At 38.5% G+C, this 118,948-nt stretch overlaps 3 protein-coding genes and 1 pseudogene across 19 annotated transcripts; 2 read left to right on the top strand and 2 right to left on the bottom strand.

Annotated features, from left to right (window-relative positions):
* Positions 1–23,836: 23,836 nt before the first annotated feature.
* LOC104589589 (uncharacterized) lies at positions 23,837–24,595 on the bottom strand. Its single transcript, XM_088897031.1, has 2 exons — positions 24,218–24,595; positions 23,837–23,973 (listed from the first exon to the last, which is right to left on the bottom strand). The coding sequence occupies exons 1-2, from the start codon at positions 24,537–24,539 to the stop codon at positions 23,957–23,959; spliced, it is 339 nt and encodes a 112-aa protein (XP_088753157.1). The 5' UTR covers positions 24,540–24,595; the 3' UTR covers positions 23,837–23,956.
* Positions 24,596–34,499: 9,904 nt separating this feature from the next.
* LOC148802575 (uncharacterized) lies at positions 34,500–35,202 on the bottom strand. Its single transcript, XM_088897270.1, has 2 exons — positions 34,852–35,202; positions 34,500–34,705 (listed from the first exon to the last, which is right to left on the bottom strand). The coding sequence occupies exons 1-2, from the start codon at positions 35,168–35,170 to the stop codon at positions 34,683–34,685; spliced, it is 342 nt and encodes a 113-aa protein (XP_088753396.1). The 5' UTR covers positions 35,171–35,202; the 3' UTR covers positions 34,500–34,682.
* Positions 35,203–49,226: 14,024 nt separating this feature from the next.
* LOC109114148 (uncharacterized) lies at positions 49,227–53,354 on the top strand (annotated as a pseudogene).
* Positions 52,995–116,136, top strand: LOC104589577 (N-acetylglucosaminyl transferase component family protein / Gpi1 family protein). Of its 17 annotated transcripts, none has more exons than XM_010247930.2 (13): positions 52,995–53,138; positions 53,316–53,394; positions 53,532–53,771; positions 54,833–55,219; positions 55,309–55,449; positions 55,545–55,630; positions 55,718–55,939; positions 56,362–56,488; positions 56,639–56,856; positions 64,260–64,699; positions 91,220–91,313; positions 91,414–91,734; positions 115,850–116,136. In XM_010247930.2, exons 3-12 carry the CDS (start codon positions 53,598–53,600, stop codon positions 91,544–91,546), a joined length of 2,022 nt encoding a protein of 673 aa, XP_010246232.1. In that variant the 5' UTR covers positions 52,995–53,138; positions 53,316–53,394; positions 53,532–53,597; the 3' UTR covers positions 91,547–91,734; positions 115,850–116,136. The 17 variants fall into 17 exon arrangements, with proteins under 17 accessions (XP_010246232.1, XP_088754395.1, XP_010246231.1 ...); XM_088898269.1 differs by lacking the exon at positions 115,850–116,136 and adding exons at positions 95,271–95,435; positions 95,537–95,668 and having other exon boundaries at positions 56,362–56,856; XM_010247929.2 differs by having other exon boundaries at positions 56,362–56,856; positions 91,524–91,734.
* The last annotated feature ends 2,812 nt before the right edge of the window (positions 116,137–118,948 follow it).

The raw sequence follows: 118,948 nt of genomic DNA, 5'->3' as shown, positions 1-118,948 counted from the left end.
CCTGGCAGCTGAGACAAGCCACCCCAACCAACTTGGCGGCACATCAGTGTCAGGCTTGGCAGGATAAATCTCCCTAGATCTGTCCAACGGCTGTGAAGATTCTAAACTAACACGAGTCTCATATGTGTCCAGTTTAAGGGTATTACATAGAAACACACCATGATAACATGAATCAAATATGTACTTTATTCATTTACAATAACTGTCATAATGTACATCATTCTGATTGGAGCTAAGGGCATACACTGTCTAACACTATATATTAGGCTTTTTCTTTACTACTTATACGTTTCGAATAGTGGTTAGTGCATAGTCCTCGTATAATTTTGTTTATTTTGTAAATTAATAGTTCCACTCAAGACCAATCTGTTTTGAATACAACCATTCTATAATAAGTTTCATACCTTTTTGTTAAATTTTCTAAATTTTTAACAAAAAAAAAACTTTTCTAAGCATTATCCAAACCATTGAAACTCAGGAATTAACTCCATTAGCAAATATCATATAATTAATTGATCATGCTTACTTTTAAGTGTAGGTTGTCTTTTAGGTAAAATCCATGTCACTAACTAAAACCAAGTTTTCTAAACACCATTTATTTTCTATCATTCAAACAACATGTATCCATTAACCTAGATGATTTTTAGTAAACTTCAATAATTTTTACTCATGTCAAGTTAATTGATTTATTTTCTATGTGTTAAAATTCAGTGTAATTATATAGGTTATGGAAACTGAGCCATACTATATGTGTAGGCTAGATTTTGAATTTGAGTATGAGGAGCATCAACAGATTGATCTAGATGACAATTTATTTAAGGAAAATGAAACTACTAACGTAGAGTTTGATAAAGGAAAATGTGTTGGTGATGAGTTGCCAACAATTAATAGTCAACAAAGCTTTGATACACTTGTACAGGAAAAAAAAACTTAAAGAAAGATGTGCACTTGTTCTTGAGGAGTTGACACTACAAGTTGGTATGATATTTAAAATAGAAGAAGAAACATATGAATTTTACAATAAATATGCTAGAGATATAGGAATCAGTGTTCAAAAGGCTAATAGAAAGATTTCCCCTAGCACTAGAGAAGTGTAATTTAGGAGATTTTGTTGTTCTAAAGAGGGAAAGTGTGTCCAAGATAAACATAGAGTCAATGTGAAACGATCTTGGGCTGATACAAGATGTGGTTGTATGGCAGAGATGAAAATCAATCTTCGAGTTAATGGCTTCTATTATATTAGTAGTTTCAATGAAAATCACAACCACCTTATTGCTACCTCAAATAAAAACACATGCTGAGATCCCAAAGAAAAATTTCTCATTCTCAAGGTACTCAAATTAGAATGGCAGATTACTCTGGAATAACTCCAAAAGCATTGATGAACATACAATTTACCTATAATTTATGAGGTCTTTGCATGGAGGTTTATGCCGGTTTAATTAAATTTCGCCCTATTTTAGCTTGATTGCAAGAAAGATTTCAAGGGCAACCACTGAAGGAAAAGAAGACAAAAAGCAAGAAAAGAATACCAAAATTTTATCAAATTCAGCCCAACCCAGCCATGAGAGAAAGGAAGTATCATTCGGCCCAAGTAGTGCAAGCTAACTCTTTGGGAAAACCCAAGGAGAGAAGCCTAGCAAGAAGGAAATTTCGGCCCAGCAAAGAGGAGGCCCATTTGCAGCCCAAAGAACAACCTAGAGTGCAGCCAACATGTGCTTAAAAGCAAGTTAAGTTGCAGCCCAAATAGCAGCCCAAAGGGAGCTAGGGGCGGCAACTCCTAGAAGTTTCTTGAAGAGAAGGAGGGAGCACTCTAGAAGGTTCAAGAGGGGTGTAATACACCCAATTCTAAAGGCTTCAAGAAGAGGCAAGAGCTTCCATGAAAGCCTATATAAGGAGGCCTCTAGAGGGGGGAGAGGTGTTCATTTGCCCAAGTTCAAGGCTCTCCATTCCTTTAGGGTTCGAATTCCTTGAAGAGAAGAAGAGAGAAGAAGGATTTAGGCGCAAGAAGGAGAAGGGCTGAAGAGATTCAAGAAAGGAAGAAGAGAAGAAGGTGAGTTCAAAATTGGGGAAAATTCGATTGAGAGATCTTTTGTAATTTTCTCTTCCTCTCTTTCATTATTTCTTGTTGTAATCAATGTTGTAAAATTTCAGATTGAGCAATCTAATTTATTTATCATTCGAGTAGACCAGATCACTTCTTGTTGTTTATTGAATAGAGTATGAATTCTAGATCAGATTGGCCGATTTTATCTCTCACAAACTCCGATCTAAAATCTCAGATCTGAGATTTGTAAGATCTAAATTGTTTGAGAAATAACTCATATCTTCAATTTTCAGGTTGGCCGATTTGATCTAATGCTTAAAATTTCTAGAGTGCTTGAAAGAGACTCTAGGAATTCAGATCTACTATTCAAGAACTGAATTGCATGCAGGGTTAGAGATAACATGCGCAATTCAGTTGGTAATCAATTCAGATTTGAATTGATGCCCTTGATGTGTTTGAATTAATACATGCATGAATGATTAGATCCTTGATAGAGATATAAGGATCATCATTCATGCATAGGGTGAACATGCTATTGAAAAAGGTTGTTCATGACCTTGGGGTTTCACCAAACCAAGGCTAAATCATGGCCTATTCGAATGAGTTAAGTAGTTTGTTTGCTGAATCATGAAATTGGATTTTCTTGCTTACTCTTTTAACTTGAATAGAAGGCACTTGAGCCAATGTTTTAGATAGATTTTAGCTTAGGATTTTAGTTTTTGAATAAAGTTAAATTGTGTTGTTAATCAGATAAGAATTGACCAATTTAGTATTGGTAGTTGTCTCCTAAATCCTTGTGGGAACGATAATCTATTTACTACTTTACTACTTGAACGGCTAGTGCACTTGTTAGTGTCACAATGATCCACACCAAGTATCAATGGAACTAATGGCCAGGGAAGTTGGCGGTCAGGAGAATGTTAGATTTACATCTATGGATTTAAAGAATTATCTATGTACATATCGGACTAGATGTACGGAGAAGGAATTGGCAGGTGATGTTCTCCACAATTTTCGGAAGATGCAATTAAAAGACTCTTCTTTTGTATATGCAATACAATGAGATCAAGATGATATAGTCACAAATATTTTTTGGGTAGATGCACAGATGATAGTAGACTGTGGTCATTTTGGTGATGTTGTATGTTTTCACACAACATATAGAATGAATAAGGAGAATCGACCATTTGCATTATTTGTGGAGGTTAATAACTATAAGCAAACAATCATTTTAGGAGTTGCATTATTGTATGATTAAATTTCATATACTTTTGAATGGTTGTTTCAAACTTTTGTTAGGACAATGGGTGGAAAGAAACCAAAAACAATTTTGACAAATGATGATACAACAATGGCAAAGGCAATTAGTTTGGTATTACCAGAATCACATCATTGACTATGTGTTTGGCATATCTTTCAAAATGTTGCAAAACGCTTGAGTAGTGTGTTTCAACCATTTTGCACATTTTCTAAAGATTTTAGTAATTGTGTTTATGATTGTGAGGATGTGGATGAATTTGATGATACTTGGAAAAGTATGATCAGTAGGTACAATCTTCAAGAGAATGTTTGGTTGCAAAACTTATATGAAAAAAAGGCATAAATGGGCTTTAGCTTTTGGCCGACAAACATTTTCTACTGGTATAAGCACAACACAAAGAAGTGAAAGTATGAATAGTGTTCTTAAGAAATATCACAACATCAAACATAATTTGTTGAGGTTTGTTCAACATTTTAGGAGAGCGGTTAATGATAGATGATATGAACAACTAAAGGCTGAATTTGCAGCTACACAAAGTGCCCTGGCCTTACCAATAAAAGCAGATATACTAAAATATGTTGCTCGTGTTTATACACCACCTATTTTCAATATGTTTTATGATGAAATAAGGAAACAATTGAATTTCAGCATTATAGAAGTTCTTATTGTGTTTGAAAACAACAATTGAGTACACAATTTCCATATGTGAGAAGGTCAACATATTGTTGCTTTTGACACATCTAATGATTTAGTAAGTTGTAGTTGTAAGAAGTTTGAGTTCGTTGGAATCTTGTATGGACATGCATTGAAAATACTTGACTATAGAAACATCAAAATGATCCCTCCACACTATTTACTAAAAAGATGGACTATCAATGCAAAGGGTACAATTACTAAAGCATCTTGTGCCACTGATACACAGATTAATCAAGCTACAAAAATAACATTGCAAAAAAGAGAAATGTTTCATTTGTTCACTCAAGTAGTAAATAAAGCTGCACCTATGGACTTTACTTATAACATGGTGATGGAAACAACTAAAAGACTGTTAGCATATGTGATAGATAATTTAAGGAATACTTCATTTACTAAATCATCTATTGCATTAGATGGTATAGGAAGTGAAGATATGGATAGTATTGAATCTCTTTATAAAGAAGTCTTCACTACAAATCATGATGCTATTAATACAAATGCTAGTCTTGTTGAAGCAAAGGGAATCAAACACAAGGTGACAACTATAAGATCTTCAAAGAGACCAAAAAGTGCCTTAGAGAAAGCAATCTCAAAGAGAACAAAGTGAAAGAAAAGCCAACCATTAGAGGAGTGTTCTATGTAGGTATTATTTTAAATTCATCTAATCAATGCTTCAACTAAATATTTAGTCATTGACCAATTAACTTTTATAAAGTAGGAATCTAGAGATGGAGGAAGAAGGAAGAAAAGAAAGCAAAGACTAGAAAATTTTGATAATCTTCCCTTGTCCACACAGGTATTATTTTAATTTATTAAATCTATCTATATTAATGACTCTTATTTCTTACTTATAAGAATCTTATATTATAAGAATTGCAATTAGAGAATGATATGACTGGATTAAGCCACATAACACTACAACTCATTCTAGTCAAATAAGGCTTTGGCTATCTTTTTTATTTTATTCTCCACTTCATTTGAACCTTTCAAAAAAAGGAAAGAAAAGATCTTCAAGGAACAAAAATTTAAACACTTGTTTACACCATCTATTGAAACACTTGCACTAAACACAACTAATGTTCTTATAATAATTCAATTGCTTACATTAAATTTTTTATAGAAAATATTCTTATTAATTCTCTCTTATGCAATTTCGTTATAGGGTCCATACCATTTCTTGTACAATCAGTGTAATTCCTTTATTGGCGATGGTAGTATGTCTCAATTGTTACAAGTAAGTATATATATATATATATATACCTATAAGCAATGCTTTAAAAACTGAGTCTAAGGCCAAACCATTTTTGCCTCTGGTTCGACCAGTCGGGTCGAATGGTTTAAACCATGCCACGTCATCATATATATGTATATGTGTGTATGTGTACATATATGTGTATAAATATATATTTTATCAATAAATAATGTATAAATATATTTTAGATATGTTATATATATTTTTATATTTAATTTTTGTTTTTAATTCTTTTTCTTTATGAAAATATTAAAAATTGTAATATGAAGCCAAAAAATGTTTTTTTTTTTTGCAAAAATAGCAAGGCAAGGTGCCTACGGCTCCTTGGAATGCATGGATCACAAAAAATTACCCAAAATCAAAATAAACAATCACCTAAATCGGACATTAGAGGGTAAATTTATGGCCTCCAAAAGTTTGCATACATTAAGTGTGTAAACTGGGACCTGGTGACCGGGTCAAATAGGTCAGTGGTCGAACTGGACAGGTCAAACGATTCTTAACCAAGTCAACAAATTTTGATTGTCTGATGAATCTTGATTGAACCAAACCCGGAATCCTAGTCGGGTGAATTCGAACGATTCGATCGATTGGGTCAACGGTGGGTTGAAAACATTGCTTATAAGTCAATTTTAATTAGGTGGAGCATATGATTTAATTATTTATTTGTTTACTTTGAAACAGGCGCAATCCCTTGGTAATATTTATAGAGGACTAAACTGCAAGGACTCTCAAATGTGACATTCACAATTAGAAGAAGAAGAAGGAACTTCTTCTAAGTAACCATATTGGAAGCTACCTTAATTTCTCACCAATTTGGATATTTGGATGCTATAAATGGTTGGATGACTAGGGATTGTTACCTCGACATTTTGTACAGGAATAAAATCCACAAATTTCATCCAAGTGGCATTACTTATTTAATATTTCATTTTCTTAAAGTAATTTATATTATGGTATTTTGTTATTTAATTTCTTTTAAGAAAATTCAATTGCAATGACTAGCGCCATTGGAGTAATTGTAGGGGTAGTAGCCGATACATGGCCCACCGTACTCTTCATGATCACCTTTAAAAGGGAAACAACCCCCTCTCTCATGGAAACAAAGGCTTCTGATATGCATTGGTGCTACTCGTGGCTTAAACTATCTTTAATCTGGAACCAAATATAGAATCATTCATCGTCGCATGATTACATGAAGACAACAAACATCCTGGTAGATGAGAAATGGGTGGCCAAGGTTTCAGATGGCCAAGGTTCATCATACACTTACGTTAGCACAATTGTTAAGGGTAGTTTCGAATATAGGGCTGCAAATAAGTTGGACCAGATCCAATTCAAATCCGAATCCGATCGAATAAGAGGTGGATTCAGATATCCCTCTTTATCCTAATAAATTAGATAAGATAAAAAAAAGATGATCTTTTAACTTAACGAATCAAATTCGAATATAGACCAATCCAATTCGTTAGTTATAAAAAAGTATATATTACATATTATTTACATATTATTTATGTATATTCTATATATTATTTATATAATTGTATATTATATACTTTAATTTAATATTATATTATATAAATAGTATAATGTATTATTTATATTCTATCATCAAAACTTTTATTACAATTTTAATCGAATCGGATTCCAACCAGATATTCGATAACATATTCGAATTCAAATTTGAATCATGCTATTGAAAATCATATGGATCCTTATCAGATTTGGATCCGTCGAATTGGATCAGATATACCCTTACTAAATCCGATCCGATCCATTTGCAGCCTTATTTGGATATTTGGATCCTAATATTATCAGTGCAATCAATTAACTAAGAAACCTGTTGTCTACTCATTTGGTGTTAGTTGTTTGAGGCAAGGTTTAAAATTTCGCAACGCATCAGGCCATACAGGCCAATATGTATCATATCTTTAAGGGGTTAGCATGGAAAACATTACGAAATCCTTTGTATCATATCTTTTTGTCATGCTAACCCCATATCGGGGGGGTGTATCAAGGACTTTTTTGTAGCCGAAAAACAAATTAAAAAACTTTTGAGAAAAAAAAAAGGCTTCTAATTCTCTCTAAAAGTCTTATTTCTCTCCCAAACTCACCAAATCATCCCTGCACATTCTTTGCTTGTAATATTTTTAAAACAACCCAGCACCAAAACTCAGGGCTTTTGAAGTTTTTTCAACTTTTTTCGAAAATTGCAAAAATTGGTATTTTTTTTCAACTTATTTGATAATATATTGCAATATTTTGTATTTATTTTTTGCTTTGATGCTTGAAAATGTTTCTATATAGAATGATATACTCTCCATGTGTTGATAATCCTATATTTCTTTTTGGTATAATCTACCCATAAAGAATAATTGTGTCATAGATCTATGGGTGATCTGCCATCTCCATATGTCTATTGAAAGTTCTTGTAAAACATTCATTTTTGTTATTTTCAAAATAAAAAATATTTATTATTTTTTTAAACATAAAATATTTATTTTTATTTTTAATTATTAGAATACAAAATGTTTAATTTTTCTTATTTTTGGTATGAACTAACCATAATATTTACCATGTAAATATATGAATTATTTATCACATCCATAGAGTTATACGTTGGTACATTTTTAAAATTTTTGGAATAAAAATAAAGTAATTATTTGAATAAAAATAAGTAATTGTGTAAAAAATTAAAAGAAATGTTTCCTTAAATAATTATTAGGCTTATATTTTGTAGTTATAATCTTATTAGAGAATACCCTTATGTTTCTATATGTTGATTTTGATATATTTTTTCATAAAAATCACTAAAGGATGTGATTTTCATTTATAAATAGCTAATGTCATTAATGTATTTTTATGATTTATTGGAGTATCTATAATGTTTCCATGCGTATCTTAATTTTTCATTTGCATCCATACATATCCAAGGCATACCCCGATACATCTCTAAAACTTGTCTTTCCAATACACTTATCGTTTCCGATATCTTCAACCTTGGTGATGAAGAAGTGTCTCGTTGGCCAATTGGGCTTTGCACTGCCTACGTAATGGAACTCTTGATCAAATATTGATCCCTATTTGACAAGGAAGATCGCACCAGAAAGTTTAAAGAAATTATTACTGAGAAATGCCATGCTCATCGTGGAGTTGAACGACCAATAATGGCTGATGTGGTTATGGCACCTTGAGATTGCACTACAGATACAAGAGAGTTCTGAGAAGCATATCAACAATAATGGTGAGCCAGCCAATAGTGGTGTAGAGATGCTTAGTGATTAAAGGGTGAAACTGAGAAGGATAGAGAGAGGGCTTTGGATTTTCCTTTCATTAGAGGGAAGGAAATCTATTGGCTTTTTTGTTTTGTTTTAAATTATAAAAGTTTACTATACATCCCAAATCTTGAATGGATCCATTAATTAATTAACTTAGTTTTCATGAATTCACATGCCTATTTTATCTCACATGGCATAGGACAGGTGTAACAATGTTAGTGGGGATCTAGCAAAGTTTATACACTATAGTAACTAGCAGATCCAGACTGGTCATGCTCAACTTGAAGGATGCATCCAATCCAAAACTTAGGTTGCAAATTGTATTTCCTTTGTCCGAATTTGAATCCGATCCATTAAAGCAATTCGAATTTGATTAGAACTGTAAGTGGATTGAGCCAAGCTAAGGCTACTTTTCCAACACAAAGCATAAAGATCAAATTTGGGTTTGAACTCGACTCAAGTTCAGCTCAATTTAGAAATCAACTCGGCTAAAAGCATTACAAGATATCAGAAAAGCTCACAACCAATCAACTGGTATCACAAAAGAGATGATCAATGAGATGGTATTAATCAAAATTCACGAGGGTGCTTTATTGGTCAAAATTCTTCCAATACCATGTCTTTCCAATAACATAGATTTTCCCAAATAACTTTAGTAACTTTTATATTAATTTTAATTTTAGTGATTATATTTCAAATTATAATTTTATAATTAACAATTAACTAAATTAGAATTAGGCTTTTTGCACAAAAAAATTATTAAATTTTATCAATTAGCAAATTCGGTTATGTTTTGGATATAATGACAAAACTAGTGAGTGGGAGAAAACATTGACTTTTTAAAATTAAAATACCTTTTTGTTAAAAAAAAAACACGCCTAAAAAACATTCTTGTACACAGGCTTAAACATCCTTCTCCAGGTTCAAGTGATTTAGGGTTTTGTTCTCCAACTCTTGTGACCAACTGGTCGAGCATGGATACATCATTCATATGATTCCGTAATAGTGCCTTGTCTCAATTCTTGGCATTGTTCCATCTATATCATCCACCATTTTCAATCAACTTTGAAAGCTTAGAAAATAAGCCTTCATCAAATCAGAGTCATTCACTTGGAGGCCAACAACATCAACTCCATCTTCAAGGCAATATTAGGAAATGTAAGTTTGTCCCCATCATTGGTTTCCTTATGTTCATTAGTGTCTTTCATACTAGAGTAGATGAGGGAGAGCCTTGACAGTGGAAGCTCTCTAGTGCTCGATCGGTTTGGTTGAGAACATAGCTCCAAAGATTTTAATTCTGTAAGAACTCCTTCGCTGTATGGATAGTTGAAAAGTTTAATTCTCCATAGATCCCATGCATGCTTTAGATAATCAACATAAAATTAATTTTTTGCTTTTTTTATTTTAGTTTCATGCTTAAGTCGATAGCAACATCATGTTTATTCTCTACCTTGTTTGTACATTGCATGCTAAGAATTGAGCCTAAATGATGATTCAGAATCTCAGATGATGCAAAACAAAGGAAACCCACCTATTTGATGAAATGTCTAAAAGGAGAAAACTTTGGTTGTTAAGGGCCAATAGCCTAAGTTGTTGGGTACATTCTTGGGCACGGTATGTTAACTCATTTAATCCCTTACTAACATTCCCAATAACCATCAACCCCCCAATAACTAGAGTTTTTCCCTCTAAATAGGGGTCCGTATAGAAAATCCCTTGCCCACTTATATGAAATATTGGATACCAGGATGACTTTAATTTTTAAGCTTCTACTTCAGAGCAAATTGAGTACCAATTTTGTAAAGAACCTAGTGGCTTTGTTTCAACAAACTAGCATAATTTTGTACAAGCAACCACTCCCTATTTCTTCAATCAAGATGTGATCTATAAGGATTGTTTCTTCCACTAACCACTTGTATAATTGAAGGGAAAAGAATTCTACACACTTATCAATGAAGTTTAAGATGAAAGAAAAGAAGAAAATTCCTAGCTCTACCCTTTCTTTGGTTGTTATCCCATCTTCAACAAATAATCATAGAATATGACTACAAATCAAATGTAAACTGGCTAAAATTGTTAGCTCATTGTTCTTACGATGAATGTTAACTTCTCTTATGAAAAGTATTTGGAAGGATGTACAATTACATATTAGGTTTCTCTACATATGCCAAATGCATCTCTTGATGAATTTCTCTTGTTTAATGTCTTGGTTGCCATGGCAAATTTATAACAATGTTGCATGCTTGCCATATAACGTAAGGTTGTGAGCTATCTTCTATTGCATTATCCTCTTGGGAACTTTAACTTATTAAGAATTGCAATATGCAATTTCAAGTTCTTTGATACATTTGATAAGAAATTCTTTTGCCATTTAAGTTATGACATTAAAGGGTTATTGCATTTTATGATTCCTATGGTGCTTATGGAAGGGGGGAAATTAGAGATTTTCTTAGGAAAAATATGAAAGAAACCCACTTTACAATTTTTTACTTCAATGTATATTAACAATAATTTATAACTTTCAACACCCTCACTTATGACACCATACCCCCTTGTATTTCCATTGTTCCCAACTATATGATGAAGTAACTATCAATAATAGATCAGTTAAAGGAATACAATTGTCAACCACCCAATGACAAGGGTGTTGATCCCACAATTTATCTCAATGTTACAAAGCAGTCAAAACAAATTGCCCCTAAGAGTACCTTGCTTTACCAAAGTATCAAATAATACATTTGTTAATCTTTGTCGTAATCTATTTGAACAACACCCCAACTTCCCTTGCTTCATTACCTCTTAGCCACATGTATGATCCCTTCAACCAAGATGTCCTTGTATTGCAATGATGTTGCCAATTATAACCCATTTGGAACAAACAATATTTAAGTCCTAATAGAACCACCAAGATCTACTAGTCTTGAATATAAGGCTAGGAAGTTCCACCCCCGGTCACTAAGCATTCCCATAATTCTAGGCAAAATGGATTTCCCACACTACAACTATTAATGTTTAACTTGATTGTATTTTGGTTTGATGGAAGCCAATTTAGTAATTGAACGTCTAAACCTTCCTAAGTCCTAACCTTTAATGAGGAAGCCACTTGGTGATACCTTACAATGTTATCAATTGTAATATACATTATTTAGACATAGCAAAGCGCAATTCTCTGTTTATATTCTTTTCATCATTCATTTTTCTCTTTTGAAAATACAAAAGTCAAACAGTAAAGCATAGGATCTATTATGTTTAAATCACAATAGCAAAAATATTTAAAAGAAACATTAAATAACTAGTAACCCAATTATCCACTGAAACCTAGTTGCAAGGCAATTCTCTAAAGAGGAGTTATCGGATACAACAAGCTCACCCACCAAAGTATCACCCTCTGTTTCAAACAAGATTTAACACAAAAGAATTGTAACCATTTCTTTATTAAATGAAAAGTTTTCGTTTTGGGCTTTATCTTTCCCAAAAATTCTTGAGAATGCTTCGATAGAACTTTGCAAGGTTCCTTCCTTTAGTTTCCCCTAGAAAAACCTAGATTTGACAAGTGGCTAAAGTGAGTTTACATCAAAGTACTAGTGCTTATTTAGATGTCAGATCAGTGTCCAACAATAATATTACAAGTCAAATCAGATAATAAAAATCTTGATCAATTTCAAACTATCCAACATTTCATATGATGAGAATCTTTTTAAAGGATTTTGGAAAGGACTAATATAAATGCTAGAACTGTGATTTAAAATCTCAACTTACATGACAAATAAACAAAATTTCACACCTCATAACCAATTTACATGGAAGAGATTGATCTAGATATACAACTACCTTTATTGAGGACAATTAAAACTTGGCTAATGAAAAACTAGATAAAAAAGCAACAGTGATTGTGTCAAAACACTGAATAGACATTAGCAAGAGGATAAATAGTGGTGACAAGAACAATAAAATAACTTTTAGACAAAATTCAATGTTTCTTTAAAGTTAACAAAAAATAGAAACTAAATGTCACCTATCAACAACTTTCCTAATTTGACCACCAACTGCATCTACTTCATATACCAGTTGTGACTTTGTAGGTTCCCCCATTGTTGGATTGCAAGGTTATATTATGTTAAGAACAATGGTTACATGTAATGTTTCTTTTCATATCACAAAGATATTTCAGAGTCTAATATAAAACTTCCCACCCAAAATGGTTAAAAAGAAGAAGACAAAACGAAAGATAATTCAATTAGGTTAATATTGAAAAAGAAATCCATCATGGGAGAAGTTACACCTTGTGCCTCTCTAATGCTTGAATTGCATATATTTCTTGACTAAAAATATGTAGTTGCATATGTATTCTTTTGTTTATCATGTTGGCATTTCAACTTTCTTTTATCAATTTTATTTCACTAACAAATAATTTGCATATACAGTATGACACAAAATTACCCAAGACCTAAAGATCCATCCGTTTTGTATGCTCAAGATAACCATGTCTCCAAAGAAATATGGCAAGGAAAAGTAATAAAATGGGTCACTAGAATACACCCTATAGTTTCACATATTTACTTAAACATATCATCTATTTTTCATTTTACTTAAATACCCCTTATAGTTTGTAATCTATTTTCTAAATCAACCTTTCATTAAGAACTATTTGTTTTGTCATATGAAAATAGTAACATGATCACTTAAACTAAGTGAAAAAAAAAGTTTAACATGGTTGTTTATTCCAAAAGTGCTCCTAAACAAAGTGGAAAATGTTCAAGGGTATAGATACATGGTTGCTTATTCCAAAAGAACCCCTAACACTTTTTTGTATAGCAAAATTTGACCAAATAGAGAAAAATTGAGTGATTGTCTTTGTTTATTAAGGGCAAAAATAGTATTTTTGTTATTAGTTTCTTATGAATGAATCTATTTGAATAGATGTTAAGGTTAAAATTGTCATTTTCCACTTTCATCTTATTAAACAAAGTGGCTTAGAACCATTTTCTACAACCGACATATAGACATTGACCATCATTTGGTTAATGCACTTGTTGAAAGATAAAGAAATAAAACCAATACTTTTCATATGCCTCGGAGTGAAATGATAATTACATTATAAGATGTGAGATATATCACTGGTCTTCAAGTTTCTAGTATTGTGGTATCAAGTTTTAGCATAATAGAAAAAGATTTATGTTTAAAATACTTAGGCGCTAGAAACCCACAAATAAGAAATGGATGTATCAATGAACTTGTTAAGAGACATTTTCAATCATTTGCCAAAAAATCCCAATGAAATGGTTATATTGTTTCACACTAGAGAGCTTATTTGTTATATTTGCTAAGATGTATCATTTTCTCTTATAGTACCAAGTTTTCTATCAATCTCATTTATCTTCAATTATTTGAAAATATTATAGAGGCAAGTTATATGCATGGGGTGTTATAGCTCTTACATACCTTTACAGGTCATTATCAAACATTACATCTTCTGGTTATAGAAATATCTATGGATACGTAACACTATTGCATGTATATTTTTTTATACTATTTTGTATTTTTTTCAATTTGTAGACCATTATACTAAACCAATACTACCTAGCAGTGTTGGGCATATGAACGTCTATTACATAGATAGATGTAGTTTCCGATCACTGACAATCGTCGACCATTGGCGACCACATATGGGTGGCCGTCGGTGGTTGGGATGGTCATATGAACTATGTGTAGCCCACCACTGATTTAGTTTAGAATGAAACGTTGTTTGAGAAGACGTTGCCTCACTAAGGATAAACTGGCTATTCGGTCACTAACTAAAAGTAATGATTTCAAAATAATAATTAATAACTAGAAAAAATAATAATAATTAATTAATAATCATAGTCATTAATTAAAATTCATGAATTAAAACTAATAATTAATAAATAAATAAATTATTAATTATTTATTAAGTAAATACAATTCTACGGCGGTTGGAAACCATTTTGATTTGGAGTGAATTTTCAGTAATAATAACATTTACTATGAAAAAGTAATATTAACATAAATTTTAATACTAACAATAATATTATTATTACAAAATAATAATAATAATAATAATAATAATAATAATAATAATAATAATAATCAAGCAACAACTTGACTGAGAATAATTGATTATTTGAATAATTTAATTTATTCAAATAAAAAATTGATCAAGTAATTAAACTTGACTAATTCAATAAGAAAATAATTGAACAATTAATAAAATGTTTAAAAATTAAAAAATTGATAAAAGGAGAAATGGTTAAATAATTAAATATGATTAATTAAACAAATGATTCAATAGTTGTGAATCTCAAATGAAATAATAAATGGTGTGGTCCCATTCTTCTAGATAAAATATGGCAAATCTCTTAAATGAAATAAAAATCTATTAAAATAAAATAACAAACCTAACCTAAATTTCTAATATAAATGATTTAACAAAATTCAAAAAATTCAGATTAATATCCCCATACTAGTACGGGGAGTTTGGTATTTATATATTTTAAAAGAAGGCTTTCAGGCCAAAGCCCCCTCCCAGTGAGACACGTGTCATCCCATTTTTACAGGAAATAGAATTTCAATTCAACTACCCACTTTCCCATTTTTATAGGAAAAAGAAATTAAATTCAATTGCCCACATTTTCAAGAAATAGTAATTCAATTCATTCAGGATAAGCACACGGTGCTTACTTTTAGGAAAACAAAAAAGTAAGCACACGATGCTTTCTCTATGAATCAATAATTACTAATTCAATTAATTTAACTGAATAAATTAATTCATTTACATAAGTAACAAATTGATAAGAGAAATACAAAATTATTCAATTATGAATAAAAATGACTAAATAATTCAAAACAATTACTTAAATGAAACATTATTAAATAATTAATAAATTGAGATAAGTACTATAATATGATCAAACTAATATAATTGATTATTCACAATAGAATGGATAGTTAAATAATAAAATGATTAAGTAATTTACTAATTAAGAAGAAAAATATTGAATGATTTAATTTATTCAAATAAAACATTAATCAAGAAATTAATATTGACTAATTCAATAAGAAAATAATTGAGCAATTAATAAAATGTTTAAAAATTAAAAAATTGATAAAAGGAAAATGAATAAATAATTAAATATGATTAATTAAAAAATGATTAAATAGAAAAAGTCAAATCCAACACCATGCATCCTACGTGTAATACATTAACTTCCCCGTACTTAGTACGGGGTCATTCACTAGTTTACATTGATAATAAAATGTAAAAGTACATCAATAAGAAAGAAGTAAATTTGCATTCAAGTAGGCTTTTGATAGAAAAAAGCATATGCTTTATTGGAATTCGTATTTGTATCCATTACAACTAAAAATCTGTTTGGTAATGCAAAACTAACCAAACTTTGCAATTTATATGAACTGTTTTACACTCTACATATTTAGATATTTTCCAAACGCAGCCTAAGGATTTTAGTCCATAATGCATTTGGTTGAGTGAGAAAGCACCAACTCAACTGAGAAGAAAGAGATTTATTTTGGGTTTCCATTGATTGAAGTCCAAGTCCCCCTTCGGAATTGGGCTTGAGCCATGAACAAGTGTGAAATTTTATATGCCCATAAGAATGCCCCCACCAAAAATCTCGACAAACATTGTCCATCTGTTTACAGATTTTTCTTGGTAGTATGTGGGAATGCATAACATGATTTGCTAAAGCTTCTAGAGTGGACTTTATGCGGAAGGTTCTTCTAGCTTGTCAATGAGAAATTGCTAATCCTGTACTCTATTTTTCGATTGAAACAATGGGCTTCTAAGATATTTTTCATCTTTATTCATCACTCAAACTCCCAAGAAAGAAGTAATGTGATAACGGGTTGTCCATGTGTATTTCTTCCAAAGAAAATAACAGATTTTTGGAAGTTAATGAGTTGACCACATTAGTTACAAAATTCAGCAAATTGTGTTTTCAGACACTCCATTTCTCTAATTATACACTTTCCAAATCATCAACAAATACAATTTTACGATCAAACAAATAAATGTAATTTGGATAAGACTTTGAAATACATAGACCAGTAATGGAAGAGACCAGTAGAAACAATTAACTCTCTCTCTCTCCCTCTCTCCTTTTTTTCATTATTTTTAGGTGATTTAATTATTTATGATATTTTTATTAAATATTTTCTAAATTGTTATTTTTTACAGGTTGTGCTGGGTTGGGCCCATGCCAACCTTAGTATTAGGCCCAAATTTGCTCCTAAATTTTGTGGGTTTGATGCAGGCCTTAGCCCAGGCTGGACCAAAATGATTACAGATGAGGGCAGATTTGGCCCTCCAATGGCATTGTGACACATGGCATCTTGGAACAACTAGGTGACATCCGGAAATACTTAGGCGACAACTTGCCTTAGCCAAGATGATGGTGTCCCAACTGGCGACCTAGCACAGGCGCCGAACTGGCGGCCTGGCACAGGCACCGAATTGGCGACCTGGCACAGGCGCCGACCTAGCAACCTAGCACAGGCGCCGATCAGGCGGCCTGGCATAGGCGCCGAACTGGCAGCCGAGCACAAGTGCCGACCTGGCAACCTGCGAGATGTGCTCGCCGACAAATTTGGCATGCATATCCCAACACTCCCACGATCCTTGGAAGTTGGCCCACGTACCGAATGATCCGGAGGGTGGTCAACGTGCATGGCGGTTGCCTACAGGAATCTCGGACCACTTAGGCGACCTCTCAGAAATCTCGAATACGGTGCGTGAAGCCCATGCCAGGCAATGCCTATATAAAAGCACCAACCCAATGGCATGGAGGGGGGCAAGTAAGCATATTCTAGCTCTCATACTTTGTGATTTTTAGCTTGCAGTCTACTATGAGAGTACTGACTTAAGCATCAAAGCGACCTCGCCGGGTTAGCCACCCCGGGTCCTCTGACATTGATTCCTTGTAGGTCTCTAAAGAACTACGAAGCTCAACAATTAATCCAGCTCGGCCCCCCACCAGTTCGGCACCTAATCTGCCCAGCTCGACCCAGTCAGTTCGGCACCTAACCTGCCCAACTCGGCCCAACCAGTTCGGCACCTAATCTGCACCCAGCTTGGCTTGGTCAGCTCGGTATCCAGGTCCTCATCTAGCAAAAGTTCTCCACTTCGACCTTTGGGTCATCGACCACTTGGAAGCAGACCAAATGACGAGGTACTTAGCCAAAAATTGATTCATCAATTGGCGCCGTCTGTGGGAAACGCTTCAAAAAGCTAAGTTCTCACCTCTTAGAAACTAAAGCTCTCACTTTCTAATTTCCATTTTTTATGAACTCAAAGACTAAGCAGGAAGTTGATGGCCAACAGACTAAGCAGCTCTGCCAACTTTATTTCAACTCGGATAAAGCCTCATCAGTCCTCTTCGTGAGGTACCCTCTACAAGATGAACTCTTCGTGGCTCCTTCGGGAGTTGGCTACCAATTGACTGCATGGATGCCCTTGCTGATCGAGCCTTCGAGGGCTCCCATGCGAGCTGGTGACCTAAAGTCAGTAGTGTTGCCCCCGTAGGTCGAGCTCCCAGTAGCTTTTTGTAGGAGTGGGTGACCGGCATCACTAACGAGGCTGATGCAGTGCAACCGTAACTCTAAAGTGTCGAGCTGATAAAAGACCTCGACACCACATAGGACCCAATCGCCTCTTCGGCATGGGCAAAATCAAGGGTAAGGAGAGTGGACTGCGAGTCGCTCCCATAGCAAGTATCGAGATGATAAAAGATCTCGGCACCACATAAGACCCATCGCCTCTTCAGCATGGGCAAAATCAAGGGTAAGGAGAGTGGACTGTGAGTCGCTCCCAGAGCCCAAGGCTGCAAACACTTGGACTCTTCCGACCTGAGAAGCAAATTGGATTGACGCTTACGAGCTCATCAAATTAGTCATTCCAGGCCAAAAGGAGCAATCTACTCCCTTTGCCGAGTTACTTTCTGCTCGGGAGTGGGGGGGGCAAATGATGAGGGCGGATTTGGCCCTCCAATGGCATTGTGACACATGGCATCTCGGAACAACTAGGTGACATCCGGAAACACTTAGGCAACAACTTGCCTTAGCCAAGATGATGGTGTCCCAACTGGCGACTTGGCACAGGTGCCGAACTAGCGGCCTGGCACAAGCGCCGACCTGGCGGCTTGGCACTAGCACCAACCTGGCGGCCTGGCACAGGCACCGACCTGGTGACCTGGCACAGGCGCCAAACTAGCAGCCTGGCACAGGTGCCGAACCGGCGACCTGCGAGACGTGCTCGCCGACAAATTCAGCATGCATATCCCAACACTCCCACGATCCTTGGAAGTTGGCCCACGTACTGAACGATTTGGAAGGTGGTCAATGTGCATGGCGATTGCCTCCGGGAATCTCAGACCACTTAGGTGACCTCTCAGAAATCTCGGATACGGTGCGTGAAGCCCACACCAGACAATGCCTATATAAAGGCACCAACCCCAATGGCATGGAGGGGGGCAAGTAAGCATATTCTAACTCTCATACTTTATGATTTTAAGCTCGCAGTCTACTATGAGAGTACTGACTTAAGCATCGGAGCGACCTCGCTGGGTTAGTCACCCTGGGTCCTCTGACATTGATTCCTTGTAGGTCTCTAAAAAATTACGAAGCTCAACAATCAATCCAGCTTGGCCCCCCGCCAGTTCGGCACCTAACCTGCCCAGCTCGACCCAGTCAGTTCGGCACCTAACTTGCCCAGCTCGGCCCAGTCAGTTTGACACCTAACCTGCCTATCTCGACTTAGTCAGCTAGGCACCTAATTTGCCCCCAGCTCGGCTTGGTCAGCTCGGCATCCGGGTCCTCATCTAGCAAAAGTTCCCCACTTCGGCCTCTAAGTCATTGGCCACTTGGAAGCAGACCAAATGACGAGGTACTTAGCCAAAAATTGATTCATCGATTACCCTAAGAAAATTGTTATCGGTTTATTAGATTAATGAGGAAATGAGAGAGAATAAAATAAAAAAATAAATAAATAGGAAAAAAGAGTAAACGAATTTTAAGCAATTTAATGGAGCAATTAAGAGGAGAGAGAATTAGTGGAGTAAGCTATTGGAGGAGAGAGATAATCAAAGGAGTTAATAATTAATGAGGAGAGATAATTAAAGGAGTTAATGAGAAAGAGGAGATAGTTAATGGTGAATTATAAGGAGAGATAAAATTGTTAGCCTTAAAATTGATTGGCTACTTAAGTTATTTTGTTCAATTTTAAAAATAAAAATTAAAAAACAGAACACAAAATAGATAAATGATAGGGGAGAAAGGAGAGGCTTGTTGACATGGGAAGCCAAGTTTTAATACATAGAAGAAGAAGAAGAAGACATATGTTTATAAATTATGGAATTTGTATGCATTTCCCTAACATATCCAAGTGTTTTTCATATCTTTTGTTTGTATCCATGTATTTCCAAAGCATATTCATATCTATATTTGAACTGTCTAATTTCGATATTTAATATCAATACTTTGATCCTTGCTCATTTGTATATATTTGCTTTATAAAACTACAATTAGAGATTGTCCCCATATATACCTATAACCCCCAACCTTCATGACACTGAGATTTAATCCCTATTATCCACTATAATCAATAGGAATGTTCATGGTTTGATTAACCAAGTTGTGGGGAGCACATATTTAAAATGGGACAGATCCTTTCAATTTTTAAAAATTTTGAGCTGAAACCAAACCGAATCAACCAGCTAATCAGTTAACTAGTTTGGCCGGTTTGGTTAAGTAATAGTCTGGAGGCTTAAAAATGTATATTTGCATGCATGACTATTGGAATAATAACAATAGGGGAAAAGTCCTTGAATCCTATCCACTAACAAACTAGTCAACAAAAATCAAATCAAGATCCAGCGGTATTAGTGGAAGAGAAAGATGATTAGTTTTTATTTCTTTTCAGTGTTCATGGGAGTTCAGATTGACGCCCCATAGGGTGTGCTCCGCATGCACGTCTCAGCATGCATTGGGAACATCTCCCCTACATGTCATGGGAGATGTTCCCACTATACGGCTAGGATGGGCTGTAGCTTGTAGGTAAGGATGCAAATAGACTGAGTCAGATCAGATAGGGGGTGATCCGAATTTGATCAAATTTAAAGATCCAAAATAGGGTTATTTGAATCTGATAAAATAGGATTGGACTTTGATTGGATTGGATCGTGATCTGATCCATTTGCGCCCCTAGCCATAGGATGGGTGTAGTTCACACTCTGTGGGATCCCAATGCGAATTCTGTTCATAAGGCTACAAGGGAAGAGGTATTGTGTTTGCCTGTTTCCACCCATACCCATAGCCCCCAACCCTAAAGGGATTTGGATCCTAAGTCTCGCTATAGTCAAGCATAGATCACCTACAAACAAAAACTCTACATACGAAACATCCAAGTTGCATATTGGAAACATCCCATTGTATTACAACCAACCAAAGATTTTGAGATAGAAGAAGAACAAATTAGGGAGAGCATGTTGCTATTTGAGCGATTTTGAGAGCAATTAATTTGATTGTTGAAGTCATCTATATTGCGAAAAGTCATACCATTTATAAAAAAAAAAAAAAAAAAATCATACCAAATCCTTTCTAGCCAAAGTCTTCTCTAGGAAAAAAAGTTTGTCTACATTTGATTCAAAGGGCTATATGTAAAGCATCTAAAACCATGGAGACATTTTTTATAATTTTTTTTGGGTAAAAAGACTTAAACGTACCCTTAGTTTTCATAAAGTAACTTAAACATACCTTGATTTTTGCAAAAAGTTAAATATACCTTCTCAATGTTATCTTAGATAACTTGAACAAAAATACAGTTTTGCCCCTTTGCTAAAATGTTAAACACCAGGGAAGGTATGTTTAACACCTTATTGGAGTGTAGCAATGGCAACAGGGCAGGCTTAGGGCAAGGCACCCCTTCCCCATCCCTGCCTTGTAGACAAAATTCCCTACCTTGTCCCGCCAAAATGGGTTTGGGTCAGAGCACCATTTCCCCGTTAGGGATGAGGAATTCCCAAATATTCCCCACCTCAAAGAAATTACTTAAAAATCCATTAAATTTTAGAGGTATTTTAAATATAGAATTATGGGAATTTGGGAGAAATTTATAAATGTGATTATGGGATCTTACATTTTTTGGAATTTGAGGGAAATTCAATGGTATTTTAAAATTAATATTAAACCTTGAAATATTTTAATAATTTACCACCGGGTTTGGGGAATTATATGTAAACTGCCCCTGACCTGTCCCCAATTTGGGACAAAAATATTTTCCTCATCCTTGCCCCCTCCCCGTTTACAATCAAGGAAAACTGGCTCCATTTGGGATGTAGTGAGGCCCAGTTTTAATTGTGGGGAAATTTGCCATTCCTACTAGAGCGATACCAAAGGCTGCATGGAGAAAAACCAATTGCTTCACATTTTCTGAATCAAATACCAAATGGCCCTTCCACTTTGTTCGGATCATTCTTTTCTTTCTTTTTATTGGGCACAATGTGGTTTAGTTCTTTCAAGATCTTTGCCTCCACTCAAGGGTTTGTAGGAATAAACCAGAAGAACCAAGTGAGGGATGTGCTGGTTGCGTCTCGTTTGATGAAAAATACACTCAACATTGTGTTTCTAAGTAAAACATCTTTATCCCATGCTTTGGATAATAATTTAATATTCTTTCTTTTTGCCAGTGAAATGTTGTACATTGTTATTAAATCATTTCATTATTCTCCTTTAAGTAATTCTTCTTCATTAGAAAAAGGGTAAAATACTTATACCTCGCTTGACGTTTTTGATAAGTACTTAAACCTCCCCTCAACTTTAAATGTTACAAAGACCTCCCTTGACCTTTGGTGTAAAATCTGCTTACTGAGCCCTTCCGTTAGTTGAGCTTAGAATTTAACAGAAATATTAATCTATTGCTCTAAATTTTTTAGAATGCCAAAATTACCTATGCATCATGCCTAGGTAAAATAATATCCCCTGACATTTCTGATAAGTACTTAAACCTCCCTTCACCTTTTGGGATGCAACAATGGCTTATACATTTTAAGATTTTAATGAGGCAATGTTGAAGTTGAAGAGTTTAAATCAGCCAATTTTGGGAGTGGGTGAAGGACATACCTACAAAATGTTAGAATTAATAGGCATGCTTTCAGCACTAGTTCAAAGAGTGATGACTTAACTAACAATATGCCTGAATTGTTCAACAAGTGGATAACGGAAGCCAGGTACAAGCCTGTAGTGTCTCTTTTTGAGTGCATAAGTAGAAATTTGATGGTTAAGGTGATGAGCAGATACGAGAATGTTTCAAATGATAACAATGTCCTTCTTCCAAAGTTTAAAGGTGTGGGGAGGTTTAAGTGCTTATCAGAAACGTCAGGGGAGGTATAAGCATTTTACCCAGGCGTGATTCATGGGTAACTTGGGTATTTTAAAAAACTTAGAGCAATAGATTTATATTTTTGTTAAGTTTCTAACGTGCAACTAACGGAAGGGGTCAATAAGAAGATTTTACACCAAAGGTCAGTGGAGGTCTTTGCAACGTTTAAAGGTGAGGGGAGATTTAAGAACTTATCAAAAACGCCAGGGGAGGTATAAGTATTTTACCCTTAGAAAAACCTGTTCTTGTAAGAAGTGATCTATGGTTTTCCAAACCTCAGCCAACTCCTTCTCACTTCCAAGCCTTAACACCACAACCTAGGCATTACATGCCTATAGAATAAGCCTTCTGTTCCATTTTCTATTGCTACAGCAAGTTTGTTAAACAAGCACAGAGAAATGCTTCCACACCCAGACCAGCCTAACTCTGTTGGGATTGTCACGTTGGGAATGTTCACAGTATTGACATTCTTCCTTTACCTCTATTGACATGCATGGTGGGAAACACCCAATTAAATCGCAGAAGCTTGTTGCAGGGAACTCCCAATGGGAACCAGCAGTCCCCTCAGGCTTTCTCTACCTTGGACCCATTATTGAACCATCCAATACAAGAGAAAGCAAGAGATAGAAGGGCAAACTAGGATTTTCAAAAAATTAAATAGGTCATTTAGTCGAGTCCAGATCTCCTGCCCACGTCTACCCACATATAACATCGCAGTCACACATGGAGAACATCTCATCCTCCTATATAGTATTATGCAGGGGGAGATGTTCCCAATTCATGGGGGTAGTGTGTTGTGGGTAAACATGGACAGAGTTCTCGTGGGCAGGTGATCTAAAGTCTTTGCCATTTCATGAGAACTTGGACCTACTTTAATATCTAAAAAATTAAGAACTACACAGCCACATAATCCCTTTTATATCTCCAAACAAATCATTTATCACATAATATGGAAGTTTACAGTCATCTAAAGATTCAATAGTTCCCTTTATTCCACTTTTCACCTTCGTGCCTACGGAATTGTGACACCTGAATAAACAAACAGACACAGACAAAAAAAAAATGAATGAATGAGAGAAAGAAAACAAAACAAAGATTAGTAGTTAAAAAGAAAAGAATGAAAAAAAAAAAAAAAAAAGAACTGATGAAATTCAGGATATATCATTGACAACAGGTTAGTAGTACAAAGAGAAGAATGAAAAAGAAAAAAGAACTACTGAAATCCCAGAATAGACACTGTTGACAAGAGGTAATTAAAGAGATGAAGTCTTACATCCACATTTCATTCCATGGGGCAATTCCTTGCCACAGGACTGAGCAACATAGACCACCTTGTCCACACTAATGGACTGCTCTACTTCCTTAGTAATATACTTGCAGGCACATGGAATGTCAGCCTTCTTCACAACAGCACAACACCCTTGAGATGGGGGAAGCTTTGGGCCAGCCTTCAGAACGAATTGCTTACATTGTATCTCTAGGTTGTGCACATCACTTAGGCAATCCTGTGCTGAGACCTGATGGTTGGAGACCAGAAGTACTCCAGCCAAAAACAAGGCTGCCAAAGCCAAATAACGAATACTAGAAGCTGCCATCTCTCTCTTTCCCTCTAGTCTTGTTTCTTCCTCCTCTCAGTCCTCACTGCTTCTTCCTTCCTTTGCTGGATCAGGTCAATATATAGAGCTAGAGAAGGGAAACGCAGAGTTCACAATTACTCTCAAGTCCCCACAGTGCTATCTTGCTTTCCGTCTTTGGAATTTGCTTTACGCCCACTATGGATTTGTGCCTTGAGAATACGTTTTGGAAGTTTCAATTTTGAATGAATGTTAACTGAGATGGCACATTTAGCCTCGAAGAAAAGGTAGGTGCTCTTAGGTTAAAGGGTAATCTGAGTCATTATGGATCAATTAGGTAAAGTGGATTGGGATGAAATAAATGGAAAACCAATTTGAGGCCCTAAATTTGCATTGGCAATTCCATATTTGAACAGGAAGTTGTAACTGATCAAAAGCCAATCTCTGCCACGGGACCAGATTAGCTGCTCTCCTCAGAACCACAGTGCTAGCCAGTGGACTACATTTCATCACAAATTATGTGATTTCATGAACTACATTTCATCATCATCATCATCATCATCTAAGCTACATGAATCATGTTTTGTGATTCCATTCCATTCAATTAATGTTATATCCATTCTTAACTTATGGTGATGGCAAAAAAAACATTAATTGTTCGCTTATGAGCCCTTGAATCATTTCTTATATAAATCAGTTTCATACATTATAATTGTTCATTTGATTCTTACATTTACATTTACTCTGTGCTTGGTTTGAAAGAAAAGGAAATAAAGGAAAAGATAGGGAAACAGTACCCTGCTTTTTATTAATACCACTATCCTCCCCTATACTTTCTGGCATAATTGCATCAGTACCCTGCTTTTTGTTAATACCACTATCCTCCCCTATACTTTCTGGCATAATTGCATTAAACTTTTTAAACTATTCTTATCTTTTAGATAATTGACGAAGTGCACATTTACTGTTTGAAAATTTACTAACACTAACCCTAGTGTTTCTGACGATTGATTAATTCTATCAGAACTCGTAGGCACATGACATATAATTTTTTTAAAAATCCAATTTTACCCTCCACTTCCGACCTCTTTCACTGTAGATCTCTCATCTCTTCCTTCCGCTCATTCTCTTCTCAAGAACTGCCCGAACTGCAGAGGTCGAATGCTACAGGGGAATTGTAGTTACAACCTTTCCCTTCTTCCTTTTCCCTCTCGTTCTCTTCTCTGAAACCGCCGGAACTGCAGTTTCTTATGGACATCCCCTCCAGCAAAAGAGCTACTCAAGAAGATCAAAGAGCTCGAAGCTAGGCATGCCCACCTTAAGCATGAGATGTCAAAGCTGATGCTTAGCACCACTGGTGGCACCGACTCCAAAATGGACCATGGGCATCAGCGCTCCCACTCTGTATCGCCCGATAGATCTAGATTAGCCGCTTCGAGGAGGAAAAGTGGTAGTGGTTACGAAGGAGTTGCTTCCTGGTGGCCCATCTTGTTCATGGGAACGATATCCTTTGGCTTATAAGATAGAGTAGTCGATGAGAGAGACAATACGCAGAAAGACAAGAAAGCTATCACTCTTTTGTTGATAGAGATCCCATAATTGGAGAATAAACGCCGAAATGCTTTTCTTTTGTGCAGAAGCCAGAAGGGCCAAAATATTAACAATGTGCACCTTCACTCTTCAGTATTATCGATGACTCCCCCTCATCTCTCTCACACTCTCGATCGATCGATCAAAGGGTTTATTATTAGTTTATAGGAAAAACTATAAAAATCACCCCATATTTCTGAGGAGGAAAAAGGATTCCTGGAAAAGTGGTAGTGGCTACGAAGGAGCTGCTTCCTGGAAAAAGGGTTCCTCGTCTTTTAGGCATTTGTCGCCGATGCAGAGGGAGAACTGGAGCCATGATTTTTGAATCCAAGACAAGGTGGTGGGCCGGAAGCAACTGCAGAGGTCGGAACAGGAGCCATGTTCTTTCAGCCATTCATCATCGTTGCTTTCGGTGCCCTTCTCGTTCTCTTCCCCAGAACCGTTACAACTGTAGAGGTCGGAATAGGAGCCATAGTCTTTCAGGCATTCGACACCCCTCTCGTTCTCTTCTCCAGAACCGCTGCAACTGCAGAGGTCGGATGTAGAGGTCGGCGCCCCTCTTGTTCTCTTCTCCGGAACTGCAGCAACTGTAGAGGTCGACACTCTGAATTCTGTCTTTGTTTTTCTGCGAAGCTTGGTTCATCCCGCAAGGTACTTGTGAAGCTTTGTTCATCCCGTTTTACAAGGTTTTGCAACCTAACCAAAATGAAGATAGATCCGATCATCATCCGCCGTTCAAGCAGTTCCGGCTAAGAGAATGAGAGGGGGAAGGAGAGATACTCAATCCGGTCATCATTCGCCGTTCCCACATTTCCACGAGGGAGAGATATGAATAATGATAAAGAAGGATTAGTCTTTTTTTTTTCCTTTCTTGACGTACATTAATGATAAAGAAGGATTAGTCAATTGTCAAAGAATAAGGGTAGTGTTAGTCAATTTTCAAATAATAAGGGTACACTTAATCAATTAGCTAAGCCATAAGGGTAGTTTAAGAAATTTACTCTTAAAAAAAAACTAAATTATTTTTTCCATAATATTAGAGGGGCCGACATTGTACTCTTAAATGGTATCGACTTCCACATTTTCTCTTCCATATTAAAAGTATTTCCTAATTTAAAAAAAAAACTAAATTATTCTCTCCATATCCATAACATTAGAGGGACCGACATTGTACTCTTAATCATTCGTCTAATCTACGAATATCAAAATCAATACTTCTTCTAATGAGGGGCATTTTAATTAACCCACTTGATGGTGGACATGTCGACGTTGTCAGTAACACAACGTCCAACTCGATAGGACAACTTGCCAGCTCAACATGTGGTAGTTTATAATAGGTGCGTGGCCGAGCTGAGGCGAGCTCTGCCCATCGACAACAAACAGCTTGCCTGAAATCGTCTTGCGTGCCATATCCGATCTAGTACCATTACCGAGACTACAGGAACAACTCGTTGAACCATGCGCCACAAGACCCGTGGGCGACTTGTAACCGCCGCGTGAATTTAGCAACTAACGGACCACCATTCCCTCAAAATGCAGAAATAGCTCCACAGAAAGCTCAAAGGCGTTGATCAATGACACCTGAATGCCCAATAACTATAAAAGGAACCCAAGGATGCTCTAAAAGGTATGCACACTGAAGCTCTTGAACTCTCTCAATGATTCTCACTAAATCTCCTTATTGATTTATGCATCGGAGTGTTCTCTTGGGTAAAACCTACCCAGGCACTATGACCCTTGTTCCTTCACAGCATCTCTCAACTTGAACGTACATATTAACAGTTCGGCAATACAGCTCGGCATCGCCAGGTTGGAACCCAATTCGAGCCGCATCGCTGAGACACGTGGGAGTGAGTGGATTTGTGTCTCATCAATTGGTGCGGTCTGTGGGAAACGCAGCTAAAAGCTTGTGTTTCCTTTCATTCATCTCTTTATCTCTCATTTTACTCAAAGAAACCTCTCAATGGCATCTCCCAGCAACCCTTTTACCAACAATGTCAACGGCTAAATGCCAATGATCACAATAAGCCAAATTGACGTTCCTTAAACACCTGCTGATGTTGAAGACAATATGAACATGCCACCCCCACCTCCTATGGCACCTCCCGCGGTAATTGACATGGAGTAGTTTAATGATTTAGTACGATACGTCCACAACATGACAAAACAAATGCGATTGTGGGAGAACAGATTTGTATTCATTACAGGACAGCAACAGCAACCAATCCAGCAACAACAGTGATCACAAATGCAACAGCAACAACAACAGCACCAACAACTGGCTCACTTGGACAATCAGCAAATACCGCGAGGAAGTCAACCTCACAATAGCCAACAACATCCTTATCATAACTCCAATCGTGAAAACCAATCCCCTCAGTAAATGTGAAGCCAAATTTAGGTCCTAGATAAAGAAGAAGCGGTGGTTCGAAATGAACAAGTCCCAACAGAGAGTCAAGTAGATGCACCAACCAAGTCCAATGCAGCTAGTTCCACTGAGTATACCAAGAAGAAAAAACAGACACACCGAGCAGGAAAGAAAGTACAACTCGCCTGGGCCAAAAGTATTCCTTTCCTTTCCCTATTTTTTCCTTCAAACCAAACACAGTATAAATGATCGAAGCTTTGTCAGCTTTCAAAAACAAGTTACCATTGTTTTGATGGATTAGATTGGAACATTGTGAAGCCGTTGTGTTGGAGAGCACAAGAAAGTGAAGAGACGACTTGACAAGTAATTATTAGGAGAATAACCAGTTGGCGCAAGTTGCGATGAACTTTACTCCCACAACTTGTGTTGAACTTTACTCCTGCAATGAGCTTCAGCAACGATGAACTTCACTCTCGTTAATCGGTTCCGTATTCGGTTACGGATCTATTTTTTTGGTTGTTTCTTTGTAAATGCCACACCAGCCTCTTTTGGGTTCTTGTAATAAATGCCTATATATACTTGATTATTTTAATGAAGGAACTTTTTCTCTTTGTCAATTTCATGTCTTTGAGTTTTACGTGGTATCAGAGCTATGGGCCCTCTCGGAAAATTCCAATTCTTGATTCTTGTCCTCTTCTGCTTCTCGTCTTGCCTTTCTTGACTCTAGTCTCATTCTTTTTCTTGTTTTACCCTTTTCTTTTGACATAAACAAGGATGTCCGTGAATAAAAGTGGAAGTGCCATGTTCACTGTCGCCGCTCAGATCTCCTCTTTCGGTGATCGGAATTCACCTTTCTACCTCCATCCTTCTAATAGTCCTGGCATAGTACTTGTTTCTTGTCTTCTTAATGGAGACAACTGTATGACTTGGCAAAGAGCAATGACTAATGCTCTCAAACACCAAGAGCAAGATTGGCTTCATGAATGGAATGATTCAGAAGCCAGATCCGACGAATTAGGCAGAGTTCCTAGCCTAGTCAAAATGTAATTCCATGGTGGTGTCATGGATTTTCCATGTTTTAGCCCAAGATCTCCATGAAAGCGTAACCTATGCTGAAAACGCTCAAGAAATGTGGAAAGATTAGGAAGAAAGGTTCTCACAAGAAAATGCTCCAAGGATCTTTCATCTCAAGAGAGAACTCATGCTACTCAGGCAAGAAAATCTCCTTGTCTCTATTTACTTTTCAAAACTCAAAGGAATCTGGTATGAATTGTCAACTTACATTGTTGGACCATTATGTACTTGCGGGTTGTGTACTTGTGGAATCTAGAAAAATTTTGTTGCAGAGCGGGAAAGAGATAAGGTGTATCAGTTTTTGCTAGGTCTGAATGAAAATTTTAACAACATCAGATCGGACATTTTGAGCATGGACCCTCTACCAAGCATAAGTAGAGTCTATGCACTTGTATCACAAGAATAAAGACATTAGTCTTTAATTGCTCAACATGGTCCAACCACAGAGGTTGCTGCTTTTCATGTGGCAGGTCCAAAATTCAACCCAAAAGGAGGAAAAGAAATGTCTAAGATTCATTGTGATCATTGCAAGAAACAGGGTCACAACAAGTACCATTGTTTTGAATTATTAAAATATCTATTGAATTGGAGAACTCGATCAAAGTCCACATCCAAGAACAGCACTGGCAATCAAGAAAAGGTTGTTGTTGGCATGAACTCAATCCAAGGAGCCTCTTCGATTTCTAGCCTATCCAAGGAATAGTATCAACAATTGTTAAGCACCATCAACAATCTGTCTAATTTTTTGAACAAAGATAAACATACTTTCTCATCCAACTTTGTAGGTAAAATCACTACCTCTTCTTGGCTTTTGGATAGTGGGGCCTCAAATCACATGGTTCCCGCTAATTCTAAATTTGCTATTACATTTATTACATTGGCATCAACATTGAAGTCGATTCAGTTACAAAGTGAAATAGCATTGTCTTCAGATCTGGTATTAAAGGATGTGTTATTCATTCAGGCATTTCCAATGCAATCTTATATCTGTTGGTAAACTTACCAAAGATCTAAATTGTGTTGTGTTGTTCTTTCCCACTTTCTTTGCCCTTCAGGACCTGACATCCAAGAAGTTGATTGGTGTGGGTCTGATGCATCATGGGCTGTATCATTTCACTTCCTTTCCGCCATCATTTTCTTTACACAGTATCTGTGCACATGATTCAGGCATATGGCATTCAAGGTTGGGACATGCTTCTTATGTGAAACTTGCTTTGATTTTGGAACTGCATATTACTGTACCAAATGATGATTGTTGTGACATATGCTTTCGAGCAAAACAGACACGTCTTTCTTTTCCTATTAGTTATACTAGATCTGATGCCCAATTTACACTCATACATTGTGATATTTAGGGAGGCTATCGCACTCCGTCTCATTTTAGAGCTCATTATTTCTTGGCAATTGTAGATGATTGTACTCGAGCTACATGGGTATATTTGTTACGGTATAAATCAGATGCTTGTTCTTTTCTTGTAATGTTTTGTGAAATAGTGAAAACTCGGTTCAATGCCCATGTTAAGTATATCCATTCGGATAATGGATCCGAATTTCTCTTTGGATCCGTTCAAGATTACTTGACAAAACATAGAATCCTACACCAAACGTATTGCGTAGACAACCCTGAACAAAATGGGGTTGTTGAGCACAAGCACCAACACTTACTTGAGATAGCAAGGGCCTTATGATTCCAAGCACACCTGTTAATTGAGTTTTGGGGTGAATGTATTCTAACAACAGCTTACATCATTAATCATTTACCTACTTTGATACTTGCTAGAAGATCACCATATGCACTTCTTTTCAACAAGCCTTCTTCATATAATCATTTCAGAACATTTGGCTGCCTCTACTATGCAAGTACATCCTGATGGGGCGCGATAAATTTGATGCTCATGCCACCAAAAGTGTGTTTGTCGGGTATCCTAATAATCAAAAGGGATACAGATTATTTGACTTGACAACCAAGTGGATATTTGTGTCCAGAGATGTAATTTTCTTTGAACACAAATTTCCCTTTGCTGATGAGGATGTGTCCTTGGACCCATCTCCACCATCAACCATGCCTCTGCCAACAGTTGATGATACAGTGGCTGATATAGTTCCTAGTCGGACACCTAGAACTGAACCAGTTTGTAACAACTCACAACCCCCTATTAGTTTAGAATTGCCCAAACAGACTAGTAACATGGACTTCGTCACTTCGCCAACTTCTGAACCCGATGTGCCTTGCCCTCCAACCTCACATAACCATTGCCCACTTCGATCCAAAAGACCTCCTCCACACCTGGCTGACTACATTTTCCCAACACTTCAGTCACAAACTAACTCATACAGCACCCACCACCCAATCTTCAATTTTTTTAACTATGAGTTCAATTTTCCATACACAACCTGAGCCTTTTTGTTATGATGAAGCCAACAAACATGACTGTTGGAAACAAGCTATGTCAGCTAAACTAGCTGCCCTTGATCGCACCCATACCTTGACCTTAACTAACCTACCATTGGGAAAGACTCCCATTGGGTGTCGTTGGGTCTACAAAGTCAAGTACAAGTCTAATGGAACTGTTGAGGGCTGCTGTTAGCACTTGATTTTTGCTCGGTCTGCAGCATGAGCCTCTAATTCACCCCAAACACACGATCAGACCATTCCGACCTCTTCAAATGTAGGAGATGCTACATCTCAGTTGGGAAGATAACCAAAAAACGAGAAAATGAGCAAATGATTTTATAGATTTTTTATTTGTTTATATTTTTTTATTAGGGGCAAAATTGGAAATCATGGTTGAGTCCAATTCCAGCCTCTTCATGAACCAAACAACATCAATCGAATCCGATTCAGATTCATGTTTGAACCAAACAGGTAGGGGGAATAAACCATTCCAATTCCGATTCTAAGGAATTCCCATTCAGATTCCAGTCACGAACCAAATGGACCCTTAATTTGTTGGACAATAAAATTTGTTGCCTTGTTTCCTACATCTACAAATTTCAGGGGCCAAACCATTTTTGTTCAATATGGGAGTTGTGAAGTGGTTTCTGCTATTCAGATGGAAGCATTGGCCATTTTGAAAGGGATTGAGTTGAGCTCTCCCCTCTCTACTAACATGATTTGTTTTGAAAGTGGTTGCTTGAACTTGGTTTAGGTCATTGATAAGGGAAATTAATAGATGGCGAAGGAAGCTTTGTTCATTTGTTAAGATACTTCGGAAGTTTCAAAAGGCAAGAACTTCACTTTCTATTTTATAAATAAATCTGCTAATATGGTTGCTCATGAACATGCAAAAACAGGGCAGTTTTAATTTGGTTCCTTCCCTAGTTGGGCTGAGAGTAAAGTTATGGTAAGTTGTGATAGGGCAGGTACCATGGCATAAGTTTCTTCTTTGTTTCTGGTTTGAATGAATATCCTTCAGGTTAGATATACATATCGCAAAACTTAAACCACCATCGGACAATAACCCCACATAAAAAAAAATCATGAAATTTGCTAGGAAATAATATAGTTTGTAAAACACGATTTGCATGAGACAAGATCCAAAATAGATTCTATTTTCCCTCAAAAAATTTGTGAATTCCTAGCCTTCTATACCTAAGAACATGAAACATCAAATATGAACTCAAGTTTTGTGGATATCTAAACTCTTTTATTGTCTCTATGACAATTAATGTTTTTCAACCTGTTGTTGGTGATGTGGATGGTTGAATGGTTTGAACTGTCACTGGCTCAATTTTTTAGTTTTGGGTTTCCAAAAACCTGCTTTTTTTGTCAAAAAGGTTGATTTGGTCAAAATTCATTGGTCCCGATGGTTGAATAGTTGACCGGCTCGACTTGGTACATGTATATACAAACTCTGAAAAGGCCACAGTTTTGCACTCAGTTGTCTGACCGGCTCGACTTGGTACATGTATCAGGTCAGCCACTGGTTCAAAGAGTAGCTGGGCCTTAAACTGACCCCTCTGAACCAATTTAAAAAAAAAAAAAAAAAAGAGTTAAACATATGAAAAAAAGCACCAACACAGGCCGATACACCCCTACCGGCATATCAGCCCGTGTTGATATTTAGAACTTTGGTCATACCAAATCCTTTTTAGCCAAAGATTCTCTAGAGAAAAAAGTTTTGACCGTCTACATCCGATATATTCCAAAGGTCTATTTATGACGCATTAGCAAAGAATAACTCTATATCCAACAAAGGCGGTGCTTAATGGATACCTCTCTTTTTAATATTTTTAGGGTCTGTTTTGTTAGAATTGGAATCGGAATCGAAATCAGAATTGAAATCCTCTAAAAGCAGAATTGGAATAATTCATTCCCATAGTCTGTTTGGTTCAAACAGGAATGATAATGAAAATTAGAATCAACAGGAATATGATTTCATTCTCAAGAGATGAATAAGGAATGGTCATTCCCTCAAATAAGAGAATACCATTCCAGCAAGAATGGAAATGGGATTCCGATTCTGTCCAACCAAATAGTTGGAATCGGAATAGCCCATTCCGACTCCAGACCCCCTATTCCCACCAACTAAACGGGGCCTTAGTTTCAGTAGTTCAAGATTGCAAATGTAAGGAAAAACTGATACCTATCAACTCAACGAACCACTCACATGATGTGACGCACTCTAATGCTATGCTTAGCTTGATTTGAAAATAGGAGAAAACTGATATAGAGAGTTGACAGTTGAGGGAAAGTTATTAACCAAACACAACTTAAAGGTTTCTTTATTTATCTGACGTCAAACGCTTTGGAATTGGGATTTTATTGGAATCCATCTTCACAACTCTTTATTATTCACATTTTATCAAAACTATGTGGTGTTTGTCGACTCGAAAGAGTGCAGAACCAGTACCACGTCTGAAATGGGTCTGCACTGCTCTTTATTCATGTTTTGCAAAACTTAAAATCTTATGCAGTGTTTTGCAAAACTTGAAAGATTTTCTGGTATGCCATTTCATGAGAACTAGCTAGGACCTACTTTAATACCAAAACAATGAAAAACTCAACAGCCACATAATCTCTTTTTATTCATCCAAACAAATCATTTGACACATAATATAGAAGCTTAATTACGGACATCTAAACTGATTCAATAGAATAACAGGCTCCTTTATTCCTCCATTTTTAGCCTTCATGCCAATGGAATTGTGACACCTGAAACAAACAGATACAGAAGAAAAAGTAATTAAGAAACAAGAGGTTAACAGTAAAAAATACAGAAGAATGGAAAAGAAAAAAGAACTACAGAAATCCCAGAAGATGCTGTTTGACAAGAGGTAATTAAAGAGATGAAGTCTTACTTCCACATTTCATTCCATGGGGCAATTCCTTGCCACAGGACTGAGCAACATAGACCACCTTGTCCACGCTAATGAACTGCTCTACTTCCTTAGTAATATACTTGCAGACACATGGAATGTCAGCCTTCTTCACAACAGCACAACAGCCTTGAGATGGGGGAAGCTTTGGGCCAGACTTCAGAACGAATTGCTTACATTGTATCACTAGGTTGTGCAAATCACTTTGGCAATCCTGTGCCGAGACCTGATGTTTGGAGACCAGAAATCCAGCCAAAATCAAGGCTGCCGAAGCCAAATAACGAATGCTAGAAGCTCCCATCTCTTACTCTTAGTCTTGTTTCTTCCTCCTCTCAGTCCTCACTGCTTGTTCCTTGCTGGATCAGGTCAATATATAGAGTTAGAGAAGGGAAATGCAGACTCTCAAGTCCCCACAGTGATATCTTGCTTTCCATCTTTGGAGTTTACTTTACGCCCACTATGGATTTGTGCCTTGAGAATACGTTTTGGAAGTTTCAATTTTGAATGACTGAAATGGCACATTTAGCTAGCCTCGAAGAAAAGGTCGGTGCTCTTAGGTTAATGAGTAACCTGAGTCATTATGGATCAATTAGGTTAAGTGGATTGGGATGAATTAAATGGAAAACCTTTTTGTGGTTCTAAATCTGCATTGGTATCTCTATATTTGAACGGGAGGTTGTAACTGATTAAAAGCCAATCCCTGCCACCTGACCAGATTAGCTGCACATCACAGATTGACAGTGCTAGCTAGCCAGTCGTATATGGTTTATGGGCCTCTAACAGAGGCTAGTGACTGATCTAATGGTTAAGGATCATTTTGTTAGTGAAAAACACAATAGTATGTTTTTACGGAAAAGTACGGACAGGCACAATGCAGATTTCTGAATTCTACTGGAGAGATATAAACATTCAAAATGTCAAAAACCTCTATTCTATACACCAATGTCTGCCCGTAAATTAACATCAATTCTGAGCTGGCACCCACCCCAATTGTACTTTGAGCCTAAAAATTCTAAGAATTTTTGCATTACACTCCACCTCAGAATTCTGATTTGAACTACAGATTTACAATAATTCAAATTTATAAACAACTCCACCTATAACATTCATACCCGTCCATGAATAGGCATCAATTCCGAGCTGGCACCTACCCTGAACTGTACGATAGAGCTAGTATTTCAGAGGTGGACTGAACGGTAAAAACCCAAAAATTCTAACCCTGGGCTAAACCGTCATTCTCCCATAATTTTATGGACTCCAACCAAACTTGAAGGTTAAATCACAAATTATGTGATTTCATGAACTGCATTTCATCATTATCAGTTATCAACATCATCTCATCATCATGTAAGCCTTGTTCCAAATTTCCAATTATATAGGCCATATTAATCATGTTCTGTGATTCCATTCCATTCAGTGTCATATCTGTTGTTAACTTATGATGAGCAAAGAAAAAAAATCCATTGTTCGCTTATGAGCCATTGAATCATTTCCTAAATTGTATAAATCAGTTTCGTAGATTAATTATCAATAATAATTTGATTCTTACATTTAGGCTGTGCTTGGTTTGAAGGAAAAAATAGGGAAAGGTAGGATATCTTTACAAATCTTGTATAACTTTCCCTACATTTTCCTTCAAACCAGACATAACTTTAGGTTGTGTTGGTTTGAATGAAAAGATAAGGAAAGGAAAGGAAAGATAAGGAAACCTATTATTAATAAGGGTAAATTGCTGAATGCCTAAAACCTCCTTCATATTTTTATTAATTGTTGTTGTTCAATACCCTCCTTTTTCCTAATAGCACTGTCCTCCCCTATGCTTTTTGACAACGTTGTATCTACCCCCTGTAGCGGTGGCCCCAAGCCGAGTTTTTCACGAGCTATTCAAGCTCAGCTCAACTCGGGTTAAATTGAGTTTCAAGCCCGATATGTAGGTTTGTTTGCCAATCGAGTCAAGCTCGGGCCCAGTGAAGCTTGACTCGTTCGACTCACGAGCCTTGTATAATAAATAGATAATTTTTTTATTTTATACATATATATACATATAAATATACATAATAAATAATTTTTATAATTCTTATTTTTTGTATGCAAAATAAAAATAATTTTTTATATGTATAATAATAAATAGTTTTAATAATTCTTATTTTTTGTATGTAAAATATAAAAAAAAAATATTTTTATATGTATATTTTTTCTTTTTAGAAAAAGGTTGGCTTATAGTCGAGCTCGAGCTGAGCCGAGCTCAAACTTGTGAGATTTTGAACCGAACCGAGCTCGAGCTCAAGTCTCTAATTCGAATCGAGCTCGAGCCTAACACTATTTCAACGAACCAAGTTCGAATAGCCAAGTATTCAACTTAAATCCACCCCTACTCCTCAAAATTCTGAAATTATCCGACATTTGCCGTTTGAATGGTATTGTCTTCCAAATTTGCCCTTCCCTACATTGTACTCTTAATCATCTATCTAATCTACTAATATAATAATCAGTAACTTGTCATTTAAAATCTGATGGTCCAAAACGTTTTGTCTCATCTCCCAAATAGAAAATAATTGGTTTTACCGGCTTCATGATCAAAATCATCCCCTCCAATATCTTGGCCACTTTCCCCATAAACGGCCTCATCTCTACCTGATCTTGGAGGCACCACTTGGCCGTTGATGGAGAGCATGTTTGTCGGATGACATCCATGAATTTCACGAGTACACATTGTCATTGAAGATCAAGTCCTGATGAGCTTTATCAAACATTTACTTTCTATTCTTTGAGATTAATGGGCCGGTGTTCATGGCCTGGCCGATGAGAAGCGTATCACTCAAATGATCGAAGCTTTATCAAATTTTGAAAATCAGGTTACCATTGTTTGGCTTTTCTTTTTCTTTTTTTTTTGGCAAAATGAAACGAAAAAAACAAACATCAAGGATACTTATACAGGATATTTGGTTCTGTGATCGTTTATTCAATAAATGCTGTTAAATAGACGCCACTTTTTCACTCTTTTGTTCTTCCGTACGCATCAAGGATACTTTTAACAATTGATCATCTATCAACATATATTAATTTAATATTTTTAAAAGATGAGAAAAGTTGAAAAATATGATCATAGAGAGCTCAGCTGCTGTGTTAAGTGGCATACAAGGTTGTCCTATGCAAAAAAATATTTAGAGTAAGGAGAAATAAGATAAAGAGACCTATATATGGAAGTATATTGTGTGACCGAGTCCCAGGATCCATCCACCATAACAATCGAACATGTCATGTTTATCAGAAGGTGGTGGTCAAAGGAAACCTCTTGGTTTGAAGTGTTGAAACTTGGGTGCTAGTAGCCCCTTTCAACTGGCAGTAAGAATTTGAATTTGCCTTATTTATGACATTAGCAAAATCAGGTTTAACTTGATTAAAAAATTAAGCCATTCCTAGCATCTCATAGAGAAAATAAAATTACTAAAATTTGAGCCAAATAATTATTCTTGAGCTCCTTCTCGTTGATGTGGCTATTATATTGCACCACCACTCCAAAACCATCACAAGGATGAGTTGCAAGGAAAGCCTTAGGAGAGAAACCAACTTGGACTTGTTATCCAACTGTTCTAGCTAGCGAATGGACAGGCATTTCATACGGCTGTGTTTGGAAATGATGCAAATAGAGTGTAAATCCCAGTTTAGGGTAAGTTTACACTCTGATTCACTTTTGCTTGTGTTTGACAATAATACATTTATACATTGACAAATGACAGACCAATGCGTATTTACATTGATAATAAGATGTAAAAGTACATCTGTAAAAAAGAAGTAAATTTGCATTCAAGTAGGCTTTTGATAAAAAATGCATATGCTTTATTGGAATGTTTGCATCCATTACAACTAAAAGTCTGTCTGGTAAAAAGGTAAATTTGTCAGTGCAAAACTATCCCAACTTTACAATTTATATGGACTGTTTTATACTCAACATATTTGCATTCACACTTATTTGTATCGTTTTGAAACACAGCCTAAAGAAATGAAATTTTGTTTCATTAGAAGGCACTATATATCCTCCTGTCTGCAAAGCCTCGACCAGTTAACACCAGTCATAGTTAGTTTGAGGTTCAATGATCTCAGAGAAAATCTTGTAAGATGACTTGACCATGAATTTTCCGTTGCATGTACCTTAGTTTCCATAGAATTAACCCTATCACTGGCCACGCTGAATTAATAGTAGGAATATTTAAAATAGCCATGACACTATCTTCCTCAAGCACCTCATGTAAAAAGTCATTCTTCCAATGTTCATCACTAGTAGTTAATTAGAAAATCACTGACTTTAAATTTCAAGAATAAGTGGCTTCCCGCTTTTCAACTTGGGTATGATATCAGGTAAGCAGGGGACGACCCAGGGATCTATAGCAACTTGAATGTTATCACTCTTACCAACTTTCCAGCAAAAGTACTTTTTAATTTCTACAAGTGTTCTCAAAATACACTTCCACCACCAAGAGTCAGATCTCTTGGCTTTATAGTCAAAAATACTTATTTTTCAAATACTTGCTTTTAATTTGTTGAACCCAAAGTTCATCATTCAAGATAGAATCTAATCTCCATCTTAGATTACAACCACCTGCATTATGCTACCATGCCACCAAAAATACTTTTGTAACTTATCTATTCTCTTGCAAACAATTTTTAGGAGCAAGTTGTTCATCATTGTATAAAGAGGGAAACTCTGAGCAACAACTTTGATGAGTGTTGTGTGACCAGCTTAAGACAGTTTTGGCTTGCCATGTATCCAATATATTCTCAACTTTGTTGATTAGGCCCTTGTGAGTAGTAGATTCCTTCTAAGAGTCAGGCCCCTAAATACTTTGAGTTACAACTCGTAATTTTCATTCCCACTAGTTTGTTGAGTAGTTTCTGATGAATTCTATGAGTATAACTGGCTGCCCCAAAATTCTTTCAAAGGATTCCATATTAATGTGGTTTAGTTTCCTTGGGAGTCCCCCACCACAAAATTAAGAAGTTTTGAACCAAAACAATAATGTCATCACTCACAAGGTTCCTATAGTATTGAAAGAAAAAGCTAGTGAATCCATTAGGACTTGAGCTTTTTGAGAGTGCATTTGAAAAATGCATGCTTGACTTATCCTTTCTAGGGGAGAATTAGCACAGCTTTATAGTTGAATCAAAGCACTCTTTTGTGCCGCTTGTGCTGTCTTGTCCAGAACTTATGTGAAGAGAAGGGAGAGGAGAGAAAGAGAGAAGAGAGATTTGAGAGCACCAAAAGATGTTGTCGACGCCAGTATTCTGAACCTGTTCGTCCTCATGCCTACACTCCCCCTGAGGAGAAACAGGGAAGAAATGTTCACTCTCAAGAAAGGAAACATCCATAGAAATATGATATTTTCGAGAAACAAGATCAAAGCACCGGTACCCCTTCTAATTTGTAAGGTATCCCAAGAATATGTAAGGAATAGCATGAGGATCTAATTTCCCACGAGTGGGTGACAAGTTTTGAACAAAGAAATGACAAGCAAAAACACGAAGAGGAATAGACAAAAGAGGAGCCTTGGGAAACAGAAGCTAACACGGGGCTTTGTACTCTAACCACCGAGAGGGCATGCGATTAATGAGGTAAGCAGCACAAAGGATAGCTTCAAGCCAAAAACATTTGGGGACATTTATATGAATCAATAGTCTCTGTGCTACTTCAAGAAGATGGCGGTTCTTTCTTTTAGCAATACCATTTTGTTGTGGTGTTCGAGCACAGGAGTTACGGTGGAGTGATCCATGTGAAGCAAAGAACTCTGTGAAATCATTATGAAAGTATTCTTTGGCATTATCAAATTGGAAGATTTGGATTTCGGTTTGAAATTGGGTGATTTGGAAATCTTGGATAATTTTTGGTACTTCATCCCTAACTCACATGGGATATCCCATAGTTCACATGGGATATTCCCCCACTTGTAACAACACTTCCTTTTGCTCCCAACACAACTGCATCTCTCCCAGAATTATTCATCAGATTTCTTCTACTTTCCTCTAACTGTACTTATGCATATACCTCTTGAATAGAAGGGAGATCTTTGCTTCCAAGGATCTGTACTCTAAGGGATTCATATATAGGATTCAAGCCAAAGAGTAAGGCGAAGACCCTCTACTAAGAAACAAGTGACTTGTATGCTTTTGCATCTTCATCACACTTCCAATCTACACTCTGATAATGATCCAATTCTTTCCAGATGGAAGACAAGTCTGAGTAGTACACAGAGAGACTCCTCTCCCCCTGTTTGTAAGTAGAGGATTTTGCCTGTAGCTGATAGATCTTTGCATAGTGTCTCAATTCAGAATAGGTTGACTTGGCTTTTTCCCAAATCTCATAAGCTATTTTAGTCCACAAAAAAATTCTTCTCACTTGAGGTTGCATAGACACTAGGAGTCGTGACATTACCATGCTGTTCTCCTGGTTCCATCTGTTATGCTCAGCACTCCCAAAATTAGGTTCTTTAATTTTGTCATTTATATAGTCAATTTTTCCCTTTGCAATAATGTATAGTTTGATCACCTTCGACCATTCTAAGTAATTCAAACCATCAAGAGGTATGACAACCATGGGGAAGGATAAATCCATACCCCCACTCAGTCCATTCTGCATTGATGAAACACTGGAGGTGGCCGAGTCTTCACTATTCATAATAGCTAGTTTAGATCACACTAGAAGAGGTTGAATAACTGATCTGCCCAACTTATTTTCCCTTTCACACACTATGTTAATTCTAGAAAAAAATTCTACACCAGGAATAATAAAAAAACACAGGCAACCACCTTCTAGATCAACTATAGTACTTTAGTCACCATAAAACAATTTTTCTCTGTTGTTGCAGTACCTACAGGTCATAACCAACTTACAAATTACCCACTGCACTACTGTTACAACATACACAGGTCATCTCTGACCTACACACACACTTCACAAAGCTATTGTTGCAGCACATACAGGTCACCTCTGACCTACAACCACCACAAGGATCACACGACCCTACAAAAAAGGAAGGTATAGGTGTTGATCACCTCACATCCGATTGGGATTTTTCCTTTTTTTAGGTCTGTCCTGATACACAATCAGGAAAAAAATAAAGAAGAAGAGAACGAAGCTTCTGAGATCAGTCCGAAAGAAAATACCTTGGTTCTTCAAAAAAAATTTCAGTAGCACGATGAGAAGGTAAGAAAGAAGAGAACTCGATCTCCTTTCAGATCCGATGAGCCTACTCTGATACCATCTTGTTCAGAACTGAAGTGAAGAGAAGGGAGAGGAGAGAAAGAGAGAAGAGAGAAGAGACATTTGAGAGCACCAAAAGATGTTGGCAGAGCCAACTTTTTAATATTTATACTAGGGTGACTAAACATAACATAAAGACAAGGGGAATTACAATAGTACCCCTATGACACTAATAGAAATAAAAACATAAGAAAAAACACACTTTAACCAATCTTTTAACATGCTGAAAATTTAGTCCTTAAAGCAATCTGCAATCTTCTTAGGTCATGTGATCCAAGTACCTTGTCTATCTTGCAGCCACTCAATACTGAACCATCTCCTTCTATATCTTGTTTGAAGGTGAAAACTTGGTATTCTTGTCACCTTCCTTAAGCCACAACTCTCGTGACTTTAAACACCATAGTTGTTCCTCGTACCTTAGCCATCTATTGTACTAGAGCTTAAGATCGTTTAATCTACTAGGATTGAGAGACTCTATAGAGGCATTTTTCTTAGGAGAGATTTGGAATTCTATTTCTTTTAAAATTTTTGTAATATCCCCAAAAGCCTCTTTGTTACATGACAAAAGTTTCTTTTAATGTTTTTTAATTTGTTGAGAACACCATAATGTGTAATTGCCACACTATCAGAAAGTATAGAGGAGGACAGTGCCATTAGCAAAAGGTGGGGTACTAATTGCAATTATTAGAAAGTACAAGGGAGGTTTAGCAATTTACCAATCACTTGACTTTTACTAGGTTTTCCTACCTTTTCTTTCAATCCAAATACATCATTAAGGTTATTATTGCTGAAATTTTTGGAATTTATTTGAGTAATAATCTTAATGTTGTGTTTGGTTTTAAGAAAAAGACATGGAAAGGTAGGGAAACCTAGTAATAGTCAAACAATTATTAGTAATAGGTTTCCCCACCTTTCCCTTCCTTTCCCTACCTTTTCTTTCAAATCAAACACAACCATGTGATCTTATGAATGGATTCATTTCTATCATATCCTTTCTAGTTTTTCCATTCATCTATCACATATGCATTTTTCCCATACTTATTTTATGGTCATGTTGCATCTTGGCTACCTAGAGATGTCAATTTGACCCATCCTCTTGGGGCCCTGCCCCGCCTTGATCGGGGTGGATTTTTTTTACATTGATCATTGTTCATGGCGAATTTTGGGGAAACCTGAAACTATGGGGGGTCAAGGATGGGGTGTGGATGGTATTTGTTCGCCTTGACCCACCCCAATTATATTATATGGTATATATATATATATATATATATATATATATATATATATATATATAATTGTTAATACATATCAATATATATTATATTATATCATATAACATTACATAATATAAAATAGTTATAGGTAGGTTTTAGAAAAATAAAAAAGTAAATTTACAAGTATGCAAGTAGGAATGACCAGGGTGGGGATGGGGGAAAATTCAAGGATCCCTTAGGATTTCTAGCCCCAATGGGGTCGGGGGCAGGGCACATAAAACGCGCCCCTGCCTTGCCCTGTTGCCATTCTTACTAAAACTTTGCTCCATGCAACATAGTTGCACTTACAATTGTTTTGTGGAATTTTCCTCTTAATTTAAGTGGTATTTGGCTATCACATAAAACTCCATATGCACCCCTCCATTTTGTCCATTTTGATCTAATTCTACGGGAAACATCTGCCTTCTCAATCTCTCCCTAGTTATGAATTAATGAACCATCTAATTGTCATGATATAGAACATTATCCAACCATCTAATTGGATCAAAGGATATACCATCTCATGATTATAAATAAACTTAATTTGTTGGACAATAAAATGTGTTGCCATGTTTCCTACCTACTCACTACTCACCTACGAATCAGGGGCTAGACCTTTGTTGTTTAGTATGAAAGTTGTGAAGTGGTTTATGCAAGCTATTCAGATGGAACCATTGGCCATTTTGAAAGGGATTTAGTTGAACTCTTCCCTCTCTACTAATCTGTTTTGTTTTGAAAGTGATTGTTTGAACTTGGTTTAGGTGATCAATAGGGATAATTATTAAATGGAAAAGGAAGCATTATTGTCTCTATGTCAAAGATATTTTGGAAGTTTCAAAAGATAATAACTTCAGTTTCTGTTTTTGTTAATAGATTTGCTAATATTGTTGCCCATGAACTTGCAAAAGAAAGGTAGTTTCAGTTTGGTTTATTTTTTTGTTGGCTCCTTCCCTAGTTGGGTTGAGAGTGTGGTTAGTTTGGTACTATGGTGTAAGTTTCTTCTTTGTTTCTAGTTTTAATGAATATCATTCTTTACCCTCTACCCGGAAAGAAAAATAAAAACAACCCCATGACACATCAGAGCATTGATAATTAATTACACAAAGGGAAAAGTACCCTGCAGCTCACTGCGGAATTCTGAATTATAGTCCCCTTAGGAGTGGTAATTTTCCACCCAACCCACCCAACCCGCCCATTTACTTGGAGGGTTGTGTGATCAACCCATCACCCAACCTGCCCATTTAAATGGGTTGGGTTGGGTTGGGTTGTGGATAACCTTGGGTTAACCATTACAAACATAAGTATTAACTATTTAGCCTTTTTTTTAATTTTCTTCATTTGAATTAAATAATTTATAATTAATGCATTAATTTTCTATTAATTATTGACTAAATTTAGTTTTGTCTTGAATCAACACACTTCACCCAACATAAATCCAAATCAATTTGACCCAAGTCTAGACCAATTCAATGCGATCAGACCCGATCCAGCACATACCGATTTGGGTCAACCCAAATCCGAAATAGACCCAGGTGGGATGGTTCGGTACCACTTACTCTACCCGGTCTGGGTCATCCGGTCCAACCAGTTTTCACACATCCAACCCAACTCAGTACAAGTTGATTTGGGTCGACCCGAATCCGAAATAGACCCAGACGGGATGATTCGGTGTCCGCGTGCTTTGTCTGATCTGGACCATCCATCCGAGCAATATCCAAACAACTGACCCGAATCCGGATCGACCCGATTTTTTATTGAAACGGTCTGGTCTGATCAGACTGATCCAGATTTAAACGGTTTAACCACCTTTGATGTGATTAGCTCCAAGATAATCCAATTAGATAGTTCAAGTTGATATGACCAGTTTGAACCTAAGTGGTTCGGTCAAACCCAAAATCCAAACATAGTCAAATGGCTTCGCCGGTTGTGTAAAAATAACATGCATGTAATGTGATTTGAACCTTCACCACTTGTGATTTGAACCTTCACCACTTTTTAAGAGAGAGTTAGTTTGTTTTTTAAGTCCATAAATATAAGATTAATGGATTTGGGCGGGTTGGATTAGGTTAAAGCAGGTTTGGGTTGAACTCAACCCATTTAATTTTATATAACTGGATCATTAATGGATTGGCAGGTTAGATGGGTTGGGTTGAAACTCAACCCAAACCAAACCCAACCCAACCCAACCCACCCCACCCAATTGCCACCGCTAGTCTCCCTTGTAGTCTACTAGTAGCCCCCCTATAAACCGCATCCTGCCCATGGATTTGACATCAATCCACGGTCAAGATTCATCCCCCTGTACAGTGAGGTTAAAGAATTATGAGCTAGGCTGATCAATCATTCTTCCTTACACAAACTGCTATCCTTGAATATAACTTCATGATCAGTCATTCAGACTAAACCAATTCAAATGTTGGCAAAAGCTAAACCCGAGCGCGCAGCCCATGAAGAGGTCTATCTCTAGCCATTTTGAATTGCAAATTCCACACTTTTTACAATGGCAAAAATCTTAGCTTCCTAAATTACAAAGCTATACCTACATTGATCACTAGTATTAAAGTCGAATGGACAATAACCCCGCATAAAAAAATAAAGATTATCTATTTTCTCCACTAAGTGAAGGTTAAGAGTTAATATAGTTTATAACACTATTTGCATGAGACATGATCCAAAAAATAGATTCTATTTTCTCTTGAAGTTTTTGTGGATTCCTAGCCTTCCATACCTAATAATTACATGAAACATCAAACTGTTTAGGAAAATTTATAACTCATTGACCTCTATACTTTGTATACATTAATACAAAATATTCATCAATAGTTTGAACCGTCACCCACGTTTGGGTTTCCTAAAACCTGCTTTTTCTGTCAAGACATATATATATATATATATATATATATATATATATATATATATACATATAAACTTTTTAACACCCTACTATTTTTTTACCAAAAAAATGCCTTTTTGGCATCAAACCTTAATTTCTAATTTTCTTTATTTATAAAAAATAAGAAAAGTTAAGATGTTATGGTTTGAACTATCCAACCTGGATGCTGAACTGTTCACCTATAACCTAGAGTCAAAAATGGTTTACCCTCTAGATCAATTTTTAAAACATTTTTTTCTCCTAAATTTTGTGCTTTTTATTTTTGAAAATATAGAAATATCAAATATGAAGCTAAACCCATCCACAACCATTTTAATGTTATTTTATGATAGAACTGAATCTCATTTCAAAACCATCTCAAGATGGTTTTAGTAAGTAAAGAGGCTGCATAAGGGGTGCAAATAGATCAGATCACGATCTGAATTGAATTCAAATCCAAACATATTTTTTCTGGATTTGGATAGCCCCTATCTGATTTTTGAATTGGTTTGAATTGAAAAAGAGGATTTGTTTAAAAATTGGATCTTTGTGAGCAATCCAATCAGATTTTGGATATACACCTATCCAAATTTGATCCAATCCATTTGCATCTCTAGCTGCATTTGGACAAGCTAGATTAGTTTTTTGAACTCGTGTTTGACTAAAAAAAGTTTAACTCGAAAAATCACGAGTTTGGCTCGATTAACACATACATGCATACATGCATGCATATATGTTATAGAATATAAAAACATATTTTATAATATATTATGAAAATATATTTTTATATTCAATATATAATATAAGAATGTACTATATATTTATAAAATATAAAAATATATCTATTTTCAAGCTTTTGAGCCAAACTGAAGTTCATTGAATATTTAATTGAACCGAGCTAGAACCAAGAAATAGATTTCAACTCAAATTCAAATTTAATAATATTTTAGTTGACCCAAACCAAAATATACAAAAGTTCGGCTCAACTTGATTCGATTGCACCCCTAGTTCATGGTACAAGGGAGTCATGGAGGATAATTAGACAAAGCAAAGTGTGTGAGGCTCACTAACCAAGCCACAAAGTGCCTACAATGAAATTTCATTGTAATATTTCATTTCATTATTTTATATTTTTATTTTATTCATATGGAATAAAATTTTAAGATAATTTTTTTTTTCAAATTGTTATTGTAATCATTGGATTTGCTTCATTATTTTTTATAACTTTTTGAATTTTTGATTTTTTAATGAAAACAAAAAAAAAGAGAAAATGAAATAATATGGGCAAGCCCGACCTGGCCTAAGGCCAATGGCCATGGGCCTAGTCTCAAGCTGGGCTCCAACCCAACCTGCGTAGGTCATGGCTCACTAGGCCGCTACAGTGCGGGTGGCACAAAAATGTGGAGTTCAAATACATCCAACAACACATCCCCGCCGTGTATTAAGAACATCTCACGATGATAAGTACCAAAAATGATGAGGCATCATCGAGAGATGTTCCTAATACACGACGGGGATGTGCTGTGTGACGTTGTGAGAAACTATCTTGTGGGAGCTTGTTTTCAAGTTGAAAATGTGGGTCATGCCCACATTACTGATTACACCACTAAATTGACCGTCTCAACCGGGTCTATTACTCCCACTTTATTAGGAATGGCAACGGGGCGGGGATTACATTCCCCATCCCCGACCTTGACCCCCCAAATCACCCCTCATCCCCGTCCCCGATCCCCATTGGGGAAAGGAATCTCCCTCCATCCCCGACCTCGACAGGGATGAATTCCCCGTCGGAGACCCGAATCCTCGAGGATTTAGCCATTAAAAAAGCAAAAATCCTAAAAAGATAAACAGAAAAGGAAATAGAAATACAAGGATTTAGCCATTAACAAAGTAGTTGAATCATGTATAAGAAATAGGAAAATAATAAGAGAAACCTCACACCTGTTTGGCAACAATGATGGTGACAACGACGATAGACGATAGGCAAAGGTCAAAGGAAGTTTGAAGATCTGAGTTTCAGTTTCTTTCTTCTTTGAGTATCTCTATCCTCTGTCGAGACTTGAGTGATAGACTGGTAGTTGGCGATGATAGATGTATGATGTCCGACGGGCGAGTGGCGACAACGACGGCAGTCGGCGAATCGGCGACGAAGACGAAGGAAGAAGAAGACTAGGGTTCTAGGTTCAGAGTTCCCTTTTCTCTATCTGTCGAAGTCTCAAAGACTCGACATTGTCGAGTGTTTTTTAAGTTTTAATAAAAAATGAATAATAATAATATAATATATAATATAATAATATAAATATTATAAATAATATATAGTATTATATATTATAGGGTAAATTACAAAGACCCCCTGTACTATGACCGTGAGACAAAGACCCCCTTTCCGTTAGCCTTTTGTTGAAATCCATCGTTGCAATATTTTTTAATCCCCATACTACCCTTGTAATAACTATTCGGAGAAAAACACTGTACATCTTCCCTGATCTCATGATACACGAACAGTAGTGGCGGACTTCCAAAGTCTTCCCTCTCTTCCTCTCTCTCTTTCCCCCGATCTCTCTTCTTCCCCTTCCCCTTTCTCTCCTCCCCTTTCTTCTTCCCGATATCAAGGAGAATAAGGTGTCTGCCTTGGACTGATTCGTTGAGATTGCATCTCTCTCTCTCCCAATGTGTGGTTGAGAGAGATAAACAAACCAAATGAAACCAAAAGGCAAGAAAAAGAAAATTGGTGACAAAGTGGGAGAAGACACTCCATTTCATCTGTCTCATTTCTTTTCTTCTCTCCATTGAAGAATCCGCCTTGCTTTGGGGAAGCCTCTCTCTCTCTCTCATGCTTCTGGTGTGTGCACATTAATTAACCCTCTAGCTCAACAAACCTCTCTGTATACCCTTCTCTTCGTTTATCCTCCTCCACTGCCTTGTCTCACCTCTTTAACTTATACCTCTTTCGATCTCTGTCTCTTTATTACCTGCAATGGCCACTCAAGCTCAATACCCATTAAATGTTTTGCTCCTCAACAGGTTTGCGACCTCTCTACTTACATCATTTATTAGTATTTATCTCTTTTTTCTATCTTCTCTGCCTTCTGTTCTTCCTTTACTTTCTTAAGCTTCTTCTCATTCTAATGGGTTCGTTGCCCTGATTAATGGGTTGTTTGCAGAAGCGGGCAGGATCGAAGTAACGCACTTGGAGGTTGATGAATCAATTTTTTTTTGGTGATGTATCAATTTTTTGTGCTAAGTACCTCGTCATTTGGTATGCTTCCAAGTGGCCGATGACTCAGAGGCCGAAGTTAACTTCTACTGGATGAGGACCTGGATGCCGAGCTAACCAGGCCGAGCTGGGGGCAGATTAGGTGCTGAGTTAACTGGACCGAGCTGGGCAGGTTAGGTGCCGAACTGACTGGGCCGAGCTAGGCAGGTTAGGTGACGAGTTGACTGGGCGAAGCTAGGCAAGTTAGGTGACGAGCTGACCAGAGTGCCGAGTTGCCTATTTGGTGCCGAGCTGACTAGAGTGTCGAGCTGACCAGAGTGCCAACCTGGTGGCCTTAGCACAAGTTGTTGCCTAAGTGGTTCTGGGTGTCACCTAGTTGTTTCGAGGTGCCATGTGTCAATATATCATTAGAGGGCCAAATCCGCCCTCATCATTTGCCCCCCATTCCCGAGCTGAAAGTAACTCGGCGAAGGGAGTAGATTGCTCCTTTTGGCCTGAAATGACTAATTCAATGAGCTCGTAAGCGTTGATTCAATTCCTTAGGCTCTGGGAGCGACTCGCAATCCACTCTCCTTACCCTTGATTTTGCCCATGCCGAAGGGGCGACTGGGTCTTATGTGGTGCCGAAGTTTTTGCTAGAGTTCGGCACCTTAGCCCTTAGGCTCTGGGAGCGGCTCATAGTCCAATCTCCTTGATCTTTGAATTTGCCTATGCCGAAGAAGCGATTGGGTCTTATGTGGTGCCGAGGTCTTTTATCAGCTCAACACCTTAGAGCTACAGCTGCGCTGCATCAGCCTCGCACGGGAGCCTTGGAAGGATCGACCGGCAGGGGTGTCCATGCAGTCTGTTGGCCACCTACTCCCGCGGAAGCCACAAAGAGCTCATCTTTGTAGAGGGTACCTCGCAAAGAGGACTGATGAGGCTTTATCCGAGTTGAAATAAAGTTGGTAGAGTTGTTTAGTCTGTTGGCCATCAACTTCCTGCATAGTCTTTGAATTCATAAAAAATGGAAACTAGAAAGTGGGAGCTTTTAGTTTCTAAAAGGTGAGAGCATAGCTTTTTGGAAGAAGAGGACTTAGCCTTTCGAAGGATGAGAACTTAGCTTTTTGTAGCGTTTCCCACAGATGGCGCCAATTGATGAATCAATTTTTTTTTTTGTGATGTATCAATTTTTTGTGCTAAGTACCTTGACATTTGGTTTGCTTCCAAGTGGCCGATGACTTAGAGGCCGAACAAGCCGCCAGGTCGGCGCCCATGCCAGGCCGCCAGGTCACGCCTGGGCCAGGCCGCCAGTTTGGTGCCTGTGCCATGCTGCCAGTTCGGCGCTTGTGCCAGGTCGCCAGGTCGGCGCCTATGCCAGGCTGCCAGGTCGTGCTTGGGCCAAGCCGCTAGTTCGGCGCTTGTGCCAAGCCGTCAGGTCGGACACCATCAATTTGGCTAAGACAAGTTGTTGCCTAAGTGGTTCTGGGTGTCACCTAGTTGTTCCAAGGTGCCATGTGTCACAATATCATTGGAGGGCCAAATCCGCCCTCATCATAGGTGATTAACTGATTATTCATTCCAACTGCAGCCGGGAGGATTCTTTGACCAATCCCATATGCTTTTCAGCAATGGAGGTGAGATGGGTCCTATTGTTTTTCTGCTATTTCTTTTGCCCCATGAGATTTAGGCCAGTTTTGGGGGGCTTAAACGAGGTCTGTCTAGTTCTAAGATGTGCTTCTTTTGGTGTTCTTTTGTAGTGGGCACCAATCCACGCAAGAGAGGCAGAGAAGCTATCGCTGCTGCTGCAGCAGCCGGGGCACCAATTGACCTCTTCTCTCTGCAATCTCATACACCACCAACGCTGGTGAACCTTGCACAACTCCATAACCAACAACCCAATGTCGTCTCCACCGGCCTTCGTTTGGCTTCTGGAGACCAACAATAGCAACAAATCAACATCATCATCAACGGCAGCAGCAACACCCACAACAGCAACAGCAGAGTCTGGTTCTTCCCTCTTCGATTATCTCATCCTTCCTAACAAAAGATCTCGCTGCTCAATTAAAGCAACAGAGAGACGAAATTGATCAATTCTTTCAAGCCTAGGCACTATATTCTATTATTCTCCTGTTCTCAACATAGAAATAAAATGGGTATCCGTGGAGCTAGAAGAGCGAGTGGGTATCGACGTATTATCGTTCAGGGGGACCAACTGAGGCACACATTAGCAGAGAGAGAAGAGGCACTACTGGGCGCTACTGGGCACAGCGGAAGAATCTGCAGTGCGAAGACTAAGGGAAAAAGATGCGGAGGTGGAGAAAGCAGCGAAGAGACACGTAGAGTTGGAAGAGCGAGTGGCGCAACTTAGAGTGGAGGCGCAGGTGTGGCAAGCCAAGGTGAGACAGCAGGAGGCCACGACAACATCCCTGTAGGCATAGATACAACAGCCGCTGTACCGAGGAGAGAGAGAGGGAAAGAGAGGGAGGACTTCGGAAGTCTGCCGCCACTGCTGTTCGTTTATTGTGAAGTTGAGGAAGATGAACAATATTTTTCTTCTAGTTATTACAAGCATAGAATGGAGATTAAAAAATGTTGCAACCATGGATTTCAATGGAAGGCTAACGGAAGGGGGTTTTTGTCTCACAGTCATGGTATTGGGGGATCTTTGTCACAAAACAATGTATAGGGGGTCTTTGTCCCAGACCCCATAGTACAAGGGGGTCTTTTTAATTTATATATATAATTATATATATTAATGGGGGCCCAGTCGGGGTGGGGATTGCATTCCCCATCCCTGTCCCCACCCCCAATTGGGGATTCAAGGATAGCCTCATCCCCGACCCCAACCCCGCCAAAGTAATAGGGGTGTCTACGCTTCAGTTAACTGAACCATGACACTTTTTTGTAAACCAAACCAGTGGTATCGGTTTTTCTAATTCTCCAAATGGAAATCGAATCGATACCATTGGTTAACCGGTCCGTTGATTTTGGTTTTTGATCGGTTTGGTTCTTTGGTTTTTCAGTTTTTTATATTTATAATATATATTATACAAATATATGTATAATATTATATTATAAATAATAAATGATATATAATATATTATAAATATTTGAAAAATATATAATATATAAAATATATTTATAAATAGATCATTTTAAATATAATATAAGTATATATTTTCATATATAATGAATATATATTTATATATAATACATAGAAAATATGTGACATATATTAAAAATATTTATACCGGTTGGTTCGATTAATTGTCAATTTTTTTGTAAGTTAACCAAAAACCGAACTATTCTTTCAATTTTTCAAAAATCCCGAACCGAAACCAAATCGATCAATTCGATTAACCACATTTTGCGGTTCGATTTTCTTGATTCGATCCGATTTTTCGGTTTTTTCTGAACACCCTACAAAGTACCCCATTCCCGACCCCGCCGGGTCGGGGAGCCCGAGTACCCGTCGGGGACGGGGAAAATTGCCACACCTACACTTTATTTTGAATAGACTGCGGTTAAAATACGATGTTTGCCGCATCAACCAAAATGGACCCCGGAATTGGGAGATTCGCTGCATTGGCAATTCCAATCTTACGCCAAATCCACTCTAATCCAAATGCAACCTTAGCGCAGTTCAAAGAGAAAAACTAAACCCCTGGAATTTGTAGCTTCAGCCTTCAGGTAAACGGTTTTCGCATTTCCACGAACACTTTATGCTGAAGTTAGTTTCGGTCTGGAGCATCCAGACTCTATGATCAGACGCTCTTAACTGTCTGCTTCATTCACGTTGCACAAGAATTCTCCACTGGAAGTTTATATTTCACAATCACTAAATACCGTTATCTTCTACTGCTGCAGGACTTGGCTTTTTACCAGCTGTACATCCATCAAAATTAAGATTGGTGTTTGCCATTCCTAAAACTGATAATTAGAGAAGGTACCTTCTTTCTACTTTTCTCAAATATTTTCTATTTTTTCTAACTTTTCGCCATTTTTTTAAGGCTTTGATTGACATATCTTTTTCTTTGAGTTGCTTTAATAATTCATTTATTCTTCTACAATATCTTTATCCAGGTCTGGCGCAGTTTATTCTTCTTCAATTGCTAAGAAGAAATTAGCTATGTTTGTCGTGTGACGAAGATGGGAACGAAATGCAGGATTTGGTGGCCGAAGCATCTCTCATCTGGCGAACCAAAATCCTCCTTATTGTTTGGGTGGTTCATTCAATCTTCTTCGGCTTCGCTAGACATTGTTGTAGCTTTTGCAGCTTCTCCCGATGATATATCACGTTTTTGTTCCCAATCTGGTCTTCAGGTGTCAAACCCATTTTCCAACATTTGTTAATTGGGCTTTCATGTTGTTAATGTCGTGGAGTATGCATTTCTTCCATGAGGATTGCATAATCTGCGTTCCTTTGATGGTTAAACTGTGTGTTTATTCCCCGATTTTCTAATGTTCATAGGTTCATACAGTATCAGCTTTTCATCTATAGAAAACAATACATATTCTTGATCTTTGTATTCCGGAATCAATATGCTTGGATTAACAATGGATAAAACTGAGGCATCATTCGTTTTAATCTGATTGCTTATTTTCATCCCCCTAAAAGGTGTTAGTGTGTTACATGATTAATTAGTAGAATCCTTTTAGGTGTTAGTGTGTTACATGATTAATTAGTAGAATCCATAAAACCATGAAACTTATTACCATGCAAAACTCCAGTATGTTCCTTAATGTTTGTTGCAAATAGAGTTAAACAGAGGCCAATGGCATTACTTGCTTGGGATCATCTCTTGATGTGGTTGAATAATGGGAAGAATGGAAAAATGTGTCTGCTCTAACTTTTAGTTATGCTTAGGATGAAGCAGGACTAATAGTGGTTTCCAAAATCTTATAAAAGGAATGCTAATTCTTGACTTAGTGAATTTCGGTTGATGGGATCCCTCCAGTTCTTTAGCTCTGGACATGTTATGTAGTTTTAACTTTTAAGGCTGTGACAGACATCAACGATGAACAAACACCGTTTTAGTGAAACCTTACAAGCAAACTTACTGATCATAAAAAAAAACCTTACAACAGCTTTGGACACTATGGACCATATTATTTTTAGTTTTATGAAGATAAATGGTTTCCTCCACACTGACGTTCATTTAATAAACCCTATTTTTCTTCTAAAATCTTTGCCATTAGTCTCTCATTGCATTGCATTTGAAAAGTTCCCTATATATATCTTGGCATAAATACCAGCATGGGAAGTGAATGTGGATATCTTGTGCAATATGCCTGGTTAGCTAGCTGAACATTCATTGAATTTATCAAGGTTCAAGAATTGCGCGTGGTGCTGACATTGTTTTATGTTTTTTCTTTTTAAATAGGGAATTCTTGATTACGCAAATTCGAGGATGCCCTTATTTCTGCAGGATAAATCAGCATTCTCTGTTTTGGGGCACTGTGCTACAGATTGCAGCTTTAATGAGCAGCCTCCATGTGCTGAAATGGACAGGGATGGCACAAAATCTAACAATTATAAGAAAGTATACTCAAACAGCAATCAAGATTTATTTGGAGATAGTCATCGGCAATGTTCATGTGAACGCTACAAAAACAAATTTTTAGAAAAAAGCAAGGGGTCTTCAGGAATCAGTAATTGGATCCAGTTGTCATATGATTCTGATGAGTATTATTGTTCAAATATCCATTGGATTCCTAAGTTTCATCATGTACACTGGAGTTCAAAATTAGTATCTAGCTGTGATCTTCATGTAAGACAGGGTTATTCTGTTGCTTCTCATTTCATTATTTTCTTTCTACTTTTTGCTTAAACTCTTCTCCTTGGTTTGAATGGGTTCAGATAATAGTTTATGACCCACCAACATTTGGAATACGCCACTTCCTGGTTGGTTCTTCGATCTCTTCTGAAGGAGTTCAAATGCCCATCAAGAGACCCAAGTGGGTTGATAAACTTCACCAGAAGCAAGCGTTCCCTGACCTGGTAATATACTGCTTCATGGACCTAGAGTTGTGTTTATGCTTTTAATTTATTCCCAATTATCCTCTTACTTTTATCATTTCAAATCTGATGTGCAGGACACAGTTGTCTTGGCAATCAATTGTGCAACTGCTGCTAGAAGATTATGCAAGAAATGCATGGGGCACAAGGCTACATTTAATCAGTACCAATTTCTCTGCTTTTCTTGGTACTTTCTCCTTTCTTGTGTTTTGATCTGTAGTATTTGATTTTCTATCCATTATTTGTTCAGGTTTCTTGCAATCACATGCCACTCAGTAGCTGTTTTTGTAGCTTCATGCTTCACTCTCTTCTACATCATTCTTCAACTCTTTCATGCTTTTCTTAGTTATGGATCAGATTCATTGCTCTACAAGATGTTGGCAAAGGTATTTAGCTATACGTGGAAGAATGTCCATATCCGCAGCTGCCAGCTACTATATTGGCCAATATTCCTTCAGGATGGTGGTTTCAGGTAATGCAATCAATTGTACAAAAAACATCAAGAATTCCTAGGTTAGGGTGTCACACTTAAAAAAATTTCCACCAGGTCTGCATCTGCAGGAAGCATGGCTTAATGAAGAGGGTTCGTACTCATACCACATGGTTCAGATCCCATCTCCTTCCTAACCAACTAATATTACTTTCTCTGAGATGGTTATAAGGTTTTGTCTAGCTCAAGACTCAGAACATTATGAGAATCTGATTGAGTTGACTTTTTGCTAAACATATCATCTTGTTCTGACCTATCAAATGGTAGGCAATGACCTACATCTTCCTGTGTGACAGTAGTATGGAGGTCATGGTCATGATCAATCCATTTCTCCATATTATAGTTTTTGATAACTGATCTCCTTGTGCCTTGCTTAAGGCTTTGAAGTTTCATCTAATTTGTAGGTCCCGTTCAAGTGTAGAATATGCAGAAAGGGCTTCTTTGTGTAAACATTCAACATGGTCAAGCATAGCTGTTGATGTTATTTTGGGGAATATGGTTGGTTTCACATTGTTAGTGCATGCAGAAACTGTATCTTTATGGGTTTCAAACCTTGTCCATGACATAACAAATAATATATTACGTTCGGGTTGTGTGTGGCTGATGGGGGTCCCAGCAGGTTTCAAGCTGAATTTAGAAGTAGCTGGAATTCTTGGCATGCTTTCACTTAATGCAATTCAGATTTGGTCTACCCTCTGGATCTTTTTTGGTTTCTTCTTTGGTTATTTTCTCAAAGGACTTGCTATATCTGGCATCATTTTGGGGGCAACTATACTGGCTTCTCTAATCAAAGACATGATTGTGCTAGCAACATTTCATATCTCAACTCTTCATTGGTTGGTGTCACTTCTATATTCACAACAGATCCAAGCATTGGCAGCCCTATGGCGTATTTTTAGGTAATGCTTGCCTTCTTTTTGTATTCAATAGTCAAAATATTTTCTTACAATCTCTCCTTATGGTTATGAACGTATTATCTCATTCCACTAACATGCATATCTCTTAATAAAACATAGAGAAGAATTTTGTATGTCTTGATGCCAATTGTAATGGTACCTTGCTTCTTTGATAAAGGCACCATTACCTTGCTTCTTTTAGTATATAGTGATTCCAATTGTAATGGTACCTTGCATGTTCTTGATATGTTCTTTCCAATCTCTATGTAAAAAATAAAGTGTTTTAAATTCATATTGGGTATTTTTTTTTCCGGAAATAAGTTCTTATTTTATTAAAAGAATTAAAGATTTGTACATCCAAATTTCACCATACATTGGAGGCAATGAGGCATTATGGTAGGGGTTCTGCCTACCTCAGGTGACTCTTTGAGGGAGCCACAACCTCCTCAGAAACAGAAAGGAGAAGATGTTAGGGTAAATGGGTAATGGTTCTTGTCCCTTAATTTTAGCTAGGTCTTTTGATGGAGGGCTTCACGGCCACTATATAGCTGATGTAGTGCTTGTAACAAACTCCGACAGTGACAGACAGTTAGCTGATGTGGCTCTGGGTTTTCTGGAATATACTCCAACCACAGCTGGCTGAGCAGAAACTCCAGGAATTGTGGTATCCTTCTGTGCTGAGCACTGGGCTGGGCCCTAACACATTATCACCTCCATAACCCCTGGTAACATAGACTTTTCATATACCTGTGTTACTGGGTATAATTAATTGCAACTCTCTTTTCATAATGACCACCCATTTTTCCAGCTCTATAATGTTGTATAAGTGGCATGAGAAGGTCTTTGCTTTCTAATAGTATAGGGTAGTGGTGCCTCATTGCTGATAGGTTATGTGGGAAAAGTTCAGGACAATGGTGAGAGCAAGGGGTTTGATTTACTAATGAAAACCTAAAGGTTTGTGGGGCTTTTGATTAGTGAAAAGAAAGGCATACAAGTCTGTTTTTGTAAAGCGACAATGTACTGGTTAAAACAGTCATCAAATTTTGGTGAAAATCTTGAAATCAGTTTTGCACTTTCTCTTATAGTAGTTTTTTTTTTTTTTTTTTGATAAATACATATTTAGTCTTCTTTTGGAGCTTTCTCTTATAGTAGGTTCACTTACCATAGTCAAGGTGTCTAGGTGATTCTGGGCAACAATGGGGTGCCTAGTCACCTAGTGATAGAAGTTTCATAAAAAACTAAGTTTTTCCTATTTCCCTAGATTTATATACCATTCAACAAGCATATTAATTGAAAACAATAGCAAATATCACTATTAAGAACATTAAGTTCTCTAAAAAACGTGACAAATTATCATGCCTAGGACAGTAGTATTTCAAATATATTAACTTCAGTACTTTCAAAAATAATACTAATATAATAAGTATTTAATCGAGTAATTTTATATCAAATTAGCAACTAAAGAAGGTTATAATTTTTTATGATAAAATTTAAGATATAGAGTAAGTAAAAGGGAAAAGGTTGAGGGTGGAGCTGCTGTATTATGAATGTAAGAGAGAGAGAGAGAGAGTAGAAAAATAAAAAAAAGAAACCTCTTTATGCTTTTATTCTTTTTTCCCCTTCTTAAACCCTTGGATCTTTTGAGTTTTGTACTTTGTTAATGGAGTGGTTGTCTATGCTTTTCTATTTGTTCAATGACAGGGTTATGTAAGTGTTTAAATGTCTAGTATGGGTTTTGGTCAGTTTATGTATTTTGTTACTATAGAGGGTTATGATTATAATTTTACTTGACTGAAATAGCTGTTAATCAAACCAGGTTTTGATGAGAAATCAGCAAAGAAAAGGAGAATAAAAAAAAAGAAGAAAAAGAGCAGAAGAGAAAACACAAAGACAATGAGAGAAAAGGGGTGTGCTGATAAAAAAAGAGTGGAAAGGGGTGTAGAATCTTGTAGTCCTGTCACCCCCAATAATTGCTATTTATATGTGAGCAAATAAAAAACATTATAATGGCAATAATAGCCCTGCCTATGTAAAAGAAAGAAACAAATAACAGCAATAAAGAATAAATAAATGGGACCACAAGACTTAATCTACTGTATCTCTACACTCCCTCTCGAGTTGGGAATAGATATTTGTCATTCCCAACTTAAGTAAATCTGTCTCCAACTTGACTTCAGTATTTGCTTTGGTGAAGAAATCAGCAAGCTACATATCAGAGGCAACATAAGAAAAAAACACTTCTTGAGAGGCAATTTTCTCTTTGATAAAATGTTGGTCCACTTTAATATGTTTTATTCTATTATGCTGTATTGGATTATGGGCAATATTAATGGTGGTCTGGTTATCACAATACAACATTAAGGGCCTTTCATACTCAATACCTAACTCTTCAAGTAGGGATCTCAACCATAACACTTCAATCACACCATTAGCTATAGATCTCTCTACCTCAACAATGGAGTAGACAACAACATTTTGTTTCTTACTCCTCCATGAAACAAGATTCCCTCCAAGTCTCTAACAAAGGTACAATACCTTGAAGTAGATCTCCTATCATCAACACACCCGGCCCAATTTGCATCATTGTACACTTTATCTTCATATGACTGTAGAGATATAGTAGATCCAACTTAATTTGTAGTGTTTAGAAAATTGGACCAGACCGGCCAATTGAACTAGTTGAACCGTGACCTAGGGCCCTGATTGGTTTGATCACACCCCAATAACCAGGCTTGCTCAAAACCGGCTGACTGGCCGGTTTAATCAGAAAACCGGTGAATCCGTATTGGTTTCATGAAACTGTCCGAGTCCATACATAAGTGAAATTTTAAAATGTTGTTAACAAGATTTGAACCCAAGATCTCTTATTTTTACAGATTACTTAATTACCACTAATCCACCTCTTATGCTAATTAATGACTATTTACTGTACATATTACATTATTATGCACATATTTTAAAGAAAATGTAAGTTAAAAGGCTTAAATCCTAGTCATTTGTTTTAAAAATTAAGAAGCTTACCATCCATTCACCATATTTTAAGTACATTAAAAGTTGTAAAATATATTATATATAGTATTTATATGACCCGTAGTATATATATGTATATGCCAAGTCATCATGGTTCGACCTCAGGTTCAACCCCAGTTGAACCTCTGACCCGCGAACCTTTCCCTTCTCTAGTTTTATGCTCGGTCCGATTCTTTGAACATTGTTAATTTGTGGTGGTCCCATATTATTTTATTGCTGTTTTCTTTTATTCTTTAGGCAACAGGGTATTATGGTCATTGTACTTTGTTTTTATTTTTCTCATATAAATAACAATGAATGGGGTGGCAAAACCACAAGATACTATGCCCCTTTTTTCTTCTTTCCTTTGTGTTCTCTTTTCCTCTTCTCCTTTGCTCTCTCTTCTCTTTTCTTTTATTTTTCTTATTGAAATCTATTTTAAACTTGGTTTGACCACCAACTATTTCAACCAAGTTGGTAGTAGATCAGGTCTAGGATCAAGTAGGGATCTCATGTGGTCTTGATCTAATTGGCTACATAAGATCTTTCTAGGGCTGGAGTAATGGACCTTTTGACTTTGACAGCTTAACATTCAACTCTAAAGGGGTATCAACCTGCTTGTCATCAATATGACCAGCCAACTTGATAAGATTAGATCGGTGTTTTAAAAGGCGTGGGAGGCATATGCATGGAAGCGCACCTCCAGGTGAGGTGCTCCCAAAACGCCTTGAGGCGTATGCCAGAGGTGCTGACACCTCTGAGGTGTACGACTCAGGTACAAGAGGCGTACGCCTAATGTGCTTTTTTCATGAGGCGTGCTAGAGGCGTACGCCTCATGCGCCTCATGCACATCTTATATAAAAAGACAGAAAAAAAAGAAAAAGGAAAAAAGGAAAAGAAAGGGAAGGGAAAGAAAAAGAAAGAGAAGAAAAAAAAAAGAAAAGGAAAGAAAAGAAAAGGAAAGGGAAGGGAGGAAAAGATAAGGGGAAAGAAAGTGGTTTGCCCCCTGTCCCTTCGGCTGGGGTCTTCTCCCCCCAGACCCCCTGCCCCCTTTTAAAACATGGATCAGATGCATACTTGTGTTGATAAATTTGAATAATAAATCAGATGCATACTTGTTAGTTGAGTAAACATTGTAGAACTCATTTTTCTTCAAAGAATAATAAATTTGAATTTCTTTTCCATATTGTTCATTATGATGTTTGGGGCCTAGTTACGTTACCATTTGAAAGTGGCTACAAGTATTTTATTACCTTTATTGATGACTTTTCCAGGCACACATGGGTGTATCCCATGCGAACTAGGGATGAAGTAATTATCCAAGATATCCAAAGAATGATCTTCACCCAATTTCAAACTGAAATCCAAATCTTCCAATCTGATAATGCCAAAGAATACTTTCATAATGATCTTATGGAGTTCTTTGCTTTATTTCGATCACTCCACCGTAGCTCATGTGCTCGAACACCACAACAAAATGGTGTTGCTGAAAGAAAGAACTGTTATCTTCTTGAAGTGGCTTGGGGATTATTGATTCATATGAATGTCTCTAAACATTTTTGGCTTGAAGCTATTCTTTGTGCTGTTTATCTCATTAACCGATGCCATCTCAATGGTTAGAGTACAAAGCCCCACATCAACTTCTGTATCCCAAGGCTCCTCTTTTGTCTATTCCTCTCCGTGTTTTTGGTTGTCATTGTTTTGCCTAAAACTTGTCACCCACCCATAGGAAATTGGATCCTTGTGCTATTCTTTGCATTTTCTTGGGGTACCCTACAACTCAGAAGGGGTACTGGTGCTTTGATCTTGTTTCTCGATAATATCATGTTTTTATGGATGTCTCCTTTTTTGGAAGTGAACATTTTTTTCCTGTTTCTCCTCGGGGGGAGTGTAGGCATGAGGAAAAACAAGTTCAAAATCCTCCTCTGCCTCAGAATTCAGCTCCCTCCTCTACCTGATCCCCCTCCCTTCCGTGTTTTCTGTCGCCGTCACAAAGGCCAAACAAGTTCAAGAGCTGTGGAGTATCTAGAAGCTGTACTAACAATGCCATCAAATTCTCCAGTGATGGATCCCACCCAGCTAGGTACCTTAGTTCCCACTGATTTTTCTGACCCTATTGCTATTGATACCTCCAGTGCTGATGATCTTGACTGTCCTATTGCTCACCGGAAGGGTGTTAGGTCTTGCACTACATTTCACCTTTCTTTCGGACATTCCTCTCTTCCATTGACAATGTTCCTATTCCTACTCCTAAGAATGTGGAAGAAGCTCTCTCGGTGCCTGAATGGACAAATGCAATAAAGGAAGAAATTAATGCATTACATAAAAATGGTACAAGGGAGTGGTATAAAGCTCGTCTAGCAGCAAAATGGTTCACTCAAGTGCATGGGGTGGATTATGTACAAACTTTTGCATTAGTTGCTAAGATGAACTCCATTAGGGTTCTTTTCTCTTTAGCTGCTAACTTCGATTGGGACCTTCACCAATTGGATATCAAGAATGCATTTCTAAATGGGGATCTTGAAGAAGAAGTGTACATGGTACAACCCCCTGGTTTCTAGGTTCAAGGTAATGAACAAAAGGTATGCAGGTTGAAGAAGTCATTATATGGCCTAAAACAATCACCAAGAGTTTGGTTTAGCAAATTCCAGGTAGCTATACAACAAAAAGGCTACAAGCAATGCCAATCTGATCATACATTGTTTGTGAAAAGAGAGGAAGGGAAAATTGCAGCCCTAATGGGGATCTTGAAGAAGAAGTGTACATGGTACAACCCCTTGGTTTCTGGGTTTAAGGTAATGAACAAAAGGTATGCAGGTTGAAGAAGTCATTATATGGCCTAAAACAATCACCAAGAGTTTGGTTTAGCAAATTCCAGGTAGCTATACAACAAAAAGGCTATAAGCAATGCCAATCTGATCATACATTGTTTGTGAAAAGAGAGGAAGGGAAAATTGCAGCCCTAATAGTGTATGTTGATGATATAGTTATCACTGGTGATTGGAAAAATGAAATTCAAAAATTGAAGGGATATCTTGGTACTCAGTTTGAGATGAAAGATCTAGGTCCTTTGAGATACTTCCTTGGAATTGAAGATGCCCGCTCACAAAAGGGTATCTCATTTCTCAGAGAAAGTATGTCTTAGATTTGTTACTGGATACAAGAAAATTGGGAGTGAAACCCGTTGATTCTCTTATTGATCCTAATCACAAATTGAGTGTCCTAGTCATCAAAGATGTGAAGCAATTTCAGAGGCTTGTAGGAAGATTGCTATATCTCTCCATGACTCGACTAGACATTGCTTATGCAGTAGGTGTTCTTAGTTAATTCATGCATGCCCCTAAGACCACCCACCTTGAAGCAGTTGAAAGAATTCTCAGATATCTTAAGAAATTCCCAGGTGCAGGTTTATTGTACCAAAAGAACGGGCATTTGAAGGTTGAAGTGTATATTGATGCAGATTGGGCAGGATCCCTGGATGATAGGAAGTCTACCAACGGCTACTGTATCTTTGGGAGGAAACCTAGTCACATGGAGAAGCAAAAAGCAGAATGAGGTGGTTAGGTCTAGTGCTGAAGCTGAATATAGAGCAATGTCTCATGGAGTGGCTGAAATAATGTGGCTAAAAAAATTGTTGAGTGAGCTAGTATTTACAGTTGATGGACCTATGACTTTATATTGTGATAACAAGGTAGTCATAAACATTGCTGCTAACCCAATATTGCATGATAGAACAAAGCACATTGAGGTAGACAAGCATTTCATCAAACAAAAGGTTGTCAAAGGGGAAGTGTGCACCCCCTATGTCAGGTCGGAAGACCAACTTGCGGACATCTTCACAAAAGGGTTGCATCATTTGCGGCATAATGATTTATGTGACAAGTTGGGCATGATTGACATCTGTGTCCCAACTTGAGGGGGAGTGTTAAAAGTCTGTTTATAAGATCTTTGTCCTTTGTTTTTTATTTCCGATTAGTATCACAGGGGTATTATTGTAATTCCCCCTCTTTTATGTTATGTTATGGTTGCCCTAATATAAATACCAAAAAGCTGGCGCCGCCAGTATAGTCTTTTGCTCTCAGATCTCTCTCTTCTCTCTTCTTTCTTGTTGGATGTACATGTAAAGTTTCTATGCTTAGATACATATCAATACTCATTTTTGCAGAAGATAGGACTATTTCTTCATTCCTGCTGACATTTTGTGTTCTTTTATGGGTAAGTTGATTAGTAAGTTAAGATGTACATGATTTTCCTATGACAGGAGAAGTTCCAAAGTGATAGGTTAAAGTACTATACCTTCATCCTGAAATGGTTTCTTTAGTTCTTATTTTTTGGTAGGAAAAATGGTTTCTTTAATTCAGCTATAAAGGAACTGATTGTTTTTGGGCTATTGGCAGGGGTCGAAAATGGAACCCACTTCGGCAGAGGTTTGATAGTTATGACTACATGGTGGAGCAACATATTGTTGGATCTCTTCTGTTTACACCCCTCCTACTTCTACTACCTACAACTTCTGTTTTCTACATTTTCTTCACAATTATTAATATGGTCTTTAGTTGCATCTGCATATTAATCGAAGTCATTGTATCAATTCTTCATGCTACACCTTATGCTAAAATTTTCCTTTGGATGGTAAAACCGAGAAGCTTTCCCTGTGGAATATGGTTTGAACCATTACCTTGTGCAGATAATAAAGTTGTTGGTTGTTCAGAGATTGGATGTATTAATGAACAACGTTCAGGATATGGAAAGTCTCTAGAAGGGAGGACAAAGCAGGAAGATAGCAAAATATGTGGGAGCCTGATTTCATCGCTTCAAAGCAACTTTTCAAATATAGGTAAGAGTCTTGCATGACTTTGGTGAGTTGTTATTGTATTATCTGTATTCTTAATGTGCTTGGTTGGGGAGATCATTAAGCACATGATCAAATAATTTTGGCATATCACTACTAATCCATTGTCAAATTATTTGGTAAAAATGATGAAGATATGCCAAAAAAATTTTTTGGTACATCATCATTTTTACCAAATATTTTGATAATGGTGTTATCAGGCCTGTATTTATTTAAATAAATAAAAGAAAAAGGTTCTGGTATGAGTCTAGATTGAGGAGTGAAGGAGAAGAGGAGAAGAGGGAGACGAATAGAGTAGGGCAAAACAGTCTCAGTCATGTATGAGAACTGCCACCCGTATATGTTTAATTCATAATGACATGTAGAATTACAATATTACCCCTGTATACTTAGACTTAAGAATAAAGACAAAAACAAAGTTAAAAGAGGGGAAAAGACTAAAATAACCCTAGAACAAGCTGTATTTTAACACTCCCCCTCAAGTTGGAGCGTATATATCATACAACTCTAACTTGTTACAAATGTATTTCATTTGAGCACCACTCAAGCCTTTGGTAAATAGGTTAGCTATTTGATCTTCAGACTTCACATATGAGGTAATCATTTCACCACTAATCATCTTTTCTTTAACAAAGTGACAATCCACCTCTATGTGTTTGGTCCTCTCATGATACACTGGATTGGAGGATATATGAATATCTGCCTGGTTGTCACAAAATAGCTTCATGGGGGTTGTGACTGATGTTGATAGATGTATTGTATGTACTGTACACAGGTTTAGTGCCCGCAGGAATATTTTTGTAATTTTGTAGACCTCTTGTGTTGTAAGGCTAGTATAGTATAAATACAAATGCTTCACTCGAATGAAGCAGTTCTTTTGAGGCCTTAAGTCTGCAGCCTCTTCTCTTCTCCTTCTTCTTCTTCCTTTCTTCTTCTTCTTCTTCTTCTTCTTCTTCTGCTCAACATGGCATCAGAGCGGAACCGACCAGGCCTGGAAAACAACTAGTTGAGGTCTCTCTCCACTGCTGCATAGAAGCTATAGTCCTGATGCTCGAAAACAAGGAAGAGGAAGCATTCTCTAGTGTTGCGGTTAGTCTCCACTGCCGAGTAGGGTTCTGCTACAAGAAAGCTGACTGTTCAACTTCCTAGCGCAGAAAAGGGTTCTGCTACAAGTTTTTTCTTCTTTATCCTCCAGCCCAGGTGCTGGTGACTGGAGTTGTTCGGCTAAGAAGACTGTAGAAAACAATCCCAGATGTACGAAGAAGGGTTCTGGCCTGCAGAGAAGATTGAGTCCATGAGTGTACTGCCTATTCACAGTTCGGGTGACCTAGGTACTGAACTGAAGTTTCTCAGTTTATGGTTCTCTGCTTGCACTATTTCGATGGACTGTTAATGTCCTAAAATCTGAGTAGGGACTGTTTGGCTGTTTTTTTTCCCCTCCGATTGTGTGTTGCTCTATTCAGCTCTCTAAGGGACTGTTGATGAACCCTAAGCCCTAAGTGACTATTCGGCTGCCCTGGAAAGTGGATATCAGCCGATTAGGTGTGGTGAACCACCACTTGTATTGCTGTTCCTACTGAGAGAGCTTCATGAAAGTTGTAAAACTGTAGGTCATTCAGACCTGGTTACACTACAAGTGCAGTGTTTGTATGCCCCAAACTAGTACTGCAGCTGAAGTGTTTGTGCTTGGTTCTCTGTGAAACCGAAAATCAGCAAGTGCCTAGTTGTGGACTGTAGCAGCTCTGTAAGGCAGTATGCCTTTGGTTTTGTTTACTTCTAAACCTAGAATCATGAATAGTGAAGATTCAACTACATCCGAAATCTCCACAATGCTGAATGGAATGAGTGGGAGCAGTGACCTATCCTTCCCTATGGCTGTTGTTCCTCTTGATGGGTTAAATTACCTAGAGTGGTCAAGAGGGATCAAGTTATACAAAACTGCAAGGGGAAAAATAGGCTACATAAATGGAAGAATCAAAGAACCACCTTCTGGAAATGCATAACATGATAGATGGGATCAGGAGAATAGTATGGTTATGTCATGGCTTTTGATCTCCATGCAACCGCAAATAAGGAAGAACTTCATGTGGACTGAAACTACAAATGAGATATGGGAACAGGCAAAATCCACATATTCTGAACTTCGACACTATGCCAAGATTTATCAACTGCAAGCAGCCTCATCTACTTGTCAACAGGGGGAGAGAAGTTTATCAGTTTATTACTCTGACTTGACCACTGTTTGGAAGGAGTTGGATCATTACCAGAATATTGATTGGAAGTGTGGTGAAGATGCAAAATTGTATAAAAACTTGTCTCACATCAAAGAGTGTTTGCTTTTTTACATGGTTTCAATCCTATCTATTAATCCATCAGAGTACAAATTCTAAGTTCTAAGGATCTTCCTTCAATTCAGGAGGTTTATGCTCTTGTCCAGTCTGAAGAGAGTAGGAGAAACTTGATGAACAACACCAGAGGGGATGCAATTGTGTTGGCGGCAAAGGGGGGTACCTCTACTAGTGGTGGACCTTCTTCCAAGAGAGGGGATCTCCAGAAGAAAGCAGAAAGTAGGTGATCAAGACTACAATCAGCCTTGAACCCTAATAAATTTCAGATTGGAAAAAGTAGAAGAAAAGAAGAGAAAGGGAGAAAAGAGAGGAGAAGAGCTGGAGAAACAAAGGTTGAAAGAAGGGACAAATTCTCAATGATCTGCCACCGCCACTCTCTTAGTATTTATAGGTTATGTTCAGTACATAGGGAAAATGACAGATCTGCCCTTAGTACTTACATGACAAATAAAGCAAATAAAAACTGAAATAACAAACTGACCACCAACTGACACTACCATGACTGAAACAAATAATTACACATACTGTCCTACGAATACAATGGGGATCACAACTATGGGTCCCACATCAGTGTTCTCTACACTCCCCCTCAAGTTGGGAATAGATATTTATCATTCCCAACTTGGATAGGTCTGCCTCTAACTTCTTCCTTGGTACTGCCTTGGTGAGGATATCCGCGAGCTGCATGTTGGATGTGATATACTGGAGACACACTTCTTGTGATGAGACCCTCTCTCGCACAAAATGTCGATCAACTTCAATGTGTTTAGTTCTGTCATGCTGCACCGGATTGTGGGCTAATTAATAGCCACCTGATTATCACAATACAACATCAAGGGCTTCTTATAATCAATACCCAACTCTTCAAGTAGTGATCTCAGCCATAGGATTTCAGCCACTCCGTTAGCCATTGACCTGTACTCAGCTTCAGCACTAGAGCGGGAAACAACACTCTGCTTCTTACTCTTCCAAGAGACAAGGTTACCTCCCACAAGGGCACAATAGCCAGAGGTAGACCCTCCTGTCATCAGCACTCCCAGCCCAATCGGCATCTGTATAGACCTCCACCTTCGTGTGATTATTGTTCTTGAACAGTATACCTCTACTCGGGTATCTCTTCAAGTATGCTAATATTCTCTCTGCCGCAAGAAGATGAGTAGTTCTAGGGGAATGCATGTACTGGCTGACAACACTAACTGCATAACTGTTATCTGGCCGAGTGAGGCAGAGATATAGGAGCTTTCCAACCAACCGTTGGAACATAACTTTGTTTTCAAGAGGCTCCCCGCCCTCTGCACTAATCTTGTGATTCTGTTCAATGGGTGTATCAGCAGGCTTAACACCTAACTTTCCAGTTTCTGCCAACAGATCCAAAATATATTTTCTCTGAGAGATAAAGATCGCTTGTTTAGATCTAGCAACCTCAATACCCAAAAAATACCGTAGTGTACCAAGGTCTTTCACCTCAAACTTTTGATGAAGGAGCTGTTTGAGGGACTCAATCTCACTACTACTATTTCCTGTCAATACAATATCATCCACATACACAACAAGCAGGGTCGGAGAGGAGTCCACCCTCTTAATGAACAGTGAATGATCTGACTGGGCCTATACATAACCGAATTTTCCAAGGGCTAGTCTGAATCTATCAAACCAGGTTCTAGGTGACTGCTTCAAACCATACAATGCCTTGTTCAGTCGGTAAACCTTCTTACCTGTCTCTGTATCATAGAATCCAGGAGGCAACTGCACGTAGACTTCTTCCTGTAAGTCTCCATTCAGAAAAGCATTTTTAACATCCATTTGGAACAGGGGCCAAGAATGATTTGCTGCAAGGGATAACAGAACTCAAATGGTGGTCATCTTGGCTACTGGGGCAAAGGTCTCCAAGTAGTCTATACCATAAGTCTGGATGAACCCCTTTGCAACCAGCCGGGCTTTGTACCTTTCAATGGAGCCATCAACATTATGCTTTACAGTAAATACCCATCTACATCCAACCGGTTTCTTTCCTTTGGGTAGGTCAACTAGCGCCCAAATATTATTTTTCAACAGGGCATCCATTTCAACTTTCATTGCATCTTTCCACTCTGGAACTGATAAGGCTTCTTGCACTGTTCTTGGGATAGGGACATTGGCAATGGAAGTGAGATAGGACCGGTAAGAGGGAGATAGGCGATCATAGGATAAAAACTGGGAAATGTAGTGAGCTGTAGATGTGGTGCAATGCCGTTTCCCTTTGCGGACGGCAATAGGGAGGTCAAGGTCATCTGCAGGAGGTAAAGGAACAGTGGAAGGTGTCTCAGTGGGCTCTGGGACTGTAATACCTGGATCTAGAGCCGTAGAAGGAACTGGAGCTGGCCTGGACTACCGATGACTGGGATCAACCTGCCTGCATCGCCTGTGATAGACTCTCAACTCTTGATCCCTCTGACCACCCTCACCATTACAGCCTTCTTCACCCAATGGAATAGGTAAAGGAACAGCCCCACTCCCACTGCACTCCCCCTGAGGAAAAAGACCCAAATCCCCACTGCGCTCCCCCTGAGGAGAAAGACCCAAATCCCCACTCTCATTACTCTTCCCCTGAGGAGAAACCCTAGGATAAAAGGGTGTCTCCTCAAAGAAGGTGGCATCCATGGAGACAGACTTCTTTCCCGAAACAGGATCATAACAGCAATAACCCTTTTGAGCTTGTGCATAGCCGAGGAAAATGCATTTGGAGGCCTTAGGGTCAAACTTGGAATGATGGGGCCCGAGAAGCTGAACGAAACAGGTACAACCAAAGGTTTTAAGGGGAATGGTAAACAACTCCTCGTCTGGGTATAGAAGGGAAAAAGGGGTTTTCATATCAAGAAACCGGGAAGGAACCCGATTAATGAGATATACTGCCGTGAGGATGGCATCACCCCAAAAGCGAATAGGTACATTGGAGGTAAACATAATGCTTCTAGCCACCTCCAAGATGTGCCTATTCTTCCTTTCGACAACTCCGTTCTGCTGTGGTGTATGAGGGCAAGTGCTCTGGTGAATAACTCCATGATGAAGGAGGTAGGAGGTCAATGGCTTAGCAAAGTATTCCTTTGCATTATCAGATCTAAGAACTTTGATCTTGGCCCCAAACTGGGTTAGAATCATTTGGTGGAAGTTTTGGGTCAGAGCAGGAACCTCATCTCGAGAACGCGTAAGGTAGACCCAAGGAAAACGGGTATGGTCATCAACAAACAACAGAAAATATCTGTACCCACCCATAGAAGGGATGTGATATGGCCCCCAAACATCAGTATGCACAATATCAAAAGAATATATACTCCTTTTGTTACTCAAAGAATAAGATGTTCTACAATGTTTGGCAAGCTCACAACTCTTACATCTCAACTTTGACAACTCAACAGACTCAAATAAAGCAGGAAGTAGACTCTTCAATGACCGGAAAGATAAATGACCTAATCGGTTATGCCAAAGCATATCCGGACTCACAAATTGATAAACAAAGGACTTCTTATCCACTGGCTCTTCCCAACGAGAACTCTCCCCGAGCAGATAGATCCCATTCGTCTCACGGCCAGTCTCAATCACCTTCCTTGTCTCCAAGTCCTGAAAAACACATCGGTCAGGGAAAAAGGTTACTGAACAGTTCATATGTTTGGTAATACTACTGACTGAAAGCATGTTAGTATCAAGCTTAGGAACATGCAAGACCGAAGATAGATAGATAGTATCCGATAACTTGATGTCACCCTTGCCAGAAATGGGAACAAGAGAGCCATCAGCAATGGATACTCTATCTCTACCGGAGGACAAGTGATAAGTAGTGAACAATGATGGCAAGCTAGTCATTTGGTCGGATGCACCTGAATCTATTACCCAACAATGTTCAGTATTACCTGGAGCTGAAGCATGGTAAGCTGAGGCTCGAGTACCTGAATGTGCAAAGGCAGATGTGGCAGGGGCCGTAGGTGACTGAGATGGCTGAGCTGAACTCCCAACTTCCTTTTCCAACTGTATTAGGGCAGCCCGAACTGCAGCTAAGGTCTCTAGGGGTGTGCCTTTTGTGCCTGACGAGGATGCTGAATCAGTATTCACAGCCACATGAGCATTACCCTTCTTATTTCTCAGATTACCAGGTCCCGTTTATCTTCCTTCTTCCTGTCCCTTTCTGGATCACCCCCTGACTTAGGTTTAACAGCTGCCAGGGTTGGGGAAAGAGGCTGAGGTTGCATCATGACTTTCCGCCTGGTTTCTTCACTATGCACCAGGGAGTATGCTTGAGAGAGGGTCACACTATCTCTGGTTAGTATCTATTGTCGCACAATGTCATATTCTGAATTCAGGCCAGCCAGGAATTCAAACACCCTATTTGTCTCGACTTGCTTTCTGTGAGTCTGTGCATCTCTGGGACTCTCCCACTCAATGGTCTCTAGGTGATCAATCTCATGCCACAGGGATTTCAAGGTAGAGAAGTAGACAGAAACTGGTTGGGATTTCGAATTGGCAATCCGGGTAAGTGCAATTAAATTAATTTTTATTTTTTTAGAATTAAAAAAAATGGCCGGCTCCTCCCGAAACCAATTCCCCAACATGTTCAATGTCGACGATATTCAGTCGCAGCATGGTAGTGTTAGCACCGTTATGGGTGCTATTGATATTGACGGAATTTCTACCCCTAGTATCAGTACTAGGGGAAAGAAAAAGGCCACTAAGTTGATTGGCCCGTTTTGGAAAATATTTAAAGTAGAGGAGGTTCAGGAGAAGGGAAAAAGAGCTATTTGCCAAAAATGTAGGAAAGGCTTTAGCTATTGTAGTAAGGGTGGTACTATTCATTTGGGCAGACATTTGCTCACCCATGAGAAAGAAGAAGAAGGGAGAGGAAACAACACAAACACAAATTGGGCGGGGGGAAATAATCCACAATTTAAAAGTATTGTTGTAATAATGGAAAATAAATTTAAAAAATATTGGGAGAACATTTTTCTTTATTGCTTAGCTATAATATTAGATCTTAGGATTAGGAAATATGGTTTAGATATTTTACTTGAAACATATTGTGAAAATATGAATATTGAAATTGGAAATAAAAAAGAAGAAATTAATAGTTTATTATTTGAAATGTATAGTTTATATGAATCTGGAGTAATAGAGAATAATAAAAATTCTACAACTTGTGCAATTGCATCTTTCACTTCTGGACTTGAGTCTAGTTGTGGAAGAGAATAACTTTTTTATTTAATAAGAGGCAGAAATCCATTGCCTCGACAACAAGTCCATTTATTGAACTTAATTTTTATTTACAAGCAAATTTTTCTACTTTAGGTGTGTAGAGAAGATGGGCCGAATGGCCCATAGGCTGTTTATCCTTTCTTATTTTTTATGTTATTTACTGTAATGGGCCTTATTTTGGGCCTATTTATTTTATGTTATGTTCTTTTAATTTCTTGCCTAACTAAGGGCCTCTTTGTAAATTATTAAAGTTTAACTTAATAAAATAGTGTTAGGGGGTAAGAGGAGAGATTAAGGTTCGAAACTCTCTTCCTCTGAACCCTTATTGCCGCCATCTTCTTCTTCATCTTCTCTTCCTTAGAAGAAGGATTTCTGCTGTTTTCTTTTGATTTCTGCATCTGTTTTAAACAGTCCTCTATTCTCAAGGACTGTTTTTCTTCTTGGTATCAGAGCAGCCCTAAACTTGACTTGGGCTCTCATGTAGGTGTTGTCCAGTCGATTACATGAGAGTTGTTCTAGGGCTGGAAGCTTCAGCTTGAGTCGCCTGGTTCTTGGAGGTCATTAGAGATTGAAGAAGGTGCGCAAGATTCAAATCTCTTGGAGAGCTGTCTGGTGACTAGGAAGAATCGGTGAAAACAGGTTGGTTCCTGATTTAGAGCTTAAATCAGAGATTGAGAGTGGTGCCCAATAATTTTTGGGTTGTTTTTTTTATATTTTTCTGGATTGTTAAAGTATCCAAAATTTCTCTGAAATCAGTACTGCTATTCGACTGTTCTTTTAGACTACTTTAGCCCAGAAATTTTTGGGTTGTTTTCATATTGTTTGGACTTTCAAGTGGCTGAAATATCTCTGGAATTAGTACTGCTGGTTGGCCTTTTCTTTTGGACTGTTTAGGGCACCTGTACAGACTATTTTCTGGGCTGTATTAATCGTTCGACAGTGTGGTCTCCTCTACTGTCCACCTTGTGTTTGTGAAAAAGTCTCTGAAGTTTTTTTGCTTCCTTTGGATGCTGTTTGGATAGTACCTGGAATTTCTGTTTAGAAAAGGAACTTTTCTGATTTTCTTTCTTGAAGACCGAACCAAGTTGGTTGGTGTATCGTGTAGTCTACAAGGTGCAACTTCTATTTCTGTTTCTCACAGCTTTTGGGTGTGACTCAGATTTGTGGTTCTGCTGCATTGAGGTAGGTTTAACACAGTCCTTGTTCCATCTTCATTTGGCGTCCTTTTTTGAACCTGGTTGAAATTTTTTTGAAGTGGTTAAAGATATGAACTCCCTAGAGATTGAAAACAAGAATGTTGCTGAATCCTGGCAGGTGCCGGGAGCCTCTATTGACTATTTACTGACTGTGACCACAATTAAGCTGGATGGAACTAATTATCTGGCATGGTCACAATCGGTAAAGATTCATATCTGTAGTAGAGGAAAGTGGGGTTTTATCTCTAGGAGCCAGAAGGCTCCCTCAGAAGATGATCCATCTTATGAGAAGTGGATGCAAGAAAATTATATTGTTATTGGGTGGCTTGTGAACTCAATGCAGCCACAAATTAACCAACACTATTTGTGGATGAATTCAGCAAAGGAAATCTAGGATAGTGTTGCTAAAACCTATTCCCAAAAATTAAATGTGGCTAGAGCTTACAAGTTGAGAAGTGATGTGAAGAATTTAAGACAGGGGGAGAAACCTTTAGTTGTATACTTCTCAACACTGAAGTCTTTGTGGCAAGAAATAGATTTGATAGAAGTTGTAACCTGGGACACCACTAATGATGCAGAGACCTACAGAAAACTAGTTGAGAGAAACAGGGTGTTTGAGTTCTTAACAGGACTAAACCCAGAGTATGATATTACAAAACAGAATATTTTATCCACGGATAGTGTCTCACTGTAACAAGCATATGCCTTGGTAAGTAGTGAAGAGAGCAGAAGGATTGTCCAGGTTCAAGGGGTTGGTCTAAATGATCACTTTGCTAGTATGAGAGTGAAACCCAAAGGGGTTGCAGGGACTCCTTGTGGCTCAGGGAAGAAAGAGGTTGTCTGTGAGTACTGTAAAAGGCCAAAACACACTAAAGACAAGTGCTGGAAATTACATCTTGAGCTTCTACCTCTTCGGTTTCAGAAGAAGCATGATAATAAAAGGGCAGGGAGTGCTAATGTGGCTGCTGGTCCAGATAGTGACAAGTACCATACTGAAGAGATGACAGCTTGTGCGCAGTTAGCAGCCATGTAAGCAGAATATGAGAAGTTTGGGAGGATGATCAGTCACCTAGATGGTGTGACTTATTCTTCCAACCCTTCAGAAAATTCAGCCTCTTCTGCATTTGCTCATTCAGGTATACGGGCTTCTGCCAATCATGCAACCATTTCAGGTAATCTTAAGATCCCTTGGATTATTGATTCAGGGGCTTCTGATCATATGACCAACCTTTCTACCTTGTTTGTTTCATATGATTTACTTCCTGGATGTGACAAAATCACCCTAGCCGATGGTTCTCTTGCCTCTATCTCCGACAAGGGAACCATCAAGGCTACAGATTCCTTGTTCCTACCTTCTGCTCTTCATGTACCTAGACTAAATACAAACTTGTTATCTGTAAGTAGTCTAACTAAGTCATTAAACTATTGTGTAACCTTCTTCCCTTCCTACTGTGTTTTTCAGGATCTGGAGTCTCAAAAGGTGATTGAGAGTGGCCATGAGGCGAATGGAATATACCTGCTTGATACTCCGGGACAGTGCCCTGAACAACCTGGAGAAGCTGCTTTTGGGTCTATATCTACAGAGTCTATCAGTCGAGTTATGTTATGTCATTTTCGTTTGGGTCATCTTTCTTTTTTTGCATTGAGTCATTTATTCTCTGAACTGTTTAAGGGAATTATTTTGTCCAATCTTCATTGTGAGTCTTGTGAGCTGTCAAAGCATTGTAGAAACAGTTATCCCTTGAGTAATAAAAGATCTCCTTTTAATATTGTGCACTCTAATGTGTGGGGGCTTTACCACTTACCCTTTATGGGTGGCTACAAATATTTTATCTTGTTCATTGATGACTTTTCTCAGTTTACTTGGATATTCCTGAAGAAATCCCATGATGAAGTTCCCAGACTTGTGAGGCAATTCCATGAATTTGTCCTAACCCAGTTTGATATCAGGATTAAAATTTTCAGATTTGACAATGTAAAAGAATATTTTGAGAAGAACTTGTCCTGCTATCTCTCTGACTTGGGGGTTATTCATCAAAGCTCCTGTGTTAGGACCCCAGAACAGAATGGAGTTGCTAAAAGAAAAAATAGACATATTGTAGAAGTTGCAAGAAGTATTTTGTTTGCCTCACATGTTCCTACAAAGTTTTGGGGTGATGGTGTTCTCACTGCTACCTATCTTATAAACCGTATGCCATCCAGGGTTTTGGGTTTAAGTCTCCTTTCAGTCTCCTTCATCCGGACAAGGAGCTTTTTTCTATTCCTCTTCGTGTCTTTGGCTGCACTTGTTATTACATATTCCTAATGTCCAAAGACATAAATTTGAACCAAAAGCCCACAAGTGTATCTTCCTTGGTTATTCCCCCACACAGAAGGGTTATTGTTGCTTTGATCCAAAGACTGGTACTCGATATGTCACAGTGGATGTCACCTTTGATGAGCTTTCTTCCTTTTATGGTTCCTCTATTGAAGAACATTGTCCAAAGGGGGAGGATTTGTCACAAGTCTTTTCTCTTCCTCTTCCTGTCCCAGTTGAGTCTTTTACTGAGTCTCTTCTTCAAATGAATCAAGGGAGGATTAATCATTCCACTCTCCCTGTCCCAGTGTTCCCCCCTTTTACCTCCTCGTCCTCTCTTTAATCCCAAGATGTATCAAAGGCAAAGATCCAGAAATGAGCAGGTTGTTTCCCCTACAACACATGAGCCTCATGCACTTCTAGTTACAGATGAGACAACAGGTACTGTTTCAGCCCCTTTGGAGCCATCATTCCCTGACCTTGATATTCCCATTGCTATTAGGAAAGGAAAAAGGAAGTGTACTGCACATTGCATTTCCAAACACCTTTCTTATAGTTTGCTTTCTCCTTCCTATTTTGCCTACCTTTCTTTTGTTTCCTCTAACCCTATTCCCAGGTCTGTGTCAGAAGCTCTTAATATTCCAGAATGGAGGGATGCTATGAGATTAGAAATTGATGCCCTGCACAAGAATGACACTTGGGAAGTGGTTGATTTGCCTGAAGGGAAGGATCCAATTGGCTGTAAGTGGGTCTTTACTATCAAATATCATGCTGATGGCTATTAGACAGTTTTGTATGCCCTTAGTTTCAATCAGAATGATGTACTTTATGAGTTTATTGTAAATGAATAAAAGTACATATTTGATTCATGTTCCCTTGGTATGTTTCTGTGTAATACCCTTAAACTGGACACTTAATGAGACACGTGTTAGTTTAGAATGTTCACAGCCAGTGGGTCGGTCTGGGGAGATCTATCCTGACAAGGCTGACACTATGGTGCCACCAAGTCGGTTGGGGTGGCCTGTCTCAGCTGTCAGGGTGTGAGACCCTAGGCACATACAGTGTAGGATTAATTGAATCTTTGAACTGGACCAGCTTTTCAGTATTGCCCTGGACCTTGGAGATTGATGGGCAAAACTGGAAAGTTACACCTGACCCCTAGACTCGATTATGATACTGCACTATGTATTGGATTGGGCTGTCTTTGATATACCAATCAGTGAGATCCTTAGCGAGGGTCAAAACCTGGGTATGTTGGGACAGTCTGAGAATTCATCTGAGTGGGTGATCATAGTGACAGGATCAACCCCTTTGTCGGACAAAGGTAATGATCGGTGATGCACTCTCACTGATGGAAACCAAGACTGCCGGCAGCCGATTTCAATCGTTGAGATTTGTTTTTGCAAAATATATTTATATATATATGTTATGGTTTCGAAATGATTTGCAAAAGGTTTTAATTCCCGGGATCCATATAAGTAGAGAGTGCAACACTGTTCCTTGTAGCCGAGGGAGAGGTCCTCTCTTGTCGGGTAGTGTATGATGATTATGGGCTGAGAGGTTAAGTGTAAGAACATTGAGGATAATACCTGATGGGCTAATCTTGCATCTGCCCACAGTCCCTGGGTGTTACAAGGTGGCTTGGCCCAGGGACCACTTAGGGTAAGTGTTGGGCCCATAGAGCCCATTTGATGGGTTTCGGGGGGTGCACTGTCCTTAACAGTGTATTCGACCAGACCTTGTAACAAAGGCTGGGCCGAACCCATGTGGCTGATGTGTAGATCAATGTTTGGGTCCCACGCCATACAAGGAAGATCAACTGGGCAACAGTTAGGAAGGTTAAGTGAGCACATAAGCTTAATGGGCCTAAAGCCCATTTCGAACTGGACTATTTTATTAGTTAATAATGGGGCGAATTCTGAGATGGATTAGCAGATAGGATAGGGTCTTGACCCTATCCACTCATGGAGTCCAGATCTGAATGTGATTCAGATCTAGAAACCTTCTAATGAGATTAGGAGAAAGCTAATCTAATCTGCAGATAAGATAAGGGTTTATCCCTATCACCTAAAGAGAGGTCTTATCCAAATATGATTTGGATAAGCAGCTCCTAATTGGATTAGGAGCTGATCTTTTAGGTTAACAAAAGAAGAAGGGGGCGACAGCCTTGAGAAGACATAGACACATTCAGATCCTCTTTAGTGCTGAAATCAGAGAAGAAAGAATTAAGCAACCCTGCAGAATTCTTTCTTGCCGCCCTGTTTGCCAGTTCGATCTCCAGTTGTGGGAGAAGTCATGATTCGATATTGGCATCAGTTCTTTGAGAAAGAATTGATAGGAAGTTGTGCTCACGTGCCATGAGGATTCTTGCGAAGGACAGTTCTTGGAGAAGAACACTGCTGATTCTGCTCCATCCTGGACTGCGCAATCTTTAGTGGGAGCAGTCTTTGGATCCTTCCTTGGGCGTGAACACCTTCGTTGGGGGATACTATTTCTCCGTATCAGGTATATTTCTCTCCTACTCCTTTTGGTTCAGATCTGGTTCAGTTTATGGTTCAAGAATGATCATTGAAAATATGATTTTCTAAATAGGGAATGCGATTCCCAGTTGAAGGGAGAGATTTTTTTTTTGAAATTCGCCCCTTATTCCACAATCTTTGGGCGTCCATACGATGGATCTCTCATCCCTTCAATGGCACCATTGAGAGGTAGATGGCTAGGCTGGTTGCAAAAGGTTATAGATAGACATATGGGATTGATTATCTGGAGACCTTTGCACCTGTTGCCAAGATGACCTCAGTGAGAGTTCTTCTATCTTTGGCTACTCACTCTGACTGGTTTATCAATTGGATGTAAAGAATGCATTTCTGAATGGAGAATTACATGAGGAGGTTTATATGTCTCTTCCTCCAGGGATGTATGAAACAGATTTGAAAGGAAAGGTATGCAAGCTGAAGAGATCTCTTTATGGACTAAAACAGTCCCTTAGAGCATGGTTTGAGAGGTTTAGGGCTGCCCTTGTTAACTTTGGCTATGTACAGACACAATCTGATCATACTCTCTTTGTGAAGAGGAGAGGGCTCCTGGCAGTTTATCTGATTGTGTATGTTGATGATATTATTGTGACTGATAATGATGTTTCAGGAATTAATGATCTTGAATCTTTCCTCCATACAGAGTTTGAGATCAAAGATCTGGGGGAATTGAGATACTTTTTGGCATAGAAGTTGCTAGATCCAAGGATGAGATTCTTATCTCCCAAAGGAAGTATGTTCTTGATTTGCTCTCTGAAATAGGGAAGATGGGTGCTAGACCGGTTGCTACTCCTATTGATATGAGTCATAAACTCTCTGCTTCAGATGGAACATTGTTAGAAGACAAATGAGTCTTCTAGAGACTTCTTGGAAAACTTCTGTATCTATGCATGACTCGGCCAAAACATTGCATATGTTGTCAGTTGCATCAGCCAATTCATGCATGCTCCCCGGGATACTCATATGGCAGCAGCAAAACGAATCTTGTGTTATTTGAAGGGCTCCCCTAGAAAGGGAATTATGTTTTCCAAGCATGGCCATATGAAACTTGAAGCCTATACTGATGCTAACTGGGCTGGAAACATTGATGATAGAAGATCTACTTCTGGGTACTACAGCTTGGTGGCTGGTAATATTGTTTTTTGGAGAAGCAAGAAACAATCTGTTGTTGCTCGATTTTCAGCAGAAGTAGAATACAGAGCCATGGCACATGGAGTTTCTTAACTATTGTGGTTAAAATCATTGATGGAGGAACTAGGGATTGAGCATGAAAAGCCTATGATGTTATACTGTGATAATTAGGCCGCCATCAACATTGCTCACAACCCAGTACAACATGACAGAACTAAGCATATTGAAGTTCATAGACACTTCATTCGAGAAAGAGTGGCTTCGGGTGAAGTATGTCTTCCTTTCATCACCTCTGAAGGACAGTTAGCAGATTTTCTCACCAAGAGCATTCCCAAGGTGAAACTTCAGCATGATATTGGCAAGTTTGGCATGATTGACATCTATGCTCAGTTTGAGGGGGAGTGTAGAGAAGATGGGCCGAATGACCCATAGGCTGTTTATCCTTTCTTATTTTTTATGTTCTTTACTGTAATGGGCCTTATTCTTGGCCTATTCTTTCTATGTTATGTTTTTTTAATTTCTTGCCCAACTAAGGGTCTCTTTGCAAATTATTAAAGTTTAACTTAATAAAATAGTGTTAGGGGGTAAGAGGAGAGATTAAGGTTCGAAATTCTCTTCCTCTGAACCCTTATTGCCGCCATCTTCTTCTTCATCTTCTCTTTCTTAGAAGAAGGATTTCTGCTGTTTTCTTTTGATTTCTGCATCTGTTCTAAACAGTCATCTATTCTCAAGGACTGTTTTTCTATAGGTGATTCTTCCTTTACACTAGAGGGAACAAATAATTTTGATATTTTAGCCTGGTGGAGTGAACATGCAAAAAATTATCCAGTTCTCGTCGCCATGGCACGTGATCTACTAACCCCTCTGATGTCTACTATTCCATCAGATTCTTGTTTTAGTGCAGGTACTAGGGTGTTGGACGACAAGAGAAGCTGTATGAATGATTACAAGACAAAGGAGGGCATGAGACTACACCAGATGTTTCACCTGAAGTAGATGATCAAAGTCAAGAACAATAGGAGAAAATGATGACGTCAATATTTTTTGTGTACTCAATAGTTGTATAGTTTTTTTTTCAAATTATTGTAAATTTTGTTTTAATTTTATTTAATTTATTTGTTATTTTTTAATAACGTATTTTTTTATTTTCAATTTGTAATTATATTGTATTTTTTATATTTTATTAATTTATTTCATTTTCCAATTTTCATATTTCATTCATCCAACCATTGTATGCTTTGTAGCATTTAAATTTAAATGAAATAAAATTCCTATTTTTCTTCCAATTTGTTATTCACTTTGAGTCTGTCTCTTTGACTTCTTATTTGGTTAAGTATTTTTTTTTTCATTTATTCGTTAGCTTTCTTATTTTTTCAAATAGTTCCCAAAGGAAAGTTAAATATTTTAGTTTTACTTAGAAACAAAATAAAAAAATAAAAAATGTCAAAAAAAACAAAAAAAACAAAAAAAACCAGTTTGGCCCACGCCCAAGGCCTGGCTTGCAGCTTGCCGGGCCCAGGCCTACGACACGGCACGATACGGGCCCGCACGGGCTTGGGCCATGGGCTATGTCGGTCCGGCCCCCCAAATTATCCCTAGGAACGACAACACGACCCTGGATAGCCTGTGGGTCGGTAAGCACGACCTACAAGCCCATTTTACACCTCTATTTATTATACAACAACCCTTTTCTTGGAGCACCCTTCAAATATCGTAGAACTCTAACAATACCTTCCCATTGGATTGTGCTTGAGTTCTACATGAATTGGCTCAATAATCCAACACTGAAGGAAATGGCTGGTCTTGTGATGGTTAAATAGATCAGTTTTCCAACAACTTTCTTGTATTGTCCAAGAAAGCTAGGGGCTCCCCTTCACTATCAGACATCTTCACATTCAGATCTATAGGGGTATCCATTGGCTTTGCCCCTAATAGGCTAGTTTATTCCAACAAGTCAAGCACATACTTCCTTTGTGAGAGAGAGATGCCTCACTTTGACCTTGCTACTTCTATGCTCAAAAGAAATTTCAAGTTTCCCAAGTCCTTGGTCTGGAATTGACTTTGTAATAACTGTTTGAGCTTTTCAATGCCATGCTCATCACTTCTTGTGATAATAATGCCATCAACATAAATTGCCAACACAATCTTCCCAGTGGTAGTATCTCTATTGAACACCGAATGATAAACCCTACATTGTGTCATCCCAAGCTATTGTACTACACTACTAAATCTCCCAAACCAAGCCCTCGGAGATTGTTTCAACCCATAAATTGCTTTCTTCAACCGGAACACCTTGCCTTTCTCCCCTAAGCAACATATCCTGGAGGTTGCTCCGTATACACCTCATCTAGGTCAGCATGAGGAAATGCATTTTTAATATCCAATTGAAACAGTAGTCAATCAAAGTGTGCAGCGAAGGAAATAAGCACTCAAACTGAACCCATTTTAGCTACAAGTGAAAAGGTATCAATATAATCAACTCCATAGATTTGTGCATACACTTTGGCTACTAAATGTGCTTTATATCTCTCCACACTACCATCTGCATGATGCTTAACAGTTTAAACTCACCGACAATCAACTGCTTTCTTCCCTAGAGGTAGAGAAGTGAGGTCCCAAGTATGATTAGATTGAAGAGCATGAAATTCCACATCCACCGCCCTCTTCCATTCTGGAGAGAGAAGAACATCATGAAGAGATGTAGGAACAAACACAGAAGATAGAAGGGATTCAAAATTCTGATAGGATGGGGATAAATGGGCAAATGAAACATAACGAGATATAGGATGTTCAATACAAGTGCATTTACCTTTGTGAAGCACAATGGGGAAATCTAAATGAGATGGATTTGTTTCTGAAGGAGTCGGTGATGGTTGAGACGAAGCTGAAGAAGGTTGATACACAATACCACGAGGCCCTTGAGTATACATGTGATGGGATTGGTGGTCGCATTGACTCTTGAGCAATAGGAACAGTCATAGACACCTCCTCCATTGGTAAGGGAAGAGGAGGTGGGGATAGAGTTTCAAGACTCAAGAGAAGTAGACTCAGCTGAGGAAAAGAAAGGAACATTTTCAAAGAAGTTCATATTAGGAATAACAAAGGAACAACATAGGGAAGGACTGTATCACTTATATCTTTTTTGGGTCTGAGAGTACCCCAAAAAAAACACATTTAAGAGCACGAGCATCCAACTTATCCAACCTCGGACCCAAGCAATGAATGAAACAAATATAACCAATGACACACAGAGGCTAAGGGAACGGAGATTGAGAAGTAAAGACAATAGAAAAAGGAGAGGAGTCGCTTAACATCGAAGGTGTCATATGATTAATGAGAAAGCAAGAAGTAGGAACATCATCACTCCATTATTTTGTTGGAACTGCCATTTGAACCAAAAGTGCCCAAGTAGTGTTAAGTAAATGTCTACCTCTCAACTACTCCATTTTGTTGTGGAGTGGGGGGCATGAAGATTGATGTATTATGCCATTAGATTCAAAAAACATACGAAACGGGCATTGTAAATATTCTTTTGCATTGTCAGACCGAAAGTATTTAATGGAGACTGAAAGTAAATATATCAAACACTTTTGTATGAGATTTCATTAAATAAGTCCGAGTTATTCTTGAAAAATCATCAACAAAGGAAATAAAATATTTAAAACCATTGTAAGACTCAACTGGACAAGGACCCTAAACATCTGAATGAACAAGTTCAAAAGGACTCGAGACTTTAGTAGATTCCCTTGGAACAAAGGAGACACGATGATGTTTACTAAGCTGACAAACTTCACACTATAACTCACGAACAAACACGACATCTGGAACAAGACTCTTGAGAGTTGGAAGAGAAGGATGACCCATCTGACAATGCCTTGCAACGGTGTAATGGAAGAATGAAGAGCTATCTGTGATCCACCACCGTCGAGATAATACAATCTCCAGCTTCATGCCCTCCACCAAATCACCAATTGTCTTCCCGTCTCAAGATCCTGAAAAATGCAATAGGATGAAAAGAATGAGATGGAGCAATCTGAAGATTTTGTCAACTTACTAACAGACATGAGATTAAAAGGAAATTTAGGAACATATAGAACTAACGGTAAAGTGAAATCAGAATGTAAAGGAACATCACTAGTATCAGAAACAAGGGTGGAAGTACCATCAACCAGAGTGATTGAATGGGTGGTAGAGGGAGGGGGGATAAGGATGCGAATAGGTTTGAGGACCCAGTCATGTGATTTGAGGCCCCAATATCAATAATCCGTAGTTTAGAAAAGGAAACAAGACATGTTGTACCTGACTTTGCAAGAGTTGAAGTATTTACAAGAAGACAAAGAAGAAGACAGCTGAAGTTTTTCATACTCTTCTTGGGTGATGGAAACCATTTCCTTCTCCTTCCCAGTACCTAAAGTAGTGGAGTCATCTCTTGTAGCACCACTATCCCCTTCTACAACAGCATGATTGCCACAAGAAGATGGTGGGCCATGCAGATCACAAAAGTAGTTCACAGTATGCCTTTCCCATCCACAATAGCTGCATTCTTTGATCATTCCTCAACCACCAACACCAACACCACGACCTCTAAAATTCCCATCTCTACCATTAATACAACCTCCTCTCACACCACGGTTATACCCTTTGGGATAGCTACTTCTACCACATGAGCCACCTCTACCACCTGTGGTTGCGGCTAGGGCAGACTTCTCTAATACTAGAGAATTATCTGTATGTGGACTTGTAACCCTTCTTACTCTGGAGAAAACTTCTGGTAGTGTAGGTATATCACTGCTACCTAGAATCTAGGCATGCACCAGTTCAAATTCAGACCTCAATTCCGAAAGAAAATGTGCCGCATCCAACTGATCTCTCTGTTGTTTCTGCACTTTGAGATCAATTGAAAGTAGCTGATACGAATCCAACTCATTCCATAGACTCTTCAAACAAGCACAGTACTCTTCCACACTCCTATCACCACTTTGTAGTTGAAAATATTCCTGATACAGTTGATAGATTCTAGTCAGATTGTCTTGTCCCAAACACAACTACTTAGCATGTTCCCAAATTTCTTTCGCAGTATCAAAGAACATCAAGTTCACACTGATATGAAGCTCCATACTGTTCAAGAGACAATTCATAATCTGTGCATTCTCTTGGATCCAATCTGGTTGTACCATCATACTTGTTTTGGAATCACTGCTAGAAGCTGTCATCGGTTATTTCTGCAACACTCTCCTAAGAACACCTTCCTGACTCAACAATAGCATTCAACCGACTTAACCATTGGTTCTGAAACTTCAACAGCATAACCGCAACCCCTAAACTTGGAACATCAACATAAGAAATTCTTTTATGAGTCAACCAACCTCACGGTTCACAGAAAACAACACACCAAACACAACAACGATCAGCTGAACTTCACATTTACAGTCCCTCTTCGAACTGCCGAGTAGAGGGAGTTTAAAATACCATCAAACAGTCAACCAATGATGAAACTTGAGGCATGGAAGCCTCCTAACCTTCTGGGCGATCAGTCCTTTTAGGCTCGTCCCCTTCCTTTCTTTTCGTATTAGTAGAAAACCTCAGCCAAACCAATTCTAGGCATCCTTCACTGGTGCAGTCAAGAAACTCGATCAACCAGGCTCTGATACCATGTTATCAGGCCTGTATTTATTTAAATAAATAAAAGAAAAGGTTCTGGTTTGAGTCTAGATTGAGGAGTGAAGGAGAAGAAGAAGAGAAGAGGGGGACGAATGGAATAGGGGCAGAACAGTCTCAGTCGTGTATGAGAACTGCCACCCTTGTATGTTTAATTCATAATGATATGTAGAATTACAGTTGTTAGGTTGAAGGGTTTTATGTATTGATGGTTTGGCTGATAAGTGTTCTTATTAGCCTGTATTTGTGTTTAAGTTGTTATGTACTGGGCCTGTGTTAATGGGCCTAAGTTTATTTGGTATTTTAGGTAGTCTGGGTGTCCCATCACTAATCAGGGGCATTCCAGACATTTCCTGTAACATTGTACTGTAATCTAATATAAATGATAGTACTGTCGACTGGGTTATGCAGTTCGACATTCTCAGCACCTCTTGGTCTCCTCTCTTCTACTACTTCGGCTACAACATTTCAGCTTACATGGTATCAGAGCATTAAGCAATTTCCTGGTTACAGCTGATGCCATCTGCTCTCTCTTGCTGTCTTTCTTTCTTTTTTTTATCTTGGTTGCTGCGGTGAAACCCTAGGGTTGCAGGAGAACAATACAAGGTTCGAACCTAGGGTTTCCTTTGGTTGTAGGGCGCGAGGGAAGTAAGATCCAGAAATTGATGTCCTACTAGACTGTTTCTAGTAGTGAGTAGCCATTCGGCTGCTAAGAGAGGTCTGTACAGGACAGACCTAGATTGAGGACTGATTTCAGCAGTCCTAGTATTGGCCGTAGGGGGGAACACTCTCTACAGTTGCAGTAATCGAAGCCCAAGAGAAGTCTGCATAGTGCAGTGGTGGAGAGCTCTCAGCTTTAGGTCGGTTACCAGCTCACAGAACACCTTATTTTCTGCTGTAACTGAACTACTTCAGAACTGTGACAGTCTCGGCAAGTCTGAACCAGTTTTGCGAGCTGTCAGAACCTTCTTCAATACTGCAACTAGTCTTTTTTCAGCACTGTGAACACTTCGGATAGTCTGAAACAGTGTTATCTACACAGAGTCTACAGCCAAGATGTCTTCAATATCCGGAGAGGTCTCTTCTAGGGATATCAGACCTGGTGGGAGGTCTTCAAATCTGGAAAACCCAAATCTGCACAACTTGTAGATTACAAGTGTGCTGCTGGATGAATACAACCTCAGGGAGTGGTCCGTTTCTGCAATGCTTTTTATTACTTCCCGTGATCTCACAGGCTACTTAGATGGGAGTAAGAAGGAACCTGAAGTTGGCAGTGCGGAGTATGCAGTGTGGCGCAAGGAGAATGCCACAGTTATGTCCTAGCTGCTTGCCTCTATGACTCCACGAGTTGCCAGGACTGTTCAACACTTTCCCACAGCAGCCAAGATTTGGGAAAAAGTGTCTAAAACCTATGGACAGAAGAAAAATAATGCTAGAATCTACATATTGAATCAAGACATTGCTGCCTTAAGGCCAGGGGATATGACAGTTGCAACATATTTTGCAACTCTGGAAGGACTTTGGGAAGAACTTGACCATCACTTGATTTTGGACTGGGAAAATGCCAGGGACAAGGAGAGACATGATAAGCAGATTGAAGAGAGTAGAGCCTTTAAGTCCCTGGGAAAATGCCAGGGACAAGGGGGCATAAGGTCACAAATTCTAGGAAGAGATGAATTGCCCGAGTTACATCATGTTTATTATCTGGTAAGGAATGAAGAAGTCAGGAGAAAGGAGATGCAAGTTGACTCTCAGATTCAACCAACTGAACAATTTGGTGAACATTCAGCCCTGATTTCTACTAAGGGAAACAGACATCCAGACAAGAAGCATCTTAAGTGCACTCATTGTGGGGGTGAGAGACATGTAAAAGAAAAGTGTTGGGTCCTGTATCCTCACCTGAAGCCAGCTGCATTGAGAAAGGACGAGAAGCAACAGAAGGGTCATGCGGCCAGTGGGAACCTTGTCACTAGTAACAATGATGACAACTCACAGAGTATACCAACAGTGGCTTCTTCTCCCATGGGGCAGGTTGCTGATTCCTCTGGAGCCGGTGCCTTGGGCTTCACTGCTAGTGAGGTAGAGGTCCTTAGCCGGGTTTTAGCCTGTCTAAGGAGTAATTCTTTTGCTTCCTCCTCTCTTGCCAGATCAGGTATGGTCTCTGCCTTTAGTGCAACTAGTTCTATTGACTCTACTTCTTGGGTTATTGATTCCGGTGCAACTGACCACATGACACATATGTCCTCCTTATTATCTTCATATCAATTGTTGTCTGGTCAGGATAAGATGAGAGTTGCTGATGGGTCTTTCTCCACCATCTCTGGAAAAGGGGTGGTTGACCTAAGCAAGGACCTCTCTCTTAAATCAGTTCTACATGTTCCCAGTCTCACATCAAATCTTTTGTCTGTTTCAAAACTTATCAAAAATTTGAACTGTAGCATAACCTTTTTTCCTACTCATTGTGTCTTTCAGGACAGAGTGGCGAGGAGAACGATTGGGAGCGGTCATGAGTATGGAGGCCTCTACTATTTTGATGCAGACATCGGTTCAGCCTTACAAGCATCTGCTGCTAGTAGTCCGGAGAGTGTGGAGTCAATAGCTAGGTTGCATCTGTGGCATGCTGGGCTAGGTCATTTACCTCTCTCTTCCTTAGAAATGTTGTTTCCCGAATTGTTTAAGAGCATTTCAAGTCAGAGTTTAGTCTGTGAAGTATGTCAAATATCAAAACAATGTAGAACTGTTTATCCAATTTCCAGTAATGAAATTTGAGTTCCTTTTGATTTGGTTCATTCTGACGTTTGGGGCCCTTCACCTATTGTTTCTATTGATGGCTTTTGTTACTTTATCAGTTTTATTGACCACTACTCTCGATGCACATGGATCTACCTGTTAAAAGGAAGAAATGAAGTGCCACGGATAACTATGGCATTTTGCAAAATGATTGAAACACAATTTGATAAGAGGATTAAGCAATTCCGGTCAGATAATGCTGCTGAATATTTTGAAAAATCCTTGAACTTATTCATGGAAGATGCTGGCATGTTACATCAATCATCCTGTGCTAATACCCCTCAGCAGAATGGGGTTGCTGAGTGCAAGAATAGACATCTATTGGAGACAACTCGAGCCTTACTATTTCAACACAAGGTTCCCAAGCAATACTAGTCTCAAGCTGTACTTACTGCATCATATTTGATAAATCGGATGCCATTTAAGGTGTTGGGTATGACAACCCCTTTCTCTGTTCTGTGTTCTAATCTTTCAGACTTTCCTCTTCCTCCATGGGTCTTTGGCTGTATATGTTTTATACATGTGAAGGATCCAAAGAAGACCAAGTTGGATCCTAGGGCTACGAAAGGAATATTTTTGGGGTATTCTCCTACACAAAAGGGTTACAAGTGTTATAATCCAGTCTCCAAGAGAAAGTATGTCACTAGAGATGTGGTCTTTTTTGAGTCTCAACCCTATTTTCAGTCTTCTCAGAATCCTCTTAAGGGGGAGACTAGTGGGATGGAAGAGGATTCTCTTTCTCCCTCCTTTTTTGTTCCCCTATCTGCCTCGGGCCTTCCATCTTCTTTTTCTACTCCTAGTTGTGGCATCCCAAATCAACCTAGTGAGGCTCCCACTATGCCGGTTACCTCTCCTGATACTGTAGATATCCCTGAAGGCTCTAGTAGGGAACAGAAAGAGATACGAATCACCTACAACAGAAGGAAAAAGGGCCCTCAAACTCATGACAACAACCAGTTGGACTCGGATCAATCTGTCTCTGCAATCCAAGGTAATTCCAAAACACATACTTCTGATTTGGATCTTCCTATTGCTCTTCGTAAGCCTATCCGTTCTTGCACCACATTTATCTCTAGCCTATCACTCCTTTGTGTCTATTCTTTCCTTTGTATATGTTCCTTCTAGGTACTCAGAGGCCGTGTCTGATCCAAGGTAGAAAGAAACTATGAATGAAGAGATGAAAGCCCTAATGAAAGCAAGAACTTGGGAATTAATGGATCTGCCAGAGGGGAAGAGCACTGTCGGGTGCAAGTGGGTGTTTACTGTAAAGCATAGGGAGGACGGGTCCATTGAGAGGTACAAGGCCAGGCTTGTGGCAAAGGGGTTTACTTAAAAAGAAGGGATTGACTACAAAGAAACCTTTGTCCCAGTAGCAAAGTTCAACACAATTCGGGTTCTATTGTCATTGGCAGCAAATTTTTCATGGGAACTTCATCAGTTGGATGTGAAGAATGTCTTCCTAAATGGTGACCTTCATGAAGAGGTATTTATGGAACCTCCACCAGGCTATGACTTTGATAGAAAGGTGTGTAAACTGAGGAAAGCATTATATGGTTTAGTGCAGTCTCCTCGTGCATGGTTTGAGAGGCTTTGTGGGGCCATGAAGAAAGTGGGATACACTCAGAGTGGTGCAGACCATACCTTGTTCATGAGGAGACAGGATAGCAAACTTACAACACTCATTGTTTACGTGGATGATATGGTGATTACCGGGAATGACTTGGAAGAGATCAAAAGACTGAAGGAGTTTTTAACTTCTGAATTTGAGATCAAAGACTTGGGTCACTTGAGATATTTTCTTGGGATTGAAGTTGCTAGGTCAAGAGAGGGGATCTACATATGTCAGCGGAAGTATGTTCTTGACCTCTTAGAGGAGACACCTAGAGGAGACAGGCATGATAGGGTGTAGACCAGCAGATACTCCAATAGAACAGAATCATGGCCTACAGGAATCAGTAGGGGAGGACTACTGTGATAGAGAGAGATACCAAAAATTGGTAGGGAAGCTGATATATTTATCTCTCACTCGACTAGATATTGCTTATGCTGTGCATGTTGTCAGTCAGTTCATGCACTTTCCAAAGATCCCTCATATGAAAGTAGTTGAAAGGATTCTCAGGTACTTGAAGACTTGCCTAGGAAAGGGAATTCTATTTAGAAAAAGCAATAAAATTGAAATTGAAGCTTATACTGATGCAGATTGGGCCGGTTTTGTTGGGGACAGAAAATAAACTTCAGGATATTGTACATTTGTGGGAGGGAACCTGGTTACATGGCGCAGTAAGAAGCAGAATGTAGTTGCTAGATCAAGTGCCGAAGCTGAATATCAAGCTATGGCTCACGGGGTTGTTGAACTCCTATGGCTCAGGGCTCTTCTTAATGAGCTTGGCATTAAAGCTGAGGGCCCTCTCAGACTGTATTGTGACAACAAGGCTGCCATCAACATTGCAAATAACCCTGTGCAACATGACATGACATAACATATTGAGATCGATCTACATTTTGTTAGAGAGAGAATAGTCTCGGGAGAACTCTGCATTCCTTATACTCCATTTGAGATGCAAAATGTAGATGTACTGACTAAAGGGTTGGCTGCAGCAAAATTCGTGGACCTTCTTGGCAAGCTAAACATGATTGACATCCATGCTTAGCTTGAGGGGGAGTGTTAGGTTGAAGGGTTTTATGTATTGATGGCTCGGATGATAAGTGTTCTTATTAGTTTGTATTTGTGTTTAATTTGTTATGTACTGGGCCTGTGTTAATGGGCCTAAGTTTATTTGGTGTTTTAAGTAGTCTGGGTGTCCCATCACTAATCAGGGGCATTCCAGACATTTCCTATAACATTGTACTGTAATCTAATATAAATGATAGTACTGTCGACTGGGTTATGCAGTTCGACATTCTCAACACCTCTTGGTCTCCTCCTCTCTTCTACTACTTTGGCTACAACATTTCAGCTTACAACAGTATTACTCCTGTATATATTGACTTAAGAACAGAGACGAAAACAGAGTGAGAAGAGGGGAAAAGACTAAAATAACCCTGGAACAAACTGTATTTTAACAAATGGAGTCCTAGTTTTGGCTAAAACATTTAACAATTTAATTCAGGTTGTCATATGTTAGGTTAGATGTGCCTTTCTTGATTACCTTAGGTTCTTGTAAACCTTCTTTAACTGATGCTTTAGTAGCCTGCAGAATATGATTAGTTAGTAATTTTGTTCCCTTATTTCTTTTATGATTGGAGTAGAATGTCTTTGTCATTATGTAACATTTTCATGTTTTGGTCTACTTTTTTTATACAGTTCTAACTAGAGGGGAAATTTGTGCCAGGAGAAATCATTTTACCACACTATAGGGCTGTGTTCTGTGGGATTTCTTTGTCTTCTGTTGCTTCATCTGCCTATGGACTTCTCATTGGAAGAAGGTGAGTTTGTCATCATTCCAATTGTTTGTACATTTTCCAGATTACTCTGTCTCCCTTTTAAATATGATCGTAAGGTTAAATCTGTCAACTTCTGTTACAGAATCTCTTCTTCTTTAGGGACTTCTCTCCCTTTGACAATGCCGTGGTTGTCTTTCACCTGTAGTGAATATTGGCGACTATGCCGTGACTCAGTAATTACATGCATTGCAGATCATTCTTCTGACAGCTGCTAATCTACGCATTACCGTGTACAACTTTTTTCAAAATCAATTCTTTGTTGCAACTTGGTTCTCATTGTTTAATATCATTTTAACCGAGGAATGAGTCTATTCTCATACATTAAGGGGAATGAAGTAACTGGTGGTTCACTCAGCAAAAATTTCTAGCAATCAGAGATAAAATGGTCCTTGCTTCCTATTTGGTATGTGTGTTTTTTCCTAGCCTACTAAAATCCTGTTTTGAACATTTGTTTCATGTTCTGATAATTGGATACCTGTACAAGGATATTGTATTATGTCAGATACTTCAATTTTTATTGTTAATTTCATTTCTCAAACCATGTGCAGCCATGTGCTTGCTGCATCTGGGAAGCATAGATTCATGTAGTGAGGCCTTTTTGTTTTGGTTAGAGGAATTCCTAGCTGTCCAAAGGACACTTTTGAATGCTGGCCAGTTCTAAATGGGATCAAAAGGGCAAAAATAGCTTGGTCTGTTTCTCCTTTTGCGTTTTGTTGGGAGATTTGGAAGGAGAGAAACAGAAGGCTCTTCCAAGGCAAGGCAAAATTTAAGGAGTTATGCTCAACTATAGGGAGAATAATTTTGGATTGGATTTTAGTTTAATCCTTCTGAATTTTCTGGGATTATTAGAGAGTCTTTAGGTGCTGTCTTTTGGGATTGTTTGGATTCAGGTTAAAGTTCTTGATGTGATTCTTGTTTTTCTTGTATTTTCTTTTGTTGAATGATTACTTGTCACCTCTTCTTATTTGTAACTTTTGTTTAAGATTGATGAAATTTCTTTTTATTTATTTTCAAAAAAAAAGGTTCATGTGTGCTTATGTTAGGCATTGGCTTTAGGATCAAATATCTAGTTGAATTCAATAGGTTGTTTGATGAGTAGAAGATTCACAAGAGTTGCTTCTTTTGATATTAAAAACACACTTTTCTATTTTTTATTTTCATTTTTTGATTATTATAAACTGTATGTCACACATTAGTCTTTGAATAGGATACCTCAGAAAAACTTGTATTGGATTAGGGAACGATGATAAGGCTTTGGATAAATAAGAAGAAGACTTTATAACAAGTTCAACCCCTGCGAGGTTTCTAAGTCTCTAAGCCCTTTCCTAAAGCCAAAATTCCAAGGGAGCCTGTTATATGAGGAGACAAAGAGAGTAATAGGTTTTAACTCTATAGATGAATATTGAAAATAGGGCTGGAAAGAAATATTTCAAGGCTGTATCCCTCCGCAATATCTTTCCAGAATCTAGTCTTGTTTCTAGAAAAGACATACCTAACAAGTTGCAAAAATAGAGGAAATAGGCTGGATATGGCTTTCCAAGGCGATGATGACAAAGATGCTCAACATAATAACCCTGCATCCCATCCATTAACGAATACTTTACAAATGCTACTTACCATATTATGCAATAGCTTATCTGTATCCATTGTAAATCTCCATAACCACTTCCCAAGAAGAGCAGAGTTTCTATTTACTAGGTTTCCTAATCCCTATCCTACATCCTCCTTAGGGGTGAGCAAAAAAACTGAAAAACCGAATCGACCGAAAAAACTGACTGAAACCGAACTGAAAAATTGGTTAACCAGACCAATCGGTTCGGTTTCAGTTTGGTGTTTTTAAAAAACTGAAGGTACTGGTTCGTTTTCGGTTAACCAATATAGAAAACCGGCGGTTAACTGAACCGACTGGTATGCATATATTTCTATATATTTATGTATATTATATATTATATATATTTTAATATTTTTTATATATTATAAATTAATAAATATGCATTATATATAAATATATATTTTCATAATATATGATATATTATTTATTAATTAAAATATAATATTTTATATATATTTATAATATTTTATTATTTATATATATTTTTATAATATATATTATAAAAATTAAAAAATAGAAAAACCGACGAATCGAACCGGTCAACCGGTTAATCGACTGGTTTAGGTTCGGTTTTGGTTACTGGTTTTCCAAAATCCGGTAGTACCGGTTCGGTCCAAGAAAAAGCCTCACGGTTCAGTTAACCGAACCGTGAGCACCCCTAATTCCTCCTTACTTTTACGAAACTTTCTCATTTGATCAAGTGACTCCTCTGGTTCCCCTATGAAATTCCTCATTACCTTTTCAAGTCTTCTTGCCACCATTAGAGGAATTTTAAAGATTGAGAATTAATACATGGGGAAATTAGCTAAAATTGAATTTATTAGTGATTCTGTTTCCTAGTAAATTATAATTTCTCTTCCAAGTGGCTAATTTTTTGAGAATCTGTTGAAAACAGGTCCAAAAACTATTAGATCTTGGGCTTCCTCTCAGATTCTGACATATTAGCCACTAGTTTACTAAACACTCCAAGATTCTGACACATCTTTCTACCTCCTCTCTAATGTTTATACTTCAATATAGCTTTTATTTAGTTCATCCTATTTTATTCTATTTTCTTGACAGAAATGCAGATTTTTCTCTTCTTCTTGATCTAGGGCATCCTATTCCGATTGATGTTGCATCTCAACTTGATTTTTGAGAATATATTTAATTATCACCAAACTCACTTTTGTCCATGCTACTTGATTTTTTTTCATCAGCAGAGAAAATTGTAATAAGGTAAAAAAAATTCTTTGGTTAAAATAAAAAAACCAGGATAGGCATCCAAGGAAAAAAAACAAACATATAAAGAGAAGTGAGTCTGACAGCCAATCCCACAAGAGGCATACAAGATGTACAAAAGAAACCCCTAACCTGGATAATCAGAACTTCACTCCCTCTGAACCCTTTTTACCATGCCTATCAGGTATTGGAAAATCTTGGAATCCATTTGATTTTTCTATAGTCATAGAAGTTCTTTAACTTTTCATAAGTAGCTCAGATCCATGACAGTGTTAAAGGTGCTTTCAGATATTATATATCCATGGTCATATTCAAACAAATAGAACATCTTTTTTTCCATTTGCAAGAACCTATTATTAGTTCTCTAACCACCCCTCTAGTAGTTTTGTCTGGTTGATTAGATTTCCTAGTCATTCTTTGATTGACTTTCATTATTACCTTACTTGAGGTATTTTAGTTGCAATTGTTCTGCATTTAGTTGTGAATCAGCTTCAAGTGGACTTACAAATCTGCCTTGCCTTTACCAGAAATGGCAAACGAAAACTTCACCAAATTGTTGGATGATAATAAACTCAAGGGCCCTAATTATGCTAACTGGTTCCGAAACCTTATGCTGGTTCTAACGTCCGAGAAATTGGACAAAATTGATAAGAACCCTGCTCTGGATCGTCCGGGTGACGGGGCTTCTGAGGCCCGAAGAGGAGAGTATCAAGAATGGGAAGAGAAAAACTCTCTTGCCCAGTGTTATATTATAGCCTCTTTGGATAATTCGATACAGCGACAATTCGATAAGATCGAAGTGTCCAAGGATATATTGGATAGTCCGAAGACTATGTATGAAGAGCAGAATCGTTCTACTCGACAAAAGGTCTTAAAATTGTTTATGACCGTGCAGATGACCGAGAGCCAACAGATTTATGACCATTATCTAAAGATGATGGGTTATATTAATGAACTGGAGGCTCTCAGGTCAGGGCTACATCATGACACCAAAATTGATGCTGTCGTCAATTCCCTACCTTTGTCCTTCAATCAGTTTATCATGAATTACAACATGAATAAGCTAAACGTTAGCCTTCAAGAATTCTTTTCCATGCTTGTTGAAGGTGGCAAATTTGGCAAGAAAAAGTGGAAGGCTAAAAGGAAGGTTCAAAAGAAGGGTAGCAAAACTAAAAAGCAGAAGAAAGATAAGCACCAGATGCCTCACTTTTGCAAACAGACCGACCACTGGAAGAGGAATTGTCCTCAATATCTGGAGACTAAGAAGCAAGGTAATTTCGAATCTTTTATCATAGAGACCAATTTGTTGGTCATTCCTTCTTCCTGGTGTATTGACTCCTGGGCTTCAACTCATGCATGTAACTCAATGCAGGGGTTCAAGATAAGCAGAAGATTGAGTGACGGAGAAGTGACGCTCTACTTGGGGACTTCTGCAACAGTTGCAGCAACAACCATAGGATCTGTAGAACTAGTTTTCAGAGAAGGAACAATTGTACTTAAAGGTTGTATTTTCGTACCTAATTTAAGAAGAAATTTGATTTCTGTCTCAAAATTGTGCATGGATGGCTATTCTATCTTATTTAGTAATGTGATTACTATTAAACGGAATAACAAATTCCTCGCATATGGAGAACTTGAAAACGGTCTCTATGTTCTCCATTCTTCTCTGGAAACAAACATTACCGAAACTACGTCGGAAATAATCCCCAAGAAGAGGACTCGTGATACAGTTAATCCCACGTGCCTGTAGCATTACCGACTTGGCCACATTAATATAGATCGTATTACAAGGTTGGTAAAGGATGGTCCTTTGGATTTTCTAACTGTAGAAGATCTTCCAACTTGTGAACCTTGCCTTCAGGGTAAGATGACGAAGCGACCATTTACCAGTAAGCCTTCAGGGCCACATACTATTAGATCTTGGGCCACATACATACTGATGTATGTGGCCCTCTAAATGTTAGGACACATAACCAACACGTTTATTTCATAACATTTACCGATGATTACTCACGGTATGGTTACGTGTACCTAATGAGACATAAGTTTGAATCTTTTGAAAAGTTCAAAGAATTCAGATAAGAAGTCGAGAAACAAATAGGGAGAGAAATTAAGACCCTTTGATCAGATCGAGGTGGCGAGTATTTCTCTGACGAATTCAGGGACTACTTAAAGGACAATGGGATAGTATCAGAACTAACTCCTTCTGCTACACCACAATTAAACGGTGTGTCAGAAAAGAGAAATCGGACTCTATTAGATATGGTTCGATCACTTCTCGTCCACTCAGAGTTACCCACATCCTTTTGGGGTTTCGCATTAGAGACTGCGATTTACGTGCTGAACCGGGTTCCAACCAAATCCGTTCCAAAAACTCCATATGAGCTATGGGCTAGTAAGAAACCAAGTGTGAGACACTTGAAAATTTAGGGTTGTTCGGCACATCTTAAAAGAACTAGTGCTGACAAATTGGAATCCAAGACCAGCCGTTGCCTATTTGTAGGTTACCCCAAAGGCTCTATAGGTTACTTATTCTGTGATCCAAAAGAACAATAGGTGTTTTGCAGTCGAAATGCCCACTTCCAAGAAGAAAATTACATTCTGGATAATCATCATCAGGAAGTTGTTCTTGATGAGGAGAGCCCAGGGGTAGTGGGAGATGTCCCACCAGCTCTAGAAAATAACCAACCTAGAAGATCTACCCGGGTTTCCAGGTCTCCAGTTCGTTACGACTTTGACCAAGAAAGTTACTTGGTGGAAGCCATGACCAGTGAGCCGTGACTTATTCGGAAGCTATGTTGGACATAGATTCTTTGAAGTGGGTAGATGTCATGAGAGCTGAGATGGACTTAATGTAGACTAATGGAGTCTGGACTCTAGTAGATCCACCCCCTGGGGTAAAGGCAATTGGTTGCAAATGGATCTATAAGAGGAAGAAGGGCCCCGTCGGTAAAGTTGAGACCTACAAGGCTCGTCTTGTGGCGAAAGGGTACACTCAGAAAAAAGGGAATCAGTTATGAGGAAACCTTTTTGCCCGTGGCCACGCTTAAATCCATTAGGATCCTGGTAGTTGTAGCAGCGTACCATGACTACGAGATTTGGAAAATGGATGTCAAAAGCACGTTCCTGAATGAAAATTTTACTGGAGATATCTATATGCAGCAATCGCAAGGTTTCATAGCTGCAGGTCAGGAACACATAGTATGTAAACTCAACCGATCCATATATGGACTTAAGCAATCTTCTAGGAGTTGGAACATCCGGTTTGACTCTATCGTCAGACAGTTTGACTTTGAGCAAAATTCGGATGAACCCTGTGTTTACAGGAAGACCAGTGGGGATAAGGTTACGTTCTTGGTTCTGTATGTAGATGACATTCTACTCATTGGGAATGATGTAGGAATGTTAACTACGGTGAAAGTGTGGCTTTCACAGGAATTCTCCATGAAAGATCTTGGAGAAGCCTCCTACATATTGGGTCTTCGACTCTATAGAGATAGATCGAAGAGGATAATAGGATTATCCCAGTCTGCTTACATCCACAAGATAGTCAAGAGATACAGTATGAAGAACTCCAAGAAAGGAAATGTTCCATTTAGGCATGGAGTCACTCTCTCCAAGGGTATGTCTTCCAAGACTCCCGAAGAGATTGAGGGCATGAAAGAGATTCCCTATGCCTCATTCGTAGGGAGCATCATGTATGCCATGCTGTGCGCTTGTCACATTTCTCAGGCAGTGAGTGTGGTAAGCAGATACCAATCTAACCCAGGGCAAGAGCATTGGACCGCTATGAAAAACATACTAAAATACCTTCGAAGGACAAAAGAGTTTTGTCTGGTATTCGATGGTAGTTCACTACAGATCCAGGGGTATACTGATGCCGATTTCCAGTCAGATCCAGATGATAGAAAGTCTACATCCGGTTATATCTTCACGATAAGATCGTGTGATGTTAGCTGGAAAAGCAGCAAACAGGGGTCCACCGCAGATTCCACAACCAAGACGAATACATTGCCGCAAGTGAAGCTGCCAAGGAAGCTGTTTGGATGAAGAACTTCATTTAAGAATTAGGAATAGTTCCATCCAGCACATCACCCATTCCATTCCATTGTTGTGTGACAACACTGGAGCCATTGCTCAGGCTAAGGAGCCACGAGCCCACTCGAAGTCGAAGTACATTGAGAGGAAGTATAATGTACTACGGGAGATAGTTGGAAGAGGAGACGTCCTGATTTAGAAGGTAGCATCAACGAAAAATATAGCAAACCCATTAACTAAGCCACTGACACAGAAAGTGTTTGAGAAACATGTGGAAAGTATGGGACTCCGGCTTGTACTCGATTGGACCTAAGTGCAAGTGGGAGTTGTTAGACAGTTATGCCCTTAGCTCCAATTGGATTGATGTATCTTTTGACATTTATTGTAAATGAATAAAGTACATAATTGATTCATGTCATTGTGGTATGTTTCTGTGTAATTCCCTTGAACTGGACACTTATGAGACTCGTGCTAGTTTAGAATTTTCATAGTAGTTGGATAGATCTGGGGAGATTTATCTTGCCAAGGCTGACACTAATGTACCGCCAAGTTGGTTGGGGTGGCTTGTCTCAGCTGCCAGGGTGAGACCTGAGGTACATGCAGTGTGGGTTTTCTTGAAACCCTGAACTGGACCAAAATTCCAGTATTGCCCTGGACCTTGGAGATAGATGGGCAATATTGGAATGTTACACCTGACCCCTAGACTCGATTATGGTACTGCACTAGGTGTCGGATCGGGTTGTCTTTGATATGCCAATTAGTGAGATCCTTAGAAGGGGTCAAAACCTGGGTATGTTGGGACAGGAGTGGGTGATCATAGTGACTGGATCAGCCCCTTTGTCGGACAAAGTGAATGATCGGAGATGCACTCTCTCTGATGGAAACCTAAACTGCCAGCAGTTGATTTCAACCGTTGAAATTTGTTTTTGCAAAATATATTTATATAGAGATATACATATATATATATATATTATAGTTTCAAAATGTTTTGCAAAAGGTTTTAATTCCCGGGATCCATGTGAGTAAAGAGTGCAACATTGTTCCTTGCAGCCGAGGGAGAGGTCCTCTCTTGTCGGGTAGTGTTTGATCATTATGGGATGAGAGGTTAAGTGTAAGACCATTGAGGGTAATACCTGATGGGCTAATCTTGCATCTGCCCATAGTCCTTGGGTTTTCAAAAGGTGGCTGGACCCAAGGACCATTTAGTGTAAATGTTGGGCCCATTAAGAGTCCATAGTGATGGGTCAGGGGTTCACTGTCTCCTATAGTGAATTCGGCCAGGCCTTGTAACAAAGGCTGGGCTGAACCCATGTGGCTGATGTGTAGATCAATGTTTGGGTCCCACGCCATACAAAGAGAGCCAACTGGGCAGTAGGTTAAGAGGTTAAGTGAGCACATAAACTTAATGGGCCTAAAGCCCAATTCGAACTGGGTTTGGATCAGCAGATAAGGATAAGAGGATAAGTCTTATCCACTTAAAGAGTCTATATCCAAATAAAGATTTGGATCAGGAATCTCCTAATTTGATTAGGATTAAGCTGATCTTAAATTGCAGATAAGATAAGGGATTATCCTTATCACTTAAAGAGTCCAGATTCAAATAAAGATTTGGATCAGGAAACTTGTAATCAGATTAGGAGGTTGCTTGACTATTACTTGTTCCTCACCTTAAAGCTATGTATAGAATCACCAGGTATAGGGATTATTTACAGAGATTTTTGTCATTTGACTTTATTTGGATTCATAAATGTTGACTGGGCTGGATCACCAACAGACAGAAGGTCAACAGTAGGATATTATATGTTTTTAGGTGGCAATCTTATTTCTTGGAAGAGCCATGAGTCATGCAATGAGAGAACTAGTGTGGCTTAAGAGTCTTCTTCAAGAAATCGGGATTCCAATGAAGACTCCTATGCACTTACATTTAGAGGTTTCAATTGGACTAGATTTGGTCCAACCCGATCCAGTCCAATGTGAGTCCACTTATAAATGGACTGGACCCAATCCAGTCCAATCCAATCCAATCCAATCCATTAAAATGTAAATGGATTGGATTGGATCCAATCCAAACCAAATGAAATATCAAAAATTATATAAAAAAACAGAAAATATAAAAAATTACAAAAATATATTAAAATGAAGAAAATTTAAAAATTACAAAATATACCCTTTTGGCATTGAAAAAGCACTTTTGTAAAAGTGATTTGATAAAAGTACTTTCAAAAAAGTGTGTTTATAAATGCACTTTAATGGAAGTACTTTGTAAAAGTACTTTTATAAATGTACTTTCATAGAAGTGCTTTTATAAAAGTACTTTTTAAAAGTGCTTTTATATAAGTACTTTTATAGAAGTGCTTTTATAAAAGTTTTTATTTAAAAGTAATTTTATAAAAGTACTTTTGTAAAAGCGCTTTTGTAAAAGTGCTTTCGTAAAAGTGCTTTCATAAAAGTACTTTTATAAAAGTACTTTCGTAGAAGTGCTTTTATAAAAGTATTTTCATAAAAGTGCTTTTGTAAAAGTGCTTTAGTAAAAGTACTTTTAGTACTTGAGAAGAAAAACAATCTTTTGAGAATAAAGGACTGTTTAGAACAGATGCAGAAATCAAAATAAAACAACAGAAATCATTCTTTTAAGGAAGAGAAGATGAAGAAGAAGATGGCGGCAATAAGGGTTCAAAGTAAGAGAGTTTCAAACCTTAATCTCTACTCTTACACCCCTAACACAATTTTATTAAGTTAAACTTTGATAATTTACAAAGAGGCCCTTAGTTGGGCAAGAACATAACATAGAAAGAATAGGCCCAGAAAAGGCCCATTACAGCAAAGAACATAAAAGATAAAGGATAAACAGCCTATGGGCCATTCATCCCATCTTCTCTACACTCTCCTCAAGCTGAGCAAAGATGTCAATCATGCCAAGCTTGCCAGTATCATGTTGAAGTTTAGCCATGGGAATGCCCTTGGTGAGGAAATCTGCTAACTGTCCTTCAGAGGTGATGAAAGGTAGACATACTTCACCAGAAGCCACTCTTTCTCGAATGAAGTGTCTGTCAACTTCAATATGCTTAATTCTGTCATGTTGTACTAGGTTTTGAGCAATGTTGATGGCGGCCTGATTATCACAGTATAACATCATTGGCTTATCATGCTCAATCACCAGTTCCTCCATCAATGATTTTAACCACAATAGTTCAAAAACTCCATGTGCCATGACTCTGTATTCTGCTTCTGCTGAAGATCGAGCAACAACAGAAGTAAATCTTCTGTCACCAATATTTCTAGCCCAATCAACATCTGTATAGGCTTCAAGTTTCATATGGCCATGCTTGGCAAACAAAATTCCCTTTCCAGGGGAGCCCTTCAAATAACATAGAATTCGCTCTGCTGCTGCCATATGAGTATCCCGGGGTGCATGCATGAATTGGCTGATGCAACTGACAGCATCTGCAATGTTTGGTCGAGTCATGCATAGATAAAGAAGTTTTCCAAGGAGTCTCTGGAAGACTCCTTTGTCTTCTAACAATATTCCATCTAAAGCAAAGAGTTTATGACTCATATCAATAGGAGTAGCAATTGGTCTAACACCCATCTTCCCTGTTTCAAAGAGCAAATCAAGAACATACTTCCTCTGAGAGATAAGAATCCCATCCTTGGATCTAGCAACTTCTATGCCAAGGAAGTATCTCAATTCCCCCAGATCTTTGATCTCAAACTCTGTATGAAGAAAAGATTTGATATCATTAATTCCTGAAACATCATTACCAGTCACAACAATATCATCAACATACACAATCAGGTAAACTGCAAGAAATCCTCTCCTCTTCACAAAGAGAGTATGATCAGACTGTGTCTGTACATAGCCAAAGTTAACAAGGGCAGCCCTAAACCTCTCAAACCATGCTCTAGGGGACTGTTTTAATCCATAAAGAGATCTCTTCAGCTTGCATACCTTTCCTTTCATATCTGTTTCATACATCCCTAGAGGAAGAGACATATAAACCTCCTCATGTAATTCTCCATTCAGAAATGCATTCTTTACATCCAGTTGATAAAGTGGCCAGTCTGAGTGGGCAGCCAAAGATAGAAGAACTCTCACAGAAGTCATCTTGGCAACAGGGGTAAAGGTCTCCAGATAATCAATCCCATATGTCTGTGTATAACCTTTTGCAACCAGCCTAGCCTTGTATCTCTCAATGGCGCCATCAATATGATATTTGATAGTAAAGACCCACTTACAGCCAACTGGATCATTCCCTTCAGGCAAATCAACCACTTCCCAAGTGTCATTCTTGAGCAGGGCATCAATTTTGGATCTCATAGCATCCCTCCATTCTGAAATATTAAGAGCTTCTGACGCAGACCTGGGAATCGGGTCAGAGGCAACAGAAGAAAGGTAGGCAAAATATGAAGGAGAAAGCAGACTATAAAAAAGGTGTTTGGAAATGCAATGTGTAGTACACTTCCTTTTTCCTTTCCTAATAGCAATGGGGATATCAAGGTCTGGGAAGGATGGTTCCAAAGGGGCTGAAACAACACCTGCTGTCTCATCTGTAATTGGAAGTGCATGAGGCTCATGTGTTGTAGGGGAAACAACTTGCTCATTTTTGAATCTTTGCCTTTGATACATCCTGGGATTAAAAAGAGGACGAGGAGGTAAAGGGGGAGGAACACTGAGACAGGAAGAGTGGAATGATTGATCCTCCCTTGATTCATTTGAAGGAGGAAGAGACTCAGTAAAAGACTCAACTGGGACAGGAAGAGGAAGAGCAAAGGCATGTGACAAATCCTCCCCCTTTGGACAATGTCCCTCCATAGAGGAACCATAAAAGGAAGAAAGTGTTACACAGTTTTGTATGCCCTTAGCTCCAATCAGTTTTGATGTATTTTTGGCATTTAGTGTATGAATAAAGTGCATGTTTGATTCATGTTGTGTGGTATGTTTTTGTGTAAGACCCTTAAACTGGACACTTAATGAGACTCGTGTTAGTTTAGAATGTTCATAGCCGTTGGATAAGTCTAGGGAGATTTATCCTGTCAAGGCTGACACTGGTGTGTTGCCAAGTGTTGGGGTGGCCTATCTCAGCTGCTAGGGTGAGACTCAAAGCACATGCAGTGTGGGATTATTTGAATATTTGAACCGGACCAGATTTCCAGTATTGCCCTTGACCTTGGTGATTGATGGGCAAAACTGGAAAGTTACACCTGACCCCTAGACTCGATTATGATACTGCACTAGGTGTCGGATTAGGCTGTTTTTGATATGCCAATCAGTGAGATCCTTAGCGGGGGTCAAAACTTGGGTATGTTAAGACAGTCTGAGATTTCATCTGAGTGGGTGATCATAGTGACGGGATCAGCCCCTTTGTCGGACAAAGGTAATGATTGGGGATGCACTCTCTCTAATGGAAAGCAAACTGCCGGCAGTTGATTTCAATCGTTGGAATTTTGTTTTGCAAAATTTATAGGTAAGATATATAGATATGTATGGTTTCAAAATGTTTGCAAATGGTTTTAATTCCCGGGATGAGTGTAAGGCCATTTAGGGTTATACCTGATGGGCTAATCTTGCATCTTCCCACAGTCCTTGGGTTTTCATAAGATGGCTTGGCTCAGGGACCACTTAGTGTAAATGTTGGGCCCATAGAGTCCATGTGATGGGCTCAAGGGGTTCACTGGGCTTTTAAGTGAATTCGGCTAGGCCTTGTAACAAAGGCTGGGCCGAACCTATGTGGCTGATGTGTAGATCAATGCTTGGGTCCCACGCCATACAAAGAAGCCCAATTGGGCAGCAATTTGGAATCTTGTTGAGCACATAATACATATTGGGCCTAAAGCCCATTGCGAACTGGCTGATTTAATTATCCACTTAAAGGGGCGGTTCTGAGATTCAAATAAAGATTTTAATCTGGTAACTTCCTGATAAGATCAGGAGTGGGCTGACCTAATCTGCAGATAGGATTAAGATAATTCCCTATCCAAATACAAATGCTTGTGACAGTGAGACACTATCCTTGTGACAGTGGGCTGACCTCTTCACTACTTACCAAGGCATATGCTTGTGACAGTGAGACACTATCTTTGGATAAAATATTTTGTTTTGTAATATCAATACTTTGGGTTTAGTCCGGTTAAGAACTCAAACACCCTGTTTCTCTCAACCAGTTTTCTTTAGGTCTTTGCTTCATTAGTGGTGTCCCAGGTTACAACTTCTATCAAATCTATTTCTTGCCACAAAGACTTCAGTGTTGAGAAGTATACAGCTAAAGGTTTCTCCCCCTGTCTTAAATTCTTCACATCACTTCTCAACTTGTAAGCTCTAGCCACATTTAATTTTTGGGAATAGGTTTCAGCAACACTATCACAGATTTCCTTTGCTAAATTCATCCACAAATAGTGCTGACTAATCTGTGGCTGCATTGAGTTCACAAGCCACCCAATAACAATATAATTTTCTTGCATCCACTTCTCATAAGATGGATCATCTTCTGAGAGAGCCTTTTTACTCCCGGAGATAAAACCCCACTTTCCTCTACTACAGATATGAATCTTTTCCGATTGTGACCATGCCAGATAATTAGTTCCATCCAGTTTGACTGTGGTCACAGTCAGTAAAGAGTCAACAGAGGCTCTCGAAACCTGCCCGGGTTCAGCAACATTCTTGTTTTCAATCTTTGAGGTGTTCATCTCTTTAAACACTTCAAAAAGATTTTAACTAACTTCAAAAGACACCGAATGAAGATGGAACAAGAACTGTGTTAAGCCTACCTCAATGCAGCAGTACCACAAATCTGAGTCACACTCGGAAGCTAGGAGAAACAGAAACAGAAGCCGCACCTTGTAGACTACACGGAACACCAACCAACTTGGTTCGGTCTTAAAGAAAGAAAATCAGAAAACCTCCAAACACTGAGCATCCAGTCCAAACACCCTGCGGAGCTTGCAAACAGATTTCTCCAGAAACTAGGGTTTCGTGCAGTACACTGGAATCAGCCAAGGAGGCGACACAATCAGTCCTCTTCTCTCCAGAAACCACTAACAACTGGGCAGAATCGACTCTTTAACAGTCCGTACGGTTCAGTTCTCCATATACACTGTGTATGGGAAAAATAAAGGTGAAAAAGAGGGAAAAACGAGCCCGCTCTGATACCAAGAAGAAAAAGTCTTTTGAGAATAAAGGACTGTCTAGAACAGATGCAAAAATCAAAATAAAACAACAGAAATCATTCTTCTAAGGAAGAGAAGATGAAGAAGAAGATGGCGGCAATAAGGGTTCAGAGTAAGAGAGTTTCGAACCTTAATCTCTACTCTTACACCCCTAACACAATTTTATTAAGTTAAACTTTGATAATTTACAAAGAGGCCCTTAGTTGGGCAAGAAATTAAAAGAACATAACATAGAAAGAATAGGCCCAGAATAAGGCCCATTACAGCAGTAGTCGATCAAGACTACAATCTGCCTTGAATCCTAACAGATTTCAGATTTGGGAAAGGTAGAAGAAAAGTAGGAGGAGGAAAAAGAGGAGAAGAACTAGAAGTACGCAAAGGTTTGAAAGGAGGAACAGATTCAATCAATCTGCCATCACCACTCTCTTAATATTTATAGGTTATGTTCAGTACATAGGGGAAAGGATAGGACTGCCCTTAATACTTACATGGCAAGAAAAAAAACAAATAAAAGACTGAAATAAATAACACACTGAAATAACAAACTGACTACCAACTAACACTGACATGGCTAATAATAGTTGCACATGCTGTCCTACGAACGGGGTGGGGACCACAGCTTTGGGGCCCACATCAGTTTTCTCTACACTCCCCCTCAAGTTGGGAATAGATATTTGTCATTCCGAACTTGAATAGGTCTGCCTCCAACTTCTTCCTTGGTACAACCTTGGTGAGGAGATCTGCGAGCTGCATGTTTCTAGGTGATATACGGGAGACACTTCCTGTTATGAAACCCTCTCTCGGACAAAATGTCGATCAACTTCGATATGCGTAGTTCTGTCATGCTGCACCGGATTGTGGGCTATATTAATTGCTGCCTGATTATCACAATACAACATCAAGGGCTTTTCATAATCAACACCCAACTCTTCAAGTAGTGATTTTAGCCACTCCGTTAACCATTGACCTGTATTCAGCTTCGGCACTAGAGCGGGAAACAACACTTTGTTTCTTACTCCAAGAGACAAGGTTGCCTCCCACAAGGGCACAGTATCCAGAGGTAGACCTCCTGTCATCAGTACTCCTAGCCCAATCAGCATCTGTATAGACCTCCACCTTCATGTGATTATTGTTCTTGAACAGTATACCTCTACCTGGGCATCTCTTCAAGTATGCCAATATTTTCTCTGCTGCAAGAAGATGAGTAGTTCTAGGGGAGTGCATGTACTGACTGACAACACTGACTGCATAACTGATATCTGGCCGAGTGAGGCAGAGATATAGGAGCTTTCCAACCAACCATTGGAACATAACTTTGTCTTCAAGAGGCTCCCCACCCTTTGCACTGATTTTGTGATTTTGTTCAATGGGTGTATCAGCAGGCTTGACACCTAGCTTTCCAGTTTCTGCCAACAAATCTAGAACATATTTTCTCTGAGAGATAAAGATTCCCTTTTTAGATCTAGCAACCTCAATACCCAAAAAGTACCGCAGTGCACCAAGATCTTTCACCTCAAACTCTTGATGAAGGAGCTGTTTGAGGGACGCAATCTCACTACTATTATTCCCTATCACTACAATATCATCCACATATACAGCAAGCAAGGTCAAAGAAGAGTCCACCCTTTTAATGAACAGTGTATGATCTGACTAGGCCTGTACATAACCAAATTTTCCAAGGGCTAGTCTGAATCTATCAAACCAAGCTCTAGGGGACTGCTTTAATCCATACAATGCCTTATTCAGTCGGCAAACCTTCTTACCTGTCTCTTTATCATAGAATCCAGGAGGCAACTGCATGTAGACCTCTTCCTGTAAATCTCCATTCAGAAAAGCAGTTTTAACATCCATCTGGAACAAGGGCCAAGAATAACTTGCTGCAAGAGCTAATAGAACACGGATGGTGGTCATCTTGGCTACTGGGGCAAAGGTCTCCAAGTAGTCTATACCATAAGTCTGAGTGAACCCCTTTGCAACCAGCCGGGCTTTGTACCTTTCAATGGAGCCATCAACATTATGCTTCACAGTAAATATCCATCTACATCCAATTGGTTTCTTTCCTTTGGGTAGATCAACTAGATGCCAAGTGTCATTTTTCAACAGGGCATCCATTTCAACTTTCATTGCATCTTTCCACTCTGGAATTGATAAGGCTTCTTGCACTATTCTGGGGATAGGGATATCGGCAATGGAAGTGAGATAGGACCTGTAAGAGGGAGATAGGCAATCATAGGATAGAAACTGGGAAATGCAGTGAGCTGTAGATGTGGTGCAATGCCGTTTCCCTTTACGGACGACAATAGGGAGGTCAAGGTCATCCGTAAGAAGGGAAGTAGCAACAGTGGAAGGTATCTCAGTGGGCCCTGGGACTGTAATACCTGGATCTGGAGCCGCAGAAGGAACTGGAGCTGGCCTGGACTGCTAATGACCGGGATCAACCTGCTTGCATCGCCTGTGATAGACTTTCAACTCCTGATCCCTCTGACCACCCTCACCATTACAACCTTCATCACTCAATGGAATGGGTAAAGGAACAACCTCAGATGTGTTAACCCCACTCTCACTGTGCTCCCCCCGAGGAAAAAGACCCAAATCCCCACTCTCACTATGCTCCCCCTGAGGAGAAACCCTAGGATAATAGGGTGTCTCCTTAAAGAAGGTGACATCCATCGAGACAAACCTCCTCCCTGAAAAAGGATCATAGCAGCAATAACCCTTTTGAGTTTGTGCATAACCGAGAAAAATGCATTTGGAGGCCTTAGGGTCAAACTTGGAATGAGAGGGCCCGAGAAGTTGAACGAAACAAGTACAACCAAAGGTTTTAAGAGGAATAGTAAACAACTCCTCGTCTGGGTATAGAAGGGTAAAATGAGGTTTCATATCAAGGACCCGGGAAGGAACCCGATTAATGAGATATACTGCCGTGAGGATAGCATCACCCCAGAAACGGATAGGTACATTGGAGGTAAACATAATGCTTCTAGCCAGCTCCAAGATGTGCCTATTCTTCCTCTCGGCAACCCCATTCTGCTGTGGTGTACGAGGACAAGTGCTCTGGTGAATAACCCCATGATTAAGTAGGTAAGAGGTCAAAGGCTTAGCAAAGTATTCCTTTGCATTATCAGATCTGAGGACTTTGATTTTGACCCCAAACTAGGTTAGAATCATCTGATGAAAGTTTTGGGTCAGAGCAGGAACCTTATCTCGAGAACGCATAAGATAGACCCAAGAAAAACGGGTATGGTCATCAACAAACAACAGAAAATATTTGTACCCACCCATAGAAGGGATGTGATATGGCCCCCAAACATCAGTATGCACAATATCAAAAGAATTATTACTTCTTTTATTACTCAAAGAATAAGATGTTCTACAATGTTTGGCAAGTTCACAACTCTCACATCTCAACTTTGACATCTCAACAGACTCAAATAAAGTAGGAAACAGACTCTTCAAAGACTGGAAAGGTAAATGACCTAATCGATTATGCCAAAGCATAACCGGACTCACAAACTGAGAAGCAAAGGACTTCTTATCCACTGGCTCTTTCCAACGAGAACTCTCTCCGAGCAGATAGATCCCATTCGTCTCATGGCCAGTCCCAATCACCTTCCTCGTCTCCAAATCCTGAAAAACACATCGGTCAGGGAAAAAAGTTACTAAACAATTCATATGTTTGGTAATACTACTGACTGAAAGCAGACTAGTATCATGTTTAGGAACATGTAAGACTGAGGATAAAGAGATAGTATCAGATAACTTGATGTCACCTTTGCCAGAAATGGGAACAAGAGAGCCATCAACAATGGATACTTTATCTCTACCAGAGGATAAGTGACATGTAGTGAACAACGATGGCAAGCTAGTCATATGGTCGGATGCACCTGAGTCTATTACCCAACAGTGTTCAGTATTACCTGGAGCTGAAACATGGTAGGCTGAGGCTCGAGTACCTGAATGAGCAAATGCAGATGTGGCAGAAGCTGATGGTGACTGAGATGACTGAGTTGAACTCCCAACTTCCTTTTCCAACTGTATAAGGGCAGCCCGAACAGCGGCTAAGGTCTCTAGGGGTGTGCCTTTTGTGCCTGACGAGGATGCAGAATCAGTATTCACAGCCACATGAGCATTACCCTTCTTATTTCTCAGTTTTGCTGGGACTAAATGAGGGTGCGGCTTCCAACAAGTATCTTTTGTATGCTTGGGTTTCTTGCAGTGTTCACATTACCAGATCTCGTTTATCTTCCTTCTTCCTGTCCCTTTCTGTATCATCTCTTGACTTAGGTTTAACAGCTGCCAGGGCTAGAGAAAAAGGCTGGTGTTGCATCATAACTTTCCTCCTGGTCTCTTCACTATGCACCAGGGAGTATGCCTGAGAGAGGGTCACACTACCTCTGGTCAATATCTGTTGCCTCACAATGTCATAATCTGTATTCAGGCCAGCCAAAAATTCAAACACCCTATTGGTCTCGACTTGCTTTCTATAAGTTTGTGCATCTTTGGGACTTTCCCACTCAAGAGTTTCTAGATGGTTAATTTCATGCCACAGGGATTTCAAGGTAGAGAAGTAGACAGAGATTGGTTTCTCTCCTTGTTTAAGATATTCACTTCACACTTCCGTTCATAGGCTCTGGCAACGTTAAGGGATTGGGAATAGGTCTCTTTCATGACATCCCATATCTCCTTGGCTGTCTTTGCCCACAAGTAATTTCGGCTGATATGTGGCTGCATAGAGTTGCACAGCCATGTCATAACCAAGTAGTTCTCTTGAACCCACTTGGTATACATTGGATCCTCCTTGGAAGGTTCTTTCACATCTCCCAAGAGGTAGCTATGTTTTCCCCTTCCCCCAATAGCCATAATGGCTGATTGGGCCCATTCCAAGTAATTGGACCCGTCAAATCTCACTGTTGTAATCTGAAACCCAGTCTCAGATGTACTACTATGACCTCTGTTCCCAAAAACACCTTCTCTCTGATTTTTAAACTCCATTCTTGGTCAAGAATCAGTAGTTAAGAACTATTAGGGTTATTACAATAGAAAACAGAACTTGAACAGTCGATCACAATCAGAAATCAGTACGAAATCAGTGCAGGTCTGATCTGAAACCAATCGGAAATCACAGTATATGTAGTCTGTACAAGTTCTCACCCCCCCAAAAAAAAAACTCGAAGCCAAGAAACAGGTCTGAAACCAACTTAGAGAGCAATCTGTACTGCTGAAACAGAATTAGGGTTTTGAGAGCAAACCCTAAAACGAACACTTTCCAAGAAAATAGCAGAGTTCGGCTCAACAGTTAGGTCTTGCCGTAGGGTTAATGTCAAACCCTAAAAACAGATCACCTCTGAGAGAAAACCCTAAAATGAACATTTTCCAAGAAAATAGGAGAGTTCGGCCGCTCCTCCTAGATAAGGTCCAACCTATCTTGACTGATAGCAATCTCAAGAGAAACAAAAAATAAGACTTACCCAGAAAATTCTGATCGCCACCTTCCAACGTTGCTTGAAATAAACTGATCTTGAACAGAAATCCTCTGAAATTCTGATCGCCGCCTTAGTACTACTGATCAAGGACTGATCTTGATCCTTTTCTCTTCCTCCGATTCTTCCTGGTTATCAAAGATTCGATCCAATCTTTGGACTGCTGCTGTAGATAACCTCCAAAAATCAGCCGAAGAGATCTTTTTCTCTATTCTTCCAGCCCGAGGCGATTCTCATGTGGTCGGCTGGATCAAACTCACATGAGAAGCCTTAATCTTAGCTCTGATACCAAGTAGTCGATCAAGACTACAATCAGCCTTGAATCCTAACAGATTTCAGATTTAGGAAAGGTAGAAGAAAAGTAGGAGGAGGAAAAAGAGGAGAAGAACCAGAAGTACACAAAGGTTTGAAAGGAGGAACAGATTCAATCAATCTGCCGCCACCACTCTCTTAATATTTATAGGTTATGTTTAGTACATAGGGTAAAGGACAGGACTGCCCTTAATACTTACATGGCAAGAAAAAAAAACAAATAAAAGACTGAAATAAATAACACACTGAAATAACAAGCTGACTACCAACTAACACTGACATGACTAATAATAGTTGCACATGCTGTCCTACGAACGGGGTGGGGACCACAGCCATGGGGTCCACATCAGTTTTCTCTACAACAGCAAGGAACATAAAAGATAAAGAAGGATAAACAGCCTATGGGCCCTTCGGCCCATCTTCTCTTCAACTTCCATAGAAGTGCTTTACTGCTTTTATAAAAGTGGTTTTGTAAAAGTGCTTTCGTAAAAGTTCTTTCATAAAAGTGCTTTTATAAAAGTGCTTTCATTAAGTGTTTTTTAAAAGTGCTTTCATAAAAGTGCTTTCATTAAGTGTTTTTTAAAAGTGCTTTCACAAAAGTGCTTTTATAAAAGTACTTCCACAAAAGTGCTTTCATAAAAGTACTTTTATAAAAGTACTTCCTTAAAAGTGCTTTTATAAAAGTACTCCTGTAAAAGTTCTTTTGTATGAGTTATTTCATAAAAGTGCTTTCATGTAAAAGTATTTCATAAAAGTAAAGTGCTTTTGTAAAATTGTTTTTGTAAAAGTGATTTTATGCCGACTTCAGTTTTGATTGGTTTCAAATTGGACAAGTGTTTGGCCTCATGATCGGATTATTGAAAATTTGGTTTAGGTCCAATTCAGACCAATAAGAATATGGACCAATTTATTTTGGATTGGCCCAATCCAATAATTATAATGGAGTAACCGTCCAAATCCGATTTGATAAGGTTTTGATTGGGTTGGATCCAATCTAAAATCGGTCGATTGATACCCCTACTACATTGTGATAATCAAGCCACCATTTATATTGCATTAAACTTAGGTTTTCATGAGAGGATGAAGCATATTGAGTTAGAATGCCATTGAGATTGAAAATGGTGATATTGACAGAATTTGTGAAGACAGGAGACTAGTTAGCTGATTTATGGACCAAGGCCATATATCATCCTTGTATTGACTTTATCGCTAACAAGCTGGGCCTATATAATATATATGCACCAGCTTGAGGGGAAGTGTTGAAAGAGTATTATCTTGGGTGTACTTGGGCGGTAGGGTAGTTAAGTAATTGTGTTTTCAGAATAAGGACACTCCAGTCCACTGTCTTTTTTATAATTAAGGGCATATTGTAAATTTCCTTTTTGTTTAATGCTAATATAAAGCTGGTCCGGCTGCTATGAGGACATTAAGTCATCCTAATCTCTATCAAAGACAGTTCCATGGTTCTTCTCTTCTTTCTCTTTCATTTCAGCACTTTATTTTGCTGTTAATGTCTCTGTAATACCATACAACCCACAAATAATTTTTGCTAATGTGAGGCTGCGTGGAATTACACAACCAAGTCATCACCAAATAATTTTCTTGAATCCACTTGGCATGAGTTGGGTCCTCCTTGGCAGTTTTTTTTTGTATCTCCAATCGCATTACCTTAGTTTTCCTCTACCTCTAATGGCCACCATGGCTGGTTTTTCCCATTCCAAGTAATTAGTTCCATCAAACTTGACAGTAGTGATCTGAAAGGTGTCGTCTGTCATACTTTCAGTCCCTACAAATCCTTCCCCTTGGATCTTTAATTCACTCCTAGTTGTCTCCATGATAGATGTTAAGGTAGTTTTCCTCCCAGCCGGTTGAACATTAACAATACTGGTTGGTTGTTAAGCAATATTGGTTGATTATTAACAATACTCTCCGGCTGCTAAGCAATACTGTTCAACTGTTAACAATATAAAGGAGAAAAAACAATAGGAAGAAAAAAGCATCAAGCACTCTTAGGATGATTTAACTGCCTCCTAAAGGCTATTGATCTCTATAGGGATAAGAAAGCAATCAAAAAAACCTTGAGCGCCACTTCCAAAAATAGGTTTAAGCTTCGGGCCTAGCACTTGATTTCTCTGAATCTTCCTGGTTACTGGGCAATCTTCAAGGTCACACAATACCCTGGGCAGAGCAAAAACTTCGCCGATAACCTTCAAGATTCTGGAGATATATGTTCAACTTCCAACTCTAGGAAGTTCTCATGCAGTCAGCTGAACTAAAACCACATGAGAACCATAAACAATCCTAGTCCTGCTTTGATACCAACTTGGAAGAGGTTGTTGACAGTCTACCTATGTTCTGATTGGAAATCAGCAAGAAAAAGAGAAAAGAGTGGGAGATAACAAAGAAGAGGAGAAGAGAAAAGGAAGAGGAGAGAATGAAAAAGGGGTGCAGTAAGTTGTGGTCCTGCCACCCTATCATTAGCATTTATATGTTTCTCATAAAAAAGTTACATAGAAAAATATTACCCCTTCTGCCTAACAAGAGATAATAACAGTAAATAAAAAACATAACAAACATGAAAAATAACATGAATATAAGATGGAACCACACAAAAACAACTACTGTACTATGTTCCTACAGAAACAATTGCATGTTCATAAAAAAATACACAATGTTTCTCACTGAATAACAGGCTACGGGAATATCATATATTCAATAATATGAGCTCTGGCTTTATACTTCTATACCCTTAAAGATACCAACTTGTGGTATATTGATCAAAATTTGTTTTTATAACACCTGCAATACTCTTTGGGAAATTAAATATTCTATTTTGTTGTCCATGTGGACTGCCTCTATGGACTTTTCATTCACCTAGCTTAATAATCTGAATGGTAAGTAAAGGCTTATTATCTTGCCTTCACGGTTCATTTGCTTAATTACTTAAAAAAGTTGATATCTTTTGAATGGTGAAACTTCATTTGACCATTCATTTGCTCATATGCTCAGCTTCTCTAATACAAATAATACTCTTTGGGAAATTAAATATTCTATTTTGTTGTCCATGTGGACTGCCTCCATAGACTTTTCATTCACCTAGCTTAATAATCTGAATGGTAAGTAAAGGCTTATATCTTGCCTTCACGGTTCATTTGCTTAATTACTTAAAAAAGCTGATATCTTTTGAATGGTGAAACTTCATTTGACCATTCATTTGCTCATATGCTCAGCTTTTCTCTGATACAAATAATTTCTACCTCATTTGGTTGTACACCAAAGGTATTTCATTTAACATCAAAACTGCTATTTTTCCTATGTGTATGATAAACAATATTTTATCATAGGCATCACATTTGAGACTGCACCAAGAAAGTTGACAAAAAAGACCTAAAAATAATAAACTGGTAATCAAACATAAAGACTAGCACGCAGGATGTATAGTTCACCAATTGGACAACAAAGTCTAGTCTTCAACTAACTGCAGATGGGTAAGAAACTAAGAATGCCTGTCCTTTTGTTAGGTTTCAAATGTTTCCACAGCCACCAGAAAATACTTGCCAATGTTCTTGAACACCTCGTGCAAGTAATATATACCAAGGAAGGGACCCATGGGATACTATCCATTAGATTATTATAATTGTCACCCTTCAGCAGAACCCAATTTCATTGCTGCAGAGCTGAAATGAACTTGTCAAGCTTGGGGCTTGTGTCAATGATAGCTTCTTGATCTTCAACTGTACAGCATTGTCTTTTGTGCATGGTTCAGATGGCCTCAACATATCTTATCGCTTCAATGTTGCTTTTTTTCCTTTTATTTTGAAAATGTAAAGGTATTTTATTCAGAACATATATAAGCTATATGAAAGCTTCTATACAATTAGGTGGTGTTAAACACAGGAGCAGCAAACATCTAGAACAGTCCTGAAGTCCCTATGAATGGCGAGCCATAGGTGGAAAATTCCAGACAACTCTACCCTTTTACAACCTTTGCTATGTTACCACTTACCAGCCTTCTAGAGCCTGCTGAAGACAGTGGGGTAGTGTGAACTGATCCCAAAAATTTCCAGCATTCAAAATCTATTGGCTGAAGCTGCAATTTAGAAATAGATTAGTTTTTGATAGATGAGGCAGAACCAGGCAACTCTACCTCTGGCCAAAAGATACAATTCAAATCTCCCTAAGTCTCATTGAGCTCAACATCTGGAGGGTGTTTTAATGACTAAATTCTTTAGAAATTGACACCCGGGACTCAACCTTGCCCACTGAAAACCTAATGAGATCTTCAACTCCTCTGCTTTTGTTGGTGAAGAATCTCCTGTTCCTTCAAACCTAATGAGTTTAATGATTAAACTCTTTTGAAATTGCTTACATGACTGTTACAGGAACAACCTTCCAAATGTATTTCCTTCTACTTCTCTGACCCAGCAAGACCCGAGTCATCAACAGGTCATTAATGGATGCAGACATTCCCAACATAGATTTGCAGCTTTGATGAAATGATCTCTGTTGTGAGGGGTATTTTTCGTAATGTGTCAGTGATGCAGGGGGACTTCTTGTCTCCCTGTAGATATTTTATTTCATAATATAATAGGGTACAGTAGGCACTGCCACTGACCCATGAGGTTTCTTTCTTCTACATTGACTTTCTCTCTTCTTTTCTCTTCTCTATTCACTATTGTTTTTCTTGACAGGTTACGATCTCACAATGCCGCAACAACAGGGCAATGGATGTAGAGCTGGTCAATGGAATTTACCTCCTGCCTAAACATACAGAAGGTTACACTTGAGCTTTCTCTTAGTAAGTTTTCCTTAGTGAGGCTCTTTTGAAGAGCTTCCACCCACATCATCAAGCCCAACCTTGTAGATATACTGGATGTCCAGATCATCTCTTGTATGGAAGGAAATCACCCTGGGGTCCTCAATTTCACAGCAAAAGATTTTACTGATAATTCATCATTCTTGTTCAGTTATTCTCCCATCCCCCATTGGTCAATGTGCCCTTCACTAATTATCTAGTCCTTCAACTGAAACAGGTAAATCATGAAAATTCACCCAAACCACATTCCCCCCCCCCCTTCCCACACACACACACTCTCAAAGCACATTCATGTATTGAGCTCTCTCTATTTTCAGCAAACTAGAATAGTCGAGGGAAAACCACTTTTAAAGTGCTATCCCAGGCTCCCAGCACTGGGAATCCTTCCAAAAGAGAAGATTTTGCCCATCCCCCACGTTGTAGACAACTTGAGGTCTTGTCATGAACTTCTATGACAACTTTCCAAAGGCAGCAGCCATAAGAAGAGGTAGGCTCAGCCATGGCCCAATTTCCCTTTCTCAGGTCATATCTAGCTGTGATTAGGATTCTCGAAACCCTCCTTTCCACCCAAATCTCCATATCCACTTCCCAAGAAGAGCCATGTTAAAATCTTTAATTCTTATAACACCCAAGTCTCCTTCCCTAAGGGAGCACAGATTTGATTTCAGTTAATCAAGTGAATTTTCTCCTCATGTCAACCTTTCATAAAAAGTCTCTTTGTAGCATTTCAATTGTTTAGCCACCTTCATGGGGATTGGGAACATATGTAAGTAGTAAGTGGGGAAGTTAGATAATGTGCTTTTGATTAGAGTTACTCTCCCACCTTTGGAAAGGTATTTAACCTTCCAAGAAGAAAATCTCTTCTCTAACCTCTCAAGAACTGGATTCCAAATTGCAGCAGAATTACATTTAGACCCCTAAAGGCATCCAAAGATGCTTTATTGGGAGATGGTCCACTATGCAGGCCAGTACACCAGCTAGGCTCTCATTTTCTGCCTGGCCAACAGGAATTATAGAACTCTTCCCAAGATTGACCTTCAGCTCAACGACCACCTCAAACCAAATTAATATCCCAAGAAACACATTCAGCTGGGCATGGGAAGCATCCAAAATGCAAATAGTGTCATCCACAAACTGCAACACCTGCACCTCCTCTCCCCTTGGGTTAACCTCTAAACCCAGATGACCAATATAAGCTACCTTGTTGATGAATCGAATCAACATTCCGTCAAGCAAATGAAGAGGGGAGAGGTGGTGTCTTTGTTAAATACCTTTTGAGATTGTAAAGAAACCAGCTGCCTGCCTATTTGTGAGGATTGGAAATTTAGGGTGGTGGCTGGGCAATACATACCTATATAGTTCAAGCAATTCCGATTCCCATTATCATAGGCTTCTCACGATCAATTTTTCATAGAATGATGGGTGGGATAAGAGTAATAAAAATTGTATTCGAACTTCTTACAAGCAAGGCATTGCCCTGAAATCCTCCAAGCCTCTTATCCCAACATTTGTTGCAAATTGTCAATCCTCAAGCCTTTGATCACCTCCCAAATTTCCTCAACATTGAACGGCTTCTATAACTCCAACTTTTGCTCCTCGAGGACGTATAGCCTTATGGAGAGTTCCTGCTTTGAAAAGGATATTCATACTGCTAAAAAAAATCCTCATAACTACTACATGGCTGCAATTGACCAAGAAAGCAATCGAGACAAAGATACATTCACCGTTGAGATTGAAAATAGCTGTTATAATTTTTTTATTTCATCTTAGCATCTTGATTACCCTTAATCAAGGGACCAGGAATACACTAAAGAGGAACCAATACGGGTAGGACCAGTTTTACTATCTTGCTTACAGCGAGTAAACATATTTTCCAATACGAGACCATACTCATTTCTAAGAAGCTCGTAACATTGTGAAAATCATGATTCTTTGATTTATTGGTACATTACATCAATAGTATGGTATTTTATTACTTTTTTCTGATTTAAAATAGCCAACATACTGTACTCCCAGTATACTAAGGGAATCTACATGTAAGACCATCTGATGAATGGCACCAGCAACCCCAGCCCGACAGAAGGACGCTGTAGTATTTTCAGTCCTTGGGGAAGGTGTACAACATGATTTACCATTTTGAAGAGAAAATTACTATCATCTTTGGTATGCATTGTCTATTTGTCTTAGATGAATGTCATATATTCCTCTGGCTATGAACTGTATTTATGGTCTTAAAACATAACCCACGTTTATCTTTTAAGTTCCAGATTTATGGTCTTACAACCCCTGATGGTGTCAGTTGGAAGATCTCTGGCTCATAGCTAGAGCTGGGATTAAATCCCGCTGCCACTAGGGTTAGGGAGTTGATTGGTCAAAACTTTGTGATATTATATCTTTCCATATCATAGTCGAACCCTTTTTATAATGATTAATAAAATTTAAGGTGGCTTCTTCTCACCTCGAGGAAAGTTAGGGGCCACAAATAGAAAAGAGAAAAACAAATGTGTATGGTGCTTTTAGAACATTCTAGTCCTATTTAAAGGTGTTCTTATTTGCAAGCTTAGCAAAGGTTCCATTTAACAAGTTTGAGAACATAGTTGGACAAAATCTCAAAATTGTAAATGGCAATTGATTTCTTCATTCTTAGTAATAACTAATAAGATGGACCCCCTATAGGAACTAGGAACCCACCATAAACCAATGTTTTAAAAACTTACCCAAAGGCCAAACCATTTTTGCCTCTGGGTCATGAGTCACAGGTTAGAGCATGAGTTGAATGGGTCAGATCATGCCACATCAGAAAATATGATATATATATATATATATATGTATAGTTATATTTTACATGCAATATATACATTATTTATTTTTAATTTATATTTTAATTCAGTTTCTAATTTTTATTTGTAAAATGCTAAAAATTATAATTTAAGGCAAAAAACCTTTTGTAGTGAAAATAGTGGGGCTAGGATAT

The sequence above is a fragment of the Nelumbo nucifera genome, chromosome 2, assembly GCF_055504915.1.
Source record: "Nelumbo nucifera cultivar China Antique chromosome 2, China Antique-T2T, whole genome shotgun sequence".
Lineage (NCBI taxonomy): Eukaryota > Viridiplantae > Streptophyta > Magnoliopsida > Proteales > Nelumbonaceae > Nelumbo > Nelumbo nucifera.
Note: the sequence above shows the minus strand (reverse complement) of the source record. Positions and strands in the feature narration are given on the sequence as shown.

Coding starts and splice junctions, on each gene's coding strand:
- LOC148802575 (XM_088897270.1), bottom strand. CDS start 35,170: ATGGGAGCTTCTAGCATTCGTTATTTGGCTTCGGCAGCCTTGATTTTG. Junction 34,706..34,851: donor CCATGGAATGAAATGTGGAA/GTAAGACTTCAT, acceptor TGTTTGTTTCAG/GTGTCACAATTCCATTGGCA.
- LOC104589577 (XM_010247924.2), top strand. CDS start 53,598: ATGGGAACGAAATGCAGGATTTGGTGGCCGAAGCATCTCTCATCTGGC. Junction 55,940..56,361: donor CTTCAGGATGGTGGTTTCAG/GTAATGCAATCA, acceptor TCTAATTTGTAG/GTCCCGTTCAAGTGTAGAAT. Junction 91,314..91,413: donor GGACTTCTCATTGGAAGAAG/GTGAGTTTGTCA, acceptor CTTCTGTTACAG/AATCTCTTCTTCTTTAGGGA.
- LOC104589589 (XM_088897031.1), bottom strand. CDS start 24,539: ATGGCAGCTTCTAGTATTCGTTATTTGGCTTTGGCAGCCTTGTTTTTG.